The 144,179-nt window shown below is 45.3% G+C and overlaps 2 pseudogenes; one reads left to right on the top strand and one right to left on the bottom strand.

Moving 5' to 3' along the window:
- Positions 1-37,204: 37,204 nt before the first annotated feature.
- On the bottom strand, positions 37,205-37,965 carry LOC144767003 (protein-L-isoaspartate(D-aspartate) O-methyltransferase pseudogene; annotated as a pseudogene).
- Positions 37,966-65,143: 27,178 nt separating this feature from the next.
- Positions 65,144-104,802, top strand: LOC144769258 (uncharacterized; annotated as a pseudogene).
- Positions 104,803-144,179: the final 39,377 nt, after the last annotated feature.

Raw genomic sequence — 144,179 nt, 5'->3', positions numbered from 1 at the left:
TCCGTGGCCAGAGGTGGGAGCGAACATAACATAACAGGAGCGAAGATACAAGTGACAGCCCGACGGCTTCACAACTGGAGTTAGAAGGGGGACGAGAAAAGCTGCATTCGGCGTGTAGTTTAGCTACGCGGTCAAACTGACAGCCTAAGGTTTTTGAGAGATGAGACAACTTGCATAGCCTTGGTTTACGGTCACTCACCTGTGTACCTTCCTTCGGTATTTCGGTGCCGGCGGCTGACGGCTCCTCGGGAACCTGCGGTGCCGGTGCCGTGGTCTCCATGGGCGGAAGAGCGCGCCCGCCTTGCAGCCGGCTTTTCCAACGCATCCCACCAACCAGCGACTGAAGCCGGCCCCTGCAATTCTCGTGAGAGCCTAGGGAGCGCTTTCGCCAAAACGCACAAAAAACAAAGAAGCTTCGTCCGCGCGCACTCTCTTTACTAGGGTTCTTACAATGAGAGCAGTAAACATAAAATATAGACAACACGAGGAAGTAATTACAACCAGCGCTTTCCTTTGTGAATATAGATGCACCGCAAATAAAAATCCACTAAGTTTCAGTTCCTGCTTCATTAAGTATGCAGGTTGCCATGTTGGAGTGGTACGTATTCATCCTGTCATTATGTTTAGGGGTGGGCGGCGTCAGAAAAGCACAGAAGTATACGTATTTATGGTAGTAAAGACTTCCATACCTGTTTCACTTTTTATAAATGGCACATATTTATAATAATATAAATGCGTTACATTAGGAAAACAAGTCAGGTCCCGGGCCGCGCTGTGATTGGCTGACGTCACGGGGGTGTCCCGGGCCGGCAGCCAATCACAGCGCGGCCCGGGAATGACGTCACGGGGGTGTCCCGGGCCGGCAGCCAATCGCAGCGCGGCCCGGGACAAAGGGGCGGGGCTTAAAAAAAGCACCAGAAACGCCCCCGAATCGCGTTTTCGTGAGAAAGCACGATTGACAGCCTCTGCCTCCCAATGGCTAGCCTCCATTTATGGAGCTAGCCAATTGGAAACAGAGGCTGTCCTAACCTCACTACTAAAAACAACAGATTTCGACTGGGAGGGGCTTCGCCCCTCGCCAAAAGTCGAAACCTAAAAACAAAGTCAACGAATACGAGCGGCACCCCTTCTGCAAGTCCATGTTGCACATCTGTCATTGAAGAATGATGCCAATTAAGTTAACCTATTCAGTCTTTAGCAGCCACCAGATTCCCAAGAAAAATATAGGTACCTTGGCTAAAGTTCAAAAGGAAACAATATACACAGTTGAAAATGATTCCTAATTAAACTTAAAAGAAATTATATTGTTAACAAATGGTGATACTGCATTTTTCTGGCATTGTCCATCGTGGGAGCAGGCATGAACAGCAGTGCAGCACACCATAGAGGTTCCATGTCTTATCAGAGGAGAAGGTCGTATCTGTGCGTTCTCTGCGACTCAACATGTGGGACCCGCCAATCCTCTTTCAATCTATGAGCTAGCCGTGTTACATGCGAAAACGATTCAGACGCCTCAGTGCTTCTTTCTTCCCACTAATGCCGAGATGCGTGTGTCAATTTTGCGTTTTTCGTCCATCTTGGATGTAACATTAATGTTCACCAAGTGACCTTTTTCACTTTCTATTCTCTGCTATGATAAAGAACTTTCCGGCTTTGCTATGACAAGAAGGAGGTCTTCTCAGCTGTGTCGGATGAAAATGCGGATGAAAAGTACCTTTCCAAGGGCAAGTTGACTGACCCAGACTGAATAATAAACTTTGAAACATTTCATGTTTTATATGTAGAAGCTGTGAAACACCTAAATCAATGTAGCAGAATGATGAGAGAATCACCAAATGTATTGTTTATTAAATGTTTCTCTTTGCTTGCTCGTCATTGAAAAAAGCATGTGAACCATTTACTGATGTAGTGAATGTATGAAATCCTGTGTTTAAAATCCTACAAAAGAGTGATATTTCTGCATGTAAGAAGGAGACTCTTTCCCCATTCTTTGAAGGAAAATCTATGGTGCATTCGCCACTCCTACTACTGAGCTCTTTGACGTCCCATTTCTTATTGAGCTTTGATATGCTTTGATATTAATAACTGACGATTATGGATTGCTGCAACTATTTATATTTGAGTAAATCTTTAAACTTTACCCTTGTCTATCTTTCTTTGAGCAGAACGCCTTCCTCTCTTTTATCCCTATGATTTCAGATCGAAAGTCCAGAGAGACAGGTCCAGTGTGGTGCACCAAAGTCCGTTAGGGACTACACCACTCCCGATGCAGACTATCAGCACGCTTGGGAAGTAAACAGAAGCGGGTTAGCGCATTGACAGATCTGGTAGCAGAGCTGATGGTTCTGACTCAATCTGTTAGACATTGACTGGACCTGCCAATGTGAGGTAAATTGGCCTCCTACCTGACAAATGGAACCTTTGTTTTGCCCAGAGATTCAAATTGACCCAGCCCACTGCCCGATCCTTATTCTATCCTCACATGACACCTTCACCGAGGGAGGGTAACAGTGAAAGGAGCACCTCCCTATACTTCTCCAACACCCCTAGGGGTTCAAGACATGAGATGAAAGTTGGAAGGGCAGATGCGGGCCTCACACCCACTGCATGTCCCTGTTTCTGGAAGAGGCACTACTGCCCTCGGTAATGACATGGTGGGCTCATTTTTGGCATGTTGGTGCTCTCAGAGGTATAACATAACGTCCTGGTTTTGTGATCCAACCCAGCCGAGGATGGAAAAATTCTCTTCTGTATGCAATCAGATAGTATTGATATATCCTCCAATGAGTTTGACATGTGTGTGCCTCTGCTCCTGTCTCCACTATCCTCTCTGTGGTTGCACGAGTAGCTTCAATATTGGAAAATGTCACAGCAATGTCATTAATACCCACAACATTCCACGGAGGGCCACCACATGCCACGACAACCATTATGTCAGGAGTAATGTCCAAGATGTGTCAGGAAGACCACCGTAAGCCAGGGGTAGCACTATAACACAGATTGCAATAATAATGCCAAGAATGGCCACAACTGAATTCCCACTACACGCTAAGAAGGGACTACGAAAATAAGCTCAGTTGCTAAGTATTGTCAGCCTGTCTTCCTAAAAACTAACAGTAAAATTCCACTGTTAGTTTATGCTTCAGGGCATGAGCTGGCCCCCTGGGAAGCAAAAATTATCAAAAATAGTGACCCAAATGTGGTCTTGTTGTGGCAAGTGGTGACAGGACTAGTCCCTAAGTCTTACTTTTACCAGTGTTGCCGCTCTGCTGAATTCAGCAGAGCGGCAACACTGGTAGAAGTAAGACTTAGGGACTATGCGGACAAAAGCGCCGCGGTGAATTTCTACCGATTGTCAGCTCATGGGGCACCACGCACTTGCCACAACAAGACCACATTTGGGTCACTATTTTTGATAATTTTTGCTTCCCAGGGGGCCAGCTCATGCCCTGAAGCATAAACTAACAGTGGAATTTTACTGTTAGTTTTTAGGAAGACAGGCTGACAATACTTAGCAACTGAGCTTATTTTCGTAGGGACCAGTAGAAGGTCCTGATGAGTAGGCAGTAGGGGACTGCCTACGAAACATGTAGACCAGGTTGTAGCGATCGGCTCAACCCCAAAACCCCCTTCTTAACGTCCCCAGCTAGAGAAGCTAATAAATTGTTTTTTTCTACTAGCCAGAGGATTTTTAATTTTTGTACTCACACACATTGTTAGGTCCCTACACTTTCACTGACACCTTGCACCATCACATAGTCCTGTCACCACTTCAGTGCTCCCGCGTAGTCGGTCAGGTCGTAGCACGCCCCGCCCCGTAGAGGGACGGGAAGACCCCAATGATGAAGCATGACACTACTGGATTTTTTTAGTGTGTGAGGGGTATTTTAAAAAGCACATAGCGCTCTCATCTTTATCACCCTAAGAGAGAGTACTTTCACTATATTTTCATCACTGTAAAACCAACAAATAAAATACATGTCCACACATTGATAGAATCTCTTTGTTTATGTATATCGTTTTGGAGGGTGATTCTATCAACTCCTCTGCACTTCCCTTATTGTTTTGGAATTACGTGCAAAAAATAAGTCAAGAACTCTGGGTAGTTCCCAAGTTTAGGTAGAGAGCAGCTCCTGTATAGAGCACCCTACAACACCAGCGACACTCTGAATTTGCTCACCTCAAATGTCTGCTTTTCTATAAAAGTTTTTAAGCACAGGATTAACAGAGTGCCATCCATGCGAGATAGAAAGGAACAACGTTTCTTGCCATTTCTACAGCAACTTCTTTAAGCATAGGATTAACACAGTGCTATCCATGCCGAGCTGTATATTACAACATTTGTGATTTGTGAGTCAAGCTTGCATTGCTGCTGCCTGTTCTGTACCTGCTGTGTACATGTGTGTATATGTTAAATATCTAATATTTAGGGTATAGGGGTGGATCAGTGCTTAATTTGTGCCATGGTTTCTGGTGCTCAGTATCAGCACTTTTTTCACAGGCCCGGGTCTATATAATTTTTCTCTCCTGGGTGGTAGGCCTGATAATTATTAAAAGTAAATGTACCTGTCCTCCTTCCGTGTCTGCCTTTTATCTAGTCACAGGCTGGCCCACCCTAGTCCTGGCATGTTGAATGTGCATCGTCATCACGTTAGTGATGTCAGCAGTGCACGCCTCCCTTTCAGGAAGGAACTTTGTCATTTCCACTGGATACTTGTGGCTGAGGGTGGGCTCATGGCTGATCTAGGGCAAGGCAGGCTGAAAAAGTGCAGGACAAACCTTTCAAGATGTGTTAGAGCAAATTAAAAGTAGGTAGCTTCCTTTTTTAGCAGCTCGCACTGAACTGAAATCAATTGGAGCAGTCTATACGTCTGCATGTGACATGCTCGTGGCCGGGGCTCACCACCAACTGCAGTCACTGTTGGATCTTGGTGTGCATGTGTTGTTCTGCACACTTTAAAAAACTGCCAGCACTCTTAACTGCTGTGTTGCATGAGCCTGGCAGTGGCATCATTACGGAGAGCATCTGGGCAGCTAGCTACTCACAGGGGCGTAACACAGGCCCCCGCAGCCCACGCGGTGTGGGGGCCCCTAGCTCCAAGGGGCCCCCTCGGCACTGAACTCTGGCCAGGAGAGCTCCTGATTGAGCCCGGAGGGGGCCCCCTAAGTACCGTGCAGGGAGGCCACCTCACTTTTCGTTACCCCAGTGCTACCCGACTGGCCTACACAAATTAATTAGGGTACCAACACGATTAGCACACTGGTCACCTGATGTGATCACCCTTCAAGAATTGGGTAAGTGGAGCAAATTATTGTCGGTGCTGGGGGAGCCCTTGCTGATTGTGTCACGTGTGTGTGTCTTTGCCTTGAAAAAGAGGATTGTATGCATTTTTGAGGATTTATCTTTTCTTCATGGCGGGTATCAGTTAGCACTGGCTGGCTGCCGACCTCAGGAGGGGGAAACATGATTGCCATGTGCAAGAAGTCCACATTTATTAGAAAAAATGGCCGAAGTAAATAGCAGATATCTGAATAAGAATGGCGTTTCAAATTTACAAGTTGCTTTTGACTGTACCAAAATAAAAAAAAATAAGAACCATGAGCACAGAAAAGCTTTCAATAACAGTACCCATTATCCAGGATGAAATTGAGTGCTTTTCAGATTTAAAATGTTAATGTCAATGGGCCGAAGAAGGTTAGCTAATGGCAGGAAAGTATTTCTGTATCTGAATTCCACATACTTTCTTCATTGCCTCTGCAGATTCTATTTTTGTTTAAAATATTAAAATGTATGTGAGCAGAAACGGGGGATTTACTAATAACTTCAACTTTCACTCAACTTTGCAATGGCAAAGGGGTCTGAGTATTTTTTCCGCTTAAATTGTGCATGGGTGTTTTTTTTTATTTATTTAAAGCTTCTGCCATATGCACTGCAGACAAAAAAACATGCCGAGGTTTCAAAAGTGGCTATCATGTGGCGTAGTGACTACAGCTGCCGACAATGAGACACAGGGAACCAGGTCCGAATCCCTGGGCTCAGCACCTTGTGAATTCAACAATGCTCCTTTTGCGTGACAAAAGTATAATGTAGTCTGAAGAGTTGAGAAGTGCTTGTCTGTCCTCGGTCCAGTTTCGTACCAGGTAAAACTTCAAAAAATAAAACGTTGCTTTTGCATGTCACCCCTGCTCTAATCTCATCTGATATGATCTAAGTATCTAAGGAATGAGCATTAAGATTTAATGTCAGAAATAGGTACCGATCTAATCATTTTGACTGAATTGCACAGTGTGAAACTGAAGAACCTGGCGTCAAAACCATCTGCCCTGCTTGCCCAATCATGTGATCCTAGACAAATGCTTTATTTCACCTATCTACCTTTTTGCCGAAATTGTGTTTTATTTAAAACTTGTGTTTTAAATGCACTATTTGCTTTAATTTCTTTCTCAAACTTTTCTGAGGGTGAGAGCCTCTACCCAAACCTTATTTTAACAAGGCTCGCTCCTGGAATTTAGATCAGGTATTAACCAGTTGTGAATGTGGGTGGAGCCACTGGAGCAAGGGGGGGGGGGGGGGTGTTCAATGGGCGTGGCCTCCTCAGAAAATTGTCGGGCACCTTCATCTCTTATTTTACAAATTGAGCACTGAAAATGATAGGTGTTTGAGGGAGGCAAGGGTAGTTTTAGGGTGTAGGGATGGGTACAGGTAGAGAGTGGTAAGTGTGATTTTAAGGTTCTGGATGCGTAGAGGTAAAGGGAGGTGACAGTGATTTTAGGGTTCTGGGGAAGTAAAGGGAGAGGAGGGTGGCTTTAGGATTTAGCAGTTGGTATAGGTGAAGGGATAAAAGGATACATTTAGGGTTCAGGGGTGGGTAGAGCTTAAGGGAGGTAATGGTGATTTTAGGGTTTATGGTGGATAGAGACAAAGGGAGGTAACGGGGATTTTAGGGTTTATGGTGGGTAGAGACAAAAGGTGGTAAAGGTGATTTTAGGGTTCATGGTGGGTAGAGACAAAGGGAGGTAAAGGTGATTTTAGGGTTTAGGTGTAGATAGAGGTGAGGGGAGGTATATGTGACTTTAGAGTTCAGGGGTGAGTATAGAAATGGGATTTAAGGGTGGTTTTAGGAATTAGGGATGGATACAGGTAGAGGGAGATAGGGTCATTGTAGAGTTAAGGGGTGGGTAAAGGTAATCAGGGTTAAGGGTGATTTTAAGGTTCAAGGGTAGCTCGAGGTGAAGGGAAGTAAGGGCAATTTTAGAATTTAAGAATGGGTAGAGGTAGAGGGAGGTAAGGGTAATTTTACGGTTTAGTGGTGGATAGAGTTAAAAAGAGGTGAGGGTGATTTTAGGGTTCAGATGTGGGTAGAGGTAAAGAAAGGTAAGTTGATTTTAAGGTTTAGGGGTGGGTAGAGTTAAAGGGAGGTAAGGGTGATTTTAAAGTGTAGGGTAGGCAGAGGTAAAGGGAGGAGCGAGTGGTTTCAGGGTTTAGGGATGGCAAGAGGTAAATGAAGATAAGGGTGATTTTAGGACTCCAGGTGGGTAGAGGAGGTAGGGGGGATTTCAGGATTTAGGGGTAGGTAGAGGGTAAAAGGATGATTTTAGGGTTTTGGCGTGGGTAGAGTTAAATAGCGGTAAGGGGGAAACATAAACCTTTTGAAAACTCTTCATGTTTGATGATGAATAAAATGTTCTCAAAATTATATAAGAGCACGTGGCAGGGGTGGCCCATGTACCCACTTCTTTTTGCGTCTGCTATAGAACCATTGGCCAACTGGATGCAAAGAGATCCCCTAGTCCGAGTCTTTTAATGGTCCAGTGAGGCGTCGGACAAGATCGCATTATATGCGGATGACATTTTGTTCTTCCTTACGGATCTGGGGTTCACGGGCCCCCTGATTCTGAAAGTCCTGAGAGTGTTTGGGGAAACATCGGGTCTATCCACAAATCCGTCCAAGTCCATTCTCTGTGGTAATCAGGGGCGGGGCACTTGGGCGATACAAAAGACGCATGCATCTGATGGCTTCACATATTTGAGTATTTTTGTGTCCACTGTTCAGGCGATGTCCTGGGCATGCAACATAACTCCTCTCATATCCAAAACGAAGGACGAGATACAGGCCTGGTCATCTCTTCCCTTGTCCCTGTACAGCAAGTCAGCCATCTTTAAGATGGTCTCATTCCTGCGGATCCTATATAGGCTTCAGAATTACCCGTATGGCATCCCCCGATCATGATGTACGCAAATGAACTCACTTTATAACACTTTCTTGTGGGGCAGCGGGCTTACGAGTGTCGCGCTGCGAACCTGTACTCAAGCCAACTACTGTGGTGGGATAGTGATAGCACACATTTTTGCATACTACGCAGCTTCCCATCTTCTCAACATAGATGAACGGTGGTATAATCCCAGACTGATCCTGCATTCGCAGTAGAGAGAATTATGATGGAGGACCAGTCGTTGGTCGCTTGGACCGCCTCCCACCTGCCACCTGCCACCTGCCACCAGAGTGGTGATTGAACTATGGCACCGCATGGTCTGGCAGATGGGATGGCGGGGGGCGCTTGATGCAGGCGACTCCACTGTGGCGAGGGTCTCACCTTCGACAGGTGGGTACACTCCCTGGGTTCCGTGCATGGGATCTCATTTGAATATCTACACTAGGAGACATAATGAAGGGAACTGTTCTAAAATCCTTCCAACAACTGCAGGAGGAGTACCACCTCTTCCGTAATCAATTCTATGAATATTTACAACACACACAGCAACACTGACGGAACTTCCAGAATTCCACCTGCTGGAAAGACGACTGTCAATGGGAGATATCGGATCACACAAGATTAGGCAAACATATCAAACCCTTGTCACGCACAACACTACAACGTTAGATGTGCTCCGGAGAAACTGGGAAGGTGACATACCAGACCTCAGTGGTGTAATGAAAGTTTAAGGGGCCCCACTGCGATGTCCACAGAGGGGGCCCCGCCGCGGATTTAATACGGAGCACCCAGGCCTAAGTACTGTGCTAAGGGGGCCCCCTGCAGCTCGGGCTCCCTCCGCACTGCGTGGAATGCAGGGGCCTGTGTTACACTCCTGCCAGACATATCAGATGATGATTGGATGGAGGCACTGGCGAGTTCTCGCGGGCCGCTATAGCGACCAGCTACCATCTAATTCAGTTCAAATTTTTGCACCAAGCCTATTACATTAGACACTGCCCATGGCGTATTGCTGTTATACCTTCACCGAAGTGTCTGAGGTGTAACCGAGAAGCTGGCACCTTATTCCATACGGTATGGAGCTGTAGCGCTCTCCAACCCTACTGGTATAAAATACTCACCTGCCTTGACAAGATACTCTCATGAAACATCTCGCTCGATCCCAAAATAGTTTTGTTACACAGCACAGATGGAATAGGTGGTAATAGGTATAAACAACGCTGAACTGCCTTCCACTTCTGCCATGTGGGTTGCTTTCCTCCGTACTCACGCACCTTCCAGATTATTACTCACGTGCTCTCACCCCCCTAATTTCCCCCACCCCCCCATCCTTGTTATACGGTTATGTCTGATCCGCCTCCCCTATAATCAGAGGAGTATTTAAAAAGATCTGTACAGGCCCCTCTTTATTTACGGATCAAGAAGATATTTCCACAGCAGGTAGCTCCAATCTCTCTGAAAATTTGGAAAAACAAAGAAAGAAATATGTTCGCCTAGAACTAATGACATTGATGCTCACGGAGTACTTGAGATCCAATACCATACCGCTGGGGTTGCAAGTGAGAAATATTCCCGGGGTGTTCACGGACAACCCCAAATATATTTTTGGCTTCAGTTATATAGGCACTACATGCTCAAGACATTGGCTAGTTTTGGGCATTGAAACCGCCTCTGAAGAACTCAAAAAACTGGATGAAATCATTAAAGATTTAGAAAAACAGATTAGCGAGAACAACACTGTCCCTGAAGCCAAGAAACTTCTTGATAAGGTAGAGAAAACTGTACTTGAGTTCCACCGCATTGAACAAAATAAAACATCAAACAAAGTAAAGAAGGACATTAAAACTTTTACTCAAGAACGCACCTACCCCAATCTCCACAAAGATTTCTACACAAATCAAAATTTCAACCATAATCCCCAGAACCCAAGACCTTGGGGCCGATTCAACCGTAGAAACACTGTTGTGGGATTCACCGATTCCTCTGCCGAATCCTCCGACAACTCAGACTCTGGGGAGGGAAGTAGCGCCCAGACACGCAATCAGAACCCTCATTTTTTAGAGAGAGGTGGGCCAGAACCCCCCAAAAGGGGCCGCTTCAAACAACAAGCAAGATGGCACAACCCCCCAGGGGAGAGACAAACCAGACAGAAATTCTACCAGTGGTAGTGGGCGCAAATACTTCGGACATGAGCATTCCCTTGTTTAACTTATCCAATCACACTCTTTCTAGTCAAGAAATATCCATTCTGAATAAGGGACTGTCATTTGTACCCACCACATACCCTAACTTTCTAGACCTCCAATCAGAGTTACTTGGGTTCGTTAGAAAAATTAGACTCCGAGCTTTTTTCGACCTGAATCCAACTGAAGCCAAGAATACCATCACACCCTTTAGGCCCCCCTCTACTTTTTCCCCCACATCAAACATGATCCCTAAGGAGATCAACACATTTGAGAAAGTCATCCTTAAAGAAACTTCTGAACTAGAGAAAAAACATCTCTTTATCCCATATAACATCTCATTAGAGGAGAAAATGGCAATCTCCACACTAAGGAACAACAATGATCTAATCATTAAGCCAGCAGACAAGGGTGGGGGCATTGTTCTGCAAAACATAGACGATTACAAAGTGGAGCTTAGGCGACAGGTCTCCAACACTGATCACTATTGTCTGCTACCAACCAACCCCACCAGAGAACTTCAAAAACTCATTAAACAAATCACCACGGATGCACACGAAAGTGGCATCTTGAGCAAACATGAACTGAATTTTCTCAATGTGACCAATCCTCGGATTCCGGTTATCTATACTCTGCCAAAGATCCATAAAAATCTTGAGACTCCGCCCGGCAGACCGATTGTGTCAGGGTGTGGCTCCGTTCTTGAGCCATTGGGAAACTATGTGAACTTCTTCCTGAAGGATTTTGTGCCCACTACCACTTGTTTTTATCAGGGACAGCATGTACATGATAAACCTTATTGAGAACCACCCCTTTGATCCTGAGAAAGAGACTCTATGTACAATGGATGTAGAGTCTCCTTACACCAACATTCCCCAAAAAGAATCTCTCTTGGTCATGGAAAACATACTTAACAGCAGACCAAGACCACACAGGGTTCCTACACTGTTCATTATTCAACTTCTTGAGATTTGCCTTACCCAGAACTTTTTCATGTTTGACAACCAATACTACCAACAAGTCCGAGGGACCTCCATGGGGGCAATTTTTGCCCCAACCCTGGCTATTCTTTACATGAATTGGTTGGAATGCAACACCATCCTCTCTGCCACCAACCCATTCCATCAAGGGATATTAACGTGGAAACGTTATATAGATGATATTTTTCTCATCTGGGGAGCACTAACTGACGCCTTGCAAGCCCCTTTACATTGGCTGAATAACAATTGTAATGGTCTCACTTTCACTCTCACACACAGTAATGCAAGCATCCCCTTCCTTGACCTTTGCATTCAACACAAAGAAGGTTTGCTTTACAACCTCCCTATTCCGCAAAACCACGGAAAGAAACACACTACTCAGCTATGACAGCTGTCACCCCAGAGCCCTGAGAGAAAGCCTCCCTTACTCCCAGTTCCTTAGGCTCAGAAGAAATTGTTTCCAAAAAGTGGACTATTTCACTGAGGCAAATATACTAGCAGCTAAACTTAGGTTTAGGGGATACCCACGACGCCTGGTCAAGAATGCAATGAAAAGGGTCTGGTTTTGTCCACGGGAGATATTATTGGAACCCAAAACTAAGAAGGGTACTGAGAAGTTGGTCTGTGTCACTACTTTTTCTGCAGCTTCCAATAAAATTCATCAATGTATAAAGAAAAATTGGCATATCTTAAACTCTGGCACGCTTGATTTGGAAATGCCATTTTTGCTTTTAAGAAAAGTAAAAACTTGAAAAATCAACTGGTCAGGGCTGCTCTCCCCTCAACTAGCAGCCCAAATAACACCCTGAATGATCTCTGGTTACTACCGCCCCTCAGGGGCCATGCCAAATGTGGTAATTGTGTTGTATGCGATTTTTCAATTGACTGTAAAGTGTTCACTTTCAAAGATGTGAAAAATGAGCTGAAAACATTTACAAATTGTAACAGCTGTAATCTTGTGTATGCCATTTTTAGGTTTCGACCTGGCGAGGGCATTGCAAAGCAGTGCCCCGCCCAGGGCGAAAGCTTTTGAGTTACAGTATGGATGTTCGTCCACCTCTGTTTCCCATTGGCTAGCTCCATAAATGGACGCCAGCCATTGGCAAACAGAGGCGTCCGTCATCCTGCGAGGCGACTCGTGGGCGTTTCTGGAGAATTTTTCTCATCCGGCCCCTTTTGTCACGTCAGTGCGATGGTGGGCGGGGTTTATTCTTTTTTTTCTTCCCGTGTTGTTTTCGTATTTTCAGGAGTGCCTTCAGCCGGATTGGTGTCTCGTTGCTGCCCCGTGTTGTGAATGTTTTGCTTTGCACGGTATGCTTGTTACTTATGTTTTTTTTTCTTCATTTCCGATTTTCTTTGGCTCGTCTACGGCTTGTGGCTTCAGGTATCTTTTTCCTCGAGATAAAGGTAAGTGCGACACTCTTCCCACATGCCCCGTGTTTGTTTGTGTACCCCGTCTTATGTTGTCTCCCTGTTTGTTTTACGTCTGCGACCCTTGCAACATGGCCCGTGTTAAGAATGTTTTGCTTTGTACTGTATGCTTCAGACAGTATGTGTATGAGCGTGCGAGGCTGGAAGAACATTTAGTGGTGAATAGCGCCTACCACTTCCTTGTGCGCATGCGCCATATTAGAGACCCGTGAGGTGAAGGAGGGGGAGTCTCCATACTTTCCTCATGCACAGAACATCCCCAAACGAGCTCTACACAGCGAGGGGTGCTGGAAACATCACAAAAGTTTGAGCAGTCAGGGAGAGCCGGGGCGCCTAATCAGCTATCACGCGATACTGCGCGCGAGCCCCGGAAAGAGACGGGGGGTGGCCGGTGCAAGTGCCCGGACTTGACATATCGCTCACGGTGACCAGGCGCGGGTAGTGCGGCCGGCGCCGCGAGGAGCAACCCGCGGGCCTCGGAGGGCGCGCTGTCAGGCCTCTCCCCGGCCCGCAGTCGCCATGGACTCGGACGAGGGCTACAACTACGAGTTCGACGAGGACGAGGAGTGTAGCGAGGACAGCACAGAGGAGGAGCCGGAGGACGAACACCTTGATTTGGGGGTAGTTGAGCCTGGCTTGGGCAGGTGTGAGAGGGACGGACTAGAACCTGGCGGAGTCAGTGGCGTTGGGGGCAGTGCACTGGGTCCAGGCCACGACGAGGAGGATTATCGCTATAAAGTGTTTACGGCTGAACAGATCCTTCAGCACATGGTGGAGTGTATCCGGGAGGTGAACGAGGTCATACAGGTGAGTAGTGGGGTCAGAAGGTAGAGTTGAAGGGGCATGCGAGTGACTGTGTGCCAGAGGTTAAAGGATATTACGGGGGCAGGGGTGTTTTATGCTGGTAAACTCCGACTAGCACATAAGGGAGAGAGAAGGGACTGAGTGTGACTGTGATCGTGAAAAGTGATGCTTCATAACATAAGGAAGAGATGCGGATCAGAATTTGAATATGATAGTGTAGTAAAGGTCGGAGTCATCAATAGGTTGAAGACTTAGTTTATTGTAAGGCTGACAACCCAAGCGGAGAACAGGACCATTTGTCTAGTCGTCAGGTAGAGAGATAGATCGCCAACTGTCACAAGTGGAATCTCCAGCGCAGCTGAAGCATGAGAACACTTAGGATCTAGAACTGAGTGACATAGATGATAAGAAGCACAGGATAATAACAAGCATAGATAAAAGTAACATGAAATACTACATATGTCTTCCTTTTAGAAAATAAGTTTTGATACAAGAGAAGAACACTACGGAGGAAAAAGGAAAAGAGAACAAGGAAAATATAATGGGAGAGAAAAGCTATAGGAGGAAAGAGGAAAAAGAAGAGTAACAATGAAACCGATAAAAGAGCTTAAACTCTGAATCTATGAGGAATAACTGTAGTACGTGAACTACGCCTCAAGACTGTTTGTCTTGAACAATCTTGTCTACTGGTAACAGTGAAACGGGGACTTCGAACTTGACGTCCCGTACAATCTTGATTATAACTGATGACAGAGGAATTACTCGGTTCACTAGGCAAAGAACATTTCACTAACCGGCTCTTGTTCCACCAATTTCCATTAACCAATTTAACAGAGTTCCCTTTAACATCACACACTTCAACAGGAGAACTAAATTTAGAAAATCCCTTTTTAACATGAATAGGTTTCTTAATGGAAACAAAATCCCCAGGAGTTAAATCGACCACCTTTACATTCTTCCTCTTGTCAAAATACGCTTTTTGTTTACTTTGAACAGACTCCACATTAGACCTAACAACACTGTCATCCCACCGTCCACTTTTCACCCACTTAGACATCCAACCTGGACAAGCTAATGTAGAGGCTTTTCGCCCTCGCAATAACTCGAAAGGTGAAACACCTGTGGTGGAATGCGGCGTAGTCCTGTAGAACCAAAGCATGCTTCTCACCGAACTGCTGACAACACAACCATTCTTTAGAGCCCACTGTATGCATTCTCCTAAGACTTTGTTCATCCGCTCTACAAGACCATTGGTTTCTGGATGGTACAAAGAACTCTTCAAGTGCTTGATTTTACACTTGTTTAGATAATCTTCAACCTCCAATGAAACAAATTGAGTGCCATTATCCGTAACTAGAAATTCTGGAAACCCTTCTTTCAAAAAAACATCACAGAGGAAATCAACAACAGTTCTAGCAGAAACCTCTTTGACAAACTTAATCTCTGGCCACTTTGAATAATAATCCATTAGGACCATAGCAAATCTAGAAGAAGGATCAAGTGAATTGAAAGGCCCTACGATATCCAACCCAAGTTTCACCCAAGGTGCAGAAGGTAACTCAATGGGGGACAAAGGCTGAGTACGCAGCTTCACAATCTTATCACAGCTAGAGCAAATAACACAGCCCTTAACAAATTCATCGATCTCCCTATCCATGTAAGGCCACCAGAAAGAAAGTCGTACTCTTCTACTGGTTAATGTCGCACCTAAATGGCCTTCATGTGCACATTTAATCAACCTATCTCTCAGGACCAGTGGAGGAACTAATTTATCATCTCTTAAAACCAACCCACTCTCAATGGTAAGTTCATCTGCAACTTGTAGGAACGTCTTAAGATCGAAGGCAAGATTTCTCTCTTTAGGCCATCCATTCTTGATGAAGGTAATGACCTTCTGCAAGGTTATGTCAAGAAGTAGAGCCTGTCTCCACTCACTCTCAGACACAGCACACAACTGAGGAAGGTCAATCGCAGCAATCAAATACTGATCTTTATCTTCTTCATCCATATCAATGTCTTTGTCAATTATGTCAGAAGAACGGGAGAGAAAATCAGCACACCCATTCTTGTTACCAGAAATATATTCTACAAGAAAATCGAACTGAAGTAACATTGAGGACAGACGTGCAATTCTAGGTGTGAATCCTCTCACATTCCTCCCACTGAGGATAAACACTAGAGGTTTATGATCGGTTTTAATACAAAATCTCTTCCCCCAAAGAAAATTCTTGAACTTCATTACAGCCCACCAGCAAGCTAGTAACTCTTTTTCGATGACAGAATATTTCATTTCTGTACTAGACAACACTCTTGATGCAAAACCCAGCGTATTGAATTCACCATTCTTGTTCTGTGAAAGGACAGCCCCCAACCCTACATTACTGGCATCAACAGTAAGTGTACACATCAAGGAAGGATCAAAATGCTTCAGAACAGTAGGGGAGCTGAGTTGTTGTTTCACCCACAAAAAAATTTCTTCACACTCATTGTTCCACTCAAAGGGAACACCTCTCATCAACATACGTGTTAATGGTCTGAGTTTTGTCGCAAAATCTTGTATAAATTTTGAATAAAACTCACATAATCCTAGGAAGGACTTCAAACCATTTTTATCAGAGGGAGCTTTGGCTTTAGTGATGGAATCTACTAGACTAGCCTTAGGAAGAATACCCTTTTGATTTATCATATGTCCCAAATAATCTATTTCACTAGTGGCAAAAACACATTTATCTCGGCGTAATATTACTCCATTTTCTTGAAATCGAGATAACACTTCCTTTAATATGGTGTCATGAGTGCTTCTGTCAGGAGCATGTATGAGCACATCATCCTGAAAAATTAACAACCTGTCAATGCTCTTCAATATTTCTGTCATGACCCTCTGAAATACGGATGCCGCTGAGGCGAGTCCAAACGGCATGCGCACATACTGAAATGTACCAAAGGGTGACACAAACGCTGTGAGAGCTCTGGACTCAGGTGTAAGTTCGATCTGGTGGTATGCGGATGCTAAATCCAACTTTGAGAAGAACTTAGCATCCTTTAAGCTAGTTAACATCTCATTTATGTTAGGAAGGGGAAACGAATCGACCCAAATTTCTTTATTGAGACAGCGCAGGTCCACACAGACTCTTAGTTCCCCATTCTGCTTCTTTGCAACAACCATTGGAGACAACCATAGGGAAGACTCCACTGGTTCAATGATGCCTTTATCACGTAACGTTTCTAATTCCTTTTCCAGGTCTTGCCTGATACTGAAAGGTATGTTCCTAGATTTATGTTTTACAGGACAGGCACCCTCTTTTAGAATTATTTTATGTTGAAAATTGTTTATCCTTCCCAACTCTCCAGAAAAAACACGAGGAAACTCATTGATTAGCTCTTCTAACTCTGGACTGTCTCTCACAGCAACTACTTGATTTCTTGTGCCAGGCCTGAGTTGCATCCCAAATAGACCTTGGTGAAACCAGCCTAAGATATTTAGTCCCTTTTCAGCCACATAAACCTTTCCGAAAATTTTCCTCCCTTGAACTCTAAAATCTCTTCAAAGTACCCTGTTACAGTAATTTCACGTTCCTCATATGAGACTGCTCTCCGATCAGGGGGAAGTAGAACTTTGTTAGGCCATGTTGTACGAAAGAGATCAAGAGTGATCATTGAAATTCGTGCACCAGAGTCTACTAATAGATTTAACACACGATCTCCAACTTGTATGTTCACATATGGGTCAACACACAAATCGGGATCGCCAGTAATGACTCCGTCATCTCTTACAACAACGACCATGTTACACAATTCTTTAGTCACACATTCCTCCTCTGTTTGGAAGGTATCAGTATCAACTACGCATTTTACAGGATTAGACTTTTGAAACGTTTTGTTTTTTCCCTGTCTGACAGACTTTAGCAAAATGTCCCACCTTATTGCAGATTTTACATGTAACAAATTTTGCAGGACATTTCCCATTTTGACCATGTAGTTTATAGCCACATCGAAAGCAAATATTTGTTCTACTAAAAAAAGAATTTTGCTTATCAAATGACTGTTGTCCTTCTCCAAATCTATTCAATGGAGTTTTTGTCTCTTTTAACTTTACTGCCGTGACACTCTCACTCTTCTTTTCTTCTAACTCCTTCACAGAGATCTGTGATGTCTCTATACTTTTCGCTATTCTGATCGTTTCCTCCAGAGTAGGATTTCCCAAAGATACTAATTTCTGTTTAATCGCTCTATCTGTGCATTTTGCTATAAACTGATCCCTTACTAATTGGTCTGTAAAATTCTCAAACTGACAGTCTGAAGCAAGCCTCCTCAACGCCGTTATGAAATTGTCTACATCTTCTCCAGTGTTTTGTGTACGTTTGAAGAAATTATGCCGCAGAACTACTATACTGGGTTGAACATCAAATCTTGTCTCCAGTTTCTTTAATGTTTGTTGATATTCATCTAGAATTTCACCTTCGGCTAGTACTAAATCTGGAAGATGTTTATATATCTCTCTCCCTTCAAATCCTATTGAGTGTAACAAAATGTACTTCTTCCTTTCTGCACGATATCTCATTGCACCAATAGCGCCAATATAGGTTTCGAATCCATCAAACCATTTGCGCCATTTAATAGGTGGATCTCCAGGCGTTTCTAAGAATGGAGCAGGTGGTAGAACTCCTTGCAAGGACATAGTTAGAGTATAGAGAAGTTATTGAAAGTTGAATCAGGTTGTAAATAATGCTTGACACAATTATTAAATGGTGCAGATAAAGAGAGCGTAGAAAGGAACTGATAAATAGATGAGCCAAATGGTGCTTTAAACACTGTGTTGATAAAGTTTTTTTTTTTTTTTTTTTTGAGGTCACTGCATTATCCAAGTGTTCTTCACAATTTTATCGCCTCCGTGAAGTTTTCAATTCTGGGAAAGATTTTTTTTCTGCACTGTGCCTTTGTGACGTGTTCACAATCTTTATTGTGACGTTTGTAATTCTGAGAAAAGAGTTTTCTCCGTACTGTGGCTTTGTGACGTGAGTTTACTATAACTCGAAAATGTTTGCAACCGATGCGTTTCAGACTGGAACGCACACGTCACACAAAAAAAAACGTAGGAGACGTGACGACAGTGCGTGAATCACGTTCATATCTTACAGTTGCTGGAACGCATTTCCTTGTCTTGCGTTCCAGCGCCGATGGTTTCAAACGCGATACAGCATAAATGTGAACAAAACGGGTTCTCCGCTCACTAAATCGAGAATGAACACTCGCACACAGCATGCGCGGCTTACCGTGAATCTGTTACAGTCTTGGAAGGAGAAGTTGTACCAAGTGAGAACGAGGGACGATGAACCAACCTCTTTGAACAGGATCTCGATCGGTACGATGAGCCAACCCCTTTGAATAGGATCTCGATCGGTAAAGTCCACGGTGAGTTCTTTCTCCTTGCGGAAACTGCACTGCTGTAGAGACGAGGTGAATGTGTTCCTTTCTACTGAATACGTAGATCTTGCCGATTCTATTTTGGATGTTCGTGGGTCCGTGTGGGTTGTTCAGCACCCGTCGCCAAAAATAGATGTAGTAAAGGTCGGAGTCATCAATAGGTTGAAGACTTAGTTTATTGTAAGGCTGACAACCCAAGCGGAGAACAGGACCATTTGTCTAGTCGTCAGGTAAAGAGATAGATCGCCAACTGTCACAAGTGGAATCTCCAGCGCAGCTGAAGCATGAGAACACTTAGGATCTAGAACTGAGTGACATAGATGATAAGAAGCACAGGATAATAACAAGCATAGATAAAAGTAACATGAAATACTACAGATAGTGAACAGTGTCCATGTGTGCCCATTCCCGCCCCCCCTCCCGCTGTCCAGGTGTGCCCGTTTCCGGCCCCCCCTCCCACTGTCTGTTCCCACCTCTGTCGGTGAGCTGGTGCATTGAAGCACTGGAGCTGCAATGGTGCACTAGTGCACCCCGGGGTGCGCTAGTCTTGCGCGGATCAACACTGAGGCGAAACCGTTGCATTGTAAATGCTTGTTTGTCCATGCAATTTGATTTATGTGGGCCAGACAAAACAGAAAATCAAACTTCGTATCTCACAGCACCGAATCAGGATTAGGTGCAAAACCGCCAATGCCCCCCTTGTCGAACATTTTATTACCAAAGGACACAGTGAAAATGACGTACGCTGGACTGTGATCAGCCAAATAATCTTACCACCAAGAGGCGGTGACCTCACAAAATTACTAAACAAAGAGGAATTGAAATGGATCATCAAGACGGACAGTCTCAACTCCGGACTGAACCTGCAAGAAGACTGGACTACCTTGATCTAATCCATATATAGAGACTGTCAAGTACCTTGCTTAACACCTGTATAATATATGTGGCTGTATAACCAAACCTAAATGACTCTTTCTCTCTACATGTGACAAATTGTCCTTTTAACAATTCCCTCCCCTGTCATTTACCTTCTATCACTTCACTTTGCCTAACAATCCACTTGGGTTCACTAACATATCACCCTTCCAAGATGGATGCCATAACAGACCCTTAGTTGTCCTTCACCTATGTTTATGCCCAATTCCCTCCTATCAGAGGTGCCTTTCCAAGATGGATGCCGGGACCTTCCCTGGATGTCCTCTCTCCATTTCCATGGCCAACTCCCTCCTATCAGAACTGCCCTCTCCCTTACTTATGGTGGAATTCCATCTCGAGACATGCCAACGCAATCTCAGGGAGGAAGACTGACCTGGTAAGTGCCCGCAGTTGTGTCCCGTTTTTAATTCCTTTCCATCCCAGAGAGGACCTGTACTTAACTGACCGCTTACTTTCCCAGGGCCCCTCCTCGAATCTCACGCAATCGAATTGACGCGTCTTAGAAATCCCCCGTAACTGGTAAGTCAGTTTATCTATGCTTTCACATTGCCCTCTTAGCTGTAACTTCACGGCGGGATCCGCCTAAATTACCTCTCCTTCCCTCCCCAGGGCAGCTTCACCTACCAATTCTCTCTGACTCGCATAATCGAGTACGCCAGGGTAATTCTCCCTAGGTAAGCCCCAACTCACTGATCACTGCGCCGTTTCTGTATTAAAACCCACGTCGCCCACACCCCACAAGCCTTTTCCTTGTCCTGACGGAATGAGATTACCCCCTCACTGATCACCGCGCCGTTTCTGTATTAAAACACGCGTCGCTCACACCCCACAAGCCTTTTCCTTGTCCTGACGGAATGAGATTACCCCCTCACGGTCATCATTTTTAATTTCCCAGTGCTCACTGCGCCTTAAAACCTGGTTGATCGCTCGCATGTGTATCACACTCCACAAGCTACGGCCTTGTTCTTACGGTACGTGAATAATTTAACATCTCCTCACTTCCACCGTTTTTAAGTCTTTCATCGTGCTTTTCGTTCACGCACCGCCCAGAAACACCCACTTGGGCCGCTCAATTATCCTAATTCACTGCGTCCTGTAGTCCTTGCAGTCATCCAGCCGCGGTACCCACAAATACACTTGCGCCATTCACACACTTTAGTTCACGATTAGACCTATGTCATGAACGCTATCCTCCACGGTCTTCTACTCTTGAGGATCCTTTCAACTCCCTCGGTACTAAGACAGGTTCAGACATCACCATACTGTAGACTCTTGCGACTCCTTCACGCCAACCACCCCACGGCCAGGAGCATAAGCGGTCGCCATCACCTTGACCCTTACGTACAGTGCTCCCTAGAAACTGCCTCAGTAATCCCTTTCGGGGCTCACTCATACCTTCACTGCACCGGAGCATGAATTTCGGAATTCACGTCACCCTGCGCCCCAGCGAATCTTTCGCTGATATATTCCTTCTCCTTATACCTTTTCCTTTTTCCCCCTCTTCTTAGGCAACAGAGGCTAATAATTATTAGGCTTCATCCAATTGTCCTGATGATGATCCCCATGATTTAATAGCGGGATCGAAACGCCGTCGACCTCAGTGTGCACCCTATACAAAATGTATATTATGTACTATGTATGTGTAAAGGTGCCTCATGAATTTTCTGTCTCACTGTAATTTACAGAAATCCTCAGTTTTTGCCTAATAGCCCTGCTTTGTTCCTTTCTTCTGTTAACTGTAATTACCTGTATGTGCATGGGTACAGGCTTGTGCCCCACTACGGTGAATTGTTAAAGGAGTTTTTTGCTCCTTTATCATTGATCAAGTAAAGATTACGACCTCTGTCCGGCTGGACATGTCAAAACCAATATAGATCAATCTTGTCTATATTCATTTTTCTGTTCATAATTTGTGCATGGGACCACTGTTGTCTTAAATGATTATGTTCCCCAAGGTCCTGTGCTGATCCATTGGGGCTCCCTTGTTGTTTATAAACACAGATGATTGGATGGAGGCACTGGCGAGTTCTCGCGGGCCGCTATAGCGACCAGCTACCATCTAATTCAGTTCAAATTTTTGCACCAAGCCTATTACATTAGACACTGCCTATGGCGTATTGCTGTTATACCTTCACCGAAGTGTCTGAGATGTAACCGAGAAGCTGGCACCTTATTCCATACGGTATCGAGCTGTAGCGCTCTCCAACCCTACTGGTATAAAATACTCACCTGACTTGACAAGATACTCTCATGAAACATCTCGCTCGATCCCAAAATAGTTTTGTTACACAGCACAGATGGAATAGGTGGTAATAGGTATAAACAACACTTATTTTTCCTGGGGCTCACGCTGGCTAAACGGTATATCGCCTAACCTTGGAAGAGTTCGACTTCACAACATATAGGGAAGTGGAAAAAATCAATTGATTGGTGCATGGGAATGGAATTGGCTGTATTCCAGTCACGGGATTGCCCACATAAGCACTGTGTATGGCAACGATGTGCAGAATATAGAGGCATAGACCTGCCCACAGTGGAATTCCCGGACTCACTCATACAGCAGGAAAGCAACTCAATTGTATAGTTTCCGTACACTAGGTATAACTACCTGAGTGACGTGATCTATGGATAGCCGAAGGATGCGGGGGTGGGCTTGTGCCCAGTCCAGCCAATGTTAATTGTTACCATCTCTATCTATTATTTTCTATCTCTCTTCCATTGGTACAAGACGACATGTACTTTAGCAATTACTGCTGTGTTAAGCTCGGCCGCTGCTGTACTATTATAAGACCAAATAAAATCTATTTAAAAACAATAATTATATAACAGATTACAACCAATAAGTAAATGTGACACAGCGGCAAACATAACTTTTTTAGAAACTCATACTGTCTGGCAACAGTCTTAATAAGCATTGGCATAGCCAATAGGTCTCGCCTTTGGGACCTTATACGTTTTTAGCCATGTAACACATTATCCTGGGTGCTATAACATCTATGAACATAAGAACACTAGGCAAAAGTTTAGAATGGTGAATCCCTGTCAAACACACACATGACCTGAGTCGTGCCATTTGCAGCCCACGTCAGATATGTCTCAAAGGTATTCGGCAATCACAGGTGACTGTGAATAATAGTGTTAATAAGTGAGATGGGTTCACACACGCGTGATTTGGAGCAACAAGTGGGTGTCACGGGTTGAAGCCTTAGGTGTGTTGAGTGTCTGATACAGTGCCAAGACTGCACACCTACACACACATGAATCACCGCCGACAGCACTGAGCCTTCTCCAACGATCACTGCCTCCCCTTCAGCTCACAGACCACACCAAATGCCAGCCACAGTTGTATTTACGAGCCATGTTGGTAAACACTGATTAAAAACAGCCAGGTCAAAAATACACTGCTTGTTTAGACAAACCCAGACGAGTTTGTGGTTGTCACAGCAACTTTGCAGACAGCAACCACATCAAATCATATTTGAAACTGCAAAATTAATGACATCCTACCTGAGCAGCAGAGCGGACATACATCTGTCTACCAAAACGCAAACCCCAGAAACATCTGTCTCCAGCGACTTGGTTCTCCAAATCTATGCTGGATTTTCATATCCAGTTCTAGAAATATTTGTGACCTGTATTCAGCTTTTTGTCTCACAATTTGCGGCCAGTGTCAAACACAGTCTCAGTTCCGAGCCATGCACTGGGCAATAAAGGCACATACCCAATTGGTTTTTAAATGCCAGACAGCGTGGAGCAGAAACATGCAGGGGAGTGTGCATACGAAAAGGAAGCTTAAGAAATAATTGCATATCAGGTTACTGTGAGTGGAAGCCAAATAGGTAATCAATGAGTCAGGCTGCACAAATTCTCCCTGCTAATGAATGATTTGTGTACGCAGAGAGCATGCAAGGCTACAACAGTTAATCACAAATATATATCTTCACACTTAGTGATGTAGGAATGTATGCAACACTTAAACCTGAAAATGTTTTCATTTATTAACATTAAAGAAATCAGTGTTGCTCGAAAAAGCATCAACACGAAAGTAAAAGCCAATTAGAAAACACATCGTCTGGTGATTGTTAGTATTTCCTGGCTCTGTGACAGTGACTAAAAACAAGGGAGGGCGAGGGTGAGACAGGCAGGGGAGTGAGTAGAGGAATTTCAACAAGCGCGTGCTGCCATACTAATTGCAAACAGATGACCCCTGAATGCCGCTGCTCGCTCCCGCAAGATGATGCCTTTTCAAGCACTGCTGAATGATTTCTAAAGGTCATCTCCTAGAGCAGCGCATGCGCGCTGCCTACGCGAGACCTAAAAAGGGAGCAGTATGTTCGTAGCTTCATAATAAGTAAAAGCAACAGACGTCCAAAATTTATGTTTGCGTGTTGCATATTTTATAATTTAGCGGTTGGTTTATTCATTGAATGAATGAAAGGCTTTATTTCGATAAAAACATATCTTAAAAGCATAAATATAATTATAATTCTGATAAGACACCGTGACATAATTAATTTAACAACCAAATTGGCGTTTGAAACATAGTTCATAGATTTTCGGAATAGTACACATATTTATTCGACAACGCTACCTAGGGATGATTTAGGAACTAATTACATCAAAGTATAAAAATAATATATTAAACAATTTATTTTAGCCTTTTAGTTCTAATGGACCAATCCCATCTTAAAAACTTTGATAGACCGCATACAAACAATACACGAGGGTCAGTTTTAAAAATACGCAATGCCAGAGAATGTTGTCTGGTGCCCAATTCTCTACATAATGGTTTGAGCCAACAGTTCCTTGCTGACCGGTACAGTGGACAAGCAAACAAAATATGTGCCATTGATTCTAGTTTAGTCGTGCAAAATGGGCAATATGGCGAAGTCTGGTAGGGGATTTTCCATCGAGCTGTAAATTCACAGGTTGGTAATATGCCGACACTAAACTTAAAGTATAGCGCTCGATCAAATGGGTTCTGGATGATGTCAAGATAAGGTTCACAAAAAGCAACATCCTTAATCCCTAGAAAATTGTCTGTTATTCTACCCAGGTTCGAATCAGAACAACGCTTATGTGCTACCCAATTCCAATAAATTCTTTTTAGCACAGGGTTAGGTGGGGCCGATTTAGTTACCCATGCATCTTTAAGGCCCATATCACATAACAAGATTTTAACATCCTAGAGCCACTTGATGTTGTGCCAACCAACCATGGACAAGACTTCCGTCAAGCCCTCCGCATACTTCGCTAGCTCAGGGGCTCGCCACAACTACCCCCTAATAAGAGGGGGCGAAGTTTAGCCAGATCACAAATCGAGTTGCATCCCAGGTCTAGTGACAATGGGACCGTAGGGGCACTCTGTGGGAGTGCCATTAGATCTTTGAAAAATTTGTTTTCAGATCTAGATTCAGATTGTTTTCACATTACATGTACCCCACAGTTCCGCTCCATATAGGGCAGAACTCACTCCTTTTGCCCTATATAGCTCAACAACCGGAGCAATGGGCCTGGTAAATGAGGAGCGATGTTCCCTAAGAATGGCCCCCCTACCCTTTTATGGCATAAAAGCATCTTCTGAATGTGAGAGGACCACTGCATGTTGTCAGAAATACGGATACCAAGGTAATCAAAGACAGTAACCCTCTCCAGTGGAACAAGATTTAAAACAGGGATTTAAAACAGGGGCCTACTAATCTTTGTTGGTGGATTTATCACCAGGTATTTTGTTTTATCTGTATTTATAACCAGCCCCCGCAAAAGACAAAAAGACTGGAAACTATCTAGCAGATTCTGCAACCCTACAGCGGACTTAGAAATGAGGAGGGTGTCATCAGCGAATAGGAGAGTTGGAATTTTCTTGCCCGCCAGGGACGGTGCATCAGATGGACTTTGCAGTAAATGCTCCACCACCCCGTTCACATATAATGAGAACAGGGTGGGGGCTAGAACGCATCCCTGGCGGACACCCCTATTCTCTGGAATTCTGTTGGTCTTCTGTCCCTGCTGGTCCCACCTCACTCGCGCAAATTTTCCATCATGCAGCCTCACTAACAGTGATAAAATATACTGTGGGATCCCCATTTCAGATAGAACTCCCCACAGGCGTTCCCTAGGTACCAGGTCAAAGACAGTCTTTAAGTCGATAAACGCGAGGTAAAGACTGCCTTTGCCTATAAGAACCACCTTCCAATAAATAAGTAACAAACGGAACGCCTGCTCTACAGTCCCTGTCCCTGCCCTGAAGCCTGCTTGGTAATCAGAGAGAATTTTATTTTCATCGGCCCATTGCAGGATTCTCTCTAGCACGACCTTCCCAATAACCTTCTGCGTGGAATCGATCAGGCTTATCGGGCGGTAGTTGGCAGGGTCGTCCTATTCCCTTTTTTGAAAATAGGGACGACCTCTGCCCCCTTCCACAACTCCGGGACTGTCGCGCCATTATCAATGGCATTAATTAAGGTCGTAATAAGCTTCCCCCATTTGGAAAGATCATGACGGATGAGATCCCCGGGAATACCGTCAGGACCTGCAGCTTTACGGGCCACAATGCAATTGATCGCTTTTTCCACCTCCCTTTTGCGTGAAGGGAAAGCCATTTGATTCTGCTGGATTTGCTAGTAAAGTTTGGTAAATAGGCTGTGACAAGTCATCCTGAGAGCATAATTTCGAGAAATGGTCAAACCATTTTTGGGCTGGGATGTTACATGTAATAAGAGCATCATCTGGTCTATTCTTCTCTCTGATAATGCTCCAAAAGCGTCCTGCATCCCTCCTTATGCTTGCCTCTTTTAGTGCTTCCCAGTATTGTTCTTCCCATTCCTTTTTGGCTAGTGCAACTACCCGATTATACTCATTCCTAGCGAGCCTTATCTGGGCTTGCGATTTGGATTTAACAGCCTTAATTAACGCCATTTTCTTATTACGGCATTTAGTAGTATACCAGCCTTTTTTGTCAGTGGGATTTCTGGGCTTTCTTCGCGAGACTCCGGAACTTTGGGCAAGGAAAAGGTTACCCAATGCCGTGATCATATCCTGGAATATTTCCGTCTCTCTAGATAGGGCACACTGGTCATTAGACAGTTTATCCAAATCTGTCAATGCTGCTAATAGGAGGGCCTCGATGTTCTTAATTTTCTCTTTGTCAAGGGCCACTCTGCACCACCTCAGGCGCCTTCCGCAATTTGATGGTTGGACTTCTGAGGTTGACATAGTGGCAGCTATTGGTACTAGTCTGTTCAGGTTTGGCCACAAGGGATTCAAACTTAATGACAGAGAATTATGGTCACAGTCAGCAGATGGGAGGACTTCCATATCCTTCATGACACGCCAGAGTTTGAAGTCAAGAAGGCTATAGTCAATCCTAGAAGAATGGTTGACCCTATTGTAGGTATGAGCCCCCATTTGGTCGGAGGAAGATCTACCGTTCACTGCCCTTAGGCCAAGCTCTGCAGCTAGTATATTCAATTGTACGGCCCGTTGTGACCACCTCTTGATTGGTTGTAAGGCAAGGATAGGAATACCCCTTCTAACATCCTCATCAGCAGTGTCCAAAATATCCTCTGCTGCAAGGGGCTCAGATGTGCAGTTCATGTCCCCTGCCACAAGAACATGCACACTATTCGGGCGTTGTCTAAGCCTATTATCCAAGAGACTGATTACGGGTGATGGAGCACCACTATTAGTGCCACGAGCATATATGTTATAAATTTCCATTCCCCTCCCTTTATGCTCTCCCGTTAGTGAGAGCCCTAAGATGTCAAGAGAGTTGGTTTGTATCTGGCTAGTGTTACAACACAGCGAGATGCTCACCCAAATCAGGAGCCCACCCAAAGGGCGACCTCTTCCTGAGGGCGGAGATACCGCTGGCAAAAAAAAGGTGGTATAGCCAGCTTTATGATGGGGCACCAAGCTCCAGGTCTCCTGGAAGATGCAGATTGAGTAAGACTCAATCAGCCTATTCCAGTCTGGTAAATCCAGTTTCCTGGAGATGCCCGCTAAGTTCCAGCTCAAGATTTTTAGGGGAGGATCAGTGACAGCTGCGTCAACGGAATTATAAGATGGAATTAGGGTAGAGTTGGCTAATATCTCAGTGGGATCTAATGCTTTGCATGCCTGGCTTATGGCTATGGGGCTAGAAATGTTACCCAGCCTGGTCTGTGTGTCCAGCGGAGACGTACTAGATACTTGTGATTTCTCGCAATAGCATAGAGCACCAATTTCTCCTACACCTTGTATTGCCTCATTTAAACTTCCCCCAATTCTAGCAAACCCACGCTTAATCATGCTATTCGAGCGACAATAGTCAGCGTGTCAGTAGCCACAATTTGCCCCATAAAAGTCAGAATAGCCATTGTGGGGCTGGATATTCCAAGTTGGATAGTTATTATGGGTTAGGAGACCTTGTGACCCCCGCCCAACTAAGAAATGGGGGGCCTGCGCATACTGCAAGTTTTCAGGCCAGGTGTGGAAGTGGCTCAGGTCATAAGTGCCAATTCCACTATATTCCTGGCGACACTGGTGGGAACATATAAACCTTACAACCCTTTCATCCTTAAAGTTTACCAGGATGCAGTACCCTACAGTGTCCTTGGCCCTGTTACCAACCCAGTTGGTACGTCTTACATGTAAAACCTGCCCGTCAATATGGGGCGGAAGCGGCCTATTCTTACTCAACCAGTAGGTTGTTTTATTTTTAAGTTCTTGGTAGGATTCCGGCTTATCCGGATCTAACTGCGGTACTCCAGTAAGGACCACTACGTAGGGTACACACTGCGGCGGTAGGGTAATTTGTCTAGCATTTTGTCTCGGTGCCATTGCCTGTTCGATTCTGAGTTTGATATTGGGTTGTCTTCACTCATCCTAGATGGTTTGCCCAAACTATTGGTTGCTGCATGGACCCGACCATTTCCCTTACTAGGGTGTTCTTTTCTCCCTTTGAGTGTATCAGGAGGCGGGGTTTTGCTGCCAGGCTTCACAATATTTGATGTAGTGCCTAAAAGACCCCGGTTGTGCGCAGCCTGTAGGCCGGGAATTGCACCAGTGTCTGCTGAGGCCGGCACCAGTATATGTGGAGATAAAGAATCTACCTGGGACTTTTTCCTTAAACCACATTCTTCCCGCCCAGATCTGGAGTGCAATTTGATCAGTGTCTTTAAAGAAAAGAAATTGTCAAGTGTAGCTTGCTCAAATCTATCCAGATTTTCAGCTAGTAACTTTACTCACTCCAGTACCGGAAGTATAAGGGATCTCGCAACTTGTTCTATTTGTGCTATAAGCGGGGCCTGAGATCCTGCGCCTAAGCAAAGATTAGAATTCGACGGGAAAGTAGTTGTCTCAGATGTGTTACAAGGAGTCAAACTACCAGCAGATTTTCCTGCTCTTAGTGCTGGCTTTGTTGTTTTTTCTAGACTCCCATGTCCTGCTGCTATCTCACTGCTCCATTATCGCACCCCATCTACGAGATGTCATCAACTGCTCCCTCAACTCCACTACCTTCCCGGAAAGCTGGAAACACGCCGAACTCAGCGCCCTCCTGAAGAAGCCCACAGCAGACCCCACTGAACTCAAGAACTACCGCCCCATCTCGCTCCTCCCATTCCCTGCCAAAGTCATCGAGAAAGCTGTAAACAGTCAGCTAGCCGCCTTCCTCGAATCAAGCAAATCCCTTGACTCCTCACAAACCGGCTTCCGAGCCAATCACAGCACTGAGACCGCCCTCATCGCAGCAACAGACGACATTCGAATACTCCTGGACAACGGAGAAACTGTCGCCCTCATCCTATTAGACCTCTCCGCAGCCTTCGATACTGTCTGCCATAACACCCTTATTCAACGCCTCAGCAACAACGGAATACAAGGTAAAGCACTGGACTGGATCACCTCGTTCCTCGCCGGAAGAACCCAGAGAGTCCGTCTCCCCCCTTTTAGATCAGAGGCCACCGAAATCATCTGCGGCGTACCACAAGGATCATCACTGAGTCCCACCCTCTTCAACGTATACATGAGCCCCCTCGCAACCATCGCACGACAACACAACCTCAACATCATCACCTATGCAGACGACACCCAGCTGATCCTCTCCCTCACCAATGACTCTAAAACCGCCAAAACCAACCTACACGAAGGGATGAAAGAAGTAGCCGAACGGATGAAGGACAGCCGGCTAAAACTAAATTCGGACAAAACTGAAGTCCTCATCCTAGGCTCCTCACCCTCCGCCTGGGACGACTCTTGGTGGCCACCATCCCTGGGAAGCGCTCCCATACCCACGGACCACGCACGTAACCTGGGCTTCATCCTCGACTCCTCCCTCTCGATGACCAGACAAGTCAACGCCGTCTCCTCTTCATGCTTCAACATCCTGCGCATCCACTCAAGCCCTTGCCGCAATCCCACGCATCCACAAATCCACCATGGGGGGAAGATCCTTCTCCTACTTAGCAGCCAAAACCTGGAACTCTCTCCCTACCCATCTCCGCCTTATTCAGAACCACCTTTCCTTCAGAAAACAATTGAAAACTTGGATTTTCGATAAATTAAGTACCCCTCCCTTCAAGCGCCTTGAGACCCTCTGGGTATATAAGGCGCTATACAAATGCCGAACTTGAACTTGAACTTGCTATGATGGGTAGCTGTCCTAAATTTCTTAGAGGTTTTTGGGCGTCCCCCTTTCTGTCCACTACTAGCTCTTTTCCTCTTACTCAAAGCACTACTTGGCCCCGTAACGTTTGCTGGCTCTGAGTAGATTGGAGCGCCCTGAGTGGGGCTGTCAGTACATGTGAGCTCATGCTCCCCATTTGGATTGTCCGTCAGCGGCGGATCCAGAGGGTCCAGTATGGACATTTGGCCGTGCCCAGCGGACCTCTCGGGATCCACCCCATCACCAGAAGAGAGGCATTACCATGAGCAGCTCCTTCATTTCGCTCTTCTATGGGAGCTGGCGAAACTGCCAATGCTAGCAACCCCAAGGATGAGCGTTTGTGGGACAATAGATCAGTAGAAATGCGACGCTCAGTGATGACGATTTCCTTTTCTAGAACAGAAAAAGCCCGTGTAATAAACTGGTCTAGTGTGCCACTAACATAGCCCCCCCCCCCTTTTTCCCTTGCTTGATCGAGCAGACATTGACATTAGAAGTGATCCCTTAATACAATCGTTCAATGAACACTATTTTGCAACGAATATGTAGGAACAGAGTACTTAGCAAAGTTTGATGCTTACAAGGTGAGATATCAGGGGGGTAGCCCTGCCCGGCCTCCTCTGGGCTATGACGGCCTTTGACGGTCCCGCCCTTGTCCCGGGCTTCTCCCGGGACGCTCCCGCGCGCGGTCCCGGGATGCGGGAGGAGCGCTGATGTTTTTAGCACCTTCCGGGCGCGAAAGCGGCGGAGGTGGGCGGGGCTGCAGGGCAAAGCAAGGGCTCCGGGGGCTGTAGTCCCCCCACTCAGCGGCCGCGAGATTGTCCGAGCACGGCGGCGGGGGGGACCAGCAGCCAAGGCGAACCCCAGCAGCAGGCAAAGGCATCGAAAACTCAGGTTTCTGGCCCCAAGGTGAGTACACTATCCAAGTTCGTGAAGGCTCCCGCTCCCCTGCTGGAGCGCTGATGTTTTTAGCGCCTTCCGGGCGCGAAAGCGGGCAGAGGTGGGCGGGGCTGCAGGGCAAAGCAAGGGCTCCTGGGGGCTGTAGTCCCCCCGCTCAGCGGCTGCGAGATTGTCCGAACGCGGCGGCGGGGGGGACCATCAGCCAAGGCGAACCCCAGCAGCAGGCAAAGGCGTTGAAAACGCAGGTTTCTGGCCCCAAGGTGAGTACACTATCCAAGTTCGTGAAGGCTCCCGCTCCCCTGCTGGAGCGCTGATGTTTTTAGCGCCTTCCGGGTGCGAAAGCGGGCGGAGGTGGGCGGGGCTGCAGGGCAAAGCAAGGGCTCCTGGGGGCTGTAGTCCCCCCGCTCAGCGGCCGTGACATTGTCCGAACGAGGCGGCGGGTGGGACCAGCAGCCAAGGCGAACCCCAGCAGCAGGCAAAGGCGTTGAAAACGCAGGTTTCTGTCCCCAAGGTGAGTACACTATCCAATTTCATCAAGGTTTATTCATTATCAATCATGCTGTACTTTCAAACGCTTACGGCTTAGAGACAATATTAGAGCGTGAAAATGACTTTGGTTTGTAAAGAGATTTATCACTTGCTTGCACGCTTTGCAAAAATAACTTCACGATATAAAGTAATTTGCCGCTAAAAAATTCTCACCAACTTGTAATCAAGTAGTCTTGCAAAAAAAATAAAAAATAAGAACCACAATTCCAGCGCAAGCAGAATGGAAGAACACTAATGATGAAGTCAATCAGTAATTGGCCAATGCTCCAGGGAAGAGACAAACACACGAAGACAAACGGAAGCCGACATGCACTCACAAGGACTCATCAATGAGAAGCAAAATAAATCAGAATGATAACGAAGCCAACCAAGTAAGTTACGGTAGAACCCAAAATTCTTTTTAGTTTTTTTTAAGTAACAAAAAGATCTTTTCAAGCTAAATCGCATGGGCTTTCTCATGGGAGACCCAAAAGCACAATACACAGTAAGAAACCATATTTAAGGATGCAAACAGATGATATACAAGTCACCATCTGCCAGATCGGCCTGCCAGATCACAATGGATGTGTGGTAAAAGGGGAAAAGGGATGGTGGTGATGAAGACGTATGTGGAAGATTAAAGGAAGGAAGGATGACCATGGCAGGCTGGGAATCAAAGTGAAAAAGCTGTTACCACTTACCCTAAACACGTGGAAATACAAGAATACTTTGTTACTGTGCAAGTGGTTGTTGACCAATCTCAAAGGTCCTGGATATTATTCTTAATTTGCCATCAAAGAGATGAGATTGTGATTTTTCCCTGAGGTTTGTGGCTCCCTCATCTTTTGTACATTTCCTTGGTCCAAATCCAGTTACTATGACTAGCACTAATTTAAGTACTTTGTTTGGACCACTAATTGTTTAGGTCTTGCTGCACAAGCACTGTCTGTTGCAAGATATATTGTTAGCTTAGAGTGGGCTTAGAGTCCAATCCATTGCTTACCATTAGTTGGCTTCATTCTCACTTTCATTTGCTAGCTTCTTATAGTTAGCGTGCATGAACTTTCCTTTCTAGTCTTGTGTTTGTCCCTCCCCTGGAGCATGGATGTACTACAGTGTCCTTACATTGCTCACTTTTTTAGGCACTATTTCTTTCTTTTTGTTTAAGCACATGTTGTGGAGTTAGTATTCAGAATGTATTAGGTCATTACATTCTATTTGAGATGTTGTGGAATGTAGAATGTATGGGTGCGCAGATTAATGCAGAGCTTTTGGTGAGTGGCTCTGTTTTCCTGCTCTCCAACAGTGGGACTTGTATGACACTTTAATAAAACATTGCAATCCTACATCTGGCTTCGAGCAGGGATTATCCATCATTTCATTTTTTTCATTTCATAATCTTTTATTCGGTTACCACTTGTTGAAACCATAAAAAGTACATAAATAAAACAGTCATTTGTAGCAAAATATTAAACAAAACAAAAATAAAATAAATAAATCTACCCAATATAGAAGAGGGCAGAGATAAAAGAAAGAATAATAAGTACAGTTTTCTTTTCTAGATACGTGAACATTTATCAATCAAGAGCATGACGTATCTTAATGCTGATTTTTAAAAAGGTAGCTATGCACTTTGCGAAATGTACTGAGTCCAAAAGCTGTAAGGGGGTAAACGCTGGATAGCATGACCTTTGACCAATTGAGCGGAGGAGTGGTAGAATCCAGGTTTTCCGAGGTAATTTATAAAATTTACAAAAGAAAATAACATGGACTGTTGACTGAGTAGATACACCGTCACACGGACAGTTCGCAATGGAGTTCGACCAATTCTGTATTTGGGGAAAGGAAACTAAACGAAAAAAGGAATTGAAACGGAATCTTGTCAGAAGGTATTCCTCATAGTTGGACAAATAATATGACAAATATGGTTGCATGCCTTTATCAGTCTGAACTGCACAAATTTGGGAATTGGAAGATTTTAAGATCTCGATTGAGCCATGAAGTTCTCTTAGGTGACCCAAGCAGATCCTTTTTAGCTCCCTTCTCGAAATGTCCTCCACGCTAGGTGGATCATCGAAGAAAGAGCTACGTCCAAGATCTCTGAAGAAATTTCCCACGTAAACCAGCCATGGAATCCTTCGCCAATTTGTTAGATCCATACAGTCTTTGATCAAAGAACGTGTTAGATGGCACTCAGCTTTTGTCCATATGCGATGCCATAAGAGGATTGGTTGGGATCGTATGGTATCAGTGATGTAGTCCATGCCTAGCTCATTATGGGAAGCATAGATCGGGGCGCCTTGTGGAAGTGCCAGCAGGTATTTAACAAACCCATTCTCTATTGTCTGGATAGGATCTATTGGGCCATAACCCCAAACTCCCGCGCCATAGGTGGCCACACTATGGCATTTTGCGTAGTATATCTTGAGCAGTTCGGAAGGAGCAGGTTTGCCAAGTTTCCTGGAGAAAGAGACCAGGGCCGTTGTTGCACGCTGGAAAAGAAGTTTTCTGCTGGCCACGGCCTGTCGCCAGTTTAAAGAATCATCCACCAAAATACCTAAATACGGATAGGCGGATGTTTTTTCCAGCCTTGTTTTTCCGACAAGAATTGGTTTGGGATTCTTTACCCTAGGGCCAACATACATGGTAAAGGTCTTTTTTTATGTTGACTCTATGGCCAAGAGAACCCATAAAAGAGCAGTATTTATTGAGTTACTTTTGTAGTTGGTTCAATGTTCTGGCAAGAATGACCGAGTCATCTGCGTATAGCAGTGTTGGTATTGGGCGATGGTTAATCTGAGGTAAATCCTGGCTCCCTTCTAACATGGCCAGCTCAAGTCCGTTGGTATAAAGATTAAACAGAAAGGGAGCCAGTACGCATCCCTGCCTTACACCTTTTCCGATGGAAAAAGAGGGTGAAAGATCGCCATTAACTCCAAATCTGACACATGCCGTTGCGTCGGAATACAATTCCTGGAGGAAAACAATAAGGGCTGGGTCCACCCCAAGGTCCCTAAGAATAGCCCAGAGTTTGGAGTGCAGGACACAGTCAAACGCTGCACTGAGGTCAAAGTACACGAGAAAGATGTTACCTCCTTTGGCTCCCGCGTACTTCCCCATCAAGAGGGCAAGATTCAGGGCCTGGTCCACAGTCCCAAAGCCCCTCTGGAAGCCATATTGCAGGTCGGTTATGATGTTATTGGTCTGGGCCCAGACTTGAAGTCGATCCAAAACCACCCGACCCGCAACTTTGCCCATGGAGTCCAGAAGGGAGATAGGCCTGTAGCAGGCAGGGTCGTTTCGGTTGCCTTTTTTAAAGATGGGGAGCAAGATTGATGTCGACCATGAATCTATCAGTCCAGTTGTTACAGCTGCAGCCAAGACCTGGATGAGAAGTGGAGACCAAAGTTCGAGGTTGTGAAGAAAGAAATCTAACGGGACTCCGTCAGGCCCGGGTGCTTTGCCGGGTTTAAAAGCTTTAAGAGCTTTTGCGATCTCTATGTGGTTGAAATAGGTGTTGATCGGGTAGCAGTTCCTCCCCGACTTGCTGCTTCCGCTCTGATCGTCACCTGGAGGTTCTGGTTGAGAGTTCCCAAAGATTTTAGAAATATGGTCAACCCATTCATCTGCTGTCACCGCAACATCTAAGTGCTGTCCTGTTGATGGATCGACCAGGAAAGGGGATCTAATAACTTGCCAGAAGAGGGCGCTGTCTTTCTTATGGCAACTGTCGTGTAATTGTGCCCAGAGATTTTGCTTAATTTCTCTCCTACGTTCTGCTCTGGCTATGTTATAGAGTTTCCTTAAGCTGGAAATTTCCGAAGTATCCCTTGTAGTTCTACAGAGGGCTGCCTTTAGATTTGAAAGAGCCTTTCGACACTTCGTATTAAACCATCTCTCGGTAGTACACTTTTTGCTTTTGTGCTTGGCTGTGAACTCCTCTCTAATTACCGCCAAAATTTTCTGAAAACTGGCCATGATAGTTTGTGGAGTAGAGTCTGGAGTTAAGCAGTCAAGAACCCAAGGTCTGGCTTTTACGAGAACCCTCTCGGTGATTTTGGCTGGGTCCACCTTTGCCCATTTGACTGTGAAACCATTCACCTTGTTCATAGTTAATGAGATTTGTGTTAGCTGGCTGGTGATGTTAGAGTGGAAAGACACATTTTTAAGAACGACTGTAACACTGATGGGAAAATGGTCACTACTAACGTCAGTCCCGGTATGAAAATTTGCCACTTGACGCTTCAAACTGTGAGAGGACATGATAAAATCAATAGTAGTGGAAAACCCCCTACCATGAAAGGTTGGTAAAATGTCAGATCGAGGTTCTACTAAATCATTAACAAAAGCAAGCTCTAGTGAGAAGAAGGACTCATTTAGTATGTTTCCACAGATAGAATGCGCAAAATGGGGCAATGGACTACCATGTTCATCCAGTAAGCCACAGTTTCCGTTTTTATTAGTTAGTGCATAGTGGAAGATTAAAATCACCACCCCAGACCACGTATGCTGGGGTTGTCTGAAACTCATTACGCAAGGTTATTAAAAAGTGGTGATTTTATTAAGGATTTTTATACAATCCGTTGTTCCGAGATTATTATAGAAATTAACTAAAAAATAAGTACTGTTTTTGCTAAATTTTAGCTGCAGGATTTGATAGCTCGGGTCTTCTTTGGACCTGCGTATCGTAATGGAAGAGAGGGTATTGGCAACATAAACTGCCAGTCCTCCCTTGGGTCTACCCAGGACACCCTGACTGGCCGGGATGTGAAATGTTTTGTAGCCCACTAGATGATGTGGAATAGTTGACCATGTTTCTTGGAGGCAGACTATCTGATGTTCAGTTATCGTATCCAACCACGGCTGGAGAGACATTTTAGCGCGTAAACCTGCAACGTTCCAATACAAGATTAAAAAGCTCTGATTTATGGTATGGAGATGGTCATTTGGCTGAGGTGGTAGAGTTTCAGGTAACAAAGGATCGGGAGCACGCGTAGGCGGGCACACCGATAGGGCTACGATCCCTGACTTATTATTATTAACAGGGTCCTTAATCTTCAGGAATTTTGGAGCGTTTGTTCCGATGGAAGCCTCCGGGGGTCCATCCGTCATTTTGTTGGGGAGGGCAGAGGAAAGTTCTAGTCTAGTTCTGTACGGGTGGAGTTTTTATAATTCACCCCTGGACCATTGTTTCTCTTTGTCTGTTAAAGGCACGTAGATGACCCCCATCAGAGATTTCATTTTGACGCCACCATCTTCTAGTTTGTCATACTGTTCCAACATTTGGTTTCCGCCAGCAGGACCAACAGGTAATATTAATCTTCCTCCAGGTTTTAACTGATCGATAAGTGCTTGTGGGACAACAGTAGCTGCAGCGCCTACGTGAATAGCATCATAAGGAGCTTCTTCAGGATATCCCATTCTTCCGTCTCCCACTATCAATTTCACTCTTTCTGACGACAACAAGGTAGGGTCATCTTTATTTACATTATTGATAGTCATCTACTAACTCTTTGATATGATCTATTCCAACAACTTGTCCGCTTGGACCAACCATTCGTGCAAAGCATGCAGAAAGGATTCCACTTCCAGATCCTACATCCAGCGCTTTTGCTCCTTCGTACAGTTGGTCATGAAGAAGCTCTAGTGCATAGGCGTGCATATGGGGAGCGCTGATTGTTGCTTGAAAACATATTGATTGTGGGGAGTCCATATACGGATTGCATTTTGCATAGTGTCTACGATCTGTGCACAGCATTACTTCAAAAACTTTATCAGATTTTATTATTCCATTTTTGCGCAGGTTGTTGACCAGCTCGGCGTGGCAAGTGCCCCCGGACTTCCAGGCCATGGCGAGGCACAGTCTGCGCAGCAGGTACAGAGCCGCCCTCAGCGCTGCGGGTGCGCACAGTAGTTTGGCCAGGATTATCCATCATCTTTACAATGGCGACAAGGATAGGATCCAAACTCATGCATGCAAAGGACACGTGTCACCCCTTATCACCTTTTAAGGGGAAGGGAAAGTCTTACCTTTTTGACTCCTAGTTGTAGCAAGCATGCTAATAAAGTGGATGACGGACTTTAGTGAAGTCATAGAGAGAGTCAAGGAAAACTTGAGTGACATACAAGTTAAGAGCAAGGTATATCATGATAAGGTACATTGAGTGCACAGATTAATGTAGAGCTGTTGGTGGGAGACTGTGTTTACTGCTCTCCACCGGGGGGCTTGTATGAAACTTTAATAAAAACATTGAAAACCTACTTCTGGCTTCCAGCATTGCTTATCCATCATCTTTACCGCACTCTACAAGAGCGCATGTGTTTTCAAGTTGTCTCTCGAGTGTGCTTCTCTTTCCCTCCCCACACTGCTCTGTCACCCGTGTGCTTTTCTACACCCCTCCTATGTAATGCACTTGCCAACGTGTGAACGCCCAACCACGTTTCTTTCTTGTCCGTGGCGTGTGCTCCTATCTCCTCCCAGCTTCAAAGGCTTTTACCCATTTGCTTTGCTACCCCACCCTTTCATGGGCGTCCGCAGAAATATTTCCAGGGGGGGGCAAAATGTTAAAGTCATCACCATCCTCCGACATAATGTGTGCCAGGTGGGGCACAAGAAACACTGGGGCGCAGGAGGAGCCATGGGGGGCAGGTAGCAGGCCGCATATGATCTCATACACCATAGGGTTGTTGTGCCACAGCCATCTCTTTCTTTTGTGGCACCCCAAAATCCATACCTGCCCTGTTCCCTAAAATGACCCACTAGCACCCCAAAACCCATATCCATCCTGAACCCTAAAATTACCCCACCCCCCCAAAACTCTATACCATCCCTGAACGCTAAAATTACGCCCCTGGCACCCCAAAACCCATACCCAACCTAAACCCTAAAATTACCCTCTAGCACCCCAAAACCCATACTCACCCTGAACCCTAAAATTAGCCCTGCCTCCCCAAAACTCATACCCGCCCTGAACCCTAAATTACCCCCCTGGAACCCATAACCCATACCCAACCTGATCCCTAGAATTGTCCCCCTGGCACCCCAAAACCCATACCATCCCTGAACCCTAAAACTACCCCCCTGGCACCCCAAATCCAATACCCGCCCTGAACCCTAAAATTTCCCCCTTGCACCCCAAAACCCGTACCCGCACTAAACCCTAAAATTACCCCCTGGTACCCTAAAACCCATACCCACCCTGAACCCTAAAATTATCCCCCTGGCACCCCAATCCCTAACCCACCGTGAATCTTAAAATTACTCCCTGGCACCTTAAAACCCACACCCACCCTGATCCCTAAAGTTACCCCCGGCACCCCAAAGCTGAACACTACATTCTGATTGTGTATCATGCCGCCTCCCTGTTCAGGGTGGATCTGCTGGTCCGGATTGGCTCGCCCTGCTCCGGTTCTGCTCGCCCTTCTCTGGAGCTGTTCTGCCTGCCCTGTCCCTCGTCCGGACACACCGAGCCTGCCTCCGTGCACACTACCTGGACATACTCTGTCTGGCCTGGTTCTTTCTCCTTTGGACCCGCTGTCTTCACTGGCGGAGTTAGGAAACAGGTCTCACTTCTCTGAAGTTGCTCTTACCCTCAATGAGAAAGACTCGGAAGGGCTGTATGATCATTTCTACTCATGGATAAATCTTACATATGCCTGCTCGTTGTGCCTCCTCCCTGCTCTGGACTACAGTGGTGACTACACATGGACTCAGCCCCTCTACTCTTAGCATCCATGCTTCCTAGCCCATCTGGATATCCCCCTCTGTACTGACTTATGTCTAAGACTTCACTTACATTTGTTTACTGTTTGTGTTATCTTTCTTGATAAATGCAACTTATTAAATCAAAAATCATCCATTGATGTCCACCATTTTATGTCAGAGCGGTGTCTCCCTTAAAATATACTCTTTTATTGAAATGTGACTTTTCTTTCTGCTTAGTAATTTACTTAACAGCAACTGTTCTAGGCAGTCCATCACTATAATCCAATAATTATTTGAAAAGACTTTGCCTCAATCTTGTTATTGTGTCAGAGCGCCCTATAAAGTCCGAGGTCTCCTGGTGCTTCTGACTAAATTATAAGATGGAGGGGGGGGGGTCAGAGGATACTCAGAAGGATCTAGAAAAGAGCAGAGTCTCCAGGTGTTGTCTAGATGTGACGTGCGATGAGATGCACAGAAGTTCACCTAGAAGAGAGTGCCAAAGGGACAGTGCAGGAAAATGAAGCCCGCGTCTTGTCCTACTGAGCCCTGAGACGCATAGGCGCTTCAGACTAGAACAGAGAGTGTGAGCTGGAGAGGAACCGTGGCTGGAGCACCATGTGTAATGCATAGTGGCTTGGGCGTCCACAGAGGGCAGGGCCAGCTTTAGCGCTAGTGGCACCCAGTGCGATAATGTTATTTCGCGCCCCCAATGACCACCTCCACCACGGATTCTCTCACTAGCACCCTTCAACAGTGACCAAGTCTACATAACCACTCTCTCTCAGATGCATTGAATTCGTTATATAGCGCTACTCATACCATTAAAGTATGTCAGAGCACTTTGCATCACAAACACATTACACAGACAATCAATCATACATGTGTAAATCAGTGTGTAGGAAATGTTACATAAGCCACAGGACTAAAAGTGTAGGAGTCATATGTCATCCATACTGGTAGGCCGTATAGTTTAGGAGTGCTTGGTGTGGGGAAGCACAAACTCAGAGTCGAAAAAGAAACCGCATAGTTGGGAGTTTTCTTTAATAATAAGACTCCATTTCTACCCAAATTAACCCTTTTTGCAACATTAATCAATGTTCTGTACTTAGTAGAGTGTATGCACTTCTATGATGAAAGTTAATACCTCACTATTCTATATTAGGACTTTACGTTATAAATTGCAAGTAACAAAAGGATGGCTCTTTTAAAAGCAGTAACCTGCTGATCTATTTACATTAAATGCACTCTAATCTACTTGGTACACGTTCTTTGCAGTAGGCATATTAACCCTCTATGCTACCTTCACATAAATCGAAATTAAACCTCAACTACACAAAACTCTGATCTCTGGCCAGGAAGAACATTAATCACAGGAGTTATCTTGACATTTGTGTGAGGCCCCGTAATTGTAGGAGGAAAGGAACGCTCAGTAGGTGCTTTTAAAATTATAATTAATTTGTAAACATGGCGGCCGCCATGAAGCCAGCATCGCACGCCCTAGAGCCAGCCCTGGCAGGGGGGCAAGGAGGGGTGCTCCAGGGGGGGGCAAGCGCCCCTCCTTGCCCCCCCCTGCGGACGCCCATTGTGCTTCACTTTGCTCTCCCTCTCATTCGTTTGCTTCCACCACGACCTCCATATTTCTTCCTGCATGCTCTGTGTAGCTTCTGGGCTCCTGTGTTGCTTCACCCCCACCAGCCCCCCATGTTGCTTGCAACCAGCAGCAGCCTGTGCAGGTAAGAGTGATGGGAACATTAAATGAATAATTAATTTTCCCACGTCGCCGTCCCCCCACTCTAGCACCACCATTCTTACCTTACCTGCATGGGCCACGGTTGCTTCCAACTCCCCTGCCCATGTTGTTTACCAGCGCCCACTTTGTCCCCTGTATTTCTTTTGCACCTCCCACCTGTTGTCCAAAAAAACACTTTCATTATGTTTTAATTTCTTTTTATTTGTCGATCGGATTTGGATCGGCAAGGAAAAATAAAAATAAAGTGTCTACGTCATTTTCTAGATGTGCACACGCGCAGATTTATTTTTAATGTAGCCATCCACAGCATTGGAGCTGTTCTACAGCATTCCTAAAGACCAAAAAAGGTGAGACTTATTGGCTTTACCAATGCTTGTTTAGAGTACTCTTCTGCTAAGCGACACATTTTCTACTTTCTATACTCTAAAAGGCAGGCCATGGTGCCCTGTGTCGTCATAAAAGATACTCTATGCTGCTCTGTATAATCTGTATAATCAGTCATATCTTAAAATAAACATACATCTAACAAATCCTCATCGCCATAGATAAACCACGTTTCACGTATCTAAAAATAAATTATATTTATTAAAAATCATTAGTCATGTCTTCCGGCTTATGGGATCTGATCCTTGTAAAATACATTCTGTACTGCGAATATTTTTCAACGGGAAAAAGCCCATTACTGGCCTGTACCTGAATGTACTAGTCTGTTGGTGTTGGTGGTGGCTCTGCCATCCTGTCACCTGGGTCGTTGACGTCCCTCTTGCAGGATGTGACAGATGGACCAGGAAATGCCTCAGCATCAGAAGGAGTATTTTTAATACATGCCTGTGAAGATAGGCACACGTCATATCCTGCTGGTGCGGTGGTAGTGGACAGAGACCAGGATGTTAGGTAATTCTAGCATAATCTGCGAAACGAATTGATTAGAAAGGGGTTCAAGGGATGCTGTAAATTCTGAGATGGGGAGCCTGAAAAGGAATGTTTAATTTCCCTGTATTTCCTTTCCAAAATGATTGCTTTTATAGGACACGGAACTGGAAGGTACTGCTTTTATTTGTTCTCGGCATAATTCCAGCTACAAATTCCATTTTGGTCTGGGGACGCTCTGTGAGAGTGACAGATGTTCCTCAATCCTAAATTTAGAAGCAGAGCTGGAGGTCAGGGGAGATAAAGAGCACGTGAAAGGATGTGGCTAAAATGCTTGTAACACGCAACATGCAAACATTTTGCATAAGTATTCACACCTTCCAAACACATGCAGTGTTCAGCAGAAAACCACATTTTATGGAAGGTTCATGGAAAAAGTAACTGCAAACACACACACACACACCTCTAGATGGACTCAGACCATTAATCCAAGTCCTGTGATAGTTCTTATTCAAGCACAAACTGAAGTATGCAACCAAATTGAGTAATACTCGTAGCCACCGGAATTATTTAGTGTGGGAGAACTAAATTATGCAGCAGCGTTGGCTAAATTATGCGTCAAGAAAGGCCAAATGACTCGGTGTAATGAAACACATTGTGTGATAGTATTAATTAACAATTTTGTCAGTTTTACACATGGAATTACTGTCTGGACAAAGATTTCACCATACCAGTACCAATGTAACCCCTAAATACAGCAATAAACAAATGTAAGATGACCAGTCAACCCCTGAAAAGGGGTTTCCACTGCGTGGGAACATGTGTTACTAAATTTTTACTAAGTTTTGATCCACTTGAATTTGAATTTGTTTGTTAAAATCTACAGATTATGTAGCAGAGGGTGGATCATGTGGCGAATGCATAATTATGTGGAAAATAATGCAGAATCACTTAATTCTAGTCACCCAGGTAATACTGCATTTTTCCATGTACAAAAATCACCAGGTAAAACCTGGTAAAATTCATCTTTTGACAAGACTCACTTGAGCTGACGAGCTGACAAGCTGTGGTTGATGCACCTGCACTCTTTGAGTAGTGCAGAGACCTGAGAAGACTTTGAGCAGCATTTCCAGCACCACTAAAACAACTTGTTACTCTCCACTGAAGAAGGGGAACAATCCTGAAACAAGTGTCTAGAGATACACAGCACTGGCTGCACAAGCAATGGTGAAACTAAAGAATTTTACTGAAGTAATGCTACCATGCACTGCATTTATCATAATGCATCTGAGCGAACTGAGTGCTGGGATGTGAGGCAGTGTGCTCCCTTCCTCCTTTGTTTAAAATTGATGAATGGCAAATACTGTACGTTCTGAGTTTTGCAGCATGAACCAGATGAAACCATCATGCATGCTTCCTGGAGTTATATAGATCCACAAAAAATGCATAAATCCAGTGCTTTTAATGGCCCGGTACTCACCGGTACTGAGTACCATCTATGTTGTACTTTCTCCCCTTAAGTACTAGAACTTCTCATTGGACAAGGAGAGCAGCAGTACAAATAAGGGCCTGGCCTTGATGCAGGTGGTGCTCCGTTTATTATCTCGTACCTCGACAGCACCTTCAACACGTCCCAAACTGATTCATGGTGGAAGCCCGGGCTAGATGAGCTGGTACAACAGCACCAGAGATGCAGCTCTTGTCACCAGGAGACAGCACTCTACAAGCGCTACAGTTAGTCATCAGAGCAGGAGTGTGGCTGCAGGGTGTTCAGTTTATCCTTCATTCTTGCACCGTTTTTTTCCTTTAAGATATAGCACAAACTAGACGCGACACATTGGGTATCAGAGCGCTTTACATGAGCACCAGTTTCGTTACAGATGGACACATTGATTTTTGTTAGGCACAGGGAGATTAAGTGATTTGCCCAGAATCACAGGATGTTGAGCGTCGTTGCCGAGACTCGAACCCAGTTCCCTAGCTTCAAGGTCGACCGCTCTAACCGTAAGGCTACATCCTCTCCCCTAGTGGACATAGAGGACTTAGAAGACAGTGGGGCAGATTTATGAAGGCCTTGCGCCGCCGGTGCGTCACTTTTTCCCATGTTAAAAATGACGCACCGGCGGCGCAAGGCCTTCATAAATCTGCCCCAGTGAACTTAGAGAGGTGACTGTAAAACCTAATGGTGGGGGTGTGAGATGCACTTTTCAGGGCACTTCGGCTTTTTAGCATGCTTCTTGTTTTAAATGACTGAAAATCTTTACCCATCAGCAATTGAAATTAAAGGTATTTACTTGAATATAAATCCCTGCTCTCTCCAACAATGTTCTTATTAATCTCTAAGAAAAACAAAAAAGGCAAAAGATTTAAAAAAAAAAAAAACGTTTTACTGAACGGTTTGGTGCATTTAAAACCCGCAAATTATTCTTTCTAATAGACAATCAGACATAAACCTAATGCGACACAAGGTTCAATGGAATGTATGGCACTTTCAGATAGTTCTGGAATTTAGCTGGCAAAGTTTTGCATTCTGGGACTTGTAGTTTCCAGAATGAAAGATTTGATGGAAAAATTAGAAACTGGTTAAACATACACGTAACATGGAGTCACTTGGAGGCTACAAAGCCACTGTCCATATTTTTTTGGGGTGTACTCACCCATCATCCATATAAACAAATAACAATGACCATAGTTTTGGCTTTGTTTATAGTGAATAATGCACTTGTTGGAAAGTTCTGAGCCATTCTAATCGAAGGTTCACCTCACCATAAAATTGCACAGGGGCACAATGTGCTTGCTGGAAAGTACAACATGCAAAAGATGTTTTATGTAGATTGGTTACTGTTTTTAATGCAGAGCTCTATATTACCTGCAGGTCACAAGTGAAAATCCTTGTGATGTAGCTAGTGAGTTATGATCATGCATCAAGGACCTGCATGCAAATAACACGGCATATATTTGGTATTTTCTCAATCTTCTGTTATTTTAAGGTTGCTAAAAATTGTTACTTTGGGTAGAAATAAACATTTATTAGTAAATGCTATATAAACCGCTATTAAGACAATAACTGTTGGACGGATACTCCAAACATTCTTACAATGCATGTAGATTTCTTGCACACAAAGCTTGGAAAGGTAAAAAAAAACTAGCCCGCCCCCTGTCCTATCCTTAAGCCTACCCCCCGCACTCCACCCCCAAGGCACCTCTCCTTTTGATGGGTGTCTGCTCTTATTTATTTATATTTAAAGCAGGGCATACATCTATACAAATCTTAGACTATGACTACCATTATTAGATTTCAGCATATTTATATGAATCTGGCCATATCTAGTATTTTTTCTTTAAAATGCCATATTTTTTCTGTGCATATTAACCACTAGGTAAAGCGCTCATATGGCCGCCTAGGCCTTAATAAATACATAATAAAGGAATATGGACGGTGCTCCCACACATAACAGTGGAAAGTGAAACGGAACTCGTGTGCATTCTAGCCCCGTGTGACGCAGTCGCCCCTCCCCCCTGAGCTCCAGGAGCTGGGAACAGCACCTGTACCAACACACGCGCACACAATCACGGGGCTCGTGGCGCAGCGCGGACACCAGTTAATTCCCGCAACACAGGGACGCTCTGTCAAAAAAAGATTGTTCACTGGTGCTTGTCGGGGTGTGACTTTCACGGCGTGAGCCATTCTGCTTTTTAGGTTTCGCCTGGCGTTCACTGCGCAAGCAGTGTCGCGCAGGCGAAATTTTTTGATCTTCAGTACGGGGCTTTAACCCGCCTCTCTCTTCCATTGGCTAGCTCCATAAATGGAGGCTAGCCATTGGAAGAGAGATGTGTCAATAATTGTCGGAGCAGATTCGTGGGCGTTCCGCTGTTTTTGTGGGTGTTTACTTTTTTTTTTTTCTGGATGTTTGCGGCCGCCATTTTTTTTTCATGGAGCTGGGTCGGGTGGGATGATTGCGGTCCGGCGGGTGGATTTGTGCCTTGTTTAATTTCCATTCCAGTGTTTAACTGCACCACTTCTAGGCACGTTCTGATAAATAAGGTCATCTTTCACATACATATGTGCATCGCCTTTTTGGAGCACACAGCCTGCGACCACACAAGATGCGTATTTATTCTCCACCAGTTGGTCCATTTCCACCATATTCCTTTACTCACAAAGATGTCACCGTTCCCGAGGTTGTTAAAAGCTATTTCTGTGGAGGCGAGGGGCCGGGGCAGTCTTTGTGTTGCGACTGCCCATGGACCTGCGCCCCACACGTGACCCTCTGCCCTTTAAAGGTCGGGAATGATTTCTGCCAGTGAGAGCTTTCTCCGTCAGCAAAGTGGCCATTACCGTGCTGCCTCGAAGGAGCTCATCACACACAAACCCTCCGTGCTTATCAAGAGAAATATCGTCAAAGCGCTGCTTTCTAGCGGCTCGCGCTGGCCCTCAGTGGTGATGCTCGACTCGCGCTGGCCCTCGGTCGGTGCTGGTCGGCTCGCGCTGGCCCTCAGTGGTGATGTTCGGCTCGCGCTGGCCCTTAGTCTGTGATGCTCTTTGATATTTCCGCGGTACCGGCCTGGCTTCATTAGGCCGACATATGGAGAGACTGGCAGGGGAAAGGTTGCAACGAAATGCCTGCATTCTGGAAAGTGCACGGGTGTGTCACCATCTATTCTTTCAGCCACATAGGTCGCCAAGCAATTTCTTTCACCCGGAACAAATTTCCCTCTTTCAAAAAGATAGACAAAATACGCATACGACGAGAGACAATGGAAACTTCTAGGTATACAGCAGCTGGATTGTAATGTAGAGCCCTGAAAAACAATATGGTGGTAAATTGAAGTCGTGCATGCTGGGGCCTTTAGGGGCCCTCTCTGGTTTCCCCACATGCTGCAGCGCAAAAAGTCTTTAGTTGGTCTCCATCTTTACCCGAGTATCTCCAAATATTACTGTTTTTTAACCTGGTAGAATTTTTGAAATTCGAATTCTTTGCTACCCCCCCAGCCCCCCTCCCCAACCCCTCTCTGTTGGATGCACATTTACATCTAATTGTATCCCACCAAGGATAAGCTAGACCCATATGTGCTGGAAACGTAATACGATGGCGAAAACAGAAAATCTATCCACTCTTATGAACAGTGTCGAGAACAATACAAGTCTCAGACATGCTAAAAACAACAAGGACTGCAAAGTCAAACAGCCATCTGCTAGGCAGGCTTTCAGCAGTTTGGCTCATTTCTAGTAGGATTGTATTGCCAGGCCTTCACAAAACACCCTGGCACAATTCAAAGGAGTCATGCGTACCACTGCAAGGCTAGTATCAGGAGCATTGAAATTCAGTTGTATCTCCCCAATGCTGCCTCGCCTACACTGGCTGCTGTTCATTGTCAAATCAGGATTCAAAGCTCATCTAAGGCTGGGTTCACCCCCGTCAACCACCTACCTCCACCAAAACCTGACTATTGCCTGAGGAGTGTAGTCTACCTGAAGTAAGGCATGCTTGAGTCCAGCAATCACAAATAAAACCAATTAAGCATGTGCTGGTACAGAGTGAGGTGCGGAAAATCTTTTCTGGAAGAACTTGTATGGATGCCAGTTGGGTGTAGACTGGTTTTACAGCTGCTACCCTTGGCTTATATTTTCATACTCCTGCATGTCACTTGGTACCCCAGGTTTTAGGATTCATGAAGATGGTGGCACAAAAACAACATAAAGACGGCTCTCAGAGCCAGACCTAACCTTTGCTAAGATAGCGCCCTGGGCGGACAGAAATTTGGCACCTGTGTTGATAGCACTGAACTAAATGAGGCATCAAAGGATCCCTTTTGTGTCCACTGGTCATTACATGGGTGAGCACTGACTGGCCCCTGAGCACAAACATCCCCAGACCTCCCCCAGCCCACCTAAATCCCCAATAGCTTAGCTGCCTCACAGCAGATGGTGATTTTGTTGATGTGTGCCAGTGGGGTCTTAGGGTGAAGGCAGGGAAAGAAGGGGGATAAAAGGGTTTTAAAAACATTGCCTGCAATAGGATAATGAAGGACTAAAACCACCTGAAACTGGAAAGAGACAAGGACAAGGCTGGAGCATGACGAGAAGGGTGCTGCTGTTGGCATAACCTTAATGCACAAGCTCTGAGCGCACCTCAGAAAATTGGCACCCTGGGCCCAGCTCGCCCATGCTAAATGCCGGCCCTGCTCAGAGTCCTGTTTTTCTCTGTGATTGTATTGTATTTTAATTGCATATATAGTGCTTACTACCTCTGACGAGGCGATGAAGCACTTTTTCGGTGAGTAGCAAGCTACTTCAGAACCCATAAAGGATTAGTGCTGAATTTAGGGCTCTGGGTGGGGAGTCGGGTCGTTTTTAGGTCTGGGCTAGCGTAGGCTGCGCACATGCGCAGTCTCGCTGGCGATATTTAATGTCTCTGAGTAGCGAGGTTAAGCCCCGCCCCTCTTCTCCATTGGCGGGCCTCCTAAACGACGGCCAGCCATTGGAGAAGAGGTCCCACTGACGACATTCTCTCGATCTAAGCCCCGTCCTTTTTCGGATCGGGAGGCGTGTTTTTTAGTTTCTTTCTCCCCTCTTCTCCATTGGCTGGAATGTAAACAACAGTCAAAAACACGCCCGTTGTTTACATTCCAGCCAATAGAGAAGAGGGGAGAAAGAAAAACACGCCCCCCAGTCTGAAAAGGACAGGGCTTAAAGACAAATGGCGAGCGCTTGTTTAATACATTTCTAAACTGGAATACCATTTCTCTGCACTTTTGAATCGTTCTCTTAACGTCACAAACCATGAGAACTCTCTCAAAGGCCTGCTTTCCCGACCGTAGGGGGGAGACACTTCTCCCGTGAAGCGAATGAAGTCATCACTCGTCGAGCAGTGCCAAAGTTGGACATTGGAGACCTGTTTCCCTTTGCTGCTTGCTCTCTTTCAGTGTCTTTGAGGCTGTTGCTCCCTAAGAAGATGGGAGGGCAGCGGACTGCGGTGTGCGGATTTTTTGCTCAAAGAGCTGCTGCTAATTAGCGAACTGTGTGCTTGAATAAAAGTTTGTGTTCACCGAGAGGGCCTCTCTCCGCATCTTGGCATTGTGGCACCGCACAAGAATGCTGCGCTTGTGTGGAAGCCCTGCTCCCATGCAGTAAATCCCTCCCGCTGGAAGTGCCCTCAAAGGTGGCTGACGCAGCCCTGGCCCGGCCCCTCTTGGGGTGCTGCCGGCTAAATGCACCAGAAGGTGCTTTACACAGGGTACAATGCACGTTCTGCCTAAATGTCACGCCGAAGTTCAAATGTCAAAGCCCCGCTGCTGCTTTCCCACTTCAAGTCTGGGGGCTGTTTTTATAGCGCCAGTGGTAGGCGACCGCCCTTTCCGCCACACTGGATGTCTGCCGGCCTCTCTGTTGCCCTTTTATGACAGGGCTTTGCTTCTGCGTCGGCTTCAGCTTTGAACATTTTTATATATTTTGCGTTTATTTTTCAGCTTTCCCTTTAGATGGAAGAGGTAAGCACAGGCTTTTTAAGCCTGGGAACAGGCCTCCCATTTTCCAAGAGCCCACTCCCCACCCTCTCACCCTCCCACCCCATCACACCCCCACCTTCACACACCCTCACACCCTCACCCTCACACCCACTCACCCTCACCCCCCAACCCTCACACACCCTCACATCCCCTCACATTTACACCCTCACACCCCCTCACCCTCACACACCCCTCACACCCACTCACCCTCACACCCCCTCACCCTCACACAAACTCACCCTCATACCCCCTCACACCCCCACACACCCCCACCCTCCCTCACCCTCCCTCACCCTCACCCTCACCCTCACACCCCCTCACCCTCACCCCCCACCCTCACACACCCTCACCCTCACACCCACTCACCCCCTCACCCTCACACCCCCTCACCCTCACACACCCCCTCACACCCACTCACCCTCACACCCCCTCACACACACTCACCCTCACACCGCCTAACCCTCACACCCCCTCACCCTCACACCCACACCCCCTAACCCTCACAACCCTCTCACCCCCTCACCCTCACACATCCCCTCACCCACCCTCACACACCCTCACACATCCTCACTCACCCTCACACACCCTCTCACCCTCACACACCCTCTCACCCTCACTCACCCTCTCACCTCACACACCCTCACTCACCCTCACACCCCCTCACCCTCATCCTCACACCCCCTCACCCTCACGCTCACACACCCTCACCCTCACATCCCCTCACCCTCACACCTGGCGCTCTATGTGTGTGGCGCTGTGTGTGTGTGTGTGTGGTGCTGTGTGTGTGTGTGGCACTGTGTGTGTGGCGCTCTGTGTCTGTGTGTGGCGCTGTGTGTCTGTGGCTCTGTGTGTGTGTGTGTGTGGCTCTGTGTGTGTGTGGCTCTGTCTGTGTGTGGCTCTGTGTGTGTGTGGCTCTGTGTGTGTGGCTCTGTGTGTGTGGCTAAGTGTGTGTGTGTGGCTCTGTGTGGCTCTGCGTGTGTGTGTGTGAGGGTGCAAATGCAATAGGTCTTGCATTTGCGAGCGATCAAGCTATTGGCATTGTAAATGACAATGCCATTTATTTATATGTTTTAAAAACCAAAACATAAATAACAATTTTGTCATTTACAATGCCAATAGCTCTAACTTTTGCAAAGGCGAGACTGTTGCATTATAAATGCTTGTTGGGAAGGATTTTGGGGATTAGTAAAGAAGCTATTTGAGGTAGCTGGTTGTTTGTTCCTGTGAAGCGCTGGAGAGCCCGCAGCAGGTCTCAAGGATAGACAGTTCCTTTTAACGAAATGAAAATATATGAATGCATCTTCAGACCCTTGCAGGCTCCTCTTAGATCTGTAGACAGCACGCACTACTAGTAGAGGGAATAGGGCCTGCTACTCTTGTAAGTAGCACACTACTCATGTGGAAAGTTGGGGCATGTCCACTGGTTAGCATAGTGTGCACACACTAATCCTGTGGGGATTGGCACATATTCTTATTGGAAACACTGGGCACACACTGCTCCCAGTGGGAGCTGGGGCTAGCTCCTCTTCAAGTATACAGTGCATATTTCTCCCATGGGGAGTTGGGGCCTGTTTCTTTTGTAAAATATAGTGTGCAAACACCTCTCCTTTGGGGAGTTGGGGCCCATGAGTACAGTGTGCAAACACCACTTCTTTGGGGAGTTGGGGCCTGTGTACAGTGTGCATTTACTACTCACACGAGCAGCTGGTTTCTGTTCCTTTTATGAATATAGTGTGCACACACCACTCCTTTGGGGAGTTGGGCCTGTGTGTACAGTGTGCACAAGCAGTTGGTTTATGTTCCTTTTATAAAAATAGGGTGCACACACAATTCTTTTAGGGATTTGGGGCCTGTATACAGTGTACATGCACTACTCACGCGAGCAGTTGGTTTCTGTTCCTTCTATAAATATAGTGTGCAAACCAGGGGCGTAACAAACGCCCCCGCAGGCCCCGCAGTGCGGGGGGCCCCACTCTCTACAGATAATTAAGGGGGCCCCGGCCCCCCTTAACTTCAGTGAGAGAGGCTTGCGCGGAAGCAAGCCTCTCTCCCTCCACAGCAGGTGAAGGCTGTCTGCAGCCTGCTCGGAGTCCCTCGCCCCCTCCCTCTGCCTGAAGAGAAACAAAGTTTCAACATACATTGTTTCTCTTCAGTCAGAGCGCAGGAGGCCCGGAAAGAGGATGGGGCTGGGGGCCACAGAGCACTGCTCGGGACCCTGTCAAGGGTGGGGGGCCCCGGGGGTTGCTGACCCAGAAGTCAGATGTACTCTCTGCTCCACAGCTGACCTCGTCAGCGTTCTTTTCCTTGTGTTGCTGACCAGCTACATGACAGCTCAGAGTACTATATTAGAGGAATTGTGACGTATGTACTGCAAGTAACAAAATGGGCTCTGTGACAAGAGCAGTACCCCACCGAGCTATCTCAGATGCAAATCTCTGATAATAATGTCACACACTGTGCATTTCAGTGAGGACGTTACCCATCTATGATACTTTATGATGAGTTAGAACTGTGACTATAGAAAGCACTGGTCACTCAACCAAGTGCATTAACCACTAGAGTTATCGTGGCATTTTTTTCAAACAGATTTTATTGAGAGTTATCTAAGCATTGTTACCACCCCCTGGAAACTGCGGGACATTCCAAGATCTCGACAGAAGGTGACGTAACCCCATAAGATATTTAGAAATGTTGCCTGTTTGATACCAATTAAGTAAGCCAGACCAAAATGACTGTCACACTTGCCTTTTCTTGACAGTTTTTAAAATACAAGTGTATAAGTTGACTGTGCCACTACTTGTTTCATGACTGCCCCTCTTGACTCCACCCACTTTCTCTTGCCACACCACGCCCCTAATTTATGGGATCGTGGGGAAATTTTTTCTATTTCCAGCCCTGTAAATACCACAGGCACACAGAGCCATGGAGTTTGGAGTTCTTAAACTTCCTGACTGCAAGCAGACAAACCCAAAAAAGAAGGGCCACCTTCTGTCCTTCCTACAGAGACATAGGAAGAGCTCTGTTGACCCTTAGATGGCACTTAGAGCTGGTTGTAGTTAGCAATTATATAAACATCTGAATGAGATACCCAGAACTACAATTTTCATAGATACAATGCCTGTGATTCAGAAACGTAAACTTTCCCTAAAGTTATGCGCTACATGCTTCACAAAAAAACATCTATGTGATCGAAATGTGAGGATTTTTTTATTATTAGTATTTCTCCTACTATTTATTTGATTTATTTTTGCAAATTTTGTACAAAACAGAAAAATCCTAATACTGCTAATTATTAAAATAACAGTAATAATAATAATAATAAGAATGCATTTATTAAGAAGTTCGGTTTAGTAGAAATATTTTTTCATGCAAGCAGTATGCTGTACATGAGCTTCTTCGCGCTTTAAACTGATAAAACTAGTTAACAAGCAGTAGTGGTCGTCTACTGCAGGGCACCACGACGGCATTTCAGAGGTGGAGAGGTTGAAGAGTAATTAGTACGGCAGATAAAGGGTTAATGCCACACTTAGAGGGTAGATGCCAAGTTAATTCTCCAGGGCCTCTATGACTAAAGCACTGGTAGTCAATCCTTTTGACCAGTATGGCTGCTGTCTTTGGGAATACAGAAGTATTCACTATTAGCAGGGCCACTGGAATTATGCGGCAGGAGAGGGCCAAATTATGCGGCAGGGTTGAGTACGTTCTGGGGCAAAAAAGGCAAATTATGCGCAATCATGCGGTATATTTTTTAATAGTATTACTTCATTATTTTATCACTTGTTAACAATGTCTGGACATTGGTTGCATCTCATTAATAGCAGTTTCACACCCAAATATAGCATAAAGCAACAAAAAGGTGACCGGTAAGCTTTAAAAAGGGCCTTCCACTGCAGAAACACGCGCCACTGAGTTTTTATAACAGTTCGAACCGTTTAAAATAGAACAAAAATAGTTTTTTTGTTAAAATATGCAGATTATGCAGCAGATGATGGATTATGTGGCCAATGCAGCAAATCTATAATTATGCAAAAATGAGGTAGCTGCACAATTGCATAATTCCAGTGGCCCTGGTTATTAGTATAGCAAAATGGGAAGAAAATAAGGAAGGCAGAGCTCTGAGGCTTATAAAGACCAGTTACCCTTGTGTTATTAGTTTGCCCCCTTTGAGGCCAGGGGTCACAAAGCCAGTGTCAGGGCCCACAGTGGGAAAGGCAGTGGTCACAGGTGCGACCCCTGGCAACTCATAAAAGTGTCCATGTAGATTGCAAATATATCCCTGATTTGCCGTGCACAGCCCCATTGTCCCAACTGCTAAGCACAGAAGAATTATAGAGTAACTCACAACTTTATGCTGAAGTTTTGTGGAAGCACTGTAATAACCATAACACTTCTTAACTGTACTGAATATTTTAATAAAATTTGCATCATTTTCTGAGAGACTAACAATACTTGGACCTAATATTTATTGTATGTATATATATATATAATATATATACATCCCAAGCCACACGTTTCTCACACCACCCTACAGAAGTAAACCCTGTCTGTTCAACTCCCTCACTTTCAGAAAGTCAAAGTCTAAAGAGGAGCTACTTGGATAGTTAGTGAGCTTGCAGCAGTACCTGATTCCTGTGTTATTCACTATTATTGTAATAAAAATGCAGCACTGTGAATCGCAGGCAGCTGAGGTAATTAACACATGTTTTAATGCATGTTGTGTGTGTTTTTGCAGGTGAGTGTGTTTATATAAGAGACAGAATGTTCATGTGTGAGAATGTGGGTGTGATAGTGAGTGACTGAGAATCAGTGACAGGCAGTGAGTGAGATTGAGTGTGAGTAAGAGTGAGTCAGAGTAAGTGATAATGAGTGAGAGTAAGAGTGAGTGCAAGTGAGTGAGAGTGGGTGAGTGATAATAAATTAATAATCAGTGTGAGGGAGTGTTAGAAAGTGCTAGTGAGAATGACTGTCAGTGGTTGACAGGGAGTGTAACTTAGACTGAGTAAGTGAGAGTAAGTGAGCATGAGTGCGTTCAAGTGAGTGTGAGTGAAAAAGTTTGAGTAAGAGTTAGTGAAAGTGAGTGAGTGTAAATGAGTCAGAGTGAGCGAGAATACGTGAGAGTGAGTGAAAATGAGAGAGTGGGAGTAAGAGTGATTGCAAAAGAGTCTGAGTGAGAAAGTATGAGCCAGTCAGGGTAAGAATGGGTGAGAGTGAGGGAGTCTGAATGAATGAGAAGTGTGAGAATGATGAGTGAGTGCAAGTAAGAATTAATACGTTTGTGAATGAATGTGTGTGAGTTAATGTGAGTGAGAATGCGGCGCTATGATTGTGAATATGACATTGCCCCTGGCACACTGAAAGTAATTCTTGGCTTATAGAGGCACACATAGCAAAATACTAACACTGGAATACTGGAGCCAACTATTAGCATAACAGCCACCAGTGATAAAATACACTGGCATACTGGAGGTAATTGTTGGCATAATAGTCCTTCATGGTATAATATTGGTTCTGGAATACTAGAATTAATCCTTGGCATATGGGGCACTGGTGGAAAAATGGTGGCACTAGTAAATTGAAAGTAATTCCTGGAATAAGGGAGGGCTACCATGGAATATGGGCAGCATTCATGGCACTGGTTTGTTGTAGGCAATCTTTTGTCTAAGTGGGCACCCAAAGCATGTGGAGGGCACCCATGACAAATTGCTGGTCCTGGTCCAATGGAAGTACATTTTGACATACATGGGCACCCATATCATGTTTTTAAAAAAATGGGATCAACTTCTGGGGAGAGTCCAGTACCATTTGCTTGGCATGCCATGAAAGGACTAGAATAGGTAATGAGTGATCTTTCACAGCCTTTGGATTTGTAGTAAATTCATGTGAAATTTGTGCTTTAAAATACCCCATTTTATCTAATTATTTTCAAAATGTCCTCGGGGAAGATATTCCTGAACCCACCTAGAAAAGTTCTGGCTCGCTTACTACAATTCAGGGCAAGTATTATGTCTCACCACTTTCAAAGATCATGTCAGCATCCTGAAGGAGGAGGTATCTAAACCTGTTTTATTTTTTATTTATTTATTGAGCTTTATATATCGCTGGCTAGACCCTTAGGTATCAGAGCGCTTTACATTCGGTTACAACCTGCTACAGAAAATGATAACAATTACACATTACGTCAAAAATAAGCAACACATTGAAAGAGGAAAGAAAGGTGAGAGAAGTAGGGAGGAGGGAGGAAAGGGGGAATGTGAAGGGGGAGGCTGAGGAAAGAGACAGCAGGAGATTCAAAGGGAAGTCTGCCCAAAGACCGACTGGGTAGGTGACGTCTGAGGAGGGAATCCACAGCCCGTCTCCCCTTTTGCTAAACAAGGTAGCTCCATCGGGCATCAGTCAAATAGCTTGCTTGTCTGTGTTGTTGCATGAATATGCTGTTATTGAGGAACTTCAGTGATGTTGTCATCAAGGTTAATGTCATGTAACATCAAGTAGTGGGAAGATTCAGGATCAAAGGTCATATGGTGGAATTTTCTGTGATTCCATAAAGGTATGTCCATGGCAATCTAGCTGATCTGTAGCCTACAACAGCATCTATTCTTGGGGTGCAGGGTCTCCTGCTGCTCAAGTACCTTACTTTCTCCGTGGCTCACTTCAAGAGTACTTGTGGTTGTATGTCTGCCCCCGACTCCAGGGGAATGGTAGATCTGTGGTCAATGGGGCACAGTTCAGCCGCAGTAGTTTGAGGGTCTCACAAACACTGGTGGCCCTTCCTAGGTGTTGTGAGCCCTTCTATGCCTTTAATTTAGCACCAGAACATGTGCCAAAGTGGTGTGATTGCAAGATGCAGTCCACTTCTGTGGCACCAGACTTAAGAATAATAGCCGCAGATCCAGGTGCAGATCACATTTTTCATGGTTCTTGTGACCTTTGGAATGGGTCACAAGCTTTCATTTCAGTGGCTCTGATTGGGTAAACAGACACATAACGTGATAGGCCACCAAACCAATGATGCCATGATAGACTTATTATAAGCCAGCCTTATATTTGTGAAATGTCTTTGGAGGGTAACTTCGCCCTCAAGGTGACTCCCAGCAGTGGACAGGTCACCAAGGGAAAGATGCAACAATGGGTCATACCGCCAGCCTCACAGCTGCAATGCTTGTGCTCTTGAGAGTCTTGCTTGAGATTATCAACTTCTTTAGGTCGGTCTGGGCCACATTACAGAGACTACAGACTTGGTCTAACTTAGCAGCACTAACTTATGGCAGAACAGTGCAGCTAGTCAGTGGTGCCAGACAATATTCCTTCTATAGCAGGATTAGCAGTGTAGAATTGTCCTCAGTCCCAGGAGTATGGATCTTACCCCTCATAGGAAAACAGAGGAAAATTCTGCTTTCGTCCTCACCCTCCTCTCTATAGGTTGGCAGAATATTCTTCAAATAAAAGGTGGACACTGGATATGATGCAGAAGACAGCTTAGATACAGTACTGGGAAGTTAGCCAAAACCTAACTGTCACATCAAATTGAAAGATAATAAACCTTCATGATTTTTTTAAATTCCACTTTAGAAATCGCTTTTTGAGTCATTCCTTTCTTTGTTTGACTGTATTTTGAATTGCCGCTTTGATCCTAGTCTCTGGGACACGTTGCCTCGTGATTCGTGCTTGATTAACCGATGCACCCAACTTCTGGGCGTGCTATTGATCTATAAAGTTTTAGGGGTACAGCTACCCACAGTTTCAATATTAACATTAATAATAATAACAATAATAACATTACTAATATCACCACACAAACAAATCAATGACAGTGGCTGTTTTAATGATAAAGTTAAGAAAGCAACAGTTTTAAGAATAACAGCAGAAATATTAATATGAGTGAGTTTTGCAATGAAGTCAACAATTTAAATGAAGATGGTGAAAGGCGGATTCCTGAGCCCATGGCCAGCATTTCATCTAGGCATGCCTTTCTCAGGAGCAGGTGATCCCAAAGAATGTCTGCGAGGTAAAGTGCAATCCTTTAAACAACAGGAAGGATGCGCTGATCCCATCAAGGGTTTTTCCTGTTTTTCAGGACAGCAATGTCACAGGACACCTGAAAAAACAACCTCCCCCTTTCGCTGTTATTTCGCTCCTCCGGCTTCCTCCCGCAGCCCCCTCATGCATTTCTCTACAAAGGCGCCCATGTTTCTTTCAAGTTAAATTTTGTGTCCTGTTCTTCGACCCTTCCTCCCCCATGCCAAGTCAGTCAGGCTACTGGAGAGCAGGAAGTGCCCTAAAGACAGGAATGTCTCACGCGCGGCGACAATTGCAGGGCTCTATTATTTGAAGGAATGTGCCCTTTAACTGACGCCTCAATTATCCTATGGGCAGGAAGGACGGTTAACCAGGAAGCACTACACCGTGTTATTCTCCCGCCTACTGTACTGGGGGACGCGTGCCGCCCAACTCTCCAGCCTATTTTAGCTTTAAATATTTATAATACTCATCAGAAAGAGGAAACATGCCAGCACAAAGAGTTCTCTTAACAGAAAGCCCCCTCTCTTCTCCGGCTAACACAGTAGATCACAGGGATAATCATACACTTTTATTGTATTTCTATGGCAACTTTTATATAGCGTTCACTACCATAATGTGGGACTCTGAAGTGCTGGCCTACATGGGTAGCACGCTACACTGTGTAGGGTGTTTGGTTGAAAGTGCGTTGTCTTTGTTTTGATCCTGTGTGGGAAGCGATTCCACGTTGTGTATGAGGAGAACCGCACCAAGGTGCAGGTATTGTGTTATGAGGTAAAGCGCTTAGTAGTGTGATGTCTGAAGTGTGAGAGACAGGCGCACAATTTATGTTTTTCAGTAAGCTGGCAGCTTTGAGAGGCTGGGCAGGTCCCGTTTTGGTATTTCTTGTAGCTGGACAGTTGTCAGTATGCTAGGGTGACCAGGCGTCCCCGTTTTGCCAGGACGGTCCCTGTTTTTACCCATCTGTCCCAGCAAATTTCAAGAAATGTAGCTCATGTCCCAGTTTTTAGAGAGGGTCGACTGAAAACGGTGGGAGGTGTTTTTTATGTTTTACAAAGCAGGGATAGTTAGCAGTTGTTTCAAGAAAGCAATTTCATTAACAGGCAAGCTACTGGGCTTAAAAATTGCATTTTATGTATGTTCTTACTTCCTGTTCTGTAATTCTCTGCTGAGGAGCGCTCTCATGGCTTGAAGTAAAATGGTAGTCCTTCTTCTATTTTTGTTAAATGTCCCGGTTTTTGGCTTTAAAATTCTGGTCACCCTACAGTATGCATGAGTGCAGCTGCGGCTCCTCCGTTATGGCAGAGTATTGTCGCCCCACATGCACAGATGCAAAACGAATAAATAAAATGAAAAACTCTGGTTTATTATCATTTTGTTTTAATTCATAAGGCCGAGTCTAAGGGGCAGGGCCATAGTGATGGCAGCAGAGGTGCAGTGGTGGGCACTGCTGCTCAGTGAGCTTTTGGGTTTGGGTGGCCTTCCTAGGACCAACATGCACACTGAGAAGTCTCCAACCCGAGCTGCGTTGCTGAGTTGGAGACAGCAGGCATAGTCTTCCAGTCCTGGTGGGAGCACAAATCCAGGGCACTCAGGCCAATCACAGCGCTTCTTGAGAGCAACGTCTGGATTGGCCGTATGCGTGTCTGGAGGATCAGCATGTGCTGCAGAGGAGCGGCATGTAATTAAATTTTTTTGTTTTTGTGCGCTGTTGTCATCATCCACCCCTCCTCCGCCCGCCACTTTTCCCTGCCACCAGCCGCTCCTGCATATGTGTAACATTTGTATGTTCAGGCGTGCCTACAATTAACATCTGTAACTCTCATGTGTGGCACTTTAATCGATACTTCATCACGTGTAGTTAGTTATAAAAGAAAATGTGTGCAAAACAAGTACCTTACAGCCAAACTCATGTTATTTCAAGTAATAATGTGTGTTTACTTAGCACTTTACATTGCCCACATGTTTGACCTTTCGGAGACCTGCGAGTATCAGGTGTTGCTGTTATTCAAATCAATGACCATAACTTCTAGGAAGGTTGAAAGGCTGATTTTTGTGTTTTTCTAGTGGCATGACCAGTGTTTCATTGTCCTGGCCATTCTGACCTGCTTGGGGGACTTGGCGCATCGTCCTCTCACCTGCCTGACCGCTAGCCTCGGCTGTCCTCCCTCCCGCCGCCGCTACACCAACACAGCGGCCGCCGAGTGGAGGGGAGGAACTACCAGCCCCAGACTCCTCAGCGGCATTGCCACCAGCCGCCACCGCCAATCACGCGCCCGGAGGCGTTTGAAATCACCGGCTCGGCCCCGGTGGAGGGGGAGCCATTCTGACCTGCTTGGGGGACTTGGCGCATCGTCCTCTCACCTGCCTGACCGCTAGCCTCGGCTGTCCTCCCTCCCGCCGCCGCTACACCAACACAGCGGCCGCCGAGTGAAGGGGAGGAACTACCAGCCCCAGACTCCTCAGCGGCATTGCCACCAGCCGCCACCGCCAATCACGCGCCCGGAGGCGTTTGAAATCACCGGCTCGGCCCCGGTGGAGCGGGGGCCATTCTGACCTGCTTGGGGGACTTGGCGCATCGTCCTCTCACCTGCCTGACCGCTAGCCTCGGCTGTCCTCCCTCCCGCCGCCGCTACACCAACACAGCGGCCGCCGAGTGGAGGGGAGGAACTAACAGCCCCAGACTCCTCAGCGGCATTGCCACCAGCCGCCACCGCCAATCACACGCCCAGAGGCGTTTGAAATCACCGCTCGGCCCCGGTGGAGCGGGGGCCATTCTGACCTGCTTGGGGGACTTGGCGCATCGTCCCCTCACCTGCCTGACCGCTAGCCTCGGCTGTCCTCCCTCCTGCCGCCGCTAAACCAACACAGCGGCCGCCGAGTGGAGGGGAGGAACTACCAGCCCCAGACTCCTCAGCGGCATTGCCACCAGCCGCCACCGCCAATCACGCGCCCGGAGGCGTTTGAAATCACCGGCTCGGCCCCCGCGTCGCGGGCGTCGCCGGGCCAAGCCCGGGCAAAGGGCGGGCCGTCTGTGGCCGTCCGGGGACGACCAGGGACGGGACGGGCCACATCCCGTGGTTCTGCTGAAAGGTACTGAAAAAGCCGTTCGCCAAAGAGTGTGAGGGCCCAGTCAAATTCATTAAGACTGACACGGAAGCCTAACAACTGTTAGGGGGGAAAGCAGACAGATTATTGCTATTGTTTTGTTTACTATTTTTGTCCAAACTGTTCTATACAAAACAGGAAGAAGGATCACATTACTGACGCTGTAACCTGAAAAACGATGGCAACTAAACCTAAAACCCGCTCGACTAAGAGCAAAGTAGGAACCCCTCTTAAACCAAAGAACCCCGGCCCAGGGCCTGGTGATGTATCCACCCATAAAGCCACTCCCACCGTCATTGATTTAATGTTAAAAAAGGTCGCAGGGGACATTGAGCGTGCAGAGAGACGCATATCAATGACCTTAACCTCCCTGCCACTGACACCAACTTTAATTGAGGATGTAACCAAAGTTGATATATCACCTGAAGGGAGCCGTGAAAACTCACTAGACACTATCCCCTGTGCACAAGTAGCAGTAGAGGACCAAGCATCCATAAACATAGAAACAAACGTAACACCGAAATTACCTACTAAAAAACGCCATAACAGAAACAGACAAACAAGGGCGAAGAAAAAGTTCAATAAGTGTAGTAAGCCCAAAGATACAGAGGATGAAGTCCTAATAATAGAACCCAAAGCCGCCCCAATTCCCCCGAGGTGGCTTGACCCTATAATTCTAGAGCTACAAAGGCACCTGGAGACATTTATTACTAGTTTAATTAAACCACTAGTGAGTAAGATAGATAAAATAGCTAGCGAACTACAAAGACAGGGCAAGGCAAGGGAATCCCCAACACCCACACAAAATGCTAAGGGGACCTCATTAAATAACGTCCCAGACCAACGACCAGTATCATCTAATAACTGCGTTAGCCATGAACAATGCACCTTTGCTCAGGTGCATGCTGCGACTGAAGGGGCAACTGCCGACAGGGGCGGGAGTACCAACACACATGGAAATTCGGATAGAAATAATACTCAAAGACAGGGTGTGGGAGGGCCAAGGCAGCCAGATAACACCGGCACCTCACACCAGGCAAAAAACCAACAATATCTTACTAAGTATAATACTAGAGCACAAGGCCCACTCCCATGTGTAAACCTACCCCCGGAAGCAAGCCCTTTTGTCGTTATCTTCACGGGGGTCCCAGGGCTAGGACGGGGGCAGAGAGAAACTTTCACAGAATTAAAACAAAAAATTACAACCTGGCTAAACATTCATAGACCTTTACAGGGTGGAAGAGGGGGGGAGATTTTACATCTAAGGAGAGTACAATGGGTGGGAACCAGAAAGAAAGAAATAGAGGGGAATTGTATTATCGCCAATTTCAGGGATCCGAATCTTGTGGAGTATATATTAGCTAATGACAATAGAAACACCACCAGCACAATAAGGACCCTGCCACTAGCATACTTCTATCCCAGGAAATTGGTGACACGCCAAACAAACTTTCACTTCCCGGGAAGGAACAGATTCATAGATGGACCGGGTCCTAGGCCCATGGAGTACGGCGTGCAAACTACAGCACACCAGGGAGGGCCCCAATGGACAAATAGATACAGCCCCTTACAATCCATGGATGAAAATGACTGACTAAGGGAAGCTGAGAAGGATAAGGGAGACAAGGTTGCAACGCTGGCTAGAGGGGCGGAAGCGGAGGGATGCGAAGGCACCCAATACACGGCAGAAAATCTAAACAATCAAACAACAGAAATAGCGAAAGATGGCAACAAAAATTCAAACCCTGTTTTAGGGGATACAAACAGTGGGGAAGCACATATACGAAAAGTGAACATCCTGACATGGAATGTAGCGGGTTTAGCAGGCAAATTTGATAACCCTGAATGGAGGAATGAGATACAGGGATATCATATCCTGACATTTCAAGAGACATGGGCAGTCAATGCAGCATTATATCAAATAGACGGCTATAAGTGCTTTTTTGTACCCGCACAAAAAGGTAGGGCGGGAAGAGCGAGAGGAGGGTTGGCGCCCTATGTCGATCTAACACTGGAAGGGAAATGGACTGTTCCATCCTGGTCATCACATACCCTGCAAACCGCAATATTCCAGAGTAGAGGGCTGAGGGTACAGTTTTTCAATTTTTACAACCCCGGACCTATAAAGGGAATAAATGGCGCACTCAGTGAATTAGATGAGAAACTCACACATGAGGCTGAGTTGAAGAAGGGAGGGGGGCTACCAATGACAATAGTATTGGGCGACTTTAACTGTCATCTCTGCCCTGACCTGCTTCAGGATCATCTATATTGGGACACCTGCCCCCTCAATGAGGGACCCCATTGGGAACATAACCAGGAGGGCATACAATTAAACGCAATGTTAGAAGCCCATTCATTAGCACACACGATGGACCTAATAGTCCCAGAGGCAGAGGGTACATATGTTCCAACCTTCAAAGGCAGAGGGAGTTCTACTATAATAGATTATATACTAATATCCTCCTTTGCTAAAAACAGAATTGCCAGGGTCAAAACTAAATGGAGTCCCTTTAGTGACCATAACCCTCTTGTTCTAGAAATTAAAGATGTATGTGGGGGGGCAAACCCAAAGGGGGGGGGAATTAGCCTCCAGCCAACAGATCAGGGTAGGCGTCTCAAGTGGGCAAGGGTAAACTCTGACGAGTTTTATAAATCGCTTGTCCAAAATGGTAGAAAAGAGATAGAAGACTGTTTGGACCCCCTGTAGGAAGGTCCAGAATTAATGGAATCCTTCACAATCCTCACAAACAGAGTGGATAAAATTCTGAAAGTCGAAGGCCCGAGGAAAGAGCAGAAGAACCCACGTTGGTTCGACAAGAGCTGCTCCAAAGCCCTAAGGGATCTAAAAGCTTGTCTTAAAGTTAAACCAAGGAATAAGACAGAAGTGGCTTCTTGCAGATTAAATTATAGAACCAAAGTAAAAGAGCGGAAGAAGCTGCTACAGGCAGAAGTGTGGGCAGACCTGAGAGAGGCGGGAGAAAACAGGGATTTTGCAGAATTCTGGAGAATTGTAAATCTGCCCTGTTTCAACGAGAATTCTGCCCCGGTGATTAGCAGTAACATTCTCCCAGAGCAATGGGTCAATCACTTCCACGGGCTATATAATAAGTTACACCTAGCAATCCAGGAGGGCGAATGGCAGGGCACACGGAGTGACAAAATCTCCCTCTCGCTAGTGGAGTTAACAAATGCAATCAGCGGGTTGACCCCAAACAAGGCCCCTGGTCCAGATGGTACTCCACCGGATCTATATAGAAGTAATATAAACTTATGGGCACCAATCTTAACAAGGGTCTTAAATGTAGCCATTAAATCCGGCCTACCACGTTCCTGGTCCACGGCACTGATTGTACCGATATTTAAAAAAGGATCCAGGGATGATCCTAAATGTTATAGGCCGATCTCGCTTATTGATGTTTCTGCTAAAATTCTGGGGCGAGTGATTTTAAACAGGCTTATGGAGTGGACTGAGGAACACCATATCTTGGCTGAAATACAATATGGGTTCAGGGAGGGCAGATCGACAAGTGACCAGTGCCTAAATTTGTATCTTTTGACAGCTAAGTATACGAAAGCAGGCAGGGGCACGGTCTACATGGCATTTATGGACCTAGCCGCGGCCTTTGACAATGTCAATAGGTCTAAACTGTGGTCCATGATGCTTAACCTAGGGATAGAGGAGGGGCTGATTAACATCCTGAAAAAGCTGCACTGGAACACCACGGCCAAGGTCCGCTTCAGCCCAGAGGGGGGCAAACCGATCAATTTTTATGTTCAGGGGGAGTAAGACAAGGGTGCATATTAGCCCCTTTTCTTTTCTCCCTTTACATTAATGCCCTAGAGAGTGCCCTTATTGCTCTTGAAGCTGACTCTCCTAAAGTAGGACCGCGTCATGTCCCAGTACTATTGTACGCGGATGACGCGGTCCTGCTGGCCAGGACCCCAAGGCCTTTGCAACTCTTGGTGGACGGATTTGTTGAGTTCATGGGGGACTTGGACCTGTCTGTCAATCGAAAAAATCTTTTGTCATGGTAGCTGGCAAAAAAACCCGCCAGCAAGAGCGTGTTCAAAATTGGGTCACACACCCTGGGCAAAGTAAAGACCTTTCCCTATCTAGGGCTGTTAATGGACGGGGACATGCAGTTTAATCACCTGCATGAGGCCCATTGCACCAAGCTTGTCTCCTCTAATGGGGCCATCTCGAGCTTCGTCCGGAGATTGGGACGTTGGTGCCCAGAACAGATAATGGCACTATATGGCTCAATCAGCACAGCAAAGGCCTTGTATGGTGCTGAGGTTTGGGGCTTCAGGGACTGTAAGCAACTCCAACAGCATGAAGATATATTCTTTCGAAGAATTTTAAAAATCCCGCAAACCATCCCTGCAGAAATTGCCCATGATGAACTGGGGATGCCATATATCTCTGGCATTGTTAAACTAAGGCCAATCATGGCATGGATGAGAATTTGGACCAATCCGGAGGCAGCCCTGACCAAGGAAATAGTCACAGACTGTTTACAAAGAGACAAGGCCCTACAAATCCCTTGGTTGAAATATGTGAAAGACTCTCTAACAAGTATTGACCAGTGCCAACTTTTTAATGATCCCTCTTCTATTGTATATAGCTGTAAACTGAAGGTGAAAAAATTGCTTTTAGAAAAATTTGCCTCCGATAGAAGAAGTCGTGGCCTGGCAAAGAAATCATTAGCAGCCTATGATCTTGTAAGAAACGGGGAGGGAATGGAACCATATCTGTTTCTGATGTATAGCCAAAATGATCGTTTTTTAATGTGCCGTTTTAGGCTAAATTGGTTACCAAACATTTTAGCCTACCCTGCTGGTTTTACTGTAACAATTGAGCAGAAGGGTGCCTGCGGCTGCGACAATAGGTCTCCGCAGGACACCCTTCATTTTGTACTTTTATGTCCTTTTTATAGTAATCCTAGACGTTTGTTTTTGGTAGACATTTTAAAGAAACAGAAATTCCGCCAAGCAAAAATTGCATTGTTGTTTTTACAGAAAGCTACTGATCCCCACACCCTATGCGCCATTTTAAGCTTTTTAAAAGTAGCAGTAAGATTGAGGAATACAAGAAATGAATTTGTTTTATAAAATTATACCTGCCTCGGGAATTATATCCTCTCTTTGTAATTGTTGTTTTTAACATAAGAAGTTCAGGTAGGAAATGTAATGATATTTAATGAAATTTTATAATGAAATGTGTTTTTATGAGGAATTTTTATTCTTCGAAATAAAGATTTACTGAACTGAACTGAACATTGTCCTGGCCAGAACACAGATTGTGAAAAGCACATAAAGTAGGTATTTGTCCCCTTGTTTGTACATACTTCAAACAGTAAAAATAAGAAAAAGCTGTTTACAATGTTCTGGAGCTTCCGGCTTAAGGATCAATTGAAGGTAATTAAAGTAAACAAAGGAATACCATAGTAAAAATTAATAGAAGAAATACAAATGTTTCTTTAACGGTTTATATCATGTTTGATCCTTTTCAAAATCTTAAACCGATGTGAACAAATGATTGGTGTCTACGAAGGTGGACAGTTGGAAGTTTTAAGTCAAAGTCAGTTTTTATGCAGGGTCTTTAGGAATATTGTGGTGGCTTTTTTAGACAACAAGCAAACCTGTAGAAAGAAATAACATTATTTGCATGTGTTACAATATCATTGTAGGCCACGAGGACACCACTGTGCACACACACCACTATCACCTGAGGGTAAATAGTTCCAGACTCTTACTCTATGCTTAGCACAACATTTTCACACAGTAGCTCCGTCCTGAGGCTCTAAAGGGAAGAGAGACAAAAGAAAGGACCATTGCCCAGGAGCCTCTTTTGTAAATCTGATCTAATATTATGCCGTCACTTCCAACTCCATTGGAGGAAAACCCCTTTCAGAAACCCTCTTCAGGATACATTACCTATCAGCGTCCATTGATAGATAACCCATGCAACTAAAGGATCAAAGAAGGACTTACTCAGGTTCTGGGTTTTGCTAAATCATACATTTCTCCTGTGAGCTTCACCCGCAGCATGAGGGGATTCGGACTGCTGGGGGGACAGCACTCGATTAGCCACTGCATCTTTTTTCATTGCCATCAGCTCTCTCGATTTGGGGCTACAGCACCCGGGCTCAATTATGTGAATCACAGAAACTGAACACCATGCAGATTTTTCCTTGATCGCTTCTTTCAGAGCTTGATCTTTCCAATCCCCACCACTATACCACCAACATGGTTCCTCCTGCTCTCCCATTGTAATTGTAGGACCAGCTGTTCTTTCATGATTTGTGCCTTTCACTCTACCACCTTGACCGCTGAAGCAATTTTCTGTTTTTGTCCCTTAAGTAATTATGCAGCACGCTGATGCATTGTTGCAGGACTCTCACCTCTTTGTTACTTCTTCACTTTCAGGGTTGTAAGAAGTTGCCTTTATAACTCCAACGAGTTGAGGTAGAAAGAGCCCGCCAGAAGAATAATGTCAGGGGTCATATTAAAAAATTTAACTTGTTCTTCCACTTCATGAGGAAGTATGTCAGCTTGTTGTCAGCAGGCGGGAGGTACCCCAAGAAACCGCACAGAAGACAGGGCCTACGATGGCGTGTGAGGTTTGGGTCCTGGCGGTCTGCCATGGGCACGACAATGAGTGCATCTACTGACTGCCATAGGGGAGTTCGACCTTTCCCTGTTCTGGCTCATTTTTCCACCCAATCACTCTCCTTTAGACCCAAATAAAATAACATGAAATTCTCTGTGCATACCACTGCACATATTCCTCCTCTGCTTGTCTCCGGGCTTGCCAAGTTCCTGTACTCAATAGGACCACCTCAGCCTCTCACTTGCTACTGCTTACTTAGGAATATATGATTATACCACGATTTCAAATACCACGCATGGCTTTACCACGCGAATTTTACATCGCAAGTGGCTTTACCACGCTGGTATTTACAACGTAGGATTTTACTACGCCTAGAAACGTCTTACCTGCACGTCTTTCTCTACGAGCCCTTACTTCCATCCTCCATTGAAACAAGCGTCAAAACACGTAAACCAAAATAAAAAAAGGACTGCTTTTTTGACGTACACGGCACGTCTTTGGGGGAGGCTCTTTCCTTTTTCTTTTAAATATATGTTCGTTTTTTTTTTAAAGTAAACTGCTTGTTATTTTTGGGGGGGGAGACCCCCCCAGCCCCCCTCCGAGCCCCCCCCCTCTGCCCCCCAAGCCCACGCAGAACGACTTGAAGGAATACCACGTCTCCCCCCCAGCCCGTGGTAAAGACGTCGTGGAAGGCACCCTGCGTGGAAGGCACCCTGCGTGGTAAGTGTCACGTGGTAAACGTTAGTAGTGGTAATGCCTTCGTGGTAAATGATGTTTCCCCTTACTTAGTAGTATTGACCGTAGATGTGTAGCTGAATGCTGTGGGTTTCCAATGTGTGCATTTTCTGTGTCACCAACACTTAAGTATGTAGTGATTCAGAGTGCCATACTATATGTTTCTCTTAACTTAAAATGTATTTTCTCATTATAATGTTGTCCTGTCTGTCTATCTTTTCATTTTATTGTTCCACAACAGGTTCCATAGGAAAGCTCAAAATGCGAGTATTACTTTGAGATTCAAGCACATGCAACTTGTGACTTTTATGGGTGATGTTTTGAATATGTGTACTTCAAGATTATATACCATAGGGATCTTGGTCCTAAGGAATACCACATACTCTATTAGGGGCCATTCTGGAGAAACATGTTGACCTGAATGATGCAGGAGTACTCATTCTCCAAGGCACAGGCATTACACTTTTAATCATCTCCTTGGTCATCCATTAGTAAAGGCTTACTTGAGACACATGAATATGTTCATCTTTATTATCTGAATCCCCCTTCGTGTCCTTATTAGCCCCCACCCCCCAAAAAAGCACTTCCCACAAAATTAGAAGCCCATTTGTTATTATAATCATTCTTGACGAGTGAGGAAGCCCGAGGGTGATTAATGGCTCATTGGCAGGTGTGTGGGGGCTTACCTACCATTTTTTTGAAATATGCTTATTCTGTTTCAGAACACACACACATGACCTACTTAGGGCCCCCAAACACCTGGAGAATGTTTCTAAGTACACTAAAAAAACTAATCAGAATTGCTTTTTGGTTTGTTTTGCCTGTGATTGGGATGGTGCAAACCACAATGGCCCTTTCATTCTTGCTCCCCCCTTCCCTCCCGTGCTTGTGTATCCTTATGTGTGTGCTATTGTCCACATCACCGTCGGAGTCACCTCATACTCCCATGTCTTTCCACCGAATATGGGGGCCTCATGGCACTCGGAGGAGGTGCACCTGGAAGAAGACAGTGTGCTTTGACAGGAGATCTGAGACTTTGTGACAACTTTGGGCTACAGCCACCCCCCTTCCATTCTTTTTATCCACTACATTTAGCAATGAAGCATCTGTTGGGCCACTTTTCTCGCTTCTTAAAAGTCCTTTATCCTCAACGGAGGACAGCCATGGTGTCATTCTTAGGGACATCGTCTGGAATATATTACAAGTCCCCCAATTCTCATCATAGCACCACCTCTCACTGAATACAACCAACTAAAGCTTTCTTGAAACGCAGGTGGCCAATGTCTCCTGAAACTTAAGGGAGTGATTCAGATTGGTTAATAACCTTCTACACACAATTTTCACCCAAAATTGTCCGTAGTGTAAATGGAATTTTCTCTGAACTCCCTGACAACATCATTAATGTTGCCCTTACTCTCCTCAAACTCCCTGAAACAGGTGGCGACCCACGACAAATGCGTTCCAGACATAAGAATAATACAAAAAATGTTTAGGCAAGTACTCAGTTAATAAATCAAGGATTTCTATAGCGCGGCAAACCACCCGTGAGGGTCTCAAGGCACTCGGTGGGAGCCTTTCTTTGGATAAGGCCCTGCAAAGCAGTGTTTTTGAAAAGCTGCATTTTATATCTTTGCCCTCTTTTTCTTGAGATATTTGGAAATGCAAAGTCCACTTTTTATACATGAAGATGGGAAAAAGGTAAATGGAGGAAATGGATGAGGGGAAGAAACAAGAAGAGAAGAGCTGCTAGAACGAGAATAAGCAAAGGGAGATGGGTGGGGGCATGGTGATTGGAGAAGGTGAATAAGAGCTGTGGGAAGGATTAGAAAGGTAAAAGGGGAGGAGAATGGTAACATTAAATGGTTTAGTTATATTGCGTATGCTGCCAACAGTCTACCGCCTATAGCACTGTAAATGAAAGGTGATACTGCTGCCCAAACTAGTTGTCTTGATGTCAACAAGGTTGGATGGTTGAGACTGCCAAGCCTGCGTTCACACATATACCAAGATAGCTAAATAGAAGCCTAACTCACCTGCCTAACTAGACAGCTGCAGTGCTTAAATTGTAAAAGAATAACCCCCAGATGCATCAAGCATCCATTTAGCGATTCCTTATTAGCGAAAAATAAGGATTCGCTAATAAGGAATAGCAAAATGCATGCATGAAGAACTCGCTTAAAAAATAGCGATTTCTTAAAATTCCTTAATTGCCACTCGCAAATTGCGAGTCGCAATTAAGGAATACCTCCCCATTCATTCCTATTGGCCTAGAGGCCCATAGGAATGAATAGGAAGACAATCTCAATTTGCGATTCTCAATTAGAGAATCGCAAATTGAGATTGCAATTTCAAGGGTGCCAGGGTGTCAAAAGGACATCCTGTTGCACCCCTGAAATCTGCATATGGGTACATCTTGCACATACACATGCCCTAAGGGCATGTCTGTGTGTAAAATGGAACTTTGAAAAATGCACTTTAGTGCATTTTTCAAACTTTGCAAATTACCATGAAGTTCAACTTCATGGTAATTTGCGCCCCCTATTAGCGAAATCACAATTTGTTTAACTTTAATGCATTGCATGTAAGGAATCTCAATTTGAGATTCCTTAAATGCAATAGCAATTTAAGTAATCGCTATTTTGCGATTTCTTAAATTGCGATTTTTGCATTTGCGATGATGCATCCCAAATGCAAAAATACCGGTCGCAAAGGGGCAGATTCTGAGAATCTGCCCCTTTGCGAGCGGATTTTAGCTTGATGCATCTGGGCCTATGTGCCGGGACCACATTTTTCTAATAAGCCTGTCAGTGCCGCTGCTCAATTTCAGGGTTTCTGAATATCATGGTTTTCTAGTATTTGCCTCTTTCATCTACCAATATACCCTCCCACCCCGCCCCTATATCATGCTGTCCTAGATTCCTTTTCATCACTGTTTTCTTCCTTTGCCAATATTTGTCCAACTTTCTCTCCCTCTTCTTTCTCCCTCTGGTGTTTTTTCCCTTTCTTCTTCTGGGTTAAAGTCTGATGAGTAAAGATAAGTCCCAGGCCCCAAAGAGTGTGCCGGCGGGACCCGCCTGAAATCACTGATGCAAATTAAGCACTACCCAGGTGAGGAAAAGTGAAGGAAAGAAAAGAGCTGAGGGAAGGAAAATGAGGGAGGGGGAAAGGCTGAGGATAGCGAAGGACGAAGGATGAGGAGAGAGTAAATATGTGACCTGCAGATGACAAGAGGTGCCATTCCAACAGTGAGTGGGTAATTCTCTTAGTCATCAAGATGTATTCCTTTTTCCTCTGTCATTACCTGTGCAGCCCTCTCTAAACAAGGGTTCAGGTGAGTCACTGCCTAATGGGAATTTGAACTTCCTGGTATCGGGAAATTTTGGTTCTGAAAACACTCTGATGACAGTGATATATTTCCCATACTATCGAGTTTTTCACAATTTTTATTGTGTATCACACATGATGTCTTGGAGGTGAGAGGTCATGTTGTATTATTTCTTATAATGTCATCTGCAACGCTATCAACTGTTTTCTGGCCTTGGTATTATATGACAAGGAGATGGTTTTGTTACGTGTCTTGAGATAAAAATACTAGAAATAAAAATAAACCTTTACAAAAGGTGAAGAGAATGAGTCATTCTCACATAATATCAATGTTTTCATTATATGTATCTTTTATCCACAGTGCATTACACAGAACAAGTTGTATCTATGATTATTATTATCCAATCTGAATTGATACTCATTTCACTGACGTCAGAATGTTCAAATACTGTCTCAGCCATGCTGGGATCTCCACCAGTTGCCAGGTCTTTTAGTAAGCAGTATTCCTATGTTGAGGTAAAAAAAAGCTGCCGTTTTCTGCCTTCTCGAGCCTGCAGAAAGTGTCAGTGCGTGCCGGTGGGAAGTGAAAGGACGTGTTGGGGGTACAGGATTCTATGGTACACTTGTGCCTGTCAGAGGGCACATTTTCTGCCCCCACCTTCTAACTGCTGCAAGTGGTGTTTCAGGGCCAGTCAATGCTGATGTCCGCAGCCCCTGTAGCAAATATAGTAAGCCCAGTGTCGCCTGGCCCAAAGTTTTCACGTCTGGAGTTTTCAGGCCCTTTAATATCAGGCCTGGGGACACTTGGAGTTACAACATGGGGTTATTGTTGCAGGTGAAATACTCCAACTTGTAATGGATCAATTACTTACTGGTAATCTTCATAACTCCTAGTCCTGTTTGTCCTCTTCCCATTCATTAATCATGAGGAATACCAAAGTGGTCCGAAGAAGACCTTCAGACGTCCCTAGCCCAAAAACGCTAGATACAACAAAAGCAGAATGCTGCTAACACAATGGTTTTTAATGAAAAATTGAGCCACACAGAAAAATTAGGTCAAAGCAGGATTCAAACCCCAAAGCTAAAAATTCTTATTAGCAAGAGAAACATTTTGAAGGCAATAATGTCTAACAAAAGTATTTTGACTTGCCCATGTACCTACTCTACAAATTTCTGCAATGGACACACACAGATCAGGAAAGGCTTCTAGTAGAACATCCCTGAATGCGCCACCTGGGGCGAGGACTCCTGCCACTGAGTACACTCGGAAAATGGCCTGATTGATGGCTTGATTGATCCATCTGCTATGGGAAACCAAGGTAGCTTTCTCACCCTTGCGAGCAGAGCCAAAAGAAACAAGAAAGGAGTCACATCAACGAAAGGATGCAGTCCCGGCCAAATATACATGCAACGCCCTTTTAACATCCAGAATATGCCAACTGTGAAGCCTGGCACAGCTCCAAAACAGCTGGCAGAACTACCTCCTGGTTCCTGTGAAAAGCCGAAGCAACCTTCGAAACAAAAGATGAGTCTAGACGAAGCACTGCACCATCCTCAAAGAAAGACAAGACAGGCTCTCTTTCCATAAGAGCAGCCAGTTCCCCAACCCTCCTGGCTGAAGTAATGGCCACCAGAAAGACCACCTTAAGGGTGTCAAACGTAATGTCCGCCTGCTCAATGGGCTCAAATGAAGAAGAAGTCAAGGCCCTTAGCACCAAAGGTAAAACCCACAGTGGAAACAGATGCTTAGACACTGGCCTAGATTGAGAAAAACACTTCAACAATCGGGAGACCATATCAGCAGTATCACCTACATTGTCCCAGGGACACAGAAAAGCCTTGAAAGCATCCCACCAGTCACGCAATGTAGAAACCAATAACTGCATCCCGTAACCATCCCATCGGAATTGCAATACGTCAGGAAGATAACAAGCAACTGGAGAGAATGAATGAACCACGCACCAGGACTGGAAATTCGCCCAATGGTGCCCATATGAGTGTAATGTGGAAGGATGATGGGAATTCTGAACTGCTTCTGCTAGGTAAATGGCCAATCCCTTATGTTGTCACTCATCTACTCCTGACTCTGGTGGAAAGGTTACAAAGTCCATCCTATATCACAATCAAATTATTTGGAGCACCCAAGAGTCTGAAGTGGATCTGATCCATGCTGTCAGGAAAAAGCACAGCATACCTCCGACCACACAGGGCAGCTCATCCCCTAGATTGACAGGAGCGCTGCTTCTTGGAAGACTTAAGGCTTTTCTCCTGCTCCTTCCTAGTGTGAAATCTCCTCTGCTGGCCTTGAAACTGGCGATGAGAGAGTTGACAAGCAGAAAAAATCCTTAACAGGAGAATGTAAAGGGGGCTGCTTGAGAGAAGTGAAGTGCTTCTTCTCTCCAAAGAGTTTGTGCAACTTGGTCTAAAATTCTGCTCCAAACAGGTGAGAACCCTCGAAAGGCACGCAAAGCACAGAGAACTTTTGGTCTGAATCTGTGCACCAATCTTTGAGAACTAAGTTGCGGCGGGCTGCATTCAAAAACCCAAGCTGATAGAGCAGTGGCCTGGACCACATCAAAAGAAATGTCCGATGTATTCAACCTGTCATTCAATGCCTTCTAGCAAGGAAGAACTTTGTGTGCCCTCATCCACTGCTTTGAGAAGTTGCTTGAAATCAGAGATCAAGGACTGCGACACATAAGTGCCATGGATGCCAGCCCTCAAAGCCAGATGGGTTCCAGAGTAAACCTTTTTCAGGGAAGAATCAACTTTCTTAACTGTCTGGTCATGAATAACAGAATCTTCTGTGAGTGAAGTGCGCCCCACCAGACTGGCAACAGAGAGTCGGTAGGAATTGAATCGTGCAAGACCTTCTGCATATTGGTAAGGGGATACAATTTTGCCATTAGCCTGGGCATGAGAAACCTATCCGGATCCTTCCATTCTCTGCGCAAAACCTCCATAATATCCAGATGCACAGGGAAATCCATCGGGGCTGACTGCTGAAACTGACACAAAAGACCACAACCTGACGAATCAGAGTTCAGGGATCTGCTCCCCCTGAAACCCAACATTTTGTTTTACAAGTGCCAGCAGCTCGGGGAGCAAGTCCTTACTAATATATTTCCCCTTTTACTTATCCACGCAAGCAGGCTGCTCCTCATCAGAAAGAGTAGACACATCAGCTGAACATTCCCCCAAACATAGTCTTGCAGGAGTTTTAGCCACATTTAACTCGAGAAGAGTCTCCTTAATAAGCCTCCTGAGCCGTTTATCCTCACCTTCCCCAGCAGCCTGCTTTGGGGTAGGAGAGATAGAAGATTCATTGGTGGAGGAGGAATCCACATGCCTTTTCTTGTGGAAATTTGTACCCATTAACAAGAGTACGTATTTGACCAGAAAACAATAAACTGGCAAGCACAAAGATTACAGCAATATCAAAGCACCGCTCAGCCAATATCCACAAAGCAGTTATGTGGTATTATTGTGACCCACAGCTAGAAATTCTATGTCTGCCACAGATTCCAGAGAGAGAAGCCAAGTTTCTATGCGCGTGCGTGCTCACCCCATGGTCCATGCTCGCGTGGCAAATCACCCAGAAGAAGCCCAGCTTCCTCTGCGTATTACATGAGGCTCCATAATTCCCATAAGTGCTCAGTGAGGCCGTATGCTGAAGAAAAGCCTCCTGAGATGCTGAATCCTGGATTTCCCACCTGCGGCTCTTAATCCAGGAAGAGCCCACCATCGGATGTGTATACTGTCAAAATGCCAACGCCTGCCCGGGCAGGAGCCAATCGTCCTCAGTCCCTGTCTCGAAAGAGACAGAAAAAAGAACAGGAAGAATGCTGGGTAAAGTGCACCCTTATAGGCTAAGGCCTATAGGGGAGGGACACTTTTTGAAAGCATTCCCGTTTTTTTTTTGTCTTGGAAGGTGGATTCACCTCATAAGTAATGAATGGGACGGGAACATAAGGACTTAGAGGTAATGAGGGCCAATGTGATCTTCACTCTTGGTCTACTGCTACTCCAGTCACCGCACAACTTGCGACAGCAGTTTTGAAAGCTGTTCTTCCTGTCGCACTGCCACAAGACTTCCGGTCCTTTTGATTTGTGTTATTCAGGTCCACTTTTATTTGAAGTTTTATATAGCGCATACTCGACCTAAAGGTATTGGACACTTTAGATGCGCACCAGTAACATTATACAAGGACACATTCAATTTCTTTTTTTCTAGGCACAGTGAGATTAAGTGATTTGCCCAGATTGAATCACAGGATGTTGAGCCAACACCAAGACTCAGGGCTGTGTTTGATCCCAGTGATTTCAAGGATCACATTTACTTCCTGTAAAGTAACAAGATTGGGTTCCATTTTAGGAAGTCAGCTTTTCCAAAGATCAAACCACATGTTCTTGTGGGTGACTGTGCTGGGAACCTTTCACTATGCACCTTAAGACATATTTGACACCTACTAATAATCTGTTCTCGGTCATTCAAGTGTAAGCCATCCACAGCCCCATGATCATGAGAAGGAGAGCATACACGAAGGTACAATAAAAGTTGGATGTAATCACTATACGCTTCATGAACAGTGACTCTGCAAACCATCAGCAACAGAAGGAAGACCAATATGCCATTGTGTCTTCAGTATTTTATCGAAAGAAGGATCGCAGCAGAAATATCCATGCAAGGGTTCAAAGACTATGCCAAATAGAAAGAGATGTAGTGCATAATGGCAGAGCTAAGGGTAGTGCTTAATTTGTAAAACAATGAGTGAAGGAGCCCAAAGCTCTGTTCGGAAGCCAGAGACGGCACTATTAAACATCAATGCACCGAATACCAAGACTTGAAACAACCTCATGTCTCTTCCATCCACTATAAGGCGCTCGCTCCCCCTCTATCTCACTTGTGCAGGTTCCTGCTTTCTCCCTTTGTGACGTTTTTTCAGTCTTTCTCTTCCTACATCTTTCCCCTTTGAGTGTTTTTCCCTCTTGCTCTCAATCAATGTCTATGAGGAAAAATAAGTCCCGGTCCCCAAAAAAGAGTGCCAGTGGTCCCCGCCAGCAACCACTGGCTCAAATTAAGTACTGCCAGAGGGAGTTTTTATATCCTCAAAGGGAGTATGGCCGACCATCTTAGGCTCATCGTTTCTCATCTGTGTCCATGTATATCTAGCCCACACCTTTACCACCATGTGGCCTAAAACAGCTACTTCAATTGACAAGCAGATTAAAAGCACCGGAAATTTGAAAGAAAGAAAACAGCACTATGTGTGCTCTTTGCAAAAGGGAGGGGACAACACGCTAGTCCTAGAAGTTTGAGGCATGGGCAGAGCCCGGATGCGTGAACTCGACATGGTGGACGTTCTTCCATCAAACTGTGGTCCTAAATGGCCCCTTCTCACGCATGCACATGTGGAATAATACATTTTCTCCTTTGGAGCATGATGCTCATGATCCAGCGTCCCTAAGGAAAAACTGTCTCACCAACACTACCCAACTCCACAATACTCACCATTAATTATAAATCACTCACAAGGCCCATAAACCAACGAGACAATTTTTGGACGTCTGAATCATGTGACGCAATTAAACAGAACTATTCACAAACTATTTACAATTTTATATACAACAGCAGTTTATCATTTCTTACCATGGTTTTTCAAACTTATATCATTTAATTAAGTCACTTAGGCAAATGGATCAGCTAATGGTAACTAGACCATGAATAAACAAGACCAGCTTGTCGTTTCAAAATCTAATTTTTATTAACTTTATTATTCAGGAAAGAGCATTTTATTATGAATCTTTATTTAATTAGCAAAAATGCAAGCAGCTTTATTAAGGAGAAAACATATTAGACCGACACTTCAAAGGCAAATTAAACAGCATGAATTAATAGAAAATAACTGTTTCCATTCCCTAAATTCTATTTCCCTGTCTAAATCTCACTTCACCTAAAGAAAGTCATTTAAGCCTATTATCCTTACGTGCGCCAAAGAGTCCAACAGCACGACACGCCCTTCAGGAATCAGAAAGTGAGGAGCGCCCTCCTGCCCATGGGGTCAGATTTTTATACCTTTTCTTTCTAGCTAATCTCACTAAATTGTATAATTTTCTTTGTCATCCAGTGTCCTCATTGGTTGACTGATGTCAGTTCATGTGGTGTCATCACCATTTTCAATCCAAAATCGAGCTTTACTTAAGCTCTATTGTCCTTTCACTCAGGCGACTTTTGGCTTCCTCAAAAGAGAAACATTTCTTTCGAGATACAGTCCTCAACTTCCTAACCTTGGCAATGTCGCCCTGCTTCCTGTCCTTGGGCCATCTTCACTGAGAGTACGTTCTGCACAGTTAATAGTTTGAAAATCAACAACATGGTAAAAGTTTCCACTGCTGTGCAAATGCAAGGCTCCACTCTGGACAGGTTTCATGACCACTGCCATTTCTTTTCCAGGCCTTAGGCCTCACTCGGAAACTATTATTTAAACAAACACAAAACATCAATTAATTAAAGAATTGAGACCCATTCTGTTACCCACCCCTTTGCTAATTAATAACCCATTAATTTATGTTACCTAGCTGAGCACACAAAGCTGCATTTCATATCAACCTTCTTCATTTAGGCCACAGGATTCTCCACGAGCTTATGCCACATAAAGACGGTAAGACATAACATAAGCACACAAATAAGCACATGCCATTAGTTAAACAGCCGCATTTAATACTGACAAAGACAATAGACAAGGTTAGTTTATTATTTTTATACGCACTTGCTTTTGCAACAAAGAGCACATGAATTAGTCCCTCGTGTTGTGTAAATGCATTTTTAAACTATGTTGATTAATAATTCGTCACACACCAATTAATACGGTTATTATTTTATGGAAGTTTAACTTTGCGAGTCAGAACAAAATATCATTCTGAACCTCGCTTCATCACTCACCTACCGTCCTGGTACATGGAGTGGTAAACATCACTTACAACAAAACTTTTACAACGCACTACCATTACAACGCAGTCATTACAACGCAAACCATTACAACGCATTGCGCTGGGGGGCGCTCTAGGATAGGGAATATATTTAATTTACTATCCAACACCTTCCCTACTATCCACGGGGACTGGAGTTGGAATAGTAAATTAAATAAATCACTATCCAGCGCCTAAAAGCACTATGCGTTGTAATGGTATGCGATGTAAAAACCGCGTTGTAAAGGCAGGCGTTGTAATAGCCTGCGTTGTAACGTCATACATCCACATGGAGTATATGAAGCTTAGTTTGAGGAGAATAACTTTGTGGGTAGAAGGTGTAATGCTGGCGCAGGAAGCAGGTGGAACATAGTCTTCAGACAAAGTGGACAGGATGTAAAGGAGTAATGAAAACAGAATGGGAGGATGGGCAGGCTGACCCATGTGCGGGTAGGTGAATATTCTGTACAGAGCAGTGGAGCTGAATGGAGAGGGCACCAGTAGGCTACGGTAGGACCGGTGAAGTTTAAAGAAAGTAGGAGGGGAAACAGGAAAATGGGGGGGTCATTAAAGCCAAATGTTATGGCTTGATTAGTTTAGAGGGAGAGGGGAGTTACAGCGTATTCAATGTTAGTTTGAATAAACAGCACTGTTAGTGTGTACATTGTTGGGGTCAAGGATGCTGTGGGGTGAGCCATTAAGCGAGCTTTTCACAATAAAAAGCAAGTGTATATGTTCTGTCTGCTCCCACTGGTGATTCTGGGACGAGTACAGTTATTACTTCAGACTGCCTGCATGGCATATATGCTCTTGTCCCATTGCTGTTCCAGAGAGCCCATCGATTGGGACTCAGCCCTTTTCAGAGCCAACAGTTCGGGACATGTATACAGATAAGGAAATATATTTTTTATAAAATATATTCTGTTGTCTTGGGATAAAAAATACCTATTTTTTCCTCACGTTCTTTACAGGGCATTTGGTACTGCACGCAAGTCTCTGAACAATGCATCTTACATGTTTTTATTTTGGCCACAACTGGCAGTCGAACGAGGGGCGCGTCTTTTGTTTCAGGCTTGCGAGTTTGTCTTTACTTTGGCGCCTCGACCTTGAAGAAAAACAGTGACCTGGGAAAAAGTCAATATTTAGGTGCACTCGACCTTTTGCATTGAAGGACAAAACTGCCCATTCCACTTGCTGCTCCCATGAAGACAATCGAGGATTGTTCTGCCTTTCTTTTAAAACAGATGGGTTGTGTCAAAGGCTTTACATGGTCCGCGTTGTCCCCACTAACACTAATCATGTTATGTTCTTGTATTTTTCATCAGCCTTGTAGAGACGAGATGACTTTCCTGTCCCCCCACTCCTGGAAAGGATGCTTGGTGTTTAACCCATGTTGACAGCATTTGTACTCTTTTTTTTTTTGTTTAGTTTATGGAAGCATGATACAGTCCTGTAATATCTTTGGAGTGTAGTGCAAGCTTGGAGACAACATCAGGCGACAGCATAAAACAGATCCCAGCAATAGACATATGTATTGTATTGTAATTGTAATTGCATTTATATAGCGCTTACTACCCCTGACGAGGCGTCGAAGTGCTTTTTCGGCGAGTAGCACGCTACTCCGGGACCCATAGAGGATTAGTGTTGAATTAGTATAGTGAAACATGCAAGTACATTTTAAGTGGTGGATAGGTAAGTCAGTTATTTGGATTTGGAATGATAGCAGAAGGATAGAGGAGGAAAAAGGTTTGTATTTATATAGGGCTTGTTGACGCACGCTATTCAGGAAGCGCATAAAGGATTAGTGGTGAATTAATGTGGTGAAATATGAAGTCATTTCAGTGGTGGATATTTAGTCAGTTATTTGGAGTGAGAAGGATAGCGGAGGGATAAAAGGGGAAGAAAGGTTTGCATTCATATAGCACTTGTTACCACTGATGGGTGTTGAAGCACTTTTCTGGCAAGTAGCACGCCACTCTGGAACCCATAAAGGTCTAGTGTTGAAAATTAGTAGAGTAAAATATGAAGTCATTTGAGTAGTGGATATGTTATTCAGTTATTTGGGTAGAGAAGGGTAGGTGGCAGGATAGAAGAGCTAAAAAACGGTGATGGATCAAGCCCTGATCTTTTGACTGTGTAGGAGTGTTCTGCTTAATTCAGATACTCTGTCCATCACCACCCCCCTTTTTGAATCGTTTTGGCCACCACAAGTGTGGAAGGGTATGCTCAGATGTGAGTCCCTTGCTCACTGCACCATCAGGATTCAAGCAAGCCGGGCCGAAGACGGCTGTAATGCCAGAAACCGGTCCCCGGAAGCTTGTTTCCTTTCCAGTAAAGAATTGGCTTGGTAGTTTGGTCTGCCCTGTTCCCATGATGCACTGGGCCAGGGTCAGACTAATTTGCATGTAGCCAGGTTCTGAGCTGGGATGGTGCAGTGAGCTAAAAAACGGTGATGGATCAAGCCCTGATCTTTTGACTGGGTAGGAGTGTTCTGCTTAATTCAGATACTCTGTCCATCACCACCACCCTTTTTGAATAGGATAGAAGAGGGCCATCCCCAGAACACCTCACTCTAAGACTCCAATATACTGGAATAAGCTATCTGTTTCAGGTTAAAATTTCTAGGCAAGCGCCGAGATGCCCCCGGGTGAGTTGTGCGCTATAGAAATGAAAATAACATAACATAACAAGGCAGAGGTCTACAAACTGGGGAGCAGCTCCCCTGTGGGGGCCTTAAGTGATCTCGGGTCGGGTGGGCACCAGTCTCTGGGCAAGGGAAGCATCATGTTTTGTTTTAAGTGTTAAAAGCATGAGCAGCAGTCAGCCACATTGTAATGGCCATCACTAACAACTTTTGTCATTTATTTCCTGACAGGGAGTATGTGTAAAAAGGGGTAACAGAGCTTGGCTGCAATCTTTAAATATGTTTAGACATATTTAAACATTGCCAATTTAACAGTATAATTGTGGAAAAAATTGAGGGGGGTCCAAGGAGTTTTATTATTTTTACAGTGGGGGTGCCGCATTAAGAAGTTTGAAGACCACTGCTCTAAGTTATTGTTATTCACTCCGTTCTGTGGCATCTGGCATAAGTTCCCCATGACTGTTCTCAAACTCATACAGCGTTTGCGCCACTTGTAGCTTTCTCTCTTTTTTATTCATTGTTATGTATTCCACCTACTATAGTTTTATTCTTCTGTTGTTCCGGTGCAGGACAGATCCACTCTGAAGAACTAGGTTGGTGCTCACCGACGCCCGGTTCCAGTGTTGCCATTTTCAACATATACGCCAGGGGGGCCAGGGTGGCTTGGCTTCCAAAATTGTGCAAGCCCTCAAGGACTACCTGGAAGGGCATCCCCTACAACATCAGCTTGTTCTGGAAGGAGTCTTTAATACTACCTTTGAGCCACTTGATAACAATGACGTCCAGCTAACCAATGAGGAGGATGAATTATGGGCCATCCCCATCTAGATGTTGCTCCTATAAATAGGTGGACCCAGGCTGCGCTACAGTTAAAGGACTTTTCTATGGACTATAGCCTAAGGGCCGCTAATGGCCGTACGAGATCTGATCCACAAAAACAAACCTAATCACATGAGTAACATAGATTATATTTTAATCGATCTGAGGTTATGGGCATTAGTCGATGATATTGCTATCACAGACAGGTTAGAAAGTGACCATAATCCGTATTCTCTTTCTATGTTTGCCTTCTGTGCTAACCACCCTTCTGATCTCCTTCCACCCTCCTATACCAGGGATATTGAGCATTCAACCGACATGCAGCGCCTGAAATAGTGCCACGTGGCAACTCACCTCGAAATTCTTTCTGCCATAAATAAAGATCTTCAATCGGTGCTCTTTAACCCCTTCCATGCTGATGACGGCCCCCGGCCGTCATGCATCACGGTGGGCGTGTGCTGATGACGGCTGGGGGTCGTCATGATCCCGCCCACTCTTTAAAACGGCCGCACAGCGCGAAAATTCGCCGCGCATGCAAGGGGTTAATATAGGTGATGGCCCTACTATTGAGGTAGACATCCTGGCTTTTAGTGACATCCATAAGAGACTTTTTCGAGCTCATCTTGACATACTTTACAATCCCTGTCTCTCACACCAAGAGGAGTGGTGCTAAACCTATTTTCTGGTTTAACAGTGAATGCCATGACCTCAAATGCACTCTAGTGCAGGCCATCAAGGTAAAGAATGTTGCACAAATCCCTGTTATTAGGAGGGCCAACAAAATGTGTATGGCAAAAGCCAAAGGGGCCTGGGATGAGCTAAGGTTGTAGGATCTTTGGTGAGCAGGATGCCTGCTCTGCTAAAGACTCTACTAAATTCACGTCATTTGTCTCCGGGGGGTGGGGCGGGGGTAGGGTAATGATTGTGCACAGGAACCCACTAATTATGTTTCTCCTTCTGATTGGTTTATTTATTTTAAAAAATGTACACTGTGACAATAATCTGGCTCCAATCGAGGAGTTTCTGTTGCCTATGACACCCTTGATTGATGCTACCCCACTGTTGGAGTTGAACAATATTTTTGAATCTTTTAGCGCCATTATGAGAGGTAGGGCTGTTGACCCTGATTGCACTCCTGTCGACATATTTGCTCACGATTTGGTATCTTGGTCCTAATATGGACTCTCCCTCGCCAATGCCATTGCTAGAGGAGTGCCCATGCCAGACTCCTGGATGGGTGCTACAGTTCCACTAATTAAAAAAAAGGAGATTGGACTCTACTTGACAATTACTGACCAGTCCAAAAGGACTCCAGGCTTTTAATAGGAATACTGAAGCCATATTTAGATTTGCCCAAAAGATGCAAAGCAAACCAATAACAGAAATGGTGAGCTTAAATAGGTGAAAGTGCATCTTGACAGAAATATACGGTGCTGGGCTGTGAGGATATAATAGAACCCTGATTCTTCAAAAAACAGAAAACAGCTTTATACGTAAACTGTTCAGCCCCATGAAGCACAGCCACTTTAATATGGCACGAAGAACTGGGCCTGACATACTTGGAAGTCCTGATCGGTCTGGTCCCTTTACAACCTTGGGTTAAAATCTGGGGCACACTTGAGACTTCTTTAACCAGAACCTACATTGCAGATTGCCTATCATTAGAAAAAGGCAATTAAATACCATGGTTATTGTGAGAAGCTGGCTTGGTATATGGTGTACACTTATGTAAGTGGGCACCCTGCACCAATCCAGACAACCCATATGGTGATTTTAGTAGTCTTAGACACCCTTAGAAAGCTCTCTAAGTGGTAGCTGTGGAGTGTGTAGGAGAGTAGGATCTGCTTACTATTGTTACCCCCAATTTTCGCTGGTGTTTCACTGTTTTTCGACTTTAGTCTGGCTGGGGCCCTGCTATTCAGGACCCCAGCCTAGCTGCTTCCTCTCTAAATTTATTGCACGTACTTAAGGTACACTCCAGATTGGTTACTGGGTTACCCTTGTGAGTCCCTAGTATATGGTACCTTAGGTACCAAGGGCATATGTACCCCAGAGGCCTACCAGGGGCTGAAGCATGTATTATGTCACCCCTGGGAAGCCTTTCAAATGGCACCACAGGTCTGCAACTGCAGCCTGCGTGCTTGCACCCCGTACTAAGATATAGGTTACCTATATCTACCTTTAAATCACTGACACATATAAACCTATGACACATATAAACCTATAAGTCACTCCTATGGCAGGTCTTATCAATCCTGAAGGCAGAGTGCTTGATTTTGTGTGAGAGGGTGCCCATGCATGAGCAGGACCCCTCTGCAGCTTTTGGAATCTATTATCTGATGCTGTTCTCTGATGCAGCCAAACCATATACTCTTAAGTGCATTATAACCTTGCGGTAAATGCTAACTTTGGAATGGCTGCATGGAAATATGTCATGTTTGGTGTCAAACACTTTGGAATTCTACCCCCCCCCCCCCACCAGTTCTGGCACGGGGGGTGCTGCTGGACAAAACTCCGGCATGGGAGGCCTGGACAATAGGTTTCCTGTCACAGGGAGGTGTAACCACCTCCCAGACAGGATTCAGTGTATTGGGGCTGGGTGGGTGCATTCATAGAAAGCTTTTCAGACAGTGCTGGGGGCACACTTGGTGTCCCTGTGCATACCCCACTTCAATCCCATTGCAGAGGCACTCAGCCCCTGCTCTGGCACGAAACTGGACTAAGGGAAAGGGGTGTAACCACCCTCACCCTGGGTCCTCCAATAGGTGGGACCCTAGAGTAAGTCCAACACCTAAACTTAGTATAAGTATAGGAACTCAGTCCTTAGGACTTTAAATTATACCTGGAAGAAACTCTGCAACATATATCCTGGAATTTCGGCATTCTATTTCGACTAGAAGACGGAAGGATCTCCCTTGGGGTCAAGGAGTGACTCCCCTGCTCAAGCAGGCACCAAAGAAGCATCTTGCCGGTCTGCATTTCCAAGGCTCCCGCTGGATCCCGACGGATTTGCCACACAGGACATGGACTTCCAGACTTCTCCGAGGCCTCAGCAAAGCTGAGACCCGCAGCCCTCACGAGTGACGTGGACCCGGAACTCCTGGACACCGTGCAAATTTGCTAGAGTATCAACTTACCGAGCTTTCCCGAAGTTGTGCATTGGGCTAATTGTAGTCCAATCCCAGAGCATCCTCTGCACCGAAGATTGGGGGCCTACACTCCACGAGTGTTCCGTGAGCCCGCTTCTAGCATCTCTGCTCAAGGCCTCTTTGCGATCCCTGGTCCGTCAACTGGTGGGTCCCCACAAAGGTAACTCTTCTGTTTTTCAGGCTTCCCTGGTTGCTCTGGGCGTGCTCTGACTCCCCTCCAAAGGGTGAGTCCATCAGACCTTGCTGGTCTGCACCGAAACCAATCTTTGCTTTCTGCGTGGGTTGCTGTTGCCAAGGCTTGTTGGGTCTAAACCGGATACTGACACCGCAGCACTCAACATCTGACATGAAACCGCTCGAATCCAGCTCCTGGTTGTCATCGACACCTCCTGGTCCTCGTGGCTGAAGAGTAAAGCTTCACCTTCTGCATCTGAAATCATCCGACATCGGTGGGCATCGGCTCATCGCCTTCCTGGTCACTGGCTAGTGACCCAGACTCTGTCCCCTTTGCTTTCAGGTTCTTCAGCTCTCTGATCCACCCTTGGATCCATCCGCACACTTTCCACTTGGTCGCCTGCAGCACTTTTCCGCAGCTCGCTGTAGAAAATGACGACGAAACCCGACACGAAAAGACACCTATGCACTGGCTTCCCTGGGTGAGGTAACTCGAGTACTCCGATGCTCCCGTGGGTATTGACTCTAGAACTGCCTATTTCTAAAGGGGTTTGCGCCAAGTCCACTCGTAAGTGTCCCTATTCTTTGAAATTCTAATTGCAACTTTCTCCATAGAAGTCAATGGTGATTCGCGGCTGTATTTAGACACTGCACGTTTCCCCGGTGGGTCCCCTGTGTCACTACCTTGGGTGGTTCCTGGTTGCCCCAGCGGTTCTACAGGCCCTAGGCCTTGTCTCTATGTCTATCGTGGTTCTTATACCACTTTCTTAGTATATGGTTTGGTACGCCCCTAGGGCTAATCATATATGGTGTTAATTTACTGTGTGCTAAATAAGTTTACTGATTGTACTTTTGCCTCTAGCCTCCTAAAGAGACTAGAGGTATGTGTTTAAAATAAATACATATATTTTATATATATACCTGGTGTGGTTCATTTGGTCATTCGTGAGATTATAGACTGGTAAAACAAGTTGCTTTACATTCCTTCAAGACTTAGCCTGAAGGCTGCTCTCCACAGCTACCACTAGGATAGTTTTCTATATAGGTTATCTTTAAACCTACCATTAATGAGGGTCGTTTGGACTGATGCAAGGTGCCCACTAGGATAGTGGACAGCATATGCCAGGCTAACTTCTCACATTGGTGTGCAGCGTGTGGGATTCCAGCTTGCCATTGTTTTACCAGATAATTTCAAGTGTGTGATCATTTGAAAACCACTAAAGGTACCAGAGGTACATATAATACAAGCTTAAATACAGTAAGTTCTACTGAACTTAGAGTTGTGTGTCAAGGGCTGAAGCACACCCTTTCTACAACTCAGGAGAGGTTTAGTAGGTAAACAACTAGAGAAGGTAGTGCATACACCACACCTCACTTGTCAGGTCTTCAAGACCAGGACCTAATGGGTCTCTGCCAGATGTCAGTCACGTACAGACATCCAAGTATGACACATTCCCTTTTCAAGAATTAAGGACTCTGTGTGCTATGAGGAAATTGAAGCCAGGACAAAATCCCAACACCCAACGCCTCATAGAGGCATTGCTGCTTGATGACTTTAGACAGGCCTCAGAGCCTGAAAGGTTAGGCACTGGGGTGGGGACAGCAGAGGAAGAAGGGCCCACTGGTTCGTTCAAACCAACAGGAGCTAGACTCTGATGCTGACCAGGCAGGTGAAAATGACCTAGACCTGGACAATCCAGCTCCAACTGGAGATGAAGAAGGCCAAAGTAGCCCTCGCTTTGTCCCACCAGGAAGAGTTGGGGGTGTGCCTAGGAGACCCAGATTACCTTCAGTGGAATCTGACCATTCTGACACATCTGTAGAGACTTCTTCTCTCCTCGTAGGAGGGACATCTCCCAGGAGAAGACAGAGAGAGACAGCTGAGGCTTGAAGAAGCTCAACTGAGAATAAGGAGACAAAAGGTAGTCTTAGAAAGGGAGTCCCTAGAGCTTGAAAAAGCTAGAAAAAAGATGGGACTAGAGTCCCATGGTGGCAGCAACGTCCCTAGTGGTAGGGAAAGGTCTTATGACCATAGAAACTCAAACAAGATTGTCGCTCTCTACCAGACTGGGGATGACATCATCAAATGGATAACTGCACTGGAAAGGGCCTGCAAAGTACAGAAGGTCCCCAAGGAACAGTGGGCAGCAATCTTGTGGCTCTCCTTTGCAGACAAAGGTAGAGACACGCTCCTCACTGTAAGAGAAGAGGATACTGATGATTGCAAAGTCCTGAAGAGTGCTCTAATAGATGGGTTTGGCTTAACCACTGAGCAGTATAGAATACAGTTCAGAGATACCCAGAAGACATAGACTCAGGACTGGGTTGATTTTGTTGATTGTGCTACTAAGGCTCTGGAAGGCTGGTTACTGGGCAGTAAAGTGTGTGAATATACAGGATTGTATAACTTGATCATGAGGGAGCAGATCCTTAATAACTGTCAAAATCAGCTGTTGCATCAGCACCTGGTAGACTCTGATCTGACCGCTCCCAAAGAATTGGGAAATAAGGCAGACAAATGGGTCAGAACGAGGGTGAAGCAGAAGATACAGAACCAAGGTGGTGACCAAAAGAAGCAAGATCATAATAAGGGTGGGGAGAAAGGTAAAGACCAGAAGTCTTCACAAGGCCCCCAAAAAGCTTCTAATGGTGGGCATTACCAATCTTCCAAAAAATAAGGCACAAAGAAACCATGGTGCAAAGTCTGTAAACAGAATGGCCATTGGACTAGTGATTGCACCAAGAATGTTGCAACTCTAGCCACCATTGCCCCTAAGACAACTGTTCCCCCTAGTTCAGCTTCAAGTGGTGGCACTTAGCAGAAGGGTGTAGAAGGGTTCACCCTGGGTCCTGAGATGGGCTTCGGACTAATCAGAGTTCCAACTCAGGCTGTGTTCGTCTGTGATAAAGGCATGGATATGTCCTCCTCTGTGAGTCCCAGTAAGCTGGGCAAGTACAGACAACAGCCCTTGATTAATGGAAAATAAGCTTTGGCCTACAAGGACACAGGAGCAAGTGTCACCATGGTGACACAAGAGCGTGTGGACCCTGGACAGATCATACTTGATGAACTTTACCAAGTGACCAATGCTAGCAATGTCAGGACCAACCATGCCCTGGCAGTTGTAAATTTCTCCTGGGGCAGGGTAACTGGCCTCAAGAAGGTTGTGGTAAGTGCAGAACTCCCTGTTGAATGCTTGCTTGGAAATGATTTAGAGACTTCAGCCTGGTCTGAAGTTGAGTTGAGGACCCATGCAGAAATGTTAGGGATCCCTGCACATGTGTTTGCTGTGACTAGGTCACAGGCCAAAAAGTCTAACACTGAACAGGCCCTGGATTCTGGAATAAAGAACCAGGTGCCTTCTAAGAAAAGGAGCAGTAGGGTTAAGGCAGTGCCTTCCCCCTGACTCAGAGTGATGATCAGTCTCTTGAGGTGGATGATTGTGCTCCTGAAGAAGGAACTGTCCCAGAGGAGTTTGAGCCTGATCAGGTTGAGTTCTTGGGGACAGAGGGCCCTTCCAGGGCAGATCTGAGTCAGGAGCAGCTGAGCTGTGCTTCTCTTGAACGCCTCAGACAGCAGGCTGCTGCTGAGGATGCTGGGAATGCTAGTGGCGCCCATAAGATTTATTGGGATGATGGACTCCTGTACTCAGAGAGTAGAGACCCCAAGCCTGGTGCAGCCATGAGGTTTGTTATACCTTTGAAGTTCAGGGGCTTCCTATTGACACTAGCCTATTATATTCATTTAGCAGGACACCTGGGCCAGAACAAGACCTGGGACAGAATCGTCCCTCACTTTCACTAGCCCCACATGTCTGAAGACACAGGAGTGTTGTCGCTCCTGTGGCACATATGAAGCCAGTGGCAAAGCAGGTGGCACCACAAAGGCCCCTCTGATACCACTACCTGTGGTGGGGGTTCCCTTTGAGAGAATGGGGATTGATATTGTTGGACCAATGGACCCTCAGATACCATCTGGGCACATGTTTATCTTAGTGGTTGTAGACCATGCCACTAGGTACCCAGACGGCTATACCCCTTAGGACCACTACAGCACCTGTTGTGGCAAGAGCCCTCTTGGGAGTGTTCTCAGGAGTGGGTTTCCCTAAGGAGGTAGTATCTGACAGAGGTGCAAACTTTATGTCTAGTTACTTGACTGCAATGTGGAAGGAGTGTGGAGTGAATTACAAATTCACCACATCCTATCACCCACAATGCAATGGTTTAGTTGAAAGATTCAACAAAACCTTAAAGGGCATGATCAAGGGTCTCCCAGAAAAGCCTAGGGGGAGATGGGGCATCCTGCTACCCTGCCTTTTATTTGCATACAGTAAGGTTTCTCAGAAGAGGGTTGGGTACAGCCCTTTTGAACTTCTGTTTGGGCATCCTGTAAGAGACCCATTGTGTCTGGTGAAGGAGGGATGGGAGTTACCTCTCAAACCCCCTAAACAGGACATAGTGGACTATGTACTTGGTCTCCACTCCGGGATGGCTGAGTATATGAAAAAGGCAACCAAAAACCTTGAGGCTAGCCAGGATAAAGCCTGGCATGCCCAAAAGGCTGTACTGACTGTTTACCAGCCAGGACAGAAAGTGTGGGTGTTGGAGCCTGTGGTCCAGGCAGCTCTCCAAGACAAGTGGAGTGGACCCCACACTATTGTTGAAAAGAGGGGAGAGGTTACCTATTAGGTAGATCTTGCAACTCCCAGGAGCCTCATAGAGTGCTTCATGTCAACAGACTGAAACCATATGTTGACAGGGCAGACATGGGCTTGCTCATGGCTACTGATGAGGGACAGGAGGAAGAGAGTGATCCACTCCCTGACCTGCTCTCACATAACCCTGATAGTGTGTCAGTAGGTGGTATAGCCTTGGCAGGCACTGACCAGCAGCAAACTGATTGCAGACAAGTTCTCAATCAGTTCAGACATATGTTTTCTCTGACTCTAAGTCAGACCACCTGGTGCACTAATGAAGTGGACACTGGGGGGACATTCTGCCTTTTAAACATAAGATTTACAGGCAACCTGATCATGTCAGGGACTGTATCAGGACTGTAGTCCAGACAATGTTGGATTTGGGAATTATTGAACCCTCAGATAGCCCTTGGGCTAGTCCAGTAGTCTTGGTACCCAAACCTCACACCCAGGGTGGTAAGAGAGAGATGCGGTTTTGTGTTGACTACTGGGTTCTCAATGCAGTCACTAGACCTGATGCCCATCCAATCCCAAGAGCAGATGAGCTTATAGGTATGTTGGCATCAGCCAAATTCCTGAGCACGTTTGATCTTACAGCTGGCTGCTGGCAGATCAGACTAGCTGATGATGCAAAGCCAAAGACAGCATTCCAATCCCTAGTAGCCACTATCAATTTGTGGTAATGCCCTTTGGTCTGAAGAATGCACTTGACACTTTTCAAAGTTTGGTGAATAAAGTCCTAACATGCCTGGGAGACTATAGTGCAGCATATCTAGATGATATTGCTGTCTTTAGTTCCACCTGGGAGGATCACCTGGTCCACCTGAGAAATGTTTTGGAGGCCCTGCAAAAGGCAGGCCTAACTATCAAGGCTACTAAGTGGCAGATAGGGCAGAGTCAGGTTGTGTAGTTGGGCCACCTTGTATGTGGAGGCCAGGTTCAACCATTGCAGAACAAAATCCAAACCATCATGGAATGGGTTGCTCCAACTACCCAGACTCAGGTCAGAGCTTTCTTGGGCCTGACTGGGTACTACAGGAGATTTGTCGAGGGGTATGGTTCCACTGTGACACACCTGAATGACTTAACTTCTAAGCGAATGCAAAAGAAAGTTCAGTGGACAGTAAGCTGTCAAAAGGCATTTGATGACCTGAAGCAGGCCATGTGCACTGCACCAATTCTGCAAAGTACTAACTACTCCAGATAATTCATTGTCTAAACAGATGCATCTGAGTTGTGGGTAGGGGCTGTGCTGTCACAATTGAATGATAAAGGTCAGGACCAGCCAATAGCTTTTATTAGCAGAAGGCTGACCCCTAGAGAGAAACATTGGTCAGCTATTGAGAGGGAGGCCTTTGCTGCGGTTTGGGCTCTGAAGAAGCCGAGGCATTACTTGTTTGGCACTCACTTCACTGTTCAGACTGACCGTAAGCCCCTCTTATGGCTAAAACAGATGAAGGGTGAAACCCCCAAACTTTTGAGGTGGTCCATTTCCCTACAGGGGATGGACTACACAGTGGAACATAGACCTGGTAGTAACCATGCTAATGCAGATGGACTCTCCAGATATTTCCACTTAGAACACGAAGACTCTACTGGTCAAGGTTAGTTTAATGTCCCTGTGTTTGAGGGGGGGGGTTGTGTAGGAGGGTAGGATCTTCTTACTATTGTTACCCCCACTTTTCGCTGGTGTTTCACTGTTTTTCGACTTTAGTCTGGCTGGGGCCCTGCTATTCAGGACCCCAGCCTAGCTGCTTCCTCTCTAAATTGATTGCATGTACTTCAGGTACACTCCAGATTGATTACTGGGTTACCCTAGTGAGTCCCTGGTATATGGTACATAAGGTACCAAGGACATAGGTACCCCAGAGGCCTACCAGGGGATGAAGCATGTATTATGCCTCCCCTGGGAAGCCTTCCAAAATGGCACCACAGGTCTGCTACTGCAGCCTGGGTAAGGTGGTGCATGCACCCCTTACTAAGATATAGGTTACCTATATCTACCTTTAAATCACTGACACATATAAACCTATAAGTCACTCCTATGGCAGGCCTTATCAATCCTGAAGGCAGAGTGCCTGGTTTTGTGTGAGAGGGGTCCCATGCATGAACAGGACTAGGGACCCACCCACAGGTAAGCCCTTAAATACCCTGAGTATGATTCCATACCTCCCACACTGTTTCTGGTTTGGGGGTATGATTCTAACATGTTTGATGCCATACATGGTAGGATTCGTTACAGCCAGTTTTGAGGTTGTCATCGCGTAATGACGCGGTGCCCCTCTTTATGTTATATGGCTGTCTCACTTAAAATCCGGGAGAACGGACTCTGTCGACTGCAGGGGTGTCCTGTTCATGCAGGCGCACCCTCACACTTAGAACTGAGCACCCTGCCTTCTGGAAAGTTAGGCCTGCCCTAGGGGTGACATAGGTTTTAAGTGCAGTGACCTTAGATATAGGGAACCTATATCTTTGTTAAGTTGTGCTAGCGCCAGCTTACACAGGCTGCAATGGTAGGCCTGTAGTTACAGTTTGGGTGGTCTCCCATGCGTGGCATAATATATGCTTCAGCCCATGGGGGACCACTGGTGTACCTATGCCCTAGGTACCTTAGTACCATATACTAGGGACTGATAAGGTCATACCAGTGTCCAATGTGGGATGTACCCAAGTACTTACCATACCAATTTAGGGGAGAAAGCACAGAGACTGGGGTCCTGATTAGCAGGATCCCAGTCAGACTAGTCAGAAACAGCATTACATCAAGCAAAAAGTGGAGGTAACCATAAAAACAGATCTTACTTTCCTACAGTTATCTTATGTGAAAGATACTTTTATTACACTAGGCTTAATGGATATGTATGATAATCCCTCCATGATTGGGCACAAACATAAACTCTGTGTTAAACAATGTTATTTGGATTCTTGTATAAAAATGCGTTTGGAAAGGTTGAGGACTCTATTATTAGGTACACTGTTGTCTCTACAACATGTAGCATTGAGCCTTACTTAGGATGGATTTAGAATTCCACATATCGACACTGGTTAACAATCTTTAGGCTGGGAACTTAGCACTTTAAATTCGCGTTTCCCTCAGCAGGGATCTGGAAAAGGGATCTGCCGCCCTGTGGGAGCGATGGTATCTCAACACAGAGCACTAGTCTTTTTTATTTATTTTGCACTTTTTACCTGGAGCCTAGACGCTCTTTCTTAGTCCCAATATTACGCAATTCAAACCTAAGACTCCATAAGGAAGGGCTAACATTCATGCAATCCCTGGGCTTGCAGGATTTGTGCTATTCATTATAATATTTTATAAAAACTACCTTTGATATTTGAAAAAGATACGTAACCTAATGTAATATTTTTGATGGGTGAATTTAAAATTTTTATGTATCTTTCCGATCTGTGTTGGTCAGCTATAAGGATATTAGCTTTAGAATTTTTTTTAATGTATTGCTTGCTTTATTTTTATGATATGCTTTTAGTGCCTTTTGGCCGAATAAAGTTTATTTGACTCTGAATGTGGCATCCAAAAGTTCTTTTGTCACTGTATTTTATTCAAAATCCAGTATTGGATCTGCAGGAACAATGTACAAAGCCCATTTCAGGCAGGATTTCGGGAAAAAAAATTCTACCATCGGCCACGTTTTTTGCTTCATGCTAATTTACTGGAAGAAGGTGGTAATCGGCAGGGGCAACCTCTTGGGCAGAATTCTTCAAACTTGTTTACACCGAGAACCCCTTGACAAAATATTTTAGCCGTAAGGACCCCCTTCTGACAATAATTTCTAGAACTTGGTAGTCCTCATTATTGACAACTATCTACAACCATAAATGCCCCCAATTCCCACAACAAATAATTTTTACAGTGGGGAAATAATATTAAACAGTTTATCAAAGCAAAGATCAGTGATCGTGGGGGCGTGGTCAAAGGTGTGGCTAAAAACAAAGGGTCTCATTTATGAGGAATTGGCATAGGGCAGCACCACAAGTCTTCTTGCTGCGCTGCCTTTCACCAATGTGAAAGGGCAAGAATGCACCATATTTATGAAATATGGTACATTCCTGTCCTATCCCCCTGTGTTGGCACCCAAATTGCTGACTAGCGCCAACATAGACAGGATTGTTTTTGTGCAGGAAGGTGCCCCTTCCTGCACAAAAACAATCCAGTGAGGGGTTTTTAGCACACATGGAAAGTGGAAATAATGAGGAGAAATTAAAACGTTTCTACCCATTATGCCTGTTGTGTAGAGGCGTAAGGTTTTGGCGCTGGCCCAGGTTTACATGGTTTTGTAAATCTGAGGCAGCGTTAAAATACATGGGCGTTCAATGGGAACACCCACCGCAATGCCCATGGAACGCCTACTTGACACAGAGTAAGGCAAAGCAGCGACATTCACTGCTTTGTCTTACTCCATATCTATGAGGCCATGCAAAGCCACGCTATGTGACTTTGCGTAACCACATAGATATGATTGAGACGCTTGCGCCGCTGGAGCTTCAAAAAAGTGACGATCCAGCGGCACAAGCATCTCAAAAATGAGACCCAAAATATTTTGTTAATTTTTTACACCTTTCACAATTAGGTAGCTACATGTAAAATAATGGGCAGCTTAAATGAAAAATACAATTTAAAAACATGTTACTCAGTGGGAAATGCACTGTAGTATATTATGAAACCTCTATTAGTTATTGCACTGCAGATGACTTTGTTTGTAACCAGAGAGCCACAGAATTACATTTGGTTGGTGCAGTGGAGAATAGTGACATGTAATTTTATGTGCTACGAGTTCATAGCCTTTGACAGAAAGCACTGTGAATGCGTAAGTCATTATTTTATAATTGCATTATACACATAATAAGATAGACTGCTATAAACTGTGCAAATAGGTTCAGGATTAAATGGAGCTTCCAAAATATAGATTTTAGTATATGAGTACATAGGTAATGCAATTTTTATTTTTGCATAAGTTTCCCTTCATCTCTCCTTAGGGGTACTAAGCCCTGGGTAAATACAGCTACAATTAAAAGCACGCCTTTCACAGCCGAGGTATTAATTCTTCCTACTACCACTGAAAAACACCCAAATCTTTGGAATCTCAATGCTTTGGAGTGATTACCGCTCCTAAGCACCCTTTACGTTTGCAGATTAACTCATTCAGCCAAGCAGGCACCGTGTTGAGGAGGATTGTTTTTCCTGCCTGGCCGGCCTCTTTTTTTTAACAGCACAGGAGACTCAATTAACTTCAGCAAATAATTTCAGCAGTTGCATTTTACTGATCAGGATGAAAAGTCTTGGCTGGTTGTCTTTTTCCAAATGAAACAGCTCATTTTGGATTCCAGGCAGAAGTGAGGCCTGGAAATGTGAGACCCTCTTCCCATGACTCCAGGGCCCTCAGGGGGTCACGCCCCACAAATTGAAGACCTCTGCTATAGGGTGTCTTTGTCGACCTTACATCCGCCTTTGACTTGGTATACCGTTCACGATTATGGCAAGCCGTTAGAGACATGGGCATGCCTCATGGCATATTGATCGCCTTCAGGAAAACACATTTGCTAGAATACGTTAGGGAAACTCAGGGCCAGCTGACTGAGAAGGTTCTGGTATCCAAAGGTGTCTGCCAGGGCATTGTTGTGGCCCAACATTTTTTTCCATTGTACACAAACGATATTGCGCATGGTATATCACAGATCCATACCGATGCCCCTCTTTATCCAATGTCAAAACCCCCATCCTCCTATTTGCTGACAATACTTTATTGATCTCTAAGACCCCAAGTGGGCTCCAGAAATGTTTGACACTTCAACGAGTTCTGCCACTCTCGTGGTCTGGAGATCAATACAGCTAAAACTAAAATGATGTTGTTTAATCGGCATAAACCATTCAATGGTGGACTAGTATTAGGGGAACTCCACTCAAGAAGGTGGGCTCATTCATTTATATGGGCGTCACACTCTCCTATATCATGACATGGAAGAGACACATTAGTAAAGTGTTGTGAAGCATAGACAGATAACAGTTGCCATCCTAAAGGAGCATTGTGCTTCCTTTAGCAAACCTGTAGCACATGATCTCCAGCTCTATAAAGGTAAAGCCCTTGGTTCTGCCCTATGTGGAGAGTAACTCTGGGGCCTTACCAATACGAATATCGATGACCTGGTTAGTTCCGAGAATACATTCCTAGAATCCCTCGCTCATTCACCTCCCAGCACCCATTCTTATTCTTTCTCACTGCACTTGGGCATGAAAAGAATTGAGAGAATGCCGTGGCCGCTGCAGGTAAGAGCAGTGGGGCCAGCTGAGGGGGATTTCGGGAGACGACCACGAGGGTAAATTAATTATTTATTTCATTTTCCCTTGTGGTCGTCTCTCGAAATCCCCCCTCGCCCCCAGCCGCCCCACCATCCCACCGCTCTTACCTACAGCGGCTGCAGCTGTTGAGAGAAAAGCTAGATGGTGTCCATTACTGTATTGAAGAAGGTTATGGTTTACACCTGAGCGTGCCCCTTATGTCCCTGCCCTGCAAGTTGTTATTAAGGCTGACTGCTTTAACAAAATCTCAATGCTCTCATATATAAGAAGATTGTGGACTTCTCTTGGTTTGTCTGATCTATGGGAGTCGCCACCCCATGACAACTTCATCTCAAAAGAGTCCCTTAAACAACGGTATTAGCTTAGCATAATGGCTAATAATATCCAACAAGCTGCTAGCGCAACTCTGTCATGGGAGTTCCTTGAGTTCAAGCTCTCATATGCCCTGGAGCCCTTTTGGGACCACATCACTATTCCATTGGCTAGGAAGTTGTATTCCAATTGGGTTCATTACCATTCAAACCATTTACCTCCAAATGGTTGGCAACAGAATCTACCAACTGTCCAAGAGTGCAACTTTTCTAAGGGAACTGTCCGTCATATTTTTTTTGCATGCACAGCAAACCTTCGTCAATGCTTTTTAGGTCTCGCCTGTCGATGCGCATGCGCATCGAGCTTGCGAGACTATTGCGGCTTAACCACTCTTTAACTAACAAGCAAGGAATCGTGGCGATTCCTTGCAGTGCCCGTGACTTTTAAGCTCAATGCGCATGTGCATTGAGCTTAAAAGCGCGTGCACATCAGTTCCCTCAGCCGCAATCGCCGTCTGTTCCCTCAGCCGCATTCCTCCGACACCTTTTGAAGTGAAGCTTAGCTTCACTTCAAAGGCCCCGGCTTCTTCACACCCACATGCCGCTCTCCCCGCTCCGCCCCCTCCCCTGCCCGCCGTGTGCATTTCTCCTCCACCCCCTCCCCACAGCAATGCCCTCCGTCTTGTTTTTTTTTTTTTGCATTACCAGCTTTTCAGTCTTTTTCCTTTGGGGGGCCTGCAGTGTTGTGTTTAAAGGCCTATATGATTAAGGCACACTGGCTTGTCTTCAGTCTGTATGACAGGGCACCCCCTCCCTCCCTTACGTTTGTAGTAATAGACAGCATATGGTGAAGGTCACACGGAGGTCAGCTAATGGGACGCCTGCCCACTTCTTGCTCTGTGCATGCTCCGGGTGTGTGATAGTAAGCTCAACTCCCCCACCCCTCCCGGCCCCGTGGTTCTCTCTGAATACAGTGGGTGGGATTCTGAAACTGTTTACGGTGTTCCCCACTTACCATAACACACCCCTAACCACAGTCTCTCCTAATGTCAGTTTTCCATGACTGTCTTCTGCCCCTAAAAAAATCACTTTCTTTTCGTTAATCAGTACGGCTTTTAAATCAATTACAGCTTAATCTCTGCGCCACCAAACCACATGTAAGTCATCACAGTAGAATTGAAGCAGTCATTTTCGGTGCTTTGGAGGTGTTGAAGCTGCGCAGCCGCAGTGCAACCTCTGCCAGCAGGGCCCGCGCCTTCCAGGTCTCTCGGCACCATTATATTGCATTAAACGGAGAGTGTGTGTTGGATTGTTGGGACCTGGAGTTCGAGGTCGCCTTTTTCTTACCGCCCCCCCTCCCCCACTACAACTTCGCAATTTAAGGTATTTCCTGCCTCTCGGAAGCCCGGCGAGGACCCACAGGCGGCCATTGTACATTTGTACCCTAAAAACCATCGTGTGAGGGGCAGGGATCCACTTGTGTTTGCACTTCGGTTGCCTTTGAAAAGAAACGCTGTCACCCTCACTCACCCTCAACACCTCACCCTCACTCACCCTCAACCCCTCACCCTCAACCCCTCACCCTCACTCACCCTCACCCACCCTCACCCACCCTCACCCTCACTCACCCTCAACCCCTCACCCTCACCCACCCTCACCCACCCCCACCCACCCTCACCCTCACTCACCCTCAACCCCTCACCCTCACCCTCACTCACCCTCAACCCCTCACCCACCCTCACCCACCCCCACCCACCCTCACCCTCACTCACCCTCAACCCCTCACCCTCACCCTCACCCTCACTCACCTCAACCCCTCACCCTCACTCACCCTCAACCCCTCACCCTCACTCACCCTCACTCACCCTCACTCACCCTCAACCCCTCACCCTCACTCACCCTCACTCACCCTCACTCACCCTCACCCTCACTCACCCTCACCCACACTCACCCTCACCCTCACTCACCCTCAACGCCTCACCCTCACTCACCCTCAACCCCTCAACCCCTCACCCTCACTCACCCTCAACCCCTCACCCTCACCCACCCTCAACCCTTCACCCTCAACCCCTCACTCACCCTCACTCTCACTCACCCTCACTCACCCTCAACCCCTCAGCCTCACCCTCACCCTCACCCTCACTCACCCTCAACCCCTCACCCTCACTCACCCTCACCCTCACTCACCCTCAACCCCTCACACTCACTCACCCTCACCCTCACTCACCCTCAACCCCTCACCCTCACTCACCCTCAACCCCTCACCCTCACTCACCCTCAACCCCTCACCCTCACTCACCCTCACTCACCCTCACCCTCACTCACCCTCACCCTCACTCACCCTCACCCTCACTCACCCTCACCCACACTCACCCTCACCCTCACTCACCCTCAACGCCTCACCCTCACTCACCCTCAACCCCTCAACCCCTCACCCTCACTCACCCTCAACCCCTCACCCTCACCCACCCTCAACCCTTCACCCTCAACCCCTCACTCACCCTCACTCTCACTCACCCTCACTCACCCTCAACCCCTCAGCCTAACCCTCACCCTCACCCTCACTCACCCTCAACCCCTCACCCTCACTCACCCTCACCCTCACTCACCCTCAACCCCTCACACTCACTCACCCTCACCCTCACTCACCCTCAACCCCTCACCCTCACTCACCCTCAACACCTCACCCTCACCCACACTCACCCTCAACCCCTCACCCTCACTCACCCTCAACCCCTCACCCTCACCCACCCTCAACCCTTCACCCTCAACCCCTCACTCACCCTCACTCTCACTCACCCTCACTCACCCTCAACCCCTCAGCCTCACCCTCACCCTCACTCACCCTCAACCCCTCACCCTCACTCACCCTCAACCCCTCACCCTCACTCACCCTCAACCCCTCACCCTCACTCACCCTCACTCACCCTCACTCACCCTCAACCCCTCACCCTCACTCACCCTCACTCACCCTCACTCACCCTCACCCTCACTCACCCTCACTCACCCTCACCCTCACTCACCCTCACCCACACTCACCCTCACCCTCACTCACCCTCAACGCCTCACCCTCACTCACCCTCAACCCCTCAACCCCTCACCCTCACTCACCCTCAACCCCTCACCCTCACCCCCTATTTTTAGGTGTCGCTTGACTGTGCATTCATTAGGCAGATCTATTGGAATTGCCAATGCTTGTTTTTACTATAGGGAAAATAGTGTGCCGACATCGTCACTGCAATACCAGATGGCTACAAGATAATACACTGAGACTACTCCCACAAACTCAGCAGGGGCATCGCCGTCATCTTCAAGAAAACCATCTGATGCACTGCTACCAACGATGACCCCCAAGCCTCTCATGGAACACCACAACTTCCAACAGTAGCAGCTCGCACAGGTAAGAGTGGTGGGCAAAGCGGGGGCAGGACAGGGTGGGGGGTGTTCCTAAGTAGCCAGATGATGGAATGAGTAATTTTAAATAAATAAATAAAACCACGTACTTTGTGCTCGCTTCATCAGCGACGCAGAGATGCGACGAGTGCAAAGTAAGTGGTTTTATTTATTTAATATTACTTAACGCGTCTCCTGTCGACTTCCACCACCCCGCCCTGCCGCACCTCTCTTACTTGTGTGAGCCGCTACTGACTTCCAACTACAGACCGAGGCCAAGACCACGATAAGAGGCACCCTCATATACAGACCCCCGGGACCCCGACCTGCTTTCTGCACCGCCATCTCTAACCCTATTGCACCCCTAGCCATCGAATCCTACCAATATGACCTACTCAAATACCTCAATTTCTACATCAACAACCCCAAAAATGCCAACTCCATTGCCCACCTGGAGAATATGATTAACATGGGCCTCACTAAACTGGTCACCAAACTCACACACAAAACCGGTCAACCACTCAACTCCATCTTCACCGCCTGCGACAGAATCAAATTCAGCCACGTCACAGAACTCAGCTGGACCGACCATGCCATCATTCACTTCAACATCTCCGCAGCTCAGCACACTATCTCCAAGCATATCAGCTCCTCCCACTGCAGCTGGAGCAAGGTAACCAAGACACAGTAGACACAGGCCCTCAGCACCTCCCAACCTGAAGCATCATCCAACCTTGACCAAGCCGTCCAGAGCTTCTCTGTATGGTTCACCAACTGCGCTGACAGAGTCGCCTGTTGAAACCAGCAAAAGCTAATAAAACCTCAACACAAATGCCAGCTGGTACACCCCAGTGCTCAGAACCATCAAGCACACCTGCTGAGAAACGATGGCGCGCCACAAGGAACCCCCTCCAATAGAGCAGCTCATAAAGCAGCACTCAGCAACTACCAACTATGCATTAAGGAAGCCAAGAGAGCCACCATCACAGCCCATGGCGGTCAACAACACAAAGTAACTCTTCAAATTAGTCAAGGAGTTCTCCAACCCAGCAGCCACAGAGAACACCATCCACCCCTCCCAAGAACTCTGCAACACCCTCTTGGAATACTTCCACACCAAGATCGCCTAATCTACAACAATTTCAACCCACAGTTCTCAATTTCAACATCCTCAACCAACCAACACACTCCAGTCGAATTATCACCACCTGGTCTCTGTTCACCACTCAGACCACCACTGCCATCATGTCTTCCATCAACTCCGGGTGCCCACCGACCCCTACCCCACTGACTTTTCAACCTCAGAACCATCCCAATCGGCACCAAACTCATACAGCATCATCAACGCCTCCATCTCCACAGCAGCCTTTCCGGGCAGATGGAAACACGCAGAGGTCAGACCTCTCCAAAAGAAACCCTCGACCGACCCCAGTGATCTAAAACATGATAGACCAATTTCCATGCTCCCCTATCTGGCCAAAGTACTTGAGAAAGCCATCAACCAACAACTCACTGAACACCTGGAACAAAACTACCTACTTGCCGTCTCACAATCAGGATTCCGTGCCAACCACAACACTGAAACTGCACTGATCTCTGTCATGGACGGCATCAAATCTCACCTCGAATATGTGGCCCTGATCCTCCTCGACCTCTCTGTTGTGTTTCAATACGTCTCCCATTAAACACTCATCGACAAACTCTACAATATTGGCATACAGCAAAACTCCCTCAAGTGGATCACCTTTTTCTTCACAGTGTGTGCACAGAGCCTCCAGCTACCTCCCTTCACCTCCAAACCCAAGGACATCATATGCAGTGTACACCAAGGCTCTTCCCTCAGCCCAACCCTTTTCAACATCCACATGACCCCCTCGTAGACATTGTCAGATCTCACGGACTCAACATAATCTCCTACGCTGAAGACACTCAACTAATCTTCTCACTCACCGAGGAACTCCCAGTCCCAACACCAACACCAACTTCTGCAACGCTGTGACCAACATAGCCAACTGGGTGAGAGACAAATGCCTCAAACTCAACTCTGACAAGACAAAAGTACTGATCTTCAGTACAAGCACCTCCGTTCGTGAGAACAGCTGGTGGTCAGAAGAGCTCAGATCAACACCCACACCTACAGACTATGCAAACAAGCATGGCATCACCATCAACAGTGAATTGACCATGAAATGACAAGTCAACCCAGTTGTGTGCTCCTACTTCCACACCTTTTGCATACTCCGAAGAATCTTCAGACGGATCCCAGTCAACACCACAAAAACCGTCACACAGGCCCTCGTCACCAGCCCCCTCAATTACTGCAACGCTCTCTACGCAGGCATCTCCTCCCTGCTCCTCAAAAGACTCCAGATCATAAAGAATGTAGCAGCCAGACTCATGCTGGATCTCGTCAAAAGGAACCACATCACCCCTACCTCAGAAACCTCCACTGGCTCCTCCTCCAGAAGATATGTCAGTTCAAGATCCTCACAAACACATACAAAGCTCTACACAAACAAGCACCATCGCATATCAACCATTGACTGAACTTCCACCTACCCACACATCTGCGCTCCTCCTCTCTTGCCCTCGTGCACACCCCTGCAACCGTCACAGCAGGAGTCACTCCTTCTCCATCGCATCCAAGACCTGAAACAACCTGCCCCTCCCCTCCGAACAGCATCCTCCCTGGCGGACTTCAGAATGAAATTCAAGATCTGGCTTTTCAACAGAGACTTTGCACCCTCAGATCCCAGAAACCCCTATGGGCGACAATGATGCGCTCTACAAATGCTGCTTGATTGATTGAGTGATAAGGAAACCCTTCTATGTGAGAGATCAGCCTTATATCTTTGAAAAACAACTTTAGGAGCTTTTTACTGTCAGGACATGTAAAATGTAAATCCACATGTCCCACTATTTATATACCATGCACCCTGCCCTCTGATCCTTTAGGGCCTCCCGTAGGGGTGGCACCCTTAGTGGTGACTTTTAAGCACTAATAAGGAAGGTTTAGGCCTGGGAAAAGGTTTTTTTTGCCTGATCAAAATGGTAGTTTAAAACTGCACTTCAGGCTGCAGTGGCAGGTCTGAAGCATGTCTTACAGGGTTACTTTAGTGGGTGGCACAATGAGTGCTGCTGCCCACTAGTAGCATTTATTTTACAGGTCCTGGGTACATGTAGTACTATATATTGGAGACTTACAAATAAATTACATGTACCAACCTGGTGTAGGCCAAGTTTACCATGTAGAGCACAAGCACTTTACCACTAGGTAGCAGGGAAAAGTGTACAGAGTCCAAAAAGCCAACAAAAACTGGTTCAGCAAATGGGTGACAAAGAAAAGCAAAAATATGGGGAGATCATGCAGAAACTGCCAGGTCCAACAGATCCCATTGCCCTCCAAAGGAATGCCAGTCAAATCCTACAAATCGCTGCAGAGAAAAACGCCCACTTGTATGTGATTGTAGTTAGTACAGCTGCATGCCAGAAGCATGGGAACCCATGTTGGTCTTAGAGGCCTGCAGAGACCTGTCAACCATAAGAAGCCTAGTGGAAGGGAATCCCGTGCCTGGAGCTAGATATCGAGAGAGACTCTTTACCCATGGTGTTCGGTTTTACTCTGCGTACATTTCTTACAGAAGGAAGTATGTGTAAAGGAGTGTTACTGTTGATGTTGTGTGCAAGAATGTAGGGATGTGGTTGTCAGTATCTTAAATTAAATTAGCAACATGTTCCAGACCAAAAAAAGGTGTAGAAAGTGTATAATATGAATTGTTGCTGAGAGGGACTGCGGGACTAGTGGCCCACAGACGTTCTCAGCTCGCCTCCTGCACACCCCATGCCAGGAGCCTTCACGCACCACTGGTCCCACCTCGGAGCCCGATAACACCCCCTCAAAGGAGGGAGCTGAGAAGAAGCTGGCGGTGGCAACAGCCTGCAGGTAAGGCGCCCACTTCAAGTCACTTTTTGTTCGCATTATTACATTCGGCCCCCTGAAATATGTGCTTAAGGTGCTGCAGAAGATGATGTCGCTAGTTGGCTTTTCTGTGGCTGTGGAAGATGTAGACAGTGAAGACATACAGACCTCCTCGCCCCCCTCTAGGTGCATCATTACTGGGAAGAAGAGATTGGGCAGGCTGACATGCTTCCTCCTCTCCGTTGCCCCACAGAGACTACAGACCGCACTGGGCTACCCGTTGTCCAAAGGCCTTGGAGAGGGTGATGTGCCTGACGAGGTGAGGTAGTCTCCCAGCAAACCCTGTGGCAAATGGAGCAAGAGGAAGGTAGAAGGTGTGGTCCTGGAGGAGCAGCAGTCATGGATTGAGGCGCTGGCTGAGGACCTGCCAGATGAGAATGATGACAGCGATGCAACGTACCAGCTCAGCAAATAGGAGACTAACAGAGAGGAGTACCAGTCCAAGAACGATACGGGTAGCGGAAACGACCTTGAGTTCGTGGAAAAAGATGGCATAATCATGCTGAAAAAATCAGTTCCAGAGGATGCTTCTGACGGAAAGGCTGTGGTGAATGGGGAGACACCGGCAGGTAGCGATGTAATAAATGTAGTCTTGACTAATGGATCACCGGAGAACATGTCGAATGGCAATCAGGAACAGAATCCCAGCTCAACGGCATGTGCCGATGAATGAGACAGTCTGGAGAGTTTCAACCGAAGTCAAGCGTTTGCGTGGCGCCAGAAGACCGTTTTTTGATGGTGGATTGTCTGGGGCTTCAACGCTCTTTGATGGGTCTTGCTGACATCTATATCCTGTATGCAGTTTCAACATCTAGTGTAAGCATAAGTCTGAGAATCCATCTGTAGCTGATTGTGTATATTTACAGAACTAAGAATGTATACTATGAGCTGCCCTTTGCAAGTCAGGTAATGTTAAACGACATTCCAGTGAATCTGGAGTGCTAAGGAGAGCCGGCACTAGCCCACTTTAGCATGTTTTGTGGGCACACGTTATGACTATGTAGCAGTTGATAACATTATACCTCTAGTCAGCCGGCTCTTATGTTTACATACTCCTGGCTCCACAAATGAATGCTGTTTGGTATAACTGAACATGTGACACTGAAAAATGGGTTCAACCGTCATCGCCCCCCATTGGTGTCACAAAATCAACTTGACCAGTCCAGCATCTCGCGAGAAGCCCAATAGAGGGAGCCAAATGTGTCATTTCAGGTGTGTGTCAGTTTTTAGTAGAACACAGCTGCATAAAATCATGAAGGTGTTAGCAGCTGCTGGGGCGGCGCTCTTGACTGGGAAATAGAATACCACAGATTTTGCAATAATCATTTAAAACGATTAAAGAAAAAAAACCTGCACTTCCGAGCGAGGATTACACTCAGACATCCCCGCCTACGCCGTCCATGTGCAATTCATGCTTTCTGAGCCGCCACCCGGATCCATCAAATCGCTTTAATGCTTACACTGCGCTCCTGCCAAGGGAGTACAAAGTCCATATGCCAAGCTGTCTACCATGCGCTGCCCACACAACGTCTCACAACTGGGATGCAATTGGTCAGAGAGGTACTTGTCAATAGCTTCCGGGCCAGGCCCGGGATCCTCCGCTCCGAAACCCCCCAGCCTGGGGTGGATAATCAAGGATTACAGGCCCATCTGCCTCATGATTTGTTTCAGGTGTGCATTTCCTCTCTGCTCCTATTTTTAGACGTGTTCACACAGTAATTCATCCAGCAGGCATCCATGCTGTTCCTTTGGTGCTGGGTGTTATACGAGGATGAAGTTAGGCGGAAAGGGTTTTTTTGCAAGAGGAAAACAGTTTTGTGGGGTAGAAGCTATTGAGACTTGGGGGCATATTAACAAGGTGGTTTATCTACGCTTTTTTGGCTTTAAAAGCCAAGAAAGCGGAGATAAAATTATCTCCCTATTACCTAGCTGTTGCTAACACCAGTTAGCGACAGCTAGTAGGAGATAGCGACCATCTTGGGCCCCGCTTTGCATGTCAGTGATATTTATCACTAATGACATGCAAAGTGGGCGTGCCAAGATGTTAGCGACTGGAAACAGTCGCTAACATTGCTATCTCCTATTACCAACTTTTGGAGATATTTGCACTAAGCGCGAATGTCTCCAAACGCTAACACCTGCCCCTGAGCAGTTCTTAGCCATGTTATCCAATGGTAGGTGGATAACATGGCTAAGAGCATTAGCTCGGTAATGCATGAATATCGCTGACTTTTCAGCGATATTCATGCATTTCGGCAGATTTTTATCGCTTAGGAGATATACCTTGATAATAGCAAGGTTCCTAAGCAATAAAAATCGCCGCAGCTCAGCGATAAAAATATCGCCGCTAAACCAACATAGCGATAATTATCGCTAGTTGTTGGTAATATGCCCCTTGGTGACACCGAGAAAGAGTGATGCTCAAAGGGCGTCTGCCCAGGTTGTACTCTAGAAGCATCCAGCTTGGAGGACACGGGCAGGGTTTATCACAGAAAGAGGCAGGAGAATTGGAGAAAGCCAGAAAGAATAGATAGATCATCATCCTCGAATCCGTTTACTGAAGATACAAATATAATACCCATAAATTCACACTTATGAAAACGTTCTAAAAAAGCAGAACGAAATGCATTTCAAAATTCCTACTTATGAAATAGTTCTAAAACAGTAGAATGAAATACATTTAAAAAAAAGATGGCCTGATTTACAGTTTTTAGGTCTATCATTTGTTAAGACCTTGTGATCTACTACAGTTATATTTATAACATATTTATAGTCAGGGCTGCTAAAATATGCGATTCTGTAGCGTTTTCTGCTTAAGTATGCTGCATAACCTGTAGATTTTAACCAAAAAAAAGTGTTTCCAGCTCAAACAGATCAAAAGTTACTAAAAAAATAGTGTCAAGTGTTCCGACACAGAAGAATGTACTTTGCAAAGGTGAACTAGTCATCTTTTAGTTACTTATTATTGTATTTGGTTGTCAAACTGTTGGATACAAGGTGAAATATTTGCTCAGACAGTGTAACCACTTGAATAAATGACAAAACAATTAAATAATATTATGACAAAGTGTGCTTCATTTTGCGGCACATGCTGCCTTTTCTTGCCACATAATTTAGTCAACCGTGCCACATAATTTGGACCCTGCCGCATAATTCTAATTGCCCACCTATAATAACTTTCAGCCAGCTCCTGTCATCCATTAGTGTAGTATTGCATTTTTCACAATTCATTCTGCCCACAACAGCATACAGAATGAGGCAATTGGTCAGCCCACTTAAGTCATTGGCTAATTTCACCGTGAGTGAGGGATTCTTCCCATTGACAAGGAGCACACCCACACATAAAGTAGTCCCTTCAGTGACTTGGACTACTATGCCAATGTGTGTGTTTTTATTAAATTCACAAATGTTTTTTAGATGGAGAGAACCCAGCAGATTCTTCAAAAACACCATGACAACCTAAAACAAGCATTGACAACGCCAAAGTCTGGTTGCCAGCGCCAGACCTATTAGCTTTGCCAAAGCGTGTTGCCAATGTGAAAAACATTGTTTGTATTTCTGAAATCCAGAACTGTCAGTTACCTGCGGAGTGAAAGTGTGGCCATCAGAGATGAGGTAGTGTTAGAAGTGACAAGATGACCAATGACATTGTACCCTGTTCCTTTCACACGAGAAGGACTTTGCGGTCAGAAGTGCAAGATGAATCTGTATGGGGGTCTACACAAACACCACATGAATGTAAGATGTACTAACATATATACGGTCATTCATGTTCATTGCTGCAGTGGTGGTTAGCAGCTGCCTACTGGTAAATGGGTGTTTGGTGGGGATCCCACCAACGTGCTCTAAAGGACCCTTCATAACTGCCTTATACCCTGTCTAATATCTTGATCAAACCCTGGTGTCCAGTCAACAGAATGTCATGAGCAAGCTGTAATATCAAACTCCCTTAATACGGGTCAACACTAACTCTGGAGGGGCTTAAGGGATATGTGGCTCACAGTATGTGACACAATCTCCAAGTACACTCTGAAATACCAAGGAAATCCCCATTCTCTTATGCTACTGCCTGCAGCCAGAGGCATTCAAGACTGGTCACCGCTTGGGGGGAGGAGCTACGATAGCAAGCAAGATGGCCGCATAGCTTCCCGGCTCCGCTGACCCCCGTCTCTCGCTCGAAGATCCTGTCGTATATCCTGATTTCTCGCCCCATATCCGGGTGCATGAACTACTCTGCGAACTGATGGTGCAATCCCGAGGATTTTCCGACATGGGGGAGTGGAGTTATGTCGAGGTTTAATTTGAGGCCTAGCCCAGTCTGGAAGCCAGGGTCTCAAGTGTTGGTCTGGCCGGGTCCTAGTTGAACATCAACGGACCGGGGAGAGCGGCAGGGTCCGGTCCACGGAACTTCCGACATCTTCATGATTGACTTGCTGCCGATCTGTCGCCTGGAACTGTACCGGAGGTGCGGAGACGAGCGATGCCCGAGGTGGTGTGTGTGGGGGTCCGAGACCCGGGGGCCTGGCGTTCGTAGCGCCGGGGCCGTTGGATCGGAGACTTGGTGCGCACTAACGCCTACTGACGATCGGTCCCTCACGGCTTATTCCTGCTCCGCCTAATTTTACCCCGGGGACGGCGCCTCTCCGTGGGGGTCAATATGCTTGATGCTATGAGAAACTCGGCGGAGCGGGTCCAGTGCGGCCCGTCATTGCGGTCAGTGATGGCGGCCCTTGAGGCACTTCGGGCGACTATAAAGACCCAGGCCTGGAATCTGATGTTGGCGGCGGACGGAATTAGAGGATCGGGACCGGACTCTGATTTGCTGCCCGAGACCCGGTGGCCTGTTCCTTTCCCTATTGCTACCCCAGCGATGCCATTTGACCCGGTGCCTGGAGCTTTCCATGCCCCTGCAGAAGTGGAGCAGTTCGAACATGTGGAGATTGGCGATCCACCTATAAAGTCGGAATCTTTGGAACTGCAATTGGCGGAACATTTCACTGCTTTTCCCGATTTGGAGACGTTTGCTCGTAATTGTGATCTGTGTGGGACTGTGTCGCACCCCCTTCCCAGCTGGTCCATCAAGATGGCGATGGGATTGTGCCTGGTCTTAGTGTCGGGAAGGGGCATCGTCGGACTCGAGCGTCTACTTCGGGACTTGCCATCCTCTCTTCGGCTAATAGACTATGTTTCGACAACTTCTGTTTGACCTTTGACGATTTTACGGTGGGGCGCTCTTTATCGAAGGGGATCGGCAAATTTGATCGACGGGGCCAAGGCTGAGACTTTCGTTTGAGGTCTCACAATATTGATTTATCGGTAACGGGACTGCTTCATTTGGTTACCGGAGTCCGGGGCGGGATTTCTGGTTTCCTCTGATGTACTGTTTTATTGTGCTCTGCTTGATTGTGTTCACATTAAGGGGGATTCTTCGTTAAGTCGGGGGGGAGAGTCCGGGAATGTGTATGACATAACCCTCCTCCATTTCTCCTTTTTGGGCAGGGTTTTAGTCCCTACTTTCTTTCCCTTTTCTTTTTTCCCTCTGTTCTTCTATACTTCGGGTTCATTTTTGGGGCGACAGGCACGCTGCTAGGGGGGTAGGCCGTAGTCATCTGCAGGGGTGCAGGGTGGGGGGTTGGAGGGGGGGAATTTTGTTTTTACTATTTGTTTCTATGGCCTTTTTTCTTCTTTTTTCTTATCTTTCTTCGCTTTTTCTTTTGTTTCCTCTTTTTCGGGTCAGCGTAGTGGGTCTATTCTTTTGTCAATAGTCAACTTTTTATCTGTGCCTATACTTTCACGGTACTTCAGTACCATCGGGCGGGCGCCCCATTGGTGCGACAATTAATTGTATGTTTGTTGATCCTGAATCGTATGCCTCGGCGCCACTGTTTTGAATGATATCGACCTACTGTGGACCTCCTACCGTTATGCCCGCCCTTTATGCACCTTTGTGATATTGTATGGCACCTGATCCTTCTATCTTTATATTATAAAATGGAACCTTCATTATCCTGCTATTCGTATAGTATGCTATGCGGCCAGTTTTAATTGAAGTCGAGTTGTATTCGCCTCCCGTAAGGCCGAGTCTGGCTCTAATTGCTTGATTGAACTGATTTTGATTAGGGGCCAGCCCTGGTGGTTGTAGGCCCATACTTGTAACTGGTTGAAGTATCAATAAAGGTTTTAAAAAAAAAAAAAAAAAGACTGGTCACCTTTCTCTGCCAGCAAAGGCATGCCTTGGTGGTGCTACTTGTGACTGATGTGCGAGCTGTTCAGCCCTACTCAGACTCTACTCCACAGGAGCCGGCCATCCAGACCCAACTCGTTCCTTCCTTTCCCACTCCTGCCCCTTTGGATATACTCGCTCCAACCTAAGGGGACTGAACCATTGGACTTCGACTTAGGCGGTGAGATAATACCTCAATACCACAGTAGCCACTACCTCAACACCTAGCAAGTCATTCCCTGGGATTTCATGTTCCACTAAGTTTGGGGCATGCTGAAACTTTCCTTTTCCATTATAGGTACCATAACTAATGGCATTATCTCCTGTCGACTCAATGTTACAGAGTATTCTCATATAGAATAGCATTGTGGCCTAACAGGCATGGCCGCTACCAAAGTCTGACCAGAGCCACACAGCGATTCAATGATGTTGTTGAGGGAGACTTGTCTTGGGCCAATATTTCTAGAGAGGCTTCTAATCAACCTTGGGAGTCTATGGTACACTCTTTTATCCCCTATCATCACAGTCTTTATGCATTCTACCCTCACCTCTAAAGCAAATGTTCGCTCAGCTAACTGGAAGATTGCTACTCACTGATGTGGTCTCTGAATCGAAATTTTTGTTTGAAAGGGACGGACACAGTGAGTCTTTTTTCACTTTTAATTCGTAAAGAAACCATTGCCTGCAAACCAAACTGCACATGGAAAAACTACAATCTGTAGTGAGAGTAAGGCCTGGACTGCTGCTTGATTCCACAAAACATATGACATTAAGGATATATTTAAAAGTTCAGGTCCCAGAACAAGTTAAATGAAAGGCAGCTGCGGCAAACGCTAATGATTATTTTTCAGTACGGGAATATATAACACAAAGTTATGGATGTGATATGATTTTCATTAGTATTCCTTTGCACAGTAGGCATGGACTGGTAAAAGGTGGTAAATTCATCACTAAGCGGCTCACATGCGAACTGAACACAAATCTTACAGTCAAGGCCTGGATCACAAGTCATTCCTATCACTGTCTCGAAATACTGGTTTCAGTTATAAATAGTTCTTTCCCTCCTTGATTGTAACTCAATTCTCTGAAGGCAGGTGAAGTAGTGCCTCGGTTGAAAAAGCCTTCCTCAGACCATGATGAGCTGTGATTTCCTGCAGCTTTTTTTTCGCTTAAGCGTACTGAATGCTGCACTTCACTTCACTTCACTTCACTTCAACGTGTGTCGTGTTGCTGAGCACAGCTTCTTAGGTTCCTAGCAGTTAGGATTCCATGCTTGATGTAGTAGATGATGCAGGTGGATGGCAAAAATGCCAGTTTACTGGCCCACCTTGATCTCTGTTTGGCATGTGATACACTCTAGGTGGTACTTACTTTGTCGAACTGCTTGCCAAGATTTAACCCCACCCAGGTGGAGTGATCCAAGGTTCAATCCTTGAGTCCAAGTTATTTAACTTTTACAGAGCTGCTGAGAGATGTCCTGGCTGGTTCTGCCTCTAGGACGTCAATGACATCCATCACTATCATACGGTGTCACCTGTGGAAGGTGTCCATCGTCTCTGGGACTACTTAGTACAAACGAGGACTTGGTGTCTTTTAAGCTCAAACTCTCAAAAACTGAATTTATTTTCTTCATAACTACTACCATACCTCGTCTTGTTCACATTTAACTTACTACACTTTCTCCTCTTAGTATTAGTCTAATTCTAGAGTGAAGCATCTGCTTGTACTCATAATTCAAAAACATTTTTGAAATCACACATTCATGAAATCTTTAAATCATGATCCTCAGGATAAGAACAATATCTGGGTCTCTGACTATCGCCTTCTCTATCTCCTTGATTCCGTTCTCTCTACCTTCTACAGTATACTCATACTCCTCATTACTCCCCACCGGCCAATGGTTGTAGGTGGTGGTTTTGTTTAACTTTGATACCCAAAACTGAATAAAACGATTTAGACCAGAAATCATGATTCTACCAACTTTCCAAATCAAACCCTTCTTAGATTTCTATGATTTTAGAACCAACGCTGAGGCACTTGTTTGCTTACTCCTTTAAAGGTGGAAAGATCATCCTGGTTGTTTTACCTTCCGCTGCACCTTATCCCTTAAAATTTACACTGCTGTAAACTCCGGTTGTAGCAAATTTCACTTTAGGATAGAGATCAAACTTTACGGCACAGGCTTCATTCTGCTCAACAGCTTGCTCACCTGGCATAACACCACCTGTTCTCCCAGATGTGCTATAGTACATGGAGTTCAAAGTTCCCTTCCTCCCTCACCGATTAATTGAGTTTAAACATGGGCCCCTGGCAATGCAATTTAGAACACCTTATTTAAAATAATGAACCCAGCCTAGTTCCCCTCCCCCCACTCATGGTCCGAATTATTATAGCACCACAGAAGGTCCTGGAGCCTAGTAAAGTTAAGCAAAGTCTATAAAAGGAGACTGCTCACTTTGCTGTGAGACAGTTTCAAATACCAAACCCTGACTAGGAGTACCTGTGCAGAGGCTTCCTCCTCAAAGACAGAGGGCACTGTAGCCAGACAGTAATCTGGCAAATTACAGAACAATGTTTGGGCACTAGTACCTGCAACTGACTCCTGTCTCTTTACTACTCCCTGATCCCAGCGACACTACTGAGAAAGCATCGTTTGTAAACCACACAGCTACCCTGTCTAAGGTTCCACAGTGCCGGCCTGCCACAGCAAATGCTGCACTGACATAAACTGCACGTGGTCAAGGGGCAATGGATGCCTTCACTGAATGGATTTTGGAAAAGGTGATGGACAGAGTTTCTGAATGATGCAGAATACTCTTACCAAGTCAATAGATCATGGTTTTAATCCATCACTGTTTTTTAGCTCACTGCACCATCCCAGCTCAGAACTTGGCTATATGCAAATTAGTCTGTTCCTGTCCCAGTGCATGATGGGAACAGGGCAAACCAAACTACCAAGCCAATTCTTATACTGGGAAGGAAACAAGCTTCCGGGGACCGGTTTCTGGCATCACAGCCTTCTTCGGCCCGGCTTGCCTGAATCCTGATGGTGCAATGAGCAAGGGACTCACGTCTGAGTATACCCTCCCACACATAGTGTGGATAAAATCGATTTTGGAAAAGGTGATGGACAGAGTTTCTGAATGATGCAGAATACTCTTACCAAGTCAATAGATCATGGTTTTAATCCATCACTGTTTTTTAGCTCACTGCACCATCCCAGCTCAGAACTTGGCTATATGCAAATTAGTCTGTTCCTGTCCCAGTGCATGATGGGAACAGGGCAAACCAAACTACCAAGCCAATTCTTATACTGGGAAGGAAACAAGCTTCCGGGGACCGGTTTCTGGCATCACCGCCTTCTTCGGCCCGGCTTGCCTGAATCCTGATGGTGCAATGAGCAAGGGACTCACGTCTGAGTATACCCTCCCACACATAGTGTGGATAAAATCGATTTTGGAAAAGGTGATGGACAGAGTTTCTGAATGATGCAGAATACTCTTACCAAGTCAATAGATCATGGTTTTAATCCATCACTGTTTTTTAGCTCACTGCACCATCCCAGCTCAGAACTTGGCTATATGCAAATTAGTCTGTTCCTGTCCCAGTGCATGATGGGAACAGGGCAAACCAAACTACCAAGCCAATTCTTATACTGGGAAGGAAACAAGCTTCCGGGGACCGGTTTCTGGCATCACAGCCTTCTTCGGCCCGGCTTGCCTGAATCCTGATGGTGCAATGAGCAAGGGACTCACGTCTGAGTATACCCTCCCACACATAGTGTGGATAAAATCGATTTTGGAAAAGGTGATGGACAGAGTTTCTGAATGATGCAGAATACTCTTACCAAGTCAATAGATCATGGTTTTAATCCATCACTGTTTTTTAGCTCACTGCACCATCCCAGCTCAGAACTTGGCTATATGCAAATTAGTCTGTTCCTGTCCCAGTGCATGATGGGAACAGGGCAAACCAAACTACCAAGCCAATTCTTATACTGGGAAGGAAACAAGCTTCCGGGGACCGGTTTCTGGCATCACAGCCTTCTTCGGCCCGGCTTGCCTGAATCCTGATGGTGCAATGAGCAAGGGACTCACGTCTGAGTATACCCTCCCACACATAGTGTGGATAAAATCGATTTTGGAAAAGGTGATGGACAGAGTTTCTGAATGATGCAGAATACTCTTACCAAGTCAATAGATCATGGTTTTAATCATTCACTGTTTTTTAGCTCACTGCACCATCCCAGCTCAGAACTTGGCTATATGCAAATTAGTCTGTTCCTGTCCCAGTGAATGATGGGAACAGGGCAAACCAAACTACCAAGCCAATTCTTATACTGGGAAGGAAACAAGCTTCCGGGGACCGGTTTCTGGCATCACAGCCTTCTTCGGCCCGGCTTGCCTGAATCCTGATGGTGCAATGAGCAAGGGACTCACGTCTGAGTATACCCTCCCACACATAGTGTGGATAAAATCGATTTTGGAAAAGGTGATGGACAAAGTTTCTGAATGATGCAGAATACTCTTACCAAGTCAATAGATCATGGTTTTAATCCATCACTGTTTTTTAGCTCACTGCACCATCCCAGCTCAGAACTTGGCTATATACAAATTAGTCTGTTCCTGTCCCAGTGCATGATGGGAACAGGGCAAACCAAACTACCAAGCCAATTCTTATACTGGGTAGGAAACAAGCTTCAGGGGACCGGTTTCTGGCATCACAGCCTTCTTCGGCCCGGCTTGCCTGAATCCTGATGGTGCAATGAGCAAGGGACTCACGTCTGAGTATACCCTCCCACACATAGTGTGGATAAAATCGATTTTGGAAAAGGTGATGGACAGAGTTTCTGAATGATGCAGAATACTCTTACCAAGTCAATAGATCATGGTTTTAATCCATCACTGTTTTTTAGCTCACTGCACCATCCCAGCTCAGAACTTGGCTATATGCAAATTAGTCTGTTCCTGTCCCAGTGCATGATGGGAACAGGGCAAACCAAACTACCAAGCCAATTCTTATACTGGGAAGGAAACAAGCTTCCGGGGACCGGTTTCTGGCATCACAGCCTTCTTCAGCCCGGCTTGCCTGAATCCTGATGGTGCAATGAGCAAGGGACTCACGTCTGAGTATACCCTCCCACACATAGTGTGGATAAAATCGATTTTGGAAAAGGTGATGGACAGAGTTTCTGAATGATGCAGAATACTCTTACCAAGTCAATAGATCATGGTTTTAATCCATCACTGTTTTTTAGCTCACTGCACCATCCCAGCTCAGAACTTGGCTATATGCAAATTAGTCTGTTCCTGTCCCAGTGCATGATGGGAACAGGGCAAACCAAACTACCAAGCCAATTCTTATACTGGGAAGGAAACAAGCTTCCGGGGACCGGTTTCTGGCATCACAGCCTTCTTCGGCCCGGCTTGCCTGAATCCTGATGGTGCAATGAGCAAGGGACTCACGTCTGAGTATACCCTCCCACACATAGTGTGGATAAAATCGATTTTGGAAAAGGTGATGGACAGAGTTTCTGAATGATGCAGAATACTCTTACCAAGTCAATAGATCATGGTTTTAATCCATCACTGTTTTTTAGCTCACTGCACCATCCCAGCTCAGAACTTGGCTATATGCAAATTAGTCTGTTCCTGGACCAGTGCATGATGGGAACAGGGCAAACCAAACTACCAAGCCAATTCTTATACTGGGAAGGAAACAAGCTTCCGGGGACCGGTTTCTGGCATCACAGCCTTCTTCGGCCCGGCTTGCCTGAATCCTGATGGTGCAATGAGCAAGGGACTCACGTCTGAGTATACCCTCCCACACATAGTGTGGATAAAATCGATTTTGGAAAAGGTGATGGACAGAGTTTCTGAATGATGCAGAATACTCTTACCAAGTCAATAGATCATGGTTTTAATCCATCACTGTTTTTTAGCTCACTGCACCATCCCAGCTCAGAACTTGGCTATATGCAAATTAGTCTGTTCCTGTCCCAGTGCATGATGGGAACAGGGCAAACCAAACTACCAAGCCAATTCTTATACTGGGAAGGAAACAAGCTTCCGGGGACCGGTTTCTGGCATCACAGCCTTCTTCGGCCCGGCTTGCCTGAATCCTGATGGTGCAATGAGCAAGGGACTCACGTCTGAGTATACCCTCCCAAACATAGTGTGGATAAAATCGATTTTGGAAAAGGTGATGGACAGAGTTTCTGAATGATGCAGAATACTCTTACCAAGTCAATAGATCATGGTTTTAATCCATCACTGTTTTTTTAGCTCACTGCACCATCCCAGCTCAGAACTTGGCTATATGCAAATTAGTCTGTTCCTGTCCCACTGCATGATGGGAACAGGGCAAACCAAACTACCAAGCCAATTCTTATACTGGGAAGGAAACAAGCTTCCGGGGACCGGTTTCTGGCATCATAGCCTTCTTCGGCCCGGCTTGCCTGAATCCTGATGGTGCAATGAGCAAGGGACTCACGTCTGAGTATATCCTCCCACACATAGTGTGGATAAAATCGATTTTGGAAAAGGTGATGGACAGAGTTTCTGAATGATGCAGAATACTCTTACCAAGTCAATAGATCATGGTTTTAATCCATCACTGTTTTTTAGCTCACTGCACCATCCCAGCTCAGAACTTGGCTATATGCAAATTAGTCTGTTCCTGTCCCAGTGCATGATGGGAACAGGGCAAACCAAACTACCAAGCCAATTCTTATACTGGGAAGGAAACAAGCTTCCGGGGACCGGTTCTGGCATCACAGCCTTCTTCGGCCCGGCTTGCCTGAATCCTGATGGTGCAATGAGCAAGGGACTCACGTCTGAGTATACCCTCCCACACATAGTGTGGATAAAATTGATTTTGGGAAAGGTGATGGACAGAGTTTCTGAATGATGCAGAATACTCTTACCAAGTCAATAGATCATGGTTTTAATCCATCACTGTTTTTTTAGCTCACTGCACCATCCCAGCTCAGAACTTGGCTATATGCAAATTAGTCTGTTCCTGTCCCAGTGCATGATGGGAACAGGGCAAACCAAACTACCAAGCCAATTCTTATACTGGGAAGGAAACAAGCTTCCGGGGACCGGTTTCTGGCATCACAGCCTTCTTCGGCCCGGCTTGCCTGAATCCTGATGGTGCAATGAGCAAGGGACTCACGTCTGAGTATACCCTCCCACACATAGTGTGTATAAAATCGATTTTGGAAAAGGTGATGGACAGAGTTTCTGAATGATGCAGAATACTCTTACCAAGTCAATAGATCATGGTTTTAATCCATCACTGTTTTTTAACTCACTGCACCATCCCAGCTCAGAACTTGGCTATATGCAAATTAGTCTGTTCCTGTCCCAGTGCATGATGGGAACAGGGCAAACCAAACTACCAAGCCAATTCTTATACTGGGAAGGAAACAAGCTTCCGGGGACCGGTTTCTGGCATCACAGCCTTCTTCGGCCCGGCTTGCCTGAATCCTGATGGTGCAATGAGCAAGGGACTCACGTCTGAGTATACCCTCCCACACATAGTGTGGATAAAATCGAGCTGAAGAAGGCTGTGATGCCAGAAACCGGTCCCCGGAAGCTTGTTTCCTTACCAGTATAAGAATTGGCTTGGTAGTTTGGTTTGCCCTGTTCCCATCATGCACTGGGACAGGAACAGACTAATTTGCATATAGCCAGGTTCTGAGCTGGGATGGTGCATTGAGCTAAAAAACGGTGATGGATTAAAACCATGATCTCTTGACTTGGTAAGAGTATTCTGCATCATTCAGAAACTCTGTCCATCACCACCCCCCTTTTTCCAAAATCGGTTTATCCACACTATGTGTGGGAGGGTATGCTTAGACGTGAGTCCCTTGCTCATTGCACCATCAGGATTCAAGCAAGCCGGGCCGAAGAAGGCTGTGATGCCAGAAACCGGTCCCCGGAAGCTTGTTTCCTTACCAGTATAAGAATTGGCTTGGTAGTTTGGTTTGCCCTGTTCCCATCATGCACTGGGACAGGAACAGACTAATTTGCATATAGCCAGGTTCTGAGCTGGGATGGTGCATTGAGCTAAAAAACGGTGATGGATTAAAACCATGATCTCTTGACTTGGTAAGAGTATTCTGCATCATTCAGAATCTCTGTCCATCACCACCCCCCTTTTTCCAAAATCGGTTTATCCACACTATGTGTGGGAGGGTATGCTCAGACGTGAGTCCCTTGCTCATTGCACCATCAGGATTCAAGCAAGCCGGGCCGAAGAAGGCTGTGATGCCAGAAACCGGTCCCCGGAAGCTTGTTTCCTTAACAGTATAAGAATTGGCTTAGTAGTTTGGTTTGCCCTGTTCCCATCATGCACTGGGACAGGAACAGACTAATTTGCATATAGCCAGGTTCTGAGCTGGGATGGTGCATTGAGCTAAAAAACGGTGATGGATTAAAACCATGATCTCTTGACTTGGTAAGAGTATTCTGCATCATTCAGAAACTCTGTCCATCACCACCCCCCTTTTTCCAAAATCGGTTTATCCACACTATGTGTGGGAGGGTATGCTCAGACGTGAGTCCCTTGCTCATTGCACCATCAGGATTCAAGCAAGCCGGGCCGAAGAAGGCTGTGATGCCAGAAACCGGTCCCCGGAAGCTTGTTTCCTTACCAGTATAAGAATTGGCTTGGTAGTTTGGTTTGCCCTGTTCCCATCATGCACTGGGACAGGAACAGACTAATTTGCATATAGCCAGGTTCTGAGCTGGGATGGTGCATTGAGCTAAAAAACGGTGATGGATTAAAACCATGATCTCTTGACTTGGTAAGAGTATTCTGCATCATTCAGAAACTCTGTCCATCACCACCCCCTTTTTCCAAAATCGGTTTATCCACACTATGTGTGGGAGGGTATGCTCAGACGTGAGTCCCTTGCTCATTGCACCATCAGGATTCAAGCAAGCCGGGCCGAAGAAGGCTGTGATGCCAGAAACCGGTCCCCGGAAGCTTGTTTCCTTACCAGTATAAGAATTGGCTTGGTAGTTTGGTTTGCCCTGTTCCCATCATGCACTGGGACAGGAACAGACTAATTTGCATATAGCCAGGTTCTGAGCTGGGATGGTGCATTGAGCTAAAAAACGGTGATGGATTAAAACCATGATCTCTTGACTTGGTAAGAGTATTCTGCATCATTCAGAAACTCTGTCCATCACCACCCCCCTTTTTCCAAAATCGGTTTATCCACACTATGCGTGGGAGGGTATGCTCAGACGTGAGTCCCTTGCTCATTGCACCATCAGGATTCAAGCAAGCCGGGCCGAAGAAGGCTGTGATGCCAGAAACCGGTCCCCGGAAGCTTGTTTCCTTACCAGTATAAGAATTGGCTTGGTAGTTTGGTTTGCCCTGTTCCCATCATGCACTGGGACAGGAACAGACTAATTTGCATATAGCCAGGTTCTGAGCTGGGATGGTGCATTGAGCTAAAAAACGGTGATGGATTAAAACCATGATCTCTTGACTTGGTAAGAGTATTCTGCATCATTCAGAAACTCTGTCCATCACCACCCGCCTTTTTCCAAAATCGGTTTATCCACACTATGTGTGGGAGGGTATGCTCAGACGTGAGTCCCTTGCTCATTGCACCATCAGGATTCAAGCAAGCCGGGCCGAAGAAGGCTGTGATGCCAGAAACCGGTCCCCGGAAGCTTGTTTCCTTACCAGTATAAGAATTGGCTTGGTAGTTTGGTTTGCCCTGTTCCCATCATGCACTGGGACAGGAACAGACTAATTTGCATATAGCCAGGTTCTGAGCTGGGATGGTGCATTGAGCTAAAAAATGGTGATGGATTAAAACCATGATCTCTTGACTTGGTAAGAGTATTCTGCATCATTCAGAAACTCTGTCCATCACCACCCCCCTTTTTCCAAAATCGGTTTATCCACACTATGTGTGGGAGGGTATGCTCAGACGTGAGTCCCTTGCTCATTGCACCATCAGGATTCAAGCAAGCCGGGCCGAAGAAGGCTGTGATGCCAGAAACCGGTCCCCGGAAGCTTGTTTCCTTACCAGTATAAGAATTGGCTTGGTAGTTTGGTTTGCCCTGTTCCCATTATGCACTGGGACAGGAACAGACTAATTTGCATATAGCCAGGTTCTGAGCTGGGATGGTGCATTGAGCTAAAAAACGGTGATGGATTAAAACCATGATCTCTTGACTTGGTAAGAGTATTCTGCATCATTCAGAAACTCTGTCCATCACCACCCCCCTTTTTCCAAAATCGGTTTATCCACACTATGTGTGGGAGGGTATGCTCAGACGTGAGTCCCTTGCTCATTGCACCATCAGGATTCAAGCAAGCCGGGCCGAAGAAGGCTGTGATGCCAGAAACCGGTCCCCGGAAGCTTGTTTCCTTACCAGTATAAGAATTGGCTTGGTAGTTTGGTTTGCCCTGTTCCCATCATGCACTGGGACAGGAACAGACTAATTTGCATATAGCCAGGTTCTGAGCTGGGATGGTGCATTGAGCTAAAAAACGGTGATGGATTAAAACCATGATCTCTTGACTTGGTAAGAGTATTCTGCATCATTCAGAAACTCTGTCCATCACCACCCCCCTTTTTCCAAAATTGCCTTCACTGAATGGACACAGGCGTCTCTCAACAATACAAGCAGGTGAAGGATCAACGTTACAGAGGGACTAGGGACTAGGTCTGCGCCATGGAGGTGGCTACGCACAGGGATTGGTGTAGGAGCTCTCAAGAAATGTGCACCAGAGGCTGGGTCTGCTCAAGAGGCATAAGGCAGGCCTCTGCAGCCCGTGTGGCGCAGAAGGACTCCCAACCCCTTAGTGGCCCACACAACCCTTCTAGGGTCCCCCATTCAGCCCAAGTCCAACGAACATCTGTGAGATATGGTAGACTCAGAAGCCCATCTTCAAAATCTGCATTAGGGGGCCCTTTAATTTTGCATTACGTCACAGATCTGCTCCCAGGAAGTGGTTGCACATAGTGGCGGGAGACAAACTGCAGCGCTAGGGTAGAGTTGCCTCCATTTTATTGAAGCTCCTCCATGGATCGAGTCTGTAACTAGACCCCTATTACACACCTGCAAATAATCCATTCTATATTGGGCTTAGTATATGGGAGATCCCAAGTGCACACTACTCTTCTCACATGCGTCAATGATCTAGACTAACCGAAAAAAGGAAAATAGGTAAGGTAGGAAAGAATCTGTGAGCTTTCCCCCTTCTATTCATATTGGGGTGCAGGATACTTCAAAGTTGTAGACATCACATATTTCATCAGTAGATAAAACTATAATTCTATTGCCAAATGAAATTGTACATTCTGTTATCTTTACTAGGTGGCTAAAAAAGTATCAGAGTTGACGTGCAGTGTGCTGGCGTCCTTCTAAAGCCCCATTGAACAATCAGGCGAGACTGTTTGGAGTGCCCTGTATTCCCATCTCCACACAAAAGGGCTAAGACCACTGCAAGAGAGGTGCATTTCCAAAAACTATTGTAGACTCCAGTGTGCATGGATGGCACACTCCGGTGAGTCACTACGGCCTTGCCGCCTAACTTATTCTTACCTGTCAAAAGCATTATTGACAAGTTTAGCGCTCAGGCAATCGTTGCCTTCCTGCCTGCATGCTACAACAGGAAAATTGGCGGGAGGAGGCATTTAAAATGCCTCTGCTCAGAAGGTGACAAAGCCTACATTTAGGGTAAACAGTCATAATATTGATTCCAAAATATAGAATGGACATAATATCGAAGTAAAAATATAGAATGGATAAAATATCGAATGGACACAATATAGTGGTTAAAAATATCAAATTTAAGGTAAGTAATATCGATTTTCAAAATATACAAGTCAAAATATCGAAGTATACAATATAGGCATTAAATATATCGATTTTTTAATAATATCATTTTTTTAAAGTGTTTTGTATGTTAGTATATGTGTGAAAAGTGTATATTAATTTTTGTAATGTATGTTTAATGTATTTTAAGTAATGAATTTTATGTTATTTAATTTTTGCGTAATTTAATTCTGTAGCGGGTTGTGGGTTTATAGGGGAATAGGGTGGGAAGTAATTTAATTATATTAAATGAAATATTAATTTTTAGCAATTATTATTAATTTTTAATTAAATTTTGCTTTTTAGTTCTGTAGCGGGTTGTGGGTTTATAGGGGAATAGGGTGGGAAGTAATTTAATTGTAATTAATTAAATATTTGTATTTATTTATTGGTATTCATTTTGAATTTATTGTTATTTTTTAATTGGTAATTAATTTTTATTAATTGCCAATTAATTTGTATTAATTGATTAATTGTTAATTATGTTAATTTTCTAAATTTATTTTCTGTAGCGGGTTGTGGGTTTATAGGGGAATAGGGTGGGAAGTAATTTAATTGTAATTAAGTAAATAATTGTTTTCATTTATTGGTATTGATTTTAAATTTATTGTTAATTAATTTTTAATTGGTAATTAATTTCTATTAATTGGCAATTAATTTTTAATAATTGGTAAATATTTTGTATTAATTAAATATTTGATAATTATGATAATTGTATTAATGTATTTTCTGTAGTGGGATGTGGGTTTATAGGGGAATAGGGTGGGTAGTCATGTAATTGTAATTAATTACATATTAAAAATACTTTTTGTGTATTGATAATTAATTTACTGTTAATTTTTAATTGGTATTAATTTGTATTATTAATTAGTTTTTGTTATTGAAAAGTAATTAGTTGTTAAATAATCATGAATAGGTTATTAATTTTTAATAACTAATATGTAGTTGTATTTCTAATTAATTATTACATAATATTAAATTGGTTATTAATTTCAATTAATGTTTTATTGGTATTGATATTTTATTTATTTTTAATAATATATTAAATCATTACTTTCCCTACTGTTAAACTCACTGGAGTGGGAATAGTAATTTTCACCCTCCCGCTATCCAATGCTTTCCCTACTGTTGCACTCTCTGGAGTGGGAATAGTAATTTTTACCCCTACGCTATCCAAAGCTTTCCCTACTGTTGCACTATCTGGAGTGGGAATAGTAATTTTCACACTCCCGCTATCCAACGCTTTCCCTACTGTTGCACTCTCTGGAGTGGGAATAGTATTTTTTACCCCTACGCTATCCAACGCTTTCCCTACTGTTGCACTCTCTGGAGTGGGAATAGTAATTTTTACCCCTACGCTATCCAATGCTTTCCCTACTGTTGTACTCTCTGGAGTGGAAATAGTAATTTTTACCCTTCCAATATCCAACGCTTTCCCTACTGTTGCACTCTCTGGAGTGGGAATAGTAATTTTTACCCCTACGCTATCCAACGCTTTCTCTACTGTTGCACGCTCTGGAGTTGGAATAGTAATTTTTACCCTCCCGCTATCCAACGCTTTCCATACTGTTGCACTCTCTGGAGTGGGAATAGTAATTTTTACCCTTATGCTATCCAACGCTTTCCCTACTGTTGCACTCACTGGAGTGGGAATAGTATTTTTTACCCCTACGCTATCCAACGCTTTCCCTACTGTTGCACTCACTGGAGTGGGAATAGTATTTTTTACCCTCCCGCTATCCAACGCTTTCCCTACTGTTGCACTCTCTGGAGTGGGAATAGTAATTTTTACCCCTACGCTATCCAACGCTTTCCCAACTGTTGCACTCTCTGGAGTGGGAATAGTATTTTTTACCCCTACGCTATCCAACGCTTTCCCTACTGTTGCACTCACTGGAGTGGGAATAGTATTTTTTACCCCTACGCTATCCAACGCTTTCCCTACTGTTGCACTCACTGGAGTGGTAATATTAAATGTTACCCTCCTGCTATCCTACGGTAAAATATTGTACATTTTTTATTAATAACTTAAGTTAATTATATCTTAATTTTAAGGTTATTTGAGTATTTTTAAGTATGTTTGAGTTAATTATATTTATTATTTAATTAATTTTAAATTACTTTTAAGACATTTAAAAAAAATCGATATTTTGACTGACTATATTTTTTACAGACTATATTTTGGTTTCGATATTTTTGTACTTACCTGTTTGTAGATAGGAATTCGATATTTTGGCATTCTATATTTTGGTGACTATATTTTGGTAAGTCTATATTTTGTCATTCTATATTATGACAGTGATCCTACATTTAGGCCTCAACAACTTCATACGTTTGTTGATCCCTGTTCTAGCAACTCTGCCTGGTGTGACCTCTCTGTTTCCTTGCCACTGACCGGTGAAGTTCCGAGCACTTTCGAAATAGTGATTTTTCCCTAAGTGCAAAGATATGACCATCCTGCTTGCATCTCGGCCCTTTGTGCTCCTCACGACGGCAGCCTAGGCCTAAAACAAAGTGGATTAGCCCGTGATGTCAGCTCAAGGTAACCGCACCACGCGCCCTGTCCATTTACTGTAGCTTCTGAGGAATGTACCATTCGGGCGGGTAGGCCCCCCTGCACCAAGCAGAGCCGTTTAGCAGTCAAACAATCTCATGTTACCCAGATTGTATAAATAGTATGAATGATTTCCGCTCGCAGATATATAATGCAGGTATCTCTTTACAAAGCCCCTACTTCAGGCCAGCTGAATGCCTCAGCAGTGCCTCTGAAACCCGGCAGCCCTAATCCCTTTAGCAACAAAGGTCTGTTTCTTTGCTTAGCATGAAGTAGGCCTCAGAGGCCTTGTGTGTGCCTTGGCCTGTAGGCCAGAAAGCCTCCTGTTTACAATTTCCCTATTCCTGTTTTTAATGTTGTTCTGCGAGCCGGCCACAAAGGCCCAGTTTTGTCCAGCAGGAACAAGGGGGCTATTAGTGAAGGTCGGAGGAAGGAAGGCAGGGAGATCCAACGGAGAGTATATCCCGGGGGGGATTAGAGCGCACAGCTGTTCCCTCAGGGAGAAGCGCGTCGCGTTATTTAATAATTCAGCCCTCAGCTCCTTTGCTCTTTACGTGTCTCACTTCTTACAGTTTCTTTCATATCATCTGTTATTTTTAAAGAGTTGTTTTTATTTGTTTATTTTGCCTCTACACAAATACTGCTTAATTTGAGTGTTTAGGGCTGCTTTTTCCCATTCCCAGACTGCGCTGCTGTTCACTAATGTAAAAATGCACATATTAGTAGTTAACCGGACAGCAAATAGTTTGTACTTTTTATTTTATAGCTGGAAGTCCAAAGCTGTTAAACATGCTTTGGTTTTAGCAGTTTAAATATAAGTGTCAAACTAAAAGTGATTTTCTTTTAAAATCTAAACAGCATTTGTAGAAAAATAACTTACATTTGTATCCTTCCCGAAGGTATATATAAAATTATTAGGTAAAGCTGACTATCTCAACTTTAACAAACTATCTGAGAGAAGCCAAATTTTGAAATTTCCTATATTGTCTGTAAACAAATGGCGACTCGGGGATACTTTTGAAGACCTTTTCTTTAGACTTTTTTTTTTAATGAATAATGAAAAAGGTCAAGTACTTAAGGTAGCAAGCAGAAAAAACAGTATTTTGGACCAAAGGTTTATAATTGAACTGAAAGATTTTTCATATGAATGAGACTTTATTTTTAAAATAGTTAAACCAATCCTCTGTCATGAAAACGCAAAGGAATGATTGCATACATTCACCCCCCCCCCCCAAAAAAAATCTTATACTCGCAGGGGCCAGTGGACGTTTTAGGAAATCAGCGTTCCGGCCTGGAATCCACCCTATTTATTTGTATTCTAGTGGGTTTGAAATTTTTTGGGGCTTCTTTTACTGTACTAGTAAGCACAAAAGTTCTGTAAACGATGAATTATGCCTTGTTTGCTATTCAGCAACTTGTTCTGCCCAACACTACTAGTGAATAAACGTTTGGGATTATTCACCAACATAACATGCCCATAGGGGTTTCACACTCAATTTACTGAACTATAGTCAGTGAAAATATATCTGCTAATATTACATGAAAAATACCTAAGCACCCCCATATTTCATAGGTTTAGGGACTTCTACAATAGAACACACATTTTGCTGGAGAAAAACCTAAAAACAAATTTGAATGTGCCGAATGCACGGTCCATCCACTCTTACACCGTGAGGTTGGCAATCCTTAGGAGTAAGAAGAGGGACATAAATTCACATGGAAGCGTGCAGCTTGCATAGATTTCTATGCTTGTTTATGAAGATTGAACTTCCCTCTTATAAATTTACGCTTGTGGATCAGCCTGTGGAGTACTTCTGTAGAAATGTGCATGCTTGGAGATGCTGTGTTCATGCATTTTGAGTAAAACTCCTCCACAACGAGCTGTTGGTGGAGTCTAATGTCCACATTACTAGCCGGAACTGTTCAATTGCACTTTTGGTATCCTTTAATAACTCGGCGCTTTTACTGGAAATACAGAAGTGCTGGTACTCTCAATTCAGAGTTCCGATTTGTTCCTGAGAGGTGCTTGTACTCTCCCAGTACAAGTATTGCAGCAGAGCTAAGAAGTGCAAGTACTCTCCTTTCAAATGAATGAAGTGCAGATACTCAGTACCACACAGCACCTGCCCATTTAAAGCTCTACTTCAACCCATTCTTAGTTCTGGCCTGGAGACAGCAATTATTCTCATGTAATCAAAAAATATCATAAATAAAATATACATACATATACACATACAAAGAAGAGCTTTTGGGCAGTCCACGCCTGTTCAACTGTCATTCAGATGTAGCTTCTGCTCCCCACAGCATACAACATGGGTCAGTGGGTCAGTACAGTTTAGCAATTGGCTCTCTTGTTTCATCTGATTACTGTACACATCCACCTAAACAGAAATGCACTTTAGTGTGAGGGCTGGTAGGCAGTACTTTACTTTGCCAGTGTTTTTTTCACTCCTTTGTTTTAGCCTTTTTTCATTTTATAGCCATTTAAAAAAAAATGGTGTATGCCCTGGGTCATTTTCTTAATTTAAAATATGTATTGCAAAAATACGGCCACCACATCAAGGCAGCAATTGTTCTTTTTCGCATCAGCTTGCCATGGTCAGACCTATTGGCTCTGCTAAAGCTTGTTTATTGAATCACTTAGTAGTTTCAGGATTAGGTAGGATTTTTAAAAGCCTTTCACCAGGATTTGAAAGAATTATGTGAATTTCAAGGGAAGCCATCATTTAAATCCACCTGGGGGGTTCCGATTGTTCACAAACAGGCTTGGCAAATCAAGAAAGCATATGGCCACAACAGTAAGGCTGGATAATTTTTTTAGTTTTTTTTTTGCAGCACGTGCTTGCCAAACAAACAAAGAAAAAAAATCACCCTAGCTTGCCAAGGTCTGATCGGGTCTGCCAATGCTTGCTAATATTTTCTATGGAGTATGTGAATAACAGATTTGTAAACGTTTTTCAACAGAATTTGAAGGAGTAATGTGAATTTTATTGGCACCCTCAATTTGAATTCCCATGGAGAGACTGTAAACAAACATATGTGGACAGTCTAGGTATACTGTACACCGTTGTCTTGAAAAGGGACATATGTCCGATTGATTCAAAGTGTACATAAAAAGAGGTGTCCTCAGCGTGTTGGCACTGTGCAATATCTGTATTAACAACAATGGAAGAAGCATCCATCTCGTGCACAGTTAAGGGTTGCATCCCTCCTGGATTGGCCCAGCAGGGTCCCCGGGATTCTGCCTAATCTTCCAGAATAAATAGGATTATCCCCCAAGGATTACAAGGCGTTTCCACAGGCGCTGTGTGCCAGTGCTTGAGAGCTGTATGGAGGAACAGATGTTAATTGCCGAATGCGAGCGTTGCATCCAGATCCTCAGAAGCAGAGACAGGATGTTTGAGTTAAGGACCCTGCCTCACTAAGTCGGGAGATTTACTTTAGGACAAAGAAGCCTGAGAGGGCGAGTCTAACTGACGTTTATTCAAACATAATAGCACAGCTGGCAACCTGGTCACCCACTCCAAGTTGAACTTGTCCTAAAATGAGTATGAAGGTACAATCACCATTGTATGGGGGGGCGGGAAGAGGGGGGGATTCAACTTACGACGAGGAAAACGTAAATAAAAATAAAAATAAACCATGGCTTTCTTTTTTTAAATTTAAGTTTCCCTCATTAAACTGTGTTGAATCTCAACTCCACCCGCCCTACCGCTCTTACCTGCATGGGCCGTGCCTGGCTGAGTGACGTAGAGTGGTCAGGGGTAGATTATCATGGAGTGGAATCGAGTGTCACTGACTATCGAAGAGTGGAGCAAAGTGTAGTGGGATAAAGTAGAGTGGCATAGAGTGGCCTAGAGTAGTTTAGAGTGGAGTGGCATAGAATGGAGTAGAGTGTTATAGAGTGAAGTGAAGAACAGAGCGGAGTGTCATAGAGTGTCCTAGAGTCGTTTAGAGTTGAGTGACATAGGATGGAATAGAGTGTTATAGAGTGAAGTTGAGAACAGAGTGGAGTGTCATAGAGTGGAGTAGAGTGGATTAGAGTATTGTGTCATAGATGGAGTGTCGCAGAGTGGATTGGTGTCGAGTGGAATGGTATAGAATGGAGTGGAGAAGAGTGGTGTAGACTGGAGCAGAGTGGCATAGACTGGAGTAGAATAGAGTGGTGTAAAGTGGCATAGAGTAGAGTGGCATAGAGTGTCGTGGAGTGGTGTAGGTGTCATAGAGTGTTGTGGAGTGGAGTATATTTGAGTGTGATAGAGTTGTGTGTCGTACAATGGATTGGAGTAGAGTGGCGTAGAGCGGCATGGCGTAGAGTGGAGTAGAGTGGCATAGAGTGAAGTGGAGTAGAGTGTTGTGAAGCAGAGTAGAGTGGAGTGTCATAGAGTACTGTTGAGTAGAGTGGAGTAATGTGTTGTAGAGTAGAGTGGAATGGCATAAAGTGGGAGTCGAGGGGTGTAGAATGAGTTGCATCAATTGGAGTAGAGTTGAGTGTTGTAGAGTAGAGTGTAGTAGAGTGTGGTAGAGTAGAGTGTGGGCAAGTGGAGTGTTGTAGAGTGAAGTGGAGCAGAGAGTCATAGAGTGGAGTGGCAGAGTATCGTGGAGTGGAGTAGTGTCTGTTACAGTGGAGTGGCGTAGCGTAGCGTAGAGTGGAGTGGCATAGAGTGGAGTAGAGTGGCATAGACTGGAGTAGAATAAAGTGTCTTAGAGTGTCATAGAGTGTTTTAGAGTGGAGTGGAGTGAATTGTGTGGGATAGAGTGGTGTGTCGTAGCAAGGAGTACAATAGTATGTTGTAGAGTGGTGTGGCGTAGAGTGGATCGGTGTTGAGCGGAGTGGCATAGAGTAGAGAGGCGTAGAGTGGAATAGAGTGGCTTAGAGTAGAGTAGGATGGTATAGAGTGGAGTAGAACAGAGTGGCGAAGAGTAGAGAGGCACAGAGTTATGTAGAATGTTGTAGAGTGGCATAGACTGGAGTGGCATAGAGTGTCTTAGAGTGGAGGGGTGTAGACTGGCATAGAGTCGAGTAGATTGTCATAGAGTGGAGTAGTGTAGAGTGGAGTATGCATGGTGTTGTAGTGCACTGCCATTACAGACAAAACATTTTCAATTGAAATGACCATTACATTTGCACAGAAATGCAGTTTTACTGATAAAACTATACCGCGCATATACAATATGTGGAAATGTCATTGCCTACTGTATTAATTTGTTTCGATCGTATTACAATATTTGTTTCCGGCACACTTCAGATTTCCACAAAAAATGTGCTTCATTTGTGCTTTCCTAGTACTGATATGTTATGAAATTTGCACAGTTCATTTACAGACATTTACATTTTGTTGTGTGTTAGAAAAAAGCCCTTGCTTTCACACCCCCAAATTGTCATGTAAATCCTCTCACTTTTAAGTTAGAGAAAGTTTGAAGGCACAGCAAATGTGACAAGATAGGAACCAAATTTAAAGACCAGTTTAAAGAAAGTAAAAATGAGTGGAATACAGTAAACAAGCAATGGTACACGGGAGGGACAAAAACATTCTGGAAAGCCTAAGACAAATAAGCCAGCAAATAGAAAGCAAGCAAATGTGAGTTACAAACCACTAAGCCAATGTAAGCAATGGGAAGAATGCATTCTTAGGTTAGCCTTCAGAATGTCCCCAAAAAGTCTTTAGCAACTAGACAGCTGCACTGTAGGCTTCAACCTAATAAGTGGTGGTAACAATTGGACCATACATATTTTGTACACATAAAGTCCAATTTGCAATGCTATTTAAGTATGCAAGTATAGCTTACACAAGCAAATATCGTTTTTATGTATGTAAAAATGCTTTGCAGTGCACAAAAAGTAGTTTTACATTCTTAAAAAGATTTACTCACATAAAACCTTTTTTGTAAGTAAGTCTACTTGCAGGGGTGGAGAGAGAGTGGGTAGTGGGTGTTTCAGAATAGGATGGCCTGAAAGTTTTATGGTCATGGACAAACTGACACATTTCAGGGATGTTGCTTCTATTGATGGAGCAGGTGCAGTGGCATTGGGGCCCAGTGGCTTAAGGGGCCCACCAAATCCTGATTATTGCTTCATTTTACAAATCAAACAGCAGCCAGAGGGCCCATTTTCTTTCTTGCACCTGTGCCCATGACACACCAGCTACACCACTGACATATTAGCCAATGGCGGCTCGCCGAGTGAGTGCTACGGGGTGGTTGGGTGATGGGGCGGGGGAGGAGCAGAGTGGGGGGGTCGTGGAGTCTGACATACGACAGACAGGAGTAAGGTAAGTAATTAAATCAATAAAACAATTTACCTTGCAACTTGGCGATGCAGCGCACACACTGTAAATTGTTTTATTTATTTAATTACTTACCTTACTCCTGTCCGTCGTATGTCGGACTCCACTACTCCCCTACCTTGTCCCTCCCCCGCCCCTACCCACCGCCTCGCAGCACTCCCTTGGCAAGCCGCTACTGATATTAGCTGTAAAATAGTAACTTCAGTTCAGTCATTTCTACCCAGAAAATGACCAGTGATTTACTCCTTTCAAGTTGAGGATGGAAATCTCTTTTATGAGGATCGGAGGGGAGAAGGTGGACAAGAGATGGAGTTTCTACACAGGGAAAAATATTCACGCTGCAGAGAAAAAAAAAAAGAAAAACACTTTTGCTCACATGGGAACACATTCACCCCAGAGGTAATTGTACACTTTGTGCAACTTGCTGAACTGTTTCTGCGTGTGAGCAAATGGGAAATCACAACACTTTCCTTGGAGCAGGACTGGAAACCTATGACTGTCACAGGCTCCATTTTTATGCCTGGAGACCTTTATGATTTCTAAGTCTGATATTTTCATCTCTTCATAAATCTGACTTCACCCTAATTGAAGATGTTATCATATGATCAATTGTTTAAAACTACAATTGAGTTTGCAAATCATAGATGCATTCTACTGCTTCTCCCAATAGAGAGGTAAGCCCCATGCATGACTCTCCTATTTGTAATTCATAATGGGTGCTAAACAATTTGTAAACATTGTTTGACTCCTAGCAGGGGTTTGTACATAAAAAACATAATGTTCTGCCACTGCAAAGCCATCTTTTTCCCAATTCTAAGGGCCCCAAGGTGTAGTCATACCTCAATAAGAAGGAACTTTCATTATTAAAAGTAGAGCCTAAAGTAATGAAGAGCAGAAGTAATATACAGTAGATGGAGAGTAGGTAACACCCCAGAAGGGAGGAAGGAGGGCATTGAGCAATCTGCATTTAGCGGATGTATGACGTTACAATGCATACTTTTACAACGCCTACCTTTACAACGCGGTTTTTACATCGCATACCATTACAACGCATAGTGCTTTTAGGCGCTGGATAGTGATTTATTTAATTTACTATTCCAACTCCAGTCCCCGTGGATAGTAGGGAAGGTGTTGGATAGTATATTAAATACATTCCCTATCCTAGAGCGCCCCCCAGCGCTATGCGTTGTAATGGTTTGCGTTGTAAAAGTTGCGTCGCAATGGTAGTGCATTGTAAAAGTTTCGTTGTAAAGGATGTTTCCCGCATTTAGCTAAAGCATTCACCAGAAAGAGCGTTATCGAAGGCAAGTAGTTTATTCTTCTGATGGATACATTATGCACAGATTCATCACTTGTAGAATAAATACCCTAGCAGTACCTCCAAAGGTGGACGGTCTGTGGAGTGGTTTGAGACCAAAAAGCCCTATAGGATTGAAAGGGCAAAGTGCCTCTCTCGACAGATCTGTCAGATTTTAATGTGGACGACTATTTACATATACGCAGTCCTTTCCTGCACTGCTTTGCCTTTCTTTGTCCCAGAGAACCATACAAAAAGCTGATTGCCCAACTGATGTTCTCAGGTGCAATTGATGTAGAAACTAAGGCCCCTTTGAGGTCCAGCCGATGGAACCTCTTCGCTTTCGATGGGTGAGGCAGGGCAAAGGATCCTGGAAGAGTGATGGATTTTCCAATGTGAAAAAAAGCCTTTACCTTTGTCAAGAAGGCCACTTGGGTCCTCAGTTTGTAAAGAAAAAAGGTGGTATAGGGCAGTTATACTGAAAGAGCCTAGAGTTCACTAAGGTCACTATAAGGAAGGTAGTCATAAGAACGAGAAGACACAATGAGCAGTTGTACATCAAGTCGAAGAGAGTGCACAGGAGGAAGGTTCGGACCACGTTAAGGCCACACTGTGGCATGACAACTATTTAGGGGAACATGTGTGTCAAACTTTGAATGAACCGCATCACAACCGATAGTTTGATAAGTTTGGTTGGTCCGAAAAAAGCAAAAAGGCTGAAAGACCCGACGAATAACCTTTAACAGTGCACACTGCAAGACCTTGCTGGGCCAAAGACAGAAAAAAACAATAAAACATCCATTAGTTTGTCTTGTGAGGGTCTGTGTTGTGAACTTCACACAAGGTCACACATTTGTCCGATTGCCCAGCGTAAATGGATTTTGGAGAGGGATGCCTGGAAACAAGGATCCACAGCCTCAGGTGGTAGATCAAATTGCAGTCAACTGCTGCCAAGCCATTTCCATGCAAGGAGGTGAAGATTGCACAGGCTCAGGTGCAGAATCCTGCCATGCTGCTACAACAGAAGGTCCTCCCAAAGCAGTGGCCTGGTCTGGGGACAGATGGTCATGCCAAGAAGTTCTGTGTACCACACTCTTCTGTCCCAATCCAGAGCTACTAGCATGACTAGGGCCCAGTAGTTCCTGATTTTTCATCAGAATTCGGGGCAGGAGAGGCAGAGGCTGAAAGGAATACGAGTTCTACATACAAGTCCTGTGCTCTGCTTTATCCTTAATGCATCTCCTAGAGAGAGCTCCTACCTAAGTTTTGATACTGCATGTTCCCAACGGTGGTGAAAAGATCCAGTTAGGATTCTCCCTACTGTTGGAAAATGCACTGTGAGACGTTGGGGAGCAACCACCATTGATGATCTGCAAGGCACCATCATCTGAGCACGTTTTAGCAGGGGACTCATCACCCCACTGTGCCCTGCATGTTGCAGTACCACAAGGTGAAGGTGTCAGTGAGAACCTGCACCAGCATCTGCTTGATGGACAGCACGGAGGTGCTGATTTAGATTTGGGTTGATTCGGGAAATCGGCCTTAACGTAGAGGATATGCCATCTGCTGTATTATGAGCGCGTTAGCATTCTAAATATGGCAGAAGGGGCAACGGACAATTTTTCGGCAGATGTCCCCCTCCACCAAACTCTAAATAAGGCTCTGACTTTCTAAATTATAAATTGCCTACAATGCAACACTTCAGTGTTTCACATACATGCAAATAGAAAATAGATAAGTGAAAATACTGGGCTGACTTATGGTTTGCTCTGTCATTTGTCCCATTAGTCACATGTCCAGTGTATCTGACATGCGACTACCTCTACCCCAGTTATCTTGGTATTTCAAACACACTATCCAGTGCAAGTTCTCAAAACTTCACAGTGGATGCTGCCTTTGGCCATGGGACCTTTTCTAAGCGGAATCCACAGATGCCCTTGATCAAGATGGTGGCACTCAATAAATGTTTTGACAAACGGTTCTCTGGAATAAATATTTGTCATTTGGGTGACTACATCAGCCACTATCTCTCTTGATTGGATTAGAGGGGCTGTCAAATTAGCAGGTGCAGACCAAGTCATTTCTTACAGGAAGTTGTCTGGTCTCTCTCAGTCCTGGGAAACTACTACTCTGATGTGGCTACTTAATATTGTGATGTATTAATTGTGCTACCACTCATTCTTTTATATCATGGCACAATTTTGCAACGTATAGCCTTACCAATTTTTTGGTCTTGCCTAACAGACAGCTTTTAGCTCTCTGGTAGCGAAAAACGTTTTATACACTAAGAACTTACAGTGGGCCTACAGCCCACCAACCGCTTCCTTTGGTTGGCTTTGTTGTCAGTCTCATTTGCTTGCTTCTTATTTTACAGCTTTCCTTACTCTCTATTCCTCTTCTTGTGTTTGTCCCTCCCCTGGAGCATAGCCTCTTTACCATTCTTAGGTCTAGCCAAATGTGGGTCAAGATGGAACAAGAAGGACAAGGAAATCTAATAAATAGGAAGCAAGCAAATGAGAGCGATGACAATAATGCCAACCAATTACGATTATAAGCAATGGATAGGCTGAAAATCCACTGTAAGCTCTTGGTACAACAATAGATCTGAAAGCGGTAGGTGAGACCTAAAAATGGCCAGTTGATGGGCAGCAGGGGTCAAACTGGAACATACATCAAAAATAGGAATAATAGAAATATAATTGCAGAATTAAAAAGAAGACTATTTTCAAGTCATGGTGGTCTTTTTTTTTTAACTTCACTTGCTACTCATGAATATGAACCTTCTGTTAGCTGGTCATGGAAGATGCCCAGTATTCTGGCTGCCAGACATTTTTTAAACTTTTACCAACGTCGTCTAAAACTGTTATGTGGTAATAAAAGGAAATTATACTGCAACACACAGGTCTCCCAATGATTACTGGAGATGTCTCAGGCTGCATTTTGCTCCCAGGTCACCATAGCATAACTTGACCCGGTATCAGGTAGCAGAGCGCTTTACATAGCACCAGGTGCGTAACATGAGGACACATTCATTATTGTTAGGCACTGGGAGATTAAGTGATTTGCCAAGAATGACAGGATGTTCAGCGTCATTGCCGAGACTCAACCCGGTCCTCCAGATTCGAGGTCGACCACCCTAGCCGTTAGGCCAACTCCTTTCCCTAGTTATTCCCTGACTTTGCAGTCCTCATTTATAGTACTGCAAAACTGCTGGCAATAATGCTATTACCATGTTAGCCAATTCACTGTATTTGCAGGAGCAATTTATTCTCAAAACCTTAGTATATATGGCATGTTTTAGATCTGCCAACTCACATGGTGCCACCATGTGTCCAACGATATCGCCATTCTTCACACGGTCACCCAGTGAGGAGCCAATATCACACAGTGGCAGGGAATGAAAGTTGAACACCACTGCAAATAGTGGATTTCTAGCTGGCTCAGGCAAGGGTAATAAAACAGTCCCAGCAGGCCTTTTTTATGCAGGATGGGGTACAAGTGCCTTTTTGGTATTTCTGAGCATGCGGCGGGCAAACTCATCACATGGTAAAAATATTCTTTTAGTGAGGAGGCATGCATGTTTGCAATGAAGAATATGGTTAGGAACTGGTATCGCAGTCCTCGTCATTGACAGATACATTTCCACAGAAAAGTGCACACATATTTACACAATATAAAAATATAAGGTTGGATAAATATCTGTACCACATGATCCACATGGCTTCATGTTTTTTGTTTATCATGATGATTCCAGTACATCCTGTTTGCAAACCATAATATAAAAACTCAAATTAAATGTCTGCTCTATTGGCCTTGTTCTGCTTTTTAAGTCTAACCTGCAGCCAGCTTTTCTTTTTATTTTTTGGGGAAAAAAAACATTTTTATTGATCTTTGATACAAAAACAGGTGGTACAACTACCACCAACCACAAACAAGGTAAAGAGGCATACTGGTCATGTTACAGTATCAATGCTTTCAAACTGAAGTCCCGCACTGCTAGCAGGCATGTGGTGGAGCCCTCCATGCATCATCTGTGCAATTACTTTTTCCCAATTTCAATAATAAAGCTCCCCTTTTTTGACCACTGCCCAGGCCTCCAGTCTTCGCCACTTCTCCAGAGACCCCATATTTTCCCAATATTTCGTGGACAGCCCTGTGCCTGGTAAACCAGATTTTTAGCCCTCATAAACCATTCCAGATTGGATTACTAGGCGTAAATTGTCGGAATCCACAATCTCTGATTACGTCATATCTGGCCACCATCAAGGCAATATTACAAAAGAGGAGTGTGTAGAGGTCTAGAATTGTTCCCCACATATGCCCAGGTCACCAGCTGTGGAGCCAGTTCAAGCATAATTTCTAGGACGGCTGACAGTCTTCGACTCACTCTACCGCATTAGTCCTGGATCTTGGGGAGTCCCAAATTGGGTTTACCAGAGGACCACTCTGCCTGCAACCCCTTAAACAGAGATCTGAGTTGGTTTTCCCCATATGGATCAATCTAGTCAGCGTAAAGTTTGCTCTATGGAGTATTTTCAATTGGATTATTTGGAATCCTGCTCTTATGGCTACCTCCCAAGGGTATTGGCATGCTGCTTCCAATCGTCATCTTCTAGTATGCCCGTGTCCCACTCTTACTTATTCCTAAGACTGTCTAGTGGAGGAAGACCATTATTTAGGAGAGTGGAATATGGTTGAGACACTGCATGACTGGTTAATGGGGCCCATAGAACACTGAACTCCAGGTGCGTCTTGTCCGGTCCTCCCATAGGGTCTCTATGTGTCTCTGCAAAAGATATCTCTGTTGCCAGCACCAAATATATTGGCATCTAAACATCTCATATTGCTCTTGTAGTTCAGGGAGGTTTATTATCACATTTCCTCACCAGATGTCGCCCACCTTGGTGATTCCCAGCAGGACCCATTTTCTGTGGCCCTCTATGTTTTGTAGTCCCTTCAGTATCTCAGAGTCCCACAGTGGGGTCTGTAATGTCAGTTTAAACTTTCAACCCCGGGTCCTGGTCGCCCTGTGCCATATCTTGACCACCATGGCTGTAGGGGGAAACATCACTTACAACGCAACTTTTACCACGCAATGCTTTTACATCGCAGCTTTTACAACGCAAACCATTAAAACGCATTGCGCTGGGGGGCGCTCTGGGATAGGGCATATATTTAATTTACTATCCAACACCTTCCCTACTATCCACGGGGACTGGAGTTGGAATAGTAAATTAAATAATTCACTATCCAGCGCCCCAAAGCACTATGCGATGTAATGGTATGCGTTGTAAAACTCGTGTTGTAAAAGCATGCGATGTAAAAGCATGCGTTGTAATGTCGTACATCCGGCTGTAGGGGTCGGTAATGGTGTCTTCCACAGTATAGTCAGCGGACATACTCCTCATTCTGTCTGCCATCACAGAGGATTCCTGTTAAGAGGAAAAGCCCAGTCATCAAACACTTGCAGTTATGCAGTTGTGTTTCTCAATAATATAGTTGTAAGCGTGTGATGGTTATTCCGCCCTACACTGGCTTTTTGGTGAGGGCTGTTCAGGCAATCCTCGGTGTCCCAACCTCCCACAATAGGCTTGAGTTACATAATCGGCAGATAGATAATTTTATAGAGGGCAGCTTTGCCCTTCAGAGAAAATGGAAGTCTCCTTCAGTGGTCAGCGTCCTTTCTGTAACAATTATGGATTCTCGTCAAGTTTTCCCTCAAGAACAATTTGTGATCTTTAATGATAAAGATCCCGAGGTATGTTTGGTTTGCCATCTTGGAGGGTAACTCCAGGCCCACTCTTCCTGTTCTTCTGACAGTGGGAATGCAATTAAGTTATGCCAATATATGCTAAAGCCAGAATTTGAACCAAACACCTCCAGAATTTCCAGTAGTGTTTCTAGCACCAGTGGATGGAGCACTTTGAGTCAGCTAGATAGAGTAGTATGTCATCAGCATATAGGGAGACAATATCCTCCCACTCTAGGTCCCATCCCATGCCCTGCACCAGCGAATCTTTCCGCAACCAACCAGCCTGTGGCTCAATCACTATGACAAAGAGTAGTGGGGACAGGAGGTATCCCTGCTGGGTACCCCTGCCTAGTCTGAATTCCCTGGAGAAGGCCCTGTTTGCTTTTACTCTAGCTATAGGATTTGTGTATAACAATTTCACCAAAATCAGGACCGACGAGCTAATCCCCATTTTGCGGGGTATTGCCTTTAGATAGGGCCATTTCAATAAGGTAAATGTCTTTTTGGCGTCCAGAGCGAACAGTATGGCTGGCTTGTCAATCTGGTCACATCATGGCAAGCATCTGGCCGATATATGAAGGTTGTGCCGTGTAACCCTCAAGGCATGAAGCCCGATTGATAAGGAGCCATCAATGTGTCCACTACCTGTAAGACGATTGGCAAGTACTTTTGCCAAGATGTTCGTTTCCAGATTTAACATCAATATTGGGCAATAAGACGCACAATCCTCTTATGGCTTCCCTTGCTTGTGAAACATGAATCTCGGTGTCCGTCGAAGATCTCTGGGCAGGGTGCCCTCCTGTTGAAAATGACAATGTGTATGTACATAAGCGGCGTTCATTTGTGTTCACAGTACCCCTTGTTGTAAGCAGAACGGATATCGCTAAAACACTGACTGTGTTATCCCGCTAGCATAGACCCATGCACACACGTACACGACAGCCATTTTAGGTATCATGGTCTCCCTGTTCACGATCGATCGTCGGCGCACTTCCCTGACCCTGCAAGCATCCCCCACGCACCCTGGCTGCCCCCCGCTCTCACATGCACAAGTCATGAGCCCTCCCCTCCCGCATGACTCTGTCTCTGAGAATCACACCCCGCGCCTGACCAACACCTCCTTTCCTTCCATGAATACCCCTCTTCTGATAAACCCTTTTCTCTACGCTCGATTTTCCACACTGATCCTTCCTTTCATGAATATCTCTCCTTTGATGACCTCTTCCTCTGAACCTAATTGTCTACATGGACCGCTGGTCATCCCTTAGCCTGAGGATACAGTTTATTGCCCACTACTGTATGCACTCGCCTCTCTTGAAAGGGGCTACTATTGATCATGACCTCCCCACCCCCTGAGATTCGATCAGGCGCACACATTCCAAAGGAATCAGCAGAACACTCAGCTGCGTGACAGCCCCCTCCTATTGTATGGAGGATAAGGGCCCCTACTGTAGCCACGTGTTGGAATATCTTCATACTTCACAATGTCTTGATTGTAATGAAGGATGTCTGTGTGCCATAAACCTGTGTATAAAAGACGAAGCCTCAGAGAAACTTGTTAGAGCACCTCCTGAAGACACTATGCGAGTGTCCGAAATGACAGGCTCTCCTCATGAGAAATAAAACTCTGTTCTTGTTTTCCTGCTTCCAGTGCCCGTCTCTTTATTTGGTAATTATTTACGATGGGAACTAAGAGGCGCCTTGCGCCAGCAGCCTGGGCATCCGGTGCGTTATGGGCTGAGTATTTCCACAATTGGCGCCCAACGTGGGGCCCATCAGCGACATAAGGTCCGGTAAGAGTGGTCCAGACGATGGGGTGAACATCTAAATGATTGGGGTATACCTGCCTTGAGAGGGCCCTCGTCCGGCTGCCGATTGAATGAACTTCACCGATTCCGAATGGACCTCTCTCAAGTGACCTATTGTCCTGACTGGAATCCCACAGGAATGCTGCGGTAAAAACATGGAGAAAGAGAACGATCGGTCGCTGGAAAAAGGAAGGCGAAGAACTGTCCACACGGTCCGGTCTGGGTAAGGTTAAGTAGGACGTCTTTACGTCTGATTGGTAGGATGGCTTTATCCATCTGATTGATTGATTGATTGTTGATATTGGAAACGGTATTTAGATACTGGTATTGTTCATTGATTGGTTCATTTAGCCTTGGGTGCTACTTGAAGTATTGGTTCTCTTGGAGACATTCTCTGTTTGCAAACAGCGACAGATAGGAACGTCTCTCTCTCTTTGCAAATAGTGAAGGATAGGTAATGCGGACTTTTGTCCCCCATTGTAATCCGTCATACCTATTTTTCTCCCCCATTGATTGATTGTTTGATCGAACAGTGAATTGTTCGAAGTTGGTTCTCTTAAGGATCTTCTCTGCCTATAAACGGGGAAGAATAGGAATATTCTCTCTCCCTTTGCAGATAGTGAAGGGTAGGTAACGCAGGCTTTTGCCCCCATTGTAACCCGTCGTGCTTATTTCGTTCCTCATTGATTGATTGGTTGTCCGAACATTGACTGTTTGGAATTGTTCTTTTTCGAGGTATTCTCTGTTTGCAAATAACATAGAAAAGAAAATCTCTGTCTAGTCTTTGCAAGTAGTGAAGGGTAGGTAATGCGGACCTTTGTCCCCCGTTGTAATCTGTCATGCCTATCTACTCCCCACTGATTGATAAACCAGTTCCACCCGGACCATTTACTAGAGGTAGGTCATCTGGACCGACCAGAGAGCACCCCTAGTGAAAAGGACATATGCAATAATAACGAAGTGATCACTGTATCCTGTTAACAGAAACTTTAGCATGAAACAAACTAGAAAGAAAGGAATAGGAAAACGAAATCAGTAGGCCACTGATGAAATTTTTATTAAATAACGAATAAGGAAATGACAACAATACTTAATGATAAAACATATGATTGTCCTAGAAACAAGAAACGTTAGAAATAAGCCCGTAATAAGAAACATGAAAATGATAAGAGAAGCCAAGCTTGACATTGCGACGGCCACGAGGCAACGAGGCTTCATCGCCCCTCACTGCTCCAAACATGTCTGTCCCACCGCCTGCCACGCCCCAATAGCGGCAACCTGGGAAAGATACAAGTCAGCAGACATCCGCCCCCATTCTGGAAACTCCCAAAGTGCAACAGGTTTGCGGCTACGCCCAGCCGGAAGACGAGATCTTCAACACATGTAGGGCGGGTCCTGCTGCCAGCCGTCGGCCGGAGGTCATCGCATGAGGTGGGCCTGAGGAGAGGCCTGGGCCGACGGGATCCGGCCGCGGTGGCGGCTGCGACAACACTGGAGAGTTGTAGGGGGGAATGTCCATGCCCGACCCCCCCTCTCTCAGACAGCCTAGGCCGGCTTCCATAAGAGGCCTGGGGGTGGAGAGGCCACTACGCGAATAGCCCGAAGGCGGCACCACGCACCAAGGTCTGTTCCCGGGATGAACCACGGGACCCGTTCCTGGGGCCAGGGCGAAGAAGCGTCCGGCCGCCATCGGCTGTAGGCCCGGCCCGAAACGTGCCAGGCGTCCCTGCTTCTTCAATAATGGCTGCGACAACACTGGGGGGGGGATGTCTTGCACATGCCTCTGACCCCCCCCCTCGTCCTCATCACCTGGTCCGGCCATAACAAATGTCAAGCGAGACGCCGTGGGGTGCACCGGGAGGGAGAGGCGGCGCGAACGAGCCTCTCCCACCTCCCCAGGTGAAGGCTCCCCAGCTGCACCCCCAATGCTCCTCTCACCCGGCAAAGGGTTCGTCCACTGTGGCGATGCTGCGACGCCTCGCCCGGCAGGTTGGAGCCCGTCTGCTCATTTGACCCCGCGATTGCCGGTGGCTGCCGAACTCTCAAAATGGCGGTCGACCCTGCAAGAGCGGGCCCAGCATGAAGGAATGGCCCGGTCACTTGTTGACTCCACCATCATAAAAGTTCTCCACGACCTTGAAGATTCTATGGGAGCCGCGGGGTCCTCCGACTCCCGCAGAAACCCCCGATGGGGAATGACTGCCATGATTGCCCACGGAACGATGAAAATGTAGCCGCAAGACGTCGGCGCTCCCATGCTGACGCCAGCCTCGATTTGAATGACTAAAATCCTGCAGACTACAGTTTGGATCAGTTCCGGTGAAAACCCAGTATGACCCGGTAGGAAAATTGTTGCCTCCCTCCCCCCTTTGACTGATGGTTCAGACCACCGATCCTTTCTTTTGCCCTTTAACGGAACTTTTGGACTACCGAAAGAGGCTCTGGGCCAACCACGAGTTAGTGGAGATTTAGACTATGCCTGGATCTGCCTGGTTGCACCCAAAATGGCGCTGGTACAAATGAAACTATCAACTCCTTATTGTACCCCGATTGCTCAGCCTTGGTGTCATGGGATATGTATGTAGTTTTTAAACATATGGATTGATATAGGATGTGTACTGATTATATGTTCGGACAATGGATTGATATAGGATGTGTACTTTCAGTTTGGACAATGAATTGATATGGGATGGGTACTGATTATGTGTTCGGACAATGAAGGACAATGAATTGACATGAGATGGGTACCGATTGAACATTCGGACAATGAATTGTTGTTAAGTTTTGGCGCATCATGATTATTGAAAGTTCGAATTTCAACGCTTATGATACTTGCTCACACTGAAGTTTTGATATGATTTTATTGTACTTGTCGCACTTTTAGTATGAAATCAACAACCACCGACTCCATTAGGTTTTCCACTAATAAGTATTCCCACATGTACGGTTCTGGCCAGCCCCCCTGGGTTGTAGGCCCGTATTTATGCACTGACCTTTTTTATTAAAGATTTTTGAAAAGCTACGTAGTTGTCACGTGTAAATTGGTACGTTTCGAATAAATGACCCCTGTTTCCGATATAACTGAATTACAGGTGGAATGGCTCAGCTCGATTAGTTAAGAGTTAAAAAGTATAGTGCTCAGAAATATTGCAAATATGAACGGCCCAGGTTTTTGTTGTATGTGTTTTGCAATTTTTGTACAGCCAAAAGCAACCGCTAAAGATCCTGGTATTTAGCCTATACTTTATATGCTACCTGTATAAGAAAAGTCACACTATCGGTCCACCTGGGCTTGAATGCCCAGTTGGCAGGGACTGCATCCCGTGGAGATAGTCCGAGTATGCAGTAAGTAATAGCCTTTCTGGGTTTATGTGCGCTAATGTGTCTATCAATGTAGCCCCTGCCCCCTTCTTTTTCCCTCTCTCTGCAGGTCACATCGGAATGTCGATTAATGTAAGAAAATGGTGATCTAGCGGACGAAGAGACGGGAAAGAGGGTTTGATTATGGTACCTAACCGCGACAAACCCCGAATAATGCAACCAAAAATGACGTACAATAATGAATACATTCCTACGTTTAACTAAATAGGGAAAGTTTAAGGAATATTCCGAGGTAAGGTTTACACAAGTATCCTCCGCCGGGAGGACTAGGAATATTGCCAATATTTAAAAACCTACTACCTCCTTTTTCGCATCCTCATAGACATGTAACTCAAAGCTGCCCCATTGTTCTCCAATTGACACCAACTGTTGTCTCAGCCTGGAAACACATTTGCTAAAAAGACTCGAAAATCCCATCGTGAGCATTAGCCCGACCAGGTTAGTTCATGACCAATTGGCAGAGGTGTAAGTGTGTGCAACCACAACCTCCAGTGAAGGCAGCCGACAATAAAAAGAAAAAAAAAGGTAAAGAGAGCTTAGGATGCTGAGAATGCGCAGCGTACAGGAAGAGATCATTTTGGCCAATAACTGTTCTATGTTTTGTCTTGGATTTTTGTATATAATACATGTACTGTCTCCCCCGTCTGAGTTTGTGTACGTGATGTATAGATCTACGTCATCCCTCTGCCTGTGTTTCCGTATTGCTTAACCCCCCGCTGTTCTGTGTTATGTGCGCACTGAATGGACCATTATTGTACACGCTTCTCTCTCTCTCTCTCTCTCTCTCTCTCTCTCTCTCTCTCCACGTCATACGTGTACCAAATGGTTCGTTTAGAGTGCGGGCGACTCTCTCTCTCTCTGAGGGTCCCCCTGTTCCCTCCTCCCTTGTGGTAACG

Source organism: Lissotriton helveticus, chromosome 7 (assembly GCF_964261635.1).
Source record: "Lissotriton helveticus chromosome 7, aLisHel1.1, whole genome shotgun sequence".
NCBI lineage: Eukaryota > Metazoa > Chordata > Amphibia > Caudata > Salamandridae > Lissotriton > Lissotriton helveticus.
This window is presented reverse-complemented; position numbering and strand designations above follow the sequence as displayed.